Source organism: Octopus sinensis, linkage group LG3, assembly GCF_006345805.1.
Source record: "Octopus sinensis linkage group LG3, ASM634580v1, whole genome shotgun sequence".
NCBI lineage: Eukaryota > Metazoa > Mollusca > Cephalopoda > Octopoda > Octopodidae > Octopus > Octopus sinensis.
Window position 1 is genome coordinate 148,341,144 of NC_042999.1, and position 112,500 is coordinate 148,453,643.

The 112,500-nt window shown below is 38.3% G+C and overlaps 3 protein-coding genes across 8 annotated transcripts in view; 1 reads left to right on the forward strand and 2 right to left on the reverse strand.

The window, feature by feature from the left end:
* Positions 1–1,785: 1,785 nt before the first annotated feature.
* LOC115209770 (EF-hand calcium-binding domain-containing protein 10-like) lies at positions 1,786–17,454 on the reverse strand. Of its 4 annotated transcripts, XR_004998386.1 has the most exons (4): positions 17,440–17,454; positions 14,918–14,991; positions 3,817–3,870; positions 1,786–2,074 (listed from the first exon to the last, which is right to left on the reverse strand). XR_004998386.1 is itself a non-coding variant. In XM_029777995.2 (2 exons), the coding sequence occupies exons 1-2, from the start codon at positions 15,503–15,505 to the stop codon at positions 14,954–14,956; spliced, it is 441 nt and encodes a 146-aa protein (XP_029633855.2). In that variant the 5' UTR covers positions 15,506–15,555; the 3' UTR covers positions 14,918–14,953. The 4 variants fall into 4 exon arrangements, 1 of the variants encoding a protein (XP_029633855.2); XR_004998385.1 differs by lacking the exons at positions 14,918–14,991; positions 17,440–17,454 and adding an exon at positions 8,229–8,471 and having other exon boundaries at positions 3,769–3,870; XR_003881335.2 differs by lacking the exons at positions 14,918–14,991; positions 17,440–17,454 and adding an exon at positions 8,229–8,460 and having other exon boundaries at positions 2,019–2,074.
* Positions 15,538–72,972, forward strand: LOC115209602 (trifunctional purine biosynthetic protein adenosine-3). 3 transcript variants are annotated; one of them, XM_029778042.2, is made up of 21 exons: positions 15,538–15,641; positions 21,420–21,566; positions 22,953–23,075; positions 23,944–24,091; positions 25,909–26,020; positions 27,278–27,346; positions 30,230–30,355; positions 32,669–32,756; positions 34,914–34,999; positions 37,479–37,647; positions 39,786–40,002; positions 49,326–49,551; positions 56,449–56,647; positions 57,899–58,147; positions 60,147–60,349; positions 62,069–62,222; positions 63,989–64,099; positions 64,840–64,976; positions 66,117–66,234; positions 67,444–67,583; positions 72,653–72,972. In XM_029778042.2, coding segments are annotated over exons 1-21 (3,015 nt in total). In that variant the 5' UTR covers positions 15,538–15,640; the 3' UTR covers positions 72,845–72,972. The 3 variants fall into 3 exon arrangements, with proteins under 3 accessions (XP_029633902.1, XP_036357364.1, XP_036357363.1); XM_036501471.1 differs by having other exon boundaries at positions 62,069–62,217; positions 63,987–64,099; XM_036501470.1 differs by having other exon boundaries at positions 15,592–15,645.
* A 6,049-nt stretch (positions 72,973–79,021) lies between these two features.
* The window catches only part of LOC115209237 (tyrosine-protein kinase CSK), a 45,393-nt gene continuing 11,914 nt past the window's right edge, over positions 79,022–112,500 (reverse strand). Inside the window, exons 4-9 of the mRNA XM_029777516.2 lie at positions 102,894–102,993; positions 93,919–94,077; positions 90,072–90,171; positions 87,382–87,477; positions 83,827–83,913; positions 79,022–79,440 (exon numbers count right to left, since the gene is read on the reverse strand). Of these exons, the coding sequence (XP_029633376.1) occupies positions 79,264–79,440; positions 83,827–83,913; positions 87,382–87,477; positions 90,072–90,171; positions 93,919–94,077; positions 102,894–102,993 (719 nt within the window). The 3' untranslated portion in view covers positions 79,022–79,263. The remainder of the gene's footprint in view (positions 79,441–83,826; positions 83,914–87,381; positions 87,478–90,071; positions 90,172–93,918; positions 94,078–102,893; positions 102,994–112,500) is intronic.

Sequence of the window (112,500 nt, forward strand, 5' to 3'; positions counted from 1 at the left end):
ACAAACATGTGGCGAGTATGGATGACCGATACTTTGTGCTCAAATAGAGTTTGTATCAATCTCCAGATACTGATGACTATAAGGCTATACTTTATAGTGGGAGTGGGTCAATCAGATAAGTGGGGCCGTACAGAAGACCCAGAAGAGGAAAAGCAAAAGGAAAAAGAAGTGGCAGAGATAATAGAAATAAAAATAGCAGATCCAAGAATTAAAGATTACAGCTGTTGCTATTTTGTTTCCAGAGCACTGCCTGTCATCTTGGCAACCTAAGGAAAGTCACATCCAACTTGAATTTCAATAAAGCAGAATGGAAATCAATCCACAAATTTAATGTCCATCTTCCATGCCAGTCATCATCATCATCATCATCATTTAACATCTGTTTTCCATGTTGGCATGGGTTGGATGGTTTGACCGAAAGCTGGTAAGCCATGGAGCTGCACCAGGTTCCAATCTGATTTGGCATGGCTTCTATAGCTGGATACCCTTCCTAATGCTAACCACTCCAAAAGCACTCACATCAGAACATACTGGCTTAACCCTTTCGTTACTATATTTCTGACCAAAATACACCCCTCATGAGTTTCAATTAAATTCTAAAATAATCATGAATCTAGGCTTGTTTCATTAAATAACTGTAACTTTTTTACTTATCAACATATTAATGTGATATTTGGAACATAATTAAAGAAAGGGTTCTTAATCAATTCTATTGCATAACTTTTGTCTCAAAGTGACTTTAATTACAGGTAAATCCAGCAAAAGGTAAAAATATTAAAATTTTGTTTAAACATCACCATAGAAAATGAATCATCAGCTAATATTCAAATGGGTATGCAACAAAATTTTGATAAAGAAGAATTGTGCACATCACTATATCATCAGTTGAATTTAATGCACAACAGGTGTACCATAAAGGTGGAATAAAGTGAAATACTGGAATCCACCGTAAGTTTGACCGAACTAAAGAAATCGGTCAAAAAATATATACGGCCCTGGTTATGGTATGGAAGTGATAAATTCCAGACCACATCGTTCCCTAGGCCATGCTGACTAACATTATTTTCCCTGTATAAAAACTAAATCCACGCAGTACCCAGTATTTGCTTCACAAATTTTCTGAAATTTGAACCCCCATTTTGTGTTTGTTTACATTCTGCGTAAGTTTGTTTCCGTATTGATCGTTTCAAACAATAACTTCCAGACCACATCATACCCTAAGCCATGCTGACTAACATTAGTTTCCCTGTATAAAAACTAAATCCACAACAGTACCCAGTATTTGTTTCACAAATTTTCCAATTCGGAATCAATGCTTGATAACATGAAACTCCTATCCATTTTCAAAGTTGAAGAAAAATCGATGCCAAAAAAAATGTGGAAAAAAATCTCCCAAAATTCAGGGAATTAAAATTACACGTCGATCGTTGTACAAAACTGTAGATGAACTGTTTACGAAGTATAATCACGTGTTTTCACGAATGTACTAAAGAGATTTGCTCTGATATTCTCATTTAAATATGAATAGGTAAATTCGGGCGGCTTTGGGCAGTTTGGTCACATTAACCAAAATTTTTTTCGAGCGGCTTTGGGCGGTTTGGTAACGAAAGGGTTAACTGGCCAAAACTTCAAAGTCACTGTCAACAATATTCTTGTTTAAGAATGATAAATTTGTACTCTACAAGAGTAAGTATACAGTAACCATCAGATTAATGTAAAATTGTTTTTATTATAATTGAGCAAAAAAACACACACACACATGCAAATATAAAATGAACAAAAATATTTCATTAAACAATCCTTTTATTTACTCCTATTTTTATATATCACAGTTATGAAAACATCACAAAATCAAATTTATTAAAAGGAAAAAGAAACTTAACCAACTCCTGTGATATCATTAATATCACAATTTTTTTCTGTAAGTTTTTCATGTTAATCAGTTTCTGTAAAATGTGCTGAAATAAGCTGACATCTATTAACTTTTACCAGGTCCAGGCTTATCTTTCTTGTATTTGTCTAATTCTACTTTGATTCTTTCATATAAACCCATTGGCCCAGGAAGTTTTGGTAACTGTAAGTGTAAAAAAAAAAAGCATCAATGATGAAATAATTGATTCTTAAAGACACTACACACAAATATATACCATCATCATTATCATTTTTCTTAACATCCAGTTCTCCATGCTAGCATGAGTTGGATGGAGTTTACTGAAGCAGATTTTCTACAACTGGTGCTCTACCTGTTGCCAACCCTCACCATCTACAGGTAAGGTAATGCCCAGACATGTTTTTGCAGAATATCATCATCGTTTAACATCCTCCTTCCATGCTGGCATGGGTTGGATGGTTTGACAGGAGCTGGCCAGACAGAAGCCTGCACCAGGCTTCTGTCTGTTTTGGCAGGGGTTTTACGGATAGATGCCCTTCCTAACACCAACCACTCCACAGAGTGGACTGAGTATGCCCGGCATTTTGGAGAGATGGTGGAAAAATGCTAATCATACTCACAAGGGATGGGGATCAGAATATAAATGGGATGGTCAAGTAAAAGAAGAGAGAGATGGTGGCAAGTGCTAGGGCATACCCTTGGGGCACAGAGGTTATAATATAAGTGATACAGCATTGCTAAAAATGCACAAGCAGTGTGTTGAAAACCTGGGTATATGGAGGTGGAGAGCTACTGGATAGCAATGATACAGTGAACAGAGCCATGAGGACAGGATTAGGGAGTGAGAGATAAGCATAGTGCATGAAGGAGATGTAAGGAAGAGATGTAGTTTGGTTTGTTGGGGTAGGGTGTGTGAAAAGTTCTCTTATGTGTGGGTGGAACACACAGTGCTTCTAGAACTCAGTTTCGTTGACGTAGGCAGATCTTCTCAAGAACTTCATATTGCCAGACATCTCAATCTATTGTCATTTCTTGTGTGAGGTCCAACATCCTTACCACTTCGTCCCATGTCTTCTTGGGTCTCCCTCTTCCATGGGTACCCTCCACTTTCAGTGACTGGCACTTCTTTATACAGCTGTCTTCATTCATACGCATCACATGTCTAAACCAATGTGGTATTCTCACTTGCATGCTGTATTTGATTCCTCTTATGCCACACACACATACAATAGGCTTCTTTCAGTTTCCATCTACCAAATCCACTGTCAAGTTACTGGTTGGCCTGGGGCTACAGTAGATGCTTACACAAAGTACCCAAAACTATGTGGATGAGAAGCAAACTACTTAACTACAGTCATGCCTGTGCCAATATATATCATCATCATCATCATCGTTTAGCGTCCGTTTTCCATGCTAGCATATATATATATTGTTTTATCTTTTAAGCCAAACACTTGTGTGCTCAGGGTTCAGCTATAATCAGTTTCCTAATGCAAGAGTTACAGTCTCATTAGGCAATGAAATAGTTCTGTAAGAGTTTTGGCCCCTGTCACTGCAACACAGAGCTGCCCAGGATCACCCATTGATGTAACAAAAACCCCTGTATAAAAAGAATCCAGTCCACATTCTAAAGTGGTTGGTTTTAGAAAGGCACCCCACTGTAAAAAATCATGCCAGAGCAGACAGTGGAGATTGGTACAACTCTCTGGCTTGCCAGCTCCTATCAAACCATTTAACCCATGCCAGCATGGAAGACACACATTAAATGATGATGATATACATGTGTGTGTGTATAAATCCAACAATTTATACAAAACACCTGGGTTCACAAAATAATCTAATACATATTAACACCAGGTAAAAGAAATATTAGTTACATTTTACTAAATAACCATATGCAAAAAGAAAGAAATCAGAATACTTACAGAATAATATTGGTCAGCATAGGCCCCCACATAAAATCCAACTGCAAAACTAACCTGGATAATATAACATAAAAATAAAATGAATTTATATGTAAAACACAAGACAAGAAACATACATTTATACATTTTAACCCTTTTGATACCAATCAGCTTGAAACCACCTCTGCTGCTCTGACACAAAACCATTTATTTATTACCCCTGCCTTAGTGAAAACGGAGGTATTGTTTTCAGTTATGCTTGTTTGTTTGTACATGGACAAGATATCTCAAGAACTGTTGAATGGATTCAGATGAAACTTTCAGGGATGTTTGGCCTCGTGATTGGCATGAACTGATTACATTTTGGGATCAATCTGGTACCAGATAAGGATTCTGGATTATTTTTCCTGTTTCTTTAATTTTTGAGAGCAATCAGGTTCACTTTTAGTATCCTCATTTGTGAGAGCAGTCAAGATTATTTCAGATATTCTCATTTTAAAAATTATCTCTGGCTAATCATTGAGAGGAGGCTGGTGTTGCCTTGGCGGAGGTTTGCATTCTCTGAGTGCTCTTGTTTACATTCAAACTTTTCTAAATAATTTTCATCATCATCTAACATAGTTTCCACACTGGTATAGGCTGGATGGTTTGACAAGGGCTGACCAAGCTCCATTTATCAGTTTTGGTATGGTTTCTATCACCGGATACCCTTTCTAATTAATTGCCAACCACTTTACAGAGTGTGTTGGGTGCTTCTTATGTAGCACCAGCACTTATCATGGACATGCTGAAGCACTGCCTTGGAGGGTTTAGTCAAATCGACCTCAGTACTTATTTTTAAGTCAGGTACTTATTCTATTGGCCTCTTTTGCTGAACTACTAAGTTAGAGGGACACAAACAAACCAATACCAATAGTCAGACATTGGGGCAGGGTAGACAAGCACAACAGAAATATATACATGACAGGCTACCACACACCTGGCTGCTAATTCATTCACAATGCAATAGTCAGGCTGGAGTGACAGTTGAAGACACTGGCCGAAAGTGCTGCACAGTGGGACTGAACTCAAAACCATGTGGTTACAAACTAAACTCCTTAACCACACAGACATGCCTTCACCTAAACTGTTCCAAATTCTCGATTATTTACCAGATTAAGTCAAACTCAGAATTGTGAATTTCATTGGGAACATGAACACAAAAGGATTAATAAAAGAAAGAAACCCTTGCTATCAATGACATAATGATAGCCTCCATTATTTTCACATAATTTACTAAAAATACTCTGGATAAAAATCTGCTATCTCTTTGGGTTGACTCGCCAGATCTGATATTTTGGAAAATTTCAATACAGATGTAGTGGTTTTGTGATTCGATGCTTGTTTCCAACAAGAAATCTGAAGTATTTAGTGTAACAGAAATAGTAAAGATACAATTAAACTAAACGACTATGTAGACAACCATCAGTTATTGACTTTTAATTTTAAAACAGTGTGTGTGTGTATATTGTTGCTCATTCCTTCTCAAGTCATGCCCGACTCATAAAGGCCAGTTTTCCCGGTTTAATTGGTATATAGGTTCCCCACCTGGACAGGACGCCGGCCTGCCACAGGTGAGCTGCAAGATGCAGGAGGAAAGTGTGAGAGAAAGTTGTTGCAAAAGAATCAGCAGAAGTTCACCATTACCTTCTGCCGGAACCACGTGGAGCTTAGGCGTTTCGCTCATAAACACACACATTGGCCAGTCTAAGATTCAAACCCACGATCCCTCGGCCACAAATCCACTGCTCTAACCACTAGGCCATGTGCCTCCGTCTGTGTGTGTGTGTATGTATACACACACACACACACAGAGGCAATGACAAATGACCAAGACTCTTGGAGATATGCCATGCTTGAGAAGACCCATCAAGCCAAGTGAAATCATAGTCATGGCAGAAACTGGTGTCACACATCTTGCACCCGTGTAAAAGCACCCATTACACTCTTGGAGTGGTTGGCGTTAAGAAGGGTATCCAGCAGTACAAACCATGCCAAATCAGACTGGAGTCTGGTGCAGCCCCTCAGCTTGCCAGCCCTGGTCAAACCATCCAAGCCATGCCAGCACGGACAATGGATGTTAAATGAGATGATAGACAGACAGACATATATATATCATCATCATTATTTAATATCCACTTACCCATGCTCATATGATATCGGGACTCATATACAACTGTCATACAATATCAAAAAAGGCGCAAAACAACACTCATTATGTGTATACATATATATGCATGTATTATATATCATTAGCATCATCATCATTGTTTAACGTCCGCTTTCTATACCGGCATGGGTTGGACAGTTTGACTGAGGGCTGGCGAGCCAGAAGGCTGCACTAGCCACCAATCTGATCTGGCAAAGCTTCTACAGCTGAATGCCCTTCCAAATGCCAACCACTCCAAGAGTGTAGTGGGTGCTTTTATGTGCCACCAGCATCCTCTCAATGATTAGCCAGAGATAATTTTTAAAATGAGAACAGTGTTGAAAGGTAACTAGAGCGTGAAGGTGATAGAAGAAAGAGTAAAAAAGATGTGCAATGATAGAGAACGAAGGAGTGAGGCTTGTTCATGAAGCCCTTAATGTGAACAAAAGCTGGATATTGTAAAGTATTGTTATAAAACAAAAATCACTATGAAATACTTCGAATTTGGGTCTGTCTTTCCAAAGGTTTCTTTTCTTTTGACATTTCCTTCCCAAAATGCCTTTCCTCTGCCTGCCACTGTACTATTTGTATACGTATTGTACGTGTGTATACACACACACACACAGGTGCAGGAGTGTTTGTGTGGTAAGAAGTTTGCTTCACAATACTTTACAATATCCAGCTTTTGTTCACATTAAGGGCTTCATGAACAAGCCTCACTCCTTCGTTCTCTATCATTGCACATCTCTTTTACTCTCTCTTCTATCACCTTCACGCTCTAGTTGCCTTTCAACACTGTTCTGCTGGTGAACGAACGGAGATAACTTTGAGTAAAGAGTACTCTCTACGTTGTTGGCAGCTAAATTGTTACATATTTTTAGCAACCATCTGTATAACTGCCCAAATTCCCAATTCTTGTAGAAGCGCACTCCAGCGTATATATATACACGCCAGCGTATATATATACACGCTCGCGTATATATATATAAAGAGAGAGAGAGAATCTAAATATATGTTGCTTCTGTTTGTTTTGGGGATTTCTTTTTTTCACTCTCAAAATATTATTTTCGTTTTAATCCCTCACGAAAATAAGAATTAACCATATTTTCCTAAAATGATACAATATAAAAGGAAATAGTTTTGTATATACTATGTACATAAACATCTCTAGAAAGCCTTTGTTGTTTACGGTAAAAGCAAACGCAAAATTTTAAGAAGCACATGTCCTTTTCGCAGTGTAAACTAAGTATTTTACAAAGTATAAACAAATCAAATTATTTTCTTATTTCCGTTTCGGTTTTTCATTTGACTTCAGAAGTGTTGTAATTAGTTACTCTAACAAAGAACGACCAGAGAAAAAAAGTAAAACCAGAATATATAGTTGATTGGAAACTGTAACCAACGGCGGTGTTGTTATAGATCACACCATAAACAAAACAAATAGCCGGTACTACTTAAGAAGAGTGGTCCCGGTGCGCGCACTCGCGTACTCGCGCAAGCTAGTCGTGACGAGTCGATTCTACAACGACTACCTAGCAAAGTAAATAAAACACAAAATAATTTTTTTACACAAAGTTGATTATTTTTTAAAAACAAATTAAATAAAACACAAAAACACAAAGTAAATAATTTTTTAAAAACAAAGTAAATAAAGCAAAAACACAAAGTAAGCATCGACTAGCTAGCGCGGATGCACGAGTGCGCGCACCGGGACCACTCTTCATAAGTAGTATCCAAATAGCCATAAACATTTTCAAGATCTGTAAGGTCTAGTTTAATATCACTTTAACTTTGTTTTAAAGAAAAGACAAATGCACTGATTCAATTGTAAACTTTCTTTCCTTCTGACATCAAGTTCGTTACAATGACAAGTCAAGCGACAAACTATGAAACAGCGTATTAAAAAGAAATTATACACCGTGTATAAGAAACCCCCGAAGTTTTGGGGCTTAATATTTGGAAAAAAGGTTTTGCAAGGGATTATAATACTATTCATGTATAAGAAACTCCCATATCTTTTTAACCTAATTTTTGGTAAAAAAAAAAGGGTTCTTTATACACGTTAAAATACAGTGAATAATCAATGGCTATAACACTAAAAGTAGTACACAAGTAACGGTTTAACAGATGTATATATATACCCCATCCACCCTCACCAAGCAGTAACGGCATAACTAGGGGTATACAGATGTAGTTATGCCCAAATGGCAAATAACTATATTAGAAAGCTAAGAAAATGTCTTACCAATTTGCCCAACATGATCCACGACGTTAATTAATTAATTGTTTTAAGACAACAGATCCAACATTGATCGTCGTTCTAAGATGCACATCGATATTTCTATCTCCTGTAATTAGAGATGGCACGCACATCGATATTTATCTCCCGTTTCACACGTTTGCTTCGTCGACGAGAATATTAAACTCAATCTCCGTAAAATTACACTTGGTTACCTAGGAGGAATCCACTATATAATGTCTCAAAAAGCAGGATATTAATATAGATAGAGCCAATGACGAAGATGTCACCATAGAAATGTTTTTTTGCGTATTCTGTGTATATGACAAACTCCTGTCGCTTGTGTTCTGCTTCTTCGAATAGAATCTTCACTAACAACTCTGTGTCATTTAAAATCACAAAAATGTAAATCTCCCGGGAAGCAATAAAACGCCTTGGTATAACTCCAGACAAGATGCATTAAGCCGTAAAGGAAATACATTGAAAACACACATTTGTGTATATCATTACTTTAGTATGTCGAGTCAACAGGGAGATTCTATGTGGTCGTTTGACCTGCTAAGAATAGCAGCCGAATTCCGTCAAATCAGACTCAACTGTCTTTACACAATATAGTTTTACACAAAACAGGTAGAAACCCTGCATCTCTCTCCCCCATTTATGACCTTAAGAAAGTAAGACATAGCAGTACTCAGCATTTGAAACACTGTCAGTTTAGTATTGGGCAAAGGCCACAGCATATCATCATCGTTTAACGTCTGCTTTCCATGCTGGCGTGAGTTGGATGATTTGACTGCAGACTGGCGAACCAGATGCTGCACCAGGCTCCAATCTGATTTGGCAGAATTTCTACAGCTGGATGCCCTTCCTAACGACAACCATTCCAAGTGGGTGCTTTTATGTGCCACCAGTACGAGGGCCAGTCAGGTGGTACTGGCAATGGCCATGCTCAAATGGTGTTTTTTACGTGCCACCGGCACAGGAGCCAGTTCAGTTCCACTGGCAACGACCTCACTCATATCTTTCATGTACCACCGGCACAAGTGCCAGTAAGGCAATGCTGGTAACGACCATGCTTGAATGATGCTTTTTACGTGCCACCGGCATGGAAGCCAATCAGCTGCTCTGGCAACAATCACGCTCAGATGGTGCTCTTAATGCTCCAATAGCACGGATGCCAGTCATTGAATTTGATTTCGATTTCAATTTCACTTGCCTAAACAGGTCTTCGCAAGCAGAGTTTAGTGTCCAATGAAGGAAAGGTATGCATAAGTGGGCTGGTTACACCCCTGGCATAAACCACGGGTTATGGTCTCACTTGGCTTGCTGGGTCTTCTCAAGCACAGCATATTTCCAAAGGTCTCAGTCAATAGTCATTGCCTCGATGAGGCCTAATGTTCGAAGGTTGTGCTTCACCACCCCATCCCAGACCTTCCTCTTCCACAAGTACCCTCAACAGCTAAGGTGTGGCACTTTTTCACACAGCTATCCTCATCCATTCTCACCACATGACCATACCAGCACAGTCGTCTCTCTTGCACACCACATAAGATGCTTCTTAGGTCCAACGTTTCTCTCAAGGTACTTACACTCTGTCAAGTATGCACACTGGAATTGCACATCCAGTAGAGCATACTGGTTTCATTCCTTGCAAGCTTATGCATGTCCCCAGCAGTCACGGCCCATGTTTCACTGCCATGTAGCATGGCTGTTCGTATACATGTGTCATACAGTCTACCTTTTACACTGGGTGAGAGGCCCTTTGTCACTAGCAGAGGTAGGAGCTGCTCTCTGAACTTTGCCCAGGCTATTTTTATTCTAGCAGCTACACTTTCAGAGCACACACTCCTGCTACTGACTTGGTCACCTACGTAACGGAAGCTATCAACTACTTCTAGTTTTTCTCCCTGGAATGTGGTAGAAGTTGTTCTCTGCACATTTTCAGTGTTTATTGCACCTGAGCATTTGCCACATACAAAAACTATCTTCCCAGTTAGCCTTCCTTTGATATTGCTGCACCTCTTATGTGTCCATTGCTTACACTGGGTACATCTTACAGAGTTTCTACCTCTGCCTTTTCTACAGATCGAGCAGGGCCATCTACCTGAAAGGATTTGTGGTTTGTCTGCCTTCCTACTTATTAGGACTTTGGTTTTAGCTAGGTTGACTCTAAGCCCCTTCGAGTCTAATCCTTGCTTCCACACGTAAAACTTCTTCTCTAGTTCTGACTCAGCAATTAGATCAAGGTCATCAGCATAGAGGAGCTCCCAGGGGCATCCTGTCTTGAATTCTTCTGTTATTGCCTAGAGAACTGAACCTTGGTGGACCGCTACCTCTACCCAAAATTCTTCACTGTACTCGTTGCCAACCCTCACCTTATTGACAGCATCCTTGTACATGGCTTGCAAAGCTCTCACTACCCATTCATCTATCCCTAGTTTCCTAATTGACCACCAGATGAGGGATCAGGAGACCCTGTCAAAGGCTTTCTCCATGTCAACAAAAGCCAGGTACAGAGGTTTATCTTTGGCTAGGTATTTCTCCTGCAGCTATCTTACCAGAAATATAGCATCAGTGGCACAAACCCAAACCGCATCTTATCTAAACTGACTCTCTCCCTAATTAGTTGGGCTATGACCCTCTCCATGACCTTCATTATCTGATCCAACAACTTGATACCTCTGTAATTATTTGTATCTAAAGCATCACCTTTACCTTTGTAGCAGTTGACTATGGTGCTGCTACACCAGTCATTGGGTATGACACCTTTGTGTATCACCTAGCTAACTATACAGGTGACTAGGCTATAGGCAACACCGCCAGATATTTTGAGCATCTCTGCAGTGATTCCTGATGGGCCAGGGGCTTTCCCTGTCTTTATACTCTTAATTGCTTTATCTACCAAGATACTGTCAATATCAAGTTTCCATATATGATGTGTCCTTATCAGAAGATTTTGACTCATATTTCAGCCAATTGTTGTTCAGGTACATTTGTATGGTGTAAGATTAAGGGAAAATTCCACACAGTTTGCACCAAATAATGGTTATAAATCAAAATGCACAGGAAATACAAAGCAGAGGATTCATAGAGGTTTTCTTGGTTAGCTGGTAGCTAATCCACCCTGTCCTCATGTTAAAAAGATCACCTCTTGCCAAGCACAAACAACATTTTCAACTCTCGGCAAGCGTACATTCTTACTAGCTACTAGTATTCAGCATAAGAGCTTTTTCTAAAGTAAACTTAAAACACCAATCTGTTATTAAACATGTTAATAAAATTTAAATATTATGACTAGGAGCAGTATACAGCCAGATCCCAGCAAAACAACTATAGAGCTTTTTGTAAAGCCCGATCTACTAGAGACCTACATTTCTATGTGACTCACCAGTGAGCTTGGTAGAAGTATTGTTTTTGCTCTGACACCAGGAAAGCTTTTGCCTGCATCTGATGGGAATCTCCAGTCAAAACTATCAGCCTATGGGTGCCAAGTGTCTTGCATTTGTCTTGAATCAGCAGTTTCCTAAGACTGCTCTATTGCCGATGGAGTTATGGTGCATATTCTATCAACTCTGTGGTTTGTATCAGAGTTCAGTTTTGTTTCTTACATTCTTCCTCCTGTACATCAACAATTTACTTGCTATCACCTCAAACAATGCCCATTCTTACACAGATGATTCTATCCTTCATTCCTTTCTAACCTTCCAACCTACACTTCATCCATGCGCAACCTAGATAACTCGCACCATATCTACATACACTGAATCCATGGATAGAAATCTAGGAAAAACATCTTCCAATGAGACTGTGTCAAACTTGACCCATTTCAGCAACAAAAAACAAAAATCAAGGCATGTATCAAGAAAATGTTACTGCATCCCTCCCCTAATACATACAATTAAGAGCCCTTACAATCTCCTTATCACTGAGAATCTGTAGGGTGGTGGATTAGCAAAACTGTGTTAAAAAAAGTGCTTTGTTCAAGCTCCTTATATTCGAGTTGTAATCCTGTTAAGGTCAAATTTGCCTTTCATCCTTGCAAAAATTAAGTGCCAGTTGAGAGTAAGTTAATTCTCTCCATAACATGAGGCTGCAATATGCTCCCTCAACCAGCTCTGTTTTCTACCACTGTTCTGGTCTCATTTCAGCTACTTCACCCTTCTCATCCTTGTCAATGGTTCTTCTCCAGTTGGTCTAGGGCACCCTGCTGCTCTTTCCACCCATTTTAGCACCACACCACAGTTGCTTTCTCAATCTTGTCTGAGAATATGTCTGATCCAGTTCTTATGTTCTATTTCATCCCCGACTCTGTTGATGTCCATTGTTATCTCAATTGTCATTTCAGACTCTTGGCAGTCACTTGATGTCTAGTATTCTCCTTAAGCATGTGAATTGGAATCTGTTGAGTGGGTTGATGCAACTAACTTCCTCTCTTCAAAAATTCTGGTCTTTTACCTAAATTAGAAACTGTTATTATAGATCTCTCGGCATAAACACATTCTTAACATAGTAAAAATTGCATCATAAATACTAATCAAAAAATACTTCAGCCCAGTCAACTCTTAACCCTCTACAAAGCTTAAGTGAGACCCCTCACTGAAGTATTACTTCCATATATGGAATGGTGCTGCCATTCCAGATATGAGACAAGCACTTCATTTGTTCTAAGCCAATCAACTTACTGTTAATAAATAAACACACCCCAAATTCTAGCTTACAGATTTGTCATCTGTCTCTCTCTCTCTGCTTCTTTAATTACAACTCTAATGACCTATGCTTCTTAGAATTGGTTATTTTCATGCCATCTCCACTGATTAATCTCTCCATCTCTCATTATGTGTATTTTCTTTACATCCCCACAGGCCAAAAACTACACACTATATCTAGTTTTTTTCTTGACTTTCTGTCCTGCAGTTGTCAAATTCTGGCACTTTAATATTAAGAGCATCAATCTCTCAGGTCTCCAGATCAAACTAGCAAAAACAAAAATAAAGTAGGAAGATCAAGGCAGGAATACCTTTTATCATTAGATGTACTCAATCAGGATTAATCTAAGCTAATACATACCTACACACATATATACATGAAAAACAGTCACAATTATATATGTTGACATGACTTGCCCTACATATATGAGGGGGTGTTGAAAAGTTCTTGGCTTCCAAGGTGTCATGAGAGGCCTGGTTGAAAGCCCAGCTTTCCAAGTTCTTTTACAGAGCTTAAAATAACTGAAAGCCTGCTGCAATAAGTGTGTGAATGTGAGAAGGGAATTTGTTGAATAAAATCATTATTAATTGATCTTTCTATACATTCTTTTAACCAAAGACAGGAACTTTTCAGCACACCCTCATATATGTAGGGCAAGTCATGTCAACATATATAATTGTGGCTGTTTTTCATGTATATACACTACCGTCAGAAATTAATTAGCACCCTTTATTTGCTCTTCACTCAAGGTATGTGCTGTCACCTAGTGGCCATATCTCAAACTATTGCTTTGTTGCGAGTTCACTGTTGCGCAGAACGATGACGTAACTTTGTTTGCAGAGCAGTTTGAGAGTCTACAGCCTTATGATGTTGACAGCAGTGCAACAACTTGGAGTGCGGATGCAGACAAATCTTCCTTTGTTTAATAGATATAGGTAGCGCCTCGCAAGGACCGAAATCACACCATACTAAGTTTTCTCATCGCGTAAGACGTTTTGAACAGCTCATAGGTTAATTGATTTAACCTATTTAATGTAGAAATTTGAGAAGTGCTAATTAATTTCTGACGCAAGTGTATGTGTGTAGGTATGTATTAGCCTAGATTAGTCCTGATTGAGTACATCTAATGATAAAAGGTATTCCTGCCTTGATCTTCCTACTTTATTTGCTTGCTCCCACCCAGCCTTTTACAACCAGTATTGGTTTGTTATCTTCCTGTAATTTGGAGGTTTGGGGAAAATGATCGATAGAATAAGTACCAGACTTAAAAAAAAAAAGAAATGCAGGGGGCAATTTATTCGATCAAAGCCCTTCAATGTAGTCCCATGGTATAGCTGCAGTCCAATGACTGAAGCAAATATTAAAAACAAGAGCATTCTGAGAACGCAAACCTCCGCCAAAGCAACACCAACGTCGGTACTACTTAAGAAGAGTGGTCCCGGTGCGACCCCAACGTCCTCGCAACGATTAGTCAGAGATGATTTTTAAAATGAGAATATCTGAAATAAACTCGACTGCTCTCACAAGCGAGAATACAAGAAATGAATCCGACTGCTCTTAAAAATTAAGCAAAATCAGGAAAAATAATCCAGAATCCTTGTCCGGTACCATCGATCCCAAAATCTAACCAGTTCGTACCAGTCACGAGGCCAAACAACCCTGAGTTTCATCCGAATCCATCCAACGGTTCTTGAGATAACTTTTCCTCCACCTTAGCGAAGGCGGAGGTAATAAAGATAATCATGCTATCGAGTTTGTGTTTGTGTGCATGAGTGCACACGCCACACAAGATATGAATGCTTCTGCGCAACTCAGCTGCTTTAGAATGCAATTGTTTCATTTTTTTACTTTGTGTGTGTGAACGCTCGAAGCCAAACTAACAAGACGGAAGACGTCGATCAGCACTAAAAATCATTCACGATCCAAATTAATTTTTTTTTTTATCTCTTTTCTCTCTTAAAAACAATATAATAGGCTAAAGTAAATACCTTTTAAAAATTTTCACGAGTAAATATTTTGTTTCTTCACTCCGATTTCGTAGCTTCTGCATTATCTTCCTTTGCTGTTAATAAAAATGACACATTTGTTAAGGAGTCTCATTTAAGAGAAACTTCAACCATATATTATTAGACGATTAAGCATAGACCATTCGATTAAATATTGTGAAACATACGTTTTTGTTTGAAAGTAGCCCATTCCTTGTGTAGAGCAGTTGTGACAATTTTTTCGAATGTAGGATATACTATCTGGTTGATTACACCACCACTAGGATTTTCGGGATATTCTTGTATATGAAGAGTCTTCATAGCTTCTACATACTGTTTCTGTGTGATGAAACCCTTTTTGGTCGGATCCATGATATGAAACAGAGATTCAATGTTACCTTTATTAAAAAGACTGGCTGGCTCGGTTGGTTTACTTTTCAATTCTTTAAGGTACTCAACCATAAATTGCGTTGGATTTTCAGGTCTATAAAACACTAAAGAAGCTAACATTTTGTTAAATAGCGACTGAATTTTATGTTCCTTTAAATATTGATCTGCAAACATCTCACGGGTTATTGTATTTTCCGCCATCTTTCAACAATAAACACTATTTTTCGTATCTATGGAAACCCACGTGGCGTGTTAATTATCTCCCCTTATTCATTATATCCGTGCTTTCTGTTTTAAATTTGTATATTTGTCACTTTGGAAACTAAGAACCAAAAAAGTAAGTAGAAATTCTCTAAAATTCACAGTAAAGAATAAGATAACGCTTCGTATTGAGTAGAACAGAATTCTAACACTTAGAAAGCTGAAACTTTTGCTCGCCACGCTAATTTTATTTTCTAAATTCTAATAAATTAAGTTTCTTCCCTATTTTTGCGTTCCCTTTTGATGTTTACCTGTTTTATATTAGGTAAAAACAGAAAGTAACAGAAATGATTAAAAAAGTAGTTTTCGCATTCTTTTTCTCTAATATTCAAGAAAAGTTATTTTACACCGTCAATGTTCCCAAGTATATAAAGTAGTAAAACGTGTCCTGTATGGCGGGCTTTTGATATTTGAAACTTAACCATATTGTTGATACAGTTAATATGTAATACTTACAAAAGTTGTGGGTTTTTCTTTATTGCGTTTAAAGAACATGTCGTTAAATTATTAATATTTATATTTGCTGAATTTAATAAGTTACTGTAATATATATTTCTTACATTAAGCCACAATCTTTTTTTTTTTTCCTATGTAGGAAGAGGGTGTAATCAAATGAATGTGTGTTAATTGATATAGCAGGATTTGAACTCGGAAAAAGTTATTGTTTAGCTCCGATGGAATAAATATGACCTAAGTCATTCCAAATACGATTGTTCCATCTCTTATTCAGATACTCTGTTAAAGGACTGTGTTATTTCCATTTTTTTTTTTTAAGGTGGGGAGAAATGAGTTGAGCGAGATTTGGCTATTTCTTGCAGGTCAGGAACATATATAAAATCTTTACGAAAAATAATGACCATTCTCAGTAATTATATAAATTAAAATGTAATTCCGAAAACTTGAAAAACTATTATCTCAATTCTTCAGTCTTTGGAAACGTGTGCAAGTGTTTAAAAATGTATTGACTGTACGTTCCCGAAGACTGACGAGTGAAGAGAAAAAATGATAAATTTTCAAAAATTATTTTTTTTATTAAAAAAATGCAAACACACACACCCCTCGTCCCCCATCATTTCGAAGGTTGTGGTGAAATATAAATTGGAAATATCCCTGTCAAAACGCAGAAAATCCAACTTATGTGGGTATTCTGATCCGAAGTTCCGTTCAGATTCGCTTGTACAATACCCTTGTATTAGTTTTTCTTCATCCCCGCCATACATTGGCTTTTTTTTTTTTTTCGATTTAAGGTCTTTTTCTTCATCTCAATGTGTTGTCGCCATGTCTCACAAGGGACTGTTTTTTTAAATGTATCTGACACACTTCAGCGAACCCACCCTTATATAAACTAGCAGCTCGTTTATTCCCGCTTTTACGATTTATTTCTAGTAATTTTTCACGTAGGAGAATATAATGTAATTCGAACTATAAATTATAAAATTGAAACATTACTTTTGAAAAAGTGCCGGCATAACTACAATTTAGTTCTCCCCCTGTTTTTGTTTCCTCACTATTGTTTTTCTTTTTTGTGTTAGTGCGCGCGCGAAATTTGACAAATACTTGTAGATAACGATAATGTTGCTCTTTTAATCCTTTCTCTTTGACTGCTGTCATCCTGGGGCACTCGATCAAATCTATCCCAGTTCTTTACTCTTTGAAGTTCATTATTTACTATGTCATTTCTTATTACCGAAACACTAAGTTACGATGGGAGACAGTCACACACATAAAGCATACTGAGTTCTGTACCAGATAATATTTTTGCCCAATGTTGTGTGTGTATAAAGCATCGTTGGGTGAAGCCAAAACAATGTAAAGTAAATGCAAGGCAAATCACAAAAAAAAATATATATATATATGAATTACTGTAGACTTACCATGCGTTCAATATTTCGGGGTTATTGTTCTGGCCTTACCCACGATCCTGTATACAATATATTTTACTCAATGCTTCGTAGTAAATATTATATATATATACTTTTTTACTCGTTTCAGTCATTTGATTGCTGTCCTGCTGGAGCACCGCCTTTAGTCGAACAAATCGACCCCAGGACTTATTCTTTGTTTAGCCTAGTACTTATTCTATCGGTCCCTTTTGCCGTACCGCTAAGTTACAGGGACGTAAACACACCAACATTGGCTGTGAAGCGATGGTGGAGGACAAACGCAGACACAAATATATATCTATATATATAAAACTGTAGTTGTGAGAGTGTCTGTCTCCTACGATTTAGATTCCTAACTACTCCCACATTTTGCGGTGCAGTTTAACCAAAAGCGGGTATCTTATAGTCGTGATTCATATCGAGCCCGTCTGAGTATTAGCGCGCGTCTACGATGAGTCTACGATTTTACAAATAATTTAACATAATTTTTTATTCCATTTTAATGCATATTTTTTCGTGTGTCGATGGCGGCGGAGTTGGCGTCCATGGTCACACCTGCACCTGTTTGCTTCTCTCCCTTCTTCCCTCCCTCGTGAAGCTGTGGGGAAGGGAGTGTAAGGACATCAACGCCGTAAAGCGTTGTCAAGGAGACCAGCGTTCTTTTAGAACAACGACTTCATGGCTTGAAGACACCAAAACAATATATAAAAGTGAAGTTGTGTGTCTGTCTCCTACGATTTAGATTCCTAACTACTCCCACATTTTGCGGTGCAGTTTAACCAAAACCGGGTATCTTATAGTTGTGATTCATATCGAGCCCTTCTGGGTATTAGCGCGCGTCTACGATGAGTCTACGATTAAAAAAAAAAAATACCTTCATTTTTTCCATTTTAATGCATTTTTCGCTATTATATAAGGGAAGTAACTCTCTAAAAATGTCAACGATTTAAAAAAAATTACCATAATTTTTTATTCCATTTTAATGCATATTTTTTCGTGTGTCGATGGCGGCGGAGTTGGCGTCCATGGTCACACCTGCACCTGTTTGCTTCTCTCCCTTCTTCCCTCCCTCGTGAAGCTGTGGGGAAGGGAGTGTAAGGACATCAACGCCGTAAAGCGTTGTCAAGGAGACCAGCGTTCTTTTAGAACAACGACTTCATGGCTTGAAGACACCAAAACAATATATAAAAGTGAAGTTGTGTGTCTGTCTCCTACGATTTAGATTCCTAACTACTCCCACATTTTGCGGTGCAGTTTAACCAAAACCGGGTATCTTATAGTTGTGATTCATATCGAGCCCTTCTGGGTATTAGCGCGCGTCTACGATGAGTCTACGATTAAAAAAAAAAAATACCTTCATTTTTTCCATTTTAATGCATTTTTCGCTATTATATAAGGGAAGTAACTCTCTAAAAATGTCAACGATTTAAAAAAAATTACCATAATTTTTTATTCCATTTTTAATGCATTTTTTGGCTATACCTCTCTAAAAATGCTTATATAGTTATTTCCCTTACAAACCCGAGCAACGCCGGGCGATACTGCTAGTATATATATATATATATACGACGGGCTTCTTTCAGGGCTTTGGTCAGCCTGGGGTTATAGTAGAAGACACTCGCCCCAGTTGCCATGCAGTGGGACTGAACCTGAAACCATGTGGTTGGGAAGCAAACTCCTTATCACACAGCCATTCCTGTGTATATCTATATATATAAAACTGTAGTTGTGTGAGTGTCTGTCTCCTACGATTTAGATTCCTAACTCCTCCCACATTTTGCGGTGCAGTTTAACCAAATTCGGGTATCTTATAGTCGTGATTCATATCGAGCCCGTCTGGCTATTAGCGCGCGTCTACGATGAGTCTACGATTTTACAAATAATTTAACAATTTTTTATTCCATTTTAATGCATAATTTTTCGTGTGTCAATGGCGGCGGAGTTGGCGTCCACACTCAAACACCTGCACCTGTGTTTGCTTCTCCCTCTTCTTCCCTCCCTCGTGAAGCTGTGGGGAAGGGAGTGTAAGGAAATCAACGTCGTAAAGCGTTGTCAAGGAGACCAGCGTTCTTTTAGAACAACGACTTCATGGCTTGAAGACACCAAAACAGAAATGGCTAAGAAAGCCCGAATTGGCATCTATAAGGGAAGTAACTCTCTAAAAATGCTTATATAGTTATTTCCCTTACAAATCCGAGCAACGCCGGGCGATACTGCTAGTATATATATATTGGTTTCAATCATTACATGTAACTTAAGAGACCTATAAAACGTCCAACATATGTAGACAGAAAATCCTATGGAAATAGTTAAACTATAAAAATTTCCTCATGCTACCATAAATACTTCTTTCTAATTTAGGCACAAGGCTAGCAATTGTATGGGGAGGTGGTAGCTGTTTACGTCAACCACAGTACTTGTTCTTTTTTTTATTAATTGAATGAAAAGCTCAAATAACATCAGCAGGATTTGAAGCCAGAACATAAAGAATCAGAAGAAATACCACAAGGTATTTTTTCCAACACTATGATTTTGCTTGGTTATTACTAACAGTAGTAACTAAGCAAAATCATAAAGTGAAGGTGCATGGCTCAGTGGTTAGAGCATCGAGCTTATGATCCTGAGGTTGTAATCTCAAATCCCGGACTGGGCTGCGTGTTGTGTTCATGGGCAAGACACTTTATTTCACATTGCTCCAGTTCACTCAGCTGTAGAAATGAGTTGCGACGTCACAGGTGCCAAGTTGTATCGGCCTTTGCCTTTCCCTTGGATAACAGTGGTGTGGAGAGGGGGGGCAGTATGCATGGGCGACTGCTGGTCTTCCATAAACAACCTTACCTGGACTTGTGCCTGGGAGGGTAACTTTCTAGGTGCAATCCTATAGTCTGTGTCGTGACCGAAGGGGGTCTCAGTACTACTATTATAATTTGTAATTTAGGCACAAGGCCAGCAATTTTTGTGTGGAGGAGTTTAATTAATTAAATTATTTCCCAGTATTTTATTGGTTTTGTTGGCCCCTATAGATGAAAGCAAAAATTGATTGTGGCAAGATAGAACCCAGTAGATTCTGTAAAGTGGTTGGCATTAGGAGAGGCATCCAGCCATAGAAACCATGTCAAAACAGAGAACTGGAACCTGATGCAGCTCCTGTAAAACCATCCAACCCATGCCGGCATGGAAAACGGGCATAAAATTATAATGAAAAAAAAAAAGGATCTAGAACAAGGACTACAAGGCAATTTATCTGACACTATAGATTCTGCCAATCTGCCACGTTAACCTCCTCAACCAATAGTAAATTCACACATATTAAGTATTTTTCTAAATCATGTAGTGATCATTTGAAGACATAAGTAACAAACAAAACAATTATCTCTTCCGTGTTTATATCCCAATTTTTGTAAACTAATGATTGGTTGTCATAAAGTTTTCAGTGGAACAATCACTGCCTTACTGCGTTTCTAATATCCAGATTGACAAGAAATTGCCTGTGTATCCTTCAGGAAAGCTGATATTTTTGCTTGAAACTAACTACTCATTGGTTTGTTTGTTGTTTTCTTATTTGCCAAAGTATACATCATTTACCAACGTATATCAGTGAACCATTCACAATTATAACTAACTTTCACAATTTTAGTTGACTAAATTTCACCCAACAAATCACTTGTAAAAGACAGTGGCCAAATTTGTTGCACAGCGGGATCAAACGTAAGATCACAATGTTGTGATGCAAAATTCATAACACAGTCATGCTGGCATCTATTCATAAGAAATTATAACTGGCACTTAAGTTATGAATAAATTTCGAATTTATATATTATTCAAAATGTAGAGCCTTAATCACAAAATACTGTTGAGTAAGATGCTAAGATTTTATTTAAAACTTTATTATTGCAGAATTATCTCCCTTGCTACTTAACCGTTTAGTCTTGAGCTTAAACAAAACAAAAAAGCTTCTCTATTTTTTGCAGTGAAAACCCAGAAAATATTGATTCTTGGTGGTGGCGGTCGTGAACATGCGCTAGCCTGGAAGATTGCTCAATCTGACCAAGTTCTTAGTGTGTACACGTCTCCAGGAAATGCAGGAACAGCGCAAAATGGTAAAATCACTAATGTTGGTACGTGTATATTTGTTTTTCTTATTGTCACTCATTGTTATTATGAGCCAAAGAGAGATCTTCCGCATGATCATTCAACTTTGCTAGAAATATCAGTCAAATATCCCTCATATTGCACCAGCCTATCTTTAAAAGTGTTGGGGTGCAAGAGCACATTACTTAATCCTCAATTTCCTTAAAAATGACACTTTTAGTCAAGGCTGGAATCAAAAGTCTGCTGGATCACAGATAACCTTGGGTTAAACAAGAACAGCATCTAGCAAACAGATAGCTTTTATATGGCCATTGGACCTGTATCAGCTAAACTATCAGCTATTATATACCTGGTCATAAATAACATCCAGTTATTTCTTGATTGTGCCCTTCTTTTCCATCTTGACTGAATAAAGCAGTGAAATTGAGATGGTAAAGAAGTACATCTTCTTGGAGCACAGTGAATATAGACTGAGACATGGAAGGCGTTTACATCAATGGCAATGTCGTGTATGAACTTTGATATGCAAGTGAGATATGGGCTGCTACAAAGAAGTTCCTGGCTTTAAGGGTATCGCAAAGGCCTGACTGAAGGCCCAACCTTCCAAGTTCTTTTACAGGGCTTAGGCTGCTGCAATAGTGTGTGAATCTGAAAGGGGAATGTGTTGAATAAAACCATAATTAACTGATCCTCCTATATTTCCTTTTACCCAAAGTCAGGAACTTTTCAGCACCCCCATACATACACACACATTCACATCACATTTCGGTTCACATATAAGTGAGAAAGTACACTATACACAGAGTTTATATCTCCATCTTTATTAAAATCTAACAAAATACTCTTGTGGCATGTAAAAAGCACCAACCGATCGTGGGTGCTGTCAGCCTCCCCTGGCACGTAAAAGGCACCCACTACACTCAGAGTGGTTGGCATTAGGATGGGCATCCAGCTGTAGAAACACTGCCAGATCAGACTGGAGCCTGGTGCAGCCTCCTGGCTTCCCAAACCCCGGTCGAATCGTCCAACCCGTGCTAGCACGGGAAACGAACTTTAATCGATGATGATGATGAATGAATGCATAGAAGTAGAAATATGGAGTAACAATAATGAAATATCTTAACTGAATAACAAACTCTTATTCACTCTGCTGGGTGGTTGGTGTTAGGAAGGGCATCCAGCCATAAAAACCCTGCAGAAATAGACACGGAAGTCTGGTGCAGGCTCCTAGCTGGTTGGATCCTGTCAAACTGTCCAATCCATGCCAGCATGGAAGGCAGGCACTAAACAATGATAATAGCTACATATACTGAGTACTTCTTCTCTCTTACATACTTGCATGCATGTGCATGCACACATATATATATATAAGGAGTATGTTATGTTTTTATTTATCCATTTTTTGCTTCCAGATCTCAAAGTTAAAGACTTCCCAGGAGTTGTCAGTTGGTGTAAAGAGAATTGTATAAATCTGGTGATTGTAGGACCAGAAGATCCCTTGGCTGCTGGAATTGCTGATTTTCTTCAGGAACATGGTTAGATTTTTGAAGTTTTACTACATGCTTGCAATAGCATTAAGAATCTGTATGTATATAAATAATGTATAAAGTGTATAGTGTCTGTGTGCTCTCCTGCTAACTATAGACCAACATATCTTTTACCTTTTATTTGTTTCAATCATTTGACTGTGGCCATGTTGGGGCACCACCTTGAAGGGTTTTAATCAAATGAATCGATACCAGTATTTAATTTTTTATGTCTGGTATTTATTCTATCAAGTATTGTTGAACTACTATGTTATGGGGACTAAACCCTTTTGTTACCATATTTGAGATGCTCTGTGTTTCTTTCAGTTAGTTAATGCCCTAGAAATATCACATTGCCTTGGTATTGTTATCTTATTTTATTTAACACACTCACACACACACACACTTAATGGTTTTTTGGGGCCTGCAATCGCCTATATTATTGATTCTGTTATTTTTAAATTGTTATACTAGATAATGAGAGTCAATGGTATGTTACATTAAACTCTACTATTCGCTTCTATTTAACTCAACGTTTCTGATAATGGGATATCTTTTGTATCCTTGAAACAGCTGTAAGACTACCTTTTTCTTTATAAAATGTCCTACAAATTTCACACTGCCTTGGATTTATTGTCTCACTTTATTTAACACACTCACACACACATATATATATATATACATATGTGTGTGTGTGATGCTTATTTTGGGCCTGCAATTGCCTATATTATTGATTCTGTTGTTATCATTTTTAAATTGTTACACTAGCTAATAACAGAGTCAATGGTATCTTCACAAATTATTTTTTCATGAATTTTTTTTTTCTTCGTCAACTGTTTGTTCCATATTGATATATATCTTTTTTTTTTTTCTGAAGGAATTGAATGTTTTGGCCCCAGTGCTAAAGCAGCTCAAATTGAAGCTAGCAAAGAATTTGCAAAGAATTTCATGATTCGTCATGATATTCCAACTGCTCGTTTCAAGACATTCACCAAGGCAGATGAGGCCTGTGAACACATTCGAAGGTGAGTTGCTCACTTTTCTCACATGTATCCCATAGTTATCATTGATTTAATATTTATTTTTACTTTTTACTTACTGGTATGGTTTTTCAGTAAGTCTTCTATTCATATATATCATGCTTGTTTTTTTTTTCTATTATCTACTTAGCTCTTTTCTATCTTGCCTGGATCCTCTGTGCCTATCATATGTCTGCAATGGTGTAGTTATTTGAAATCTATCATTATCATCATCATCATTATTGTTTTAATGCCCACTTTTCCAAACTTACATGGGCCAGATGGAATTCATTGAACCAGATTTTCTGCAACTGGATGTCCTTCCTGCTATCAACCCTCGCTTGTTTTCAAGCATGGTAATTATTCTTGATGACTAGACATGTTTCATAGAAAATGGGAAACAACATCACTTTTATGATGGTGACACTTGTTTACAAATATCGTATGAAGTCAAAACAATTTGGTTCATACACACATTCATACATATGAGAGTGAACTGAAAAGCTCATAAGCTGGCTATAAAGTAGTGATGCTAGAGCTTTGAAATCTTCCATGCATTAATTTCATTTCCCTATTAATAATTGCCTTGTTACTCTCCAGATAGACTGACTGTTAAAAGAAGACTTCAGAAGTAACTAACAGAAACTTTTCTAGAAAATGGACATAATTTGGCATTAGGTACCTACAGAAAAAAGGTTTACCCCCAAAAAGACATTTATGCTGATATGGTAGCTGCATTAGGGGATGACACTCCAGCTTTACCAACAGATTAAAAGTAGGCAGCTGAATTTAGGAGGGGAAGATGACCAAAGGTCTGGACGTCCTGCGATTACCACCATGGATGAAAACATTGATCATGTTCACCACATGGTGATGGATGACATGTGATTGACTATAAATCAAATAGCCAATGCCACTAGCATAATCTGTGAGATAGTTAAGAATATTCTGGGCAATAAATTTGACATGATGGAGGTTTCTGCTTAGTGGCTGCCACATCTGGCACCTGATCAAATGCACATCACGCTGATCACATCACGGGAAAATCTGACATTGTTTGAGATAGACCCAACTGATTTACTTGAATATTTCTTAACCCTATAGAGGCCATTGTTGTGATTTATATCTGTCTAAATAACACATACCCATATACACACACTTATTCTAAACATAGTATTATATTTACATCATAAATATCAACATCAAAATAAAAATCAAATGGAAATTGTAGTTGTGATACCTGTGCCGGTGGCACATAAAAAGCACCATCCAAACGTGGCCAATGCTAGCGCCGCCTTGACTGACTTCCGTGCTGGTAGAAAGTACCAACCAATCGTGGCTGCTGCCAGCTTCCCCTGGCACATAAAAAGCACCCACTACACTCATGGAGTGGTTAGGAAGGGCATCCAGCTGTAGAAACACTGCCAGATCAGACGAGCCTGGTGCAGCCTCCTGGCTTCTCAGACCCTGGTCGAACCATCCAAGCCGTGCTAGCATGGAAAACAGACGTTAAACGATGATGATGATGATGATATCAGTTTTACAGCCTGTATGACAATTCTCTTGACCAAAATATAAACAACTAAACAGTTGGTCTGAAAGAAGATAAAACTGAGAATTGATAGTCCAATAAAGTAGTTTATTTGTAATAAATTTATGGTTTCATACTTTACTCCAGTAAGTGTATGATGTAACATACTAGATTTGTTTTTTCCGCAAAATATACCTGTGAAATAGGGATGCGTCTTATGTGCTGGCAAATACAGAATTTGATTTTACTGAATACACCAACATATAATTTGTTTTTCCTTTGTTTACTAAAGTGCTCCATATAAAGCATTAGTGGTGAAGGCAAGTGGGTTGGCTGCTGGCAAAGGAGTGGTTGTCGCTAGATCAGTGGAAGAAGCTTGTCAATCAGTTAAGGATAATCTTGAGGTAAAGTAGCCATATTTAACCAACCTAAAATTTCTCTAGTCTTTATCTCCACCATTCGTCACTTGCCACTATCAGCTCTTTATATACTTCCGTTTTCTTCCATAACTACCTGGTTACTTTACCTGTATATTTCTTCTCTTTGTGCTTCACCTGTTTCTCTTTTCCTCTAAGTTTGAAACTGGTTTTTTTCCACTCTCCCTCGCTACTGTATTTCCTAGCATGCAAGTCACATTTTTCAAACCAAACTTTACTACTAAAAATCGGAAGTCAGTTTATACACCAAGACAGCTTTGGCAGACTGGAAATTCCATGAGAAACTGCAACAGAATTTGGAAAGATAGTGATGCTTGAATGTTTGCACTACCTGTTTACACTTTATCTACATCAGCATATATGCTGAAAAGTGCAGTATTTGATTGCATACTCTTCTATATCTGCTCTTCCCATTCTCCTTTCACTTCACCCATCCCCATAATTCTTGTAACCTTCTTATCTCAAACTCATCCTCTGGTAATCTTCATGTTTCTCATTGGTATTCTTTCTACTCTTCTTCATAATTTACTCATTTCTCTGTTTCCCTCTAGTACTCTGCTTGTCTTCATAGCTCACTCCACCATCTGCCTATTACTCTTTTACTTGTTTCAGTCATTTGACTGCGGCCATGCTGGAGCACCGCCTTTAGTCGAGCAAATCGACCCCAGGACTTATTCTTTGTAAGCCTAGTACTTATTCTATCGGTCTCTTTTGCCAAACTGATAAGTTATGGGGACATAAACACACCAGCATCGATTGTCAAGCGATGTTGGGGGGACAAACACAGACACACAAAAACACACACACACAAACATATACATATATACGACGAGCTTCTTTCAGTTTCCGTCTATCAAATCCACTTACGAGGCTTTGGTCAGCCCGGGGCTATGGCAGAAGACATTTGACCAAGGTGCCACGCAGTGGGACTGAACCCAGAACCATGTGGTTGGTAAGCAAGCTACTTACCACACAGCCACTCCTGCGCCTATCTCAATGCCTATCTTAATGTTTCCTACTTATATACCAACCATCTCCACTGCAGTTATACTCTCTCCTCTCAACCACAGCTGTACTCTCTTCATTTAACTGCAATTGTACTCTCTCCTCTCCACTACAGCTGAACTCTCTTCATCAAAACTGTACTTTCCTTTCTATTACAACCATACTCCCCCACCCCACCCCTAATCCTATTCACTGAAGATTTTTCACTATTTTGTTCAGGACAAGATATTTGGTGCCGCTGGTGAGACTGTCATTATTGAAGAATTACTTGAAGGAGAAGAAGTGTCTGTAAGTCAACAATTCATTAATGCTCTGTGAATTTCATATGAAGTTCAGTAATTAGGTGGCAAGTAATGCTGTTCAATGGGTTTCAAACCCTACAGAGGACATTGTTGTGATTTATATCTGTCTAAATTACAAAGATACCCATACACACACACACACACACACACACAGCCGTTCAAGAATTTGGACTTGGAGATCTCCATTTCCAGCGACTTTGAGGGCCACCTCCCAGTGGTGTCGGGCGTCAACGAAGAGCCCCCAAATACAACAAGACGACCAAAATTCTTTTTTTTTTCCCCCCAAGGTCTGGGGTCTCCCGCCCCCTAAGCCCTAGACCATCACCTAATCACCCTTGCCCGTCTTGTTGCTTAACAACAACAACACACACACAGTTATTCTAAACATAATACTGATTTCAAACTTTGGCACAAGGCCAGCAATTTCAGGGGAGGGGTTCAGTCTACTGAATCAACCCTAGTGCTCAACTGGTACTTATTTTATTGACCCCAAAGGATGAAAGGCAAAGTTGACCTCTGAGGAAAGACAGATGAAATTCCACGAAGCATTTTGTCCAGCATGATAACAATTCTGCCAGCTCAATTGCCTTAATCCTAAACATAATGTTAAATAATATCATCATCATCGTTTAACATCCGTTTTCCGCACTAGCACAGGTTGGACGGTTCGACCAGGGGCTGCACCAGGCTCCAGTCTGATCTGGCAGTGTTTCTACAGCTGGATGCCCTTCCTAACGCCAATCACTCTGCGAGTGTAGTGGGTGCTTTTTACGTTCCACCGGCACAGGTGTCGGGAGTCTGGCATCGGCACGATCGGTTGGTGCTTTTAACGTGCCACCGGCACGGAAGCCAGTCAAGGCGGCGCTGGCATCGGCCACGTTCGGATGGTGCTTTTTATGTGCCACTGGCACATCCTCTAGGATTTGACCCCATTCAGCAAGAGATCTTCTATGTGATCACTCGATCTGCTTGAAATATTTGTCAAAATTCATATCTCACCCTTAAAAAAAGATGAATTCCTTTGGATCATCTTATGATGTAGTTTGAGACACTACTAGAAGATGAGATAGTGATTTCTGGTACAGAAGGGACCTGGAGCTAAATTGCAACGTCATCATTGTCATTTTAATGTTCACTTTAGCATGCCTGCATGGGTCAGATGAATTTTATTGAGGCAGTTTTCTGTGGTTGGGTGCCCTTCCTGTTGCCAATCCTCACCTGTTTCCATGCAAGGTAATATTTTCTCATGGTCAGACATATTTTTCATGGAAGACTGGAAACAAACAACCTCAGTTGTATATCATGGTAATGCTCATTTACAACTATCACATAATGTCAAAACAAGGGTATACACACACACAGCAGCCTTCTTTCAGTTTCCTTCTACCATATCCACCAACAACACTTAGGTCAGCATGGGTCTACTGCAGAAGACACCTGTCCAAAGTGTCACACAGTGGGATTGAACTCAAGGTCACATGGTTGGGAAGCAAACTCTTTAACCACATGGCCATGCTTGTGCCAACCCCAATTATTCACAGTACACAGTCATGGGTCTAATGTTTTAAAGGACGTTCAGCACTTAGGTTTTTGTTTCTTTACTTTCTGAAAATGTCTTAAATTTGTAGAACCAGACAACCCGCAATGAAATATTTCTTCATAAATGCCAATCCTGATTTTACTTTGCATATGGTATCTGTTTAGGTATCATCCATCTATCGGTGTATGTCTGCACATGCAAGGGTGTAGGTCTTTGTGCTTCTTTGTCTCAACATCACATGATTGTTGTAAATGGACACCACTATCAAACAACCAGTGTCCTTCATTTGCAAAGCTTGCCTGGCCATGGAAAAATATCACCTTCCTTGGAAATGGGTCTGAGTTGGTGACAAGAAGGGAATCTGAACATACAAAATCTGCCTCGACAATCTGAACCACTTGTAAGAACAAACTTGTAGTGAATTGTCCCCTTGTAATTCCACCAGACATAAATCATCAACTTGTGTTCAAAATGCCCTTGTTTGGTGAAGCTGTTTCAGAAGCTGGCCCTTGCTTAACACTGCCTCTGCCTTTTGGGATTGCAGGAAAATATCTCCCTTAGATTACTACGTGTTCTGATCCCTAACTCTCTTCTTGTGCTTGCGATGCTTCATCAATCAAGGAGAGATGGACACTTCAGTGAAGGAGTCCTTCACCTCAAAGGAGAAGAACTGGCATTAGTATGCGATCAAAGAACTGACAGGAAGGTGGCTTCAGACGATGCACCACAATGGTCCCTACTTTGAATGCTCGGCTGCTTTTGTTGTAACTAGATGAATAAAGCAAATATGTTACCAAAATGTTGCAAAACTTTTGACACACCACAGTATGTATTTTTATTCATATATACATAATTGACAAGTGCGTTATGATGAGATTTTGGGTAGAGGAAACCATGGGAAGGCCTAATATATGTGTATGTATATTTGTTGAGTTGCGTCACTTTTTGTTATTGATATATCTGACTAAACATTATTGAAAGTAGTGAGTCAGCATGGTCACAGTCCAATGACTGAAACCAGTGAAAGAATAGAGACTTACTTTTTGCAGTGCAAGGAGACAGTAGAAATGTAGCTGGAACCTCATTTGAAACAGCAAGGCACTTTTATTTTTGTCACACAATAGGAACCTTCAACTAACAGCTGTTGCAATATTTTGCATCACTTATATGCTGATGTGAGTTTGCATACAAGTGATGTGACAAACAGCTGGGTTTACTTATATATTAATGTATACACATTACTAGATATAATACCACAATTTATACATATCTTGAATAATTATTTTATGTTGAATGTATTATTTTCTTTCAAATCTCTTCTCTTTTTAGTGTCTTGCTTTCACAGATGGAAATACTGTTGCTATGATGCCTCCTGCTCAGGACCACAAACGTCTTAAAGATGGGGATTCTGGACCCAATACTGGTGGAATGGGTGCTTACTGTCCTTATCCAAAGGTATGTTTCTTGATTTATTATAACCATTGTATTCGCCCTTTAGCATTCAGGTTATTCTGTCAAATATAATGTTTATTTATTGATATTGCTTTCAATTAATCATACATTATCTCATCTCTTTGAGGTTTCAATGATGTGATTGTTTACTTTTAGAATGACATTGTAGGGTAAGTGTGAGAAGCTGGATCTAGCTAGTTTGAACATAAAGCAGGTAAAATATTTTGGCCAGATATCATCATCATCATTTAGCATCCGTTGTCCATGCTGGCATGGTTTGGACGGTTTAACTGGGCTGGCATGCTGGAAGACTGCATCAGACTCCAGTCTGATTTGGCATGGTTTTCTACAGCTGGATACCCTTCCTAATACAAACCACTCTGAGAGTGCAATGGGTGCTTTTATGTGCCACCAGCACAGGTGCCATTTGTGTGACACTGGATGCATTTAAATGGCCGGTTTAAATAATTAAAGAAATGTGGCATGACTTTACCATTTGATAATTAAAACCAGTGACAAAAGACAAAAGTGATGGTGCATGGCCTAATGGTTAAGGTATTGCACTCACAATCACAAGATTGCGATTTCAATTACCAGATCAGGTGGTGCATTGTGTTCTCGAGCAAAACACTTTGTTTCCCATTGCTCCAGTCCACTCAGCTGTAAGCAAATAACCTTGCGATGGACTGGCATCCCATTCTGGGAATATGTTGTGATCTTGGTTCCTTATGGGTTTTGCAAACATTGTAAGCAACCTTGTGAGTCCTAGGACTCGAGAAGTAATGTCTGATGGTTGATGATAATGAAAAGACAAAACTAAAGCGATACTTGTTGTTATGGTTATCAGATTTACATCTTCATCGACAGTGCCACTGGATTGATAGAGCTACAGTATTGTTTGTCCTTTTTTGATATCAACTCACCTGATATGGTCGTAGGATACAATCTACTTGTTTTAAAGTGATCAAAATTAAATCCATTGAAACTTAATTTTTTCCAAATACAAGCTTCGCAATGATAAATAAATTTTTCTTAATTCCTTATTTTCAAAATTAATTGAAGGGCAATATAGTTCAACAGTAGTACAATAACAAAAGGGTTTAATGAGCGTGATCGTTGCCAACTGGCTTCCGTACCCGTGGCACGTAAAAGGGCACCATTCGAGCGTGATCGTTACCAACGTTGCTTCACTGGCACGTGTAAAAAAATTCGAGCGAGGTCATTGCCAGTACCGCCTGACTGGCCCCGTGCAGGTGGCACATAAAAAGCACCCACTACACTCTCGGAGTGGTTGGCATTAGGAAATGCATCCAGCTGTAGAAACTCTGCCAGATCAAGACTGGAGCCTGGTGCAGCCATCTGGTTGCCAGCCCTCAGTCAAAACCGTCCAACCCATGCTAGCATGGAAAACGGACGTTAAATGATGATGACTGTAAATTTCTCTTATAAATTGAAATCAATTTTGTTAGGCGATATGATATGCTTGAGAAGACCTGTTGAGTCAAGTAAAACCAAAATCGTATCTGTGGTCACTTCCCCCTGACTGGCCCCCATTCTAGTGGCATGTAAAATGCATCATCCAAACATGGTCGATGCCAATGTCCCCTGACTGACTCCCATGCTGGTGGTACATAAAGAGCACTATTCAAATGTGATTGATGACAGGCCCGTCTGACTGGCTCCTGTGCTGGTGGCACGTAAAAAGCCCCCAGAGTGGTTGGCGTTAGGAAGGGCATCCAGCTGTAGAAACATTGCCAGATCAGATTGGAGCCTGGTACAGCTGCTGGCTTTCCAGACCTCAGTCAAACCGTCCGGCCCATGTCAACATGGAAAACGGACGTTTAACAATAATGATGGCTTGTCCATATTCATGTTTTGTCTTAGATAAAGATATTTAATACTCATTAACAAAGCTTTATGAAGGTAGCATGAGAAAGAAAGGATCAGCACTATATGATAGCAATACTACATCAAACAAATATTTCATTAGACTAGGTGCTGGAATCAAATTATTCCATGAGCTAGGCAACAACAGCAGGAAACCAATTAAATATTTCTTTTTTTATTACAAGACTTAGAATTTTAGCAGTTTAAATCACTAATCAAGTTCACTAGACTTTTCTTTGCTTAAAATCTACGAAACCAAATAAAACCAAATAAAATTTTAAGTGATAAACCAAATAAAATTTTAAATATTTCAATGATTATAAGATTTAGATATTGAGTTGTTTTTTTTTTTCTTTTGCATATATGTTTATTTGAATTTTGGTGTTATTTTTTTCAAATCATCATCTTTAATTTGTTTCAATGTATCAGATTACAGAGTCTGAACTTAAACTTGTTAAAGAGACTGTTCTACAAAAAGCTGTTGATGGACTGAGATCAGAAGGAATGCCATTTGTAGGTAAGTAAATACCTGACAACTTACTCCCTGTAGCATTCAGATTATTCTGTCAAATGTAATAGTTATTGACATTGTTTTGAATATGTCATGCATTATCTCATGGCTTTGAGATTTCAAGGATAACATTGTTTATTTTTAGATTGCTATCGTAGGGTAGGTGTGAGAAGCCAGATCTAGCCAATTTTAACATAAAACAGGTAGAATATTTAGTTAGGCTGGATATGGTCAGTTTAAATGCTAAAGGGTTAATGTACCTTTTTGACAAAAAAAAATTAAAATCTTTATAATAGATTCATATTAGGTGAGAGCTTCTGTTACTTAGGAAACCTAATTAGCAACAATAAAAGGATATACTGAGAGCATAGCAGCCAGAATTAGAACATGGTGGAGAAAGTTTGGGGAACTATTATCCCTGATGATGAGATGTGGATTCTCTTTCCAGTCTATGAACTATGGTGCTGCTTAGTAGTGAAAGAACTGAAAGAAAAACTTGGTAAAAGAGGAAGCATCTGTGATGTGCAAGGGTGATGGCTATGCTAGTATGGACATGTAATAATGGGTGAAGAAGTGCTAGGAGATTCATGTAGAAAGATAGTAGAAGAGGAAGACCAAGGAGGACGTGGGCAAATGTGAAGGCCATTCAGGAAGCTGAGCATCATAAACAAGAAAGAAAGACAAGTGGTAGGAGACTGTGGTGGAGGGACTCATCCCGCCCATGCAAGCATAGAAAATCAAAAAGAAAAAAAATGATGAAGAACATTTTTATGTACTGGATCAGTAACCCAAAGGTCTCGAGATCAAAACCTCTTTTTTACAGTATGACTTTTTCACTAAAATGAAAGCAACATGCCATTTTTGCCTGATTGACAATACCAAATACTCAATCTTGTTTTAAAAATTTCTTTTTAATTACTGACATCCTACACACTGATTAAATCAATGTGATGAGAATAGTAAAATATACCTTTTCTTTTTTTCTTAAGCTTATAAGTAAATGGATTTGGTTTGCTGGAGTTTACATGTACTTTATGTAACATGCATGTGATTTTCCTTCATCCGTGCATACATATGTACATAGGTTCATTTGTTTTACATCTATCTTTCTATATTAGCATTTGTTAAATAGTGACTTATTTTGAGGCAGCATTAGAGAGCAATTGGTAGACAATAAGGAATGTCAGCACACACATACACATTTGGGTTCTGTGCAGTTTCCATTTGCCAATTCCATTCACAGGACATTGGCTGGCTCAAGGCTATAGTAGGAACTATATAGTTTTATATTTTATCACACAGTGAGACATATATATATCATTATTTAATGTCTTCCTTCCATGCTGACATGGGTTGGACGGTTTGACAGGAGCTGGCCAGGCACCATGAGCCTGCACCATGCTTTTGTGTCTGCTTTGACAGAGTTTTTATGGCTGGATGCCCTTCCTAACACCATCAACCCTACAGAGTAGGCTGAGTGCTTTTTACTTGGCACCTGCACAGGCAAGATCAGTTTTGGCGTGATTTTTACAGCTTGATACCCTTCTAAATGTCAGCTACCATGCAGTGACAATTTAGCTATCGCACCGTATATATATATATATCTACACACACACACATATATAGATGTGTGTGTGTGTATATATATATATTTCCATGGGCTTAAAATTATAAAAAAAATTTTTGTTCACATAAACTTTTTAGTTTCATCCAGTATTGGGACCATTATCGTATATATATATATATATATGGCACATAAAAAGCACCATCTGAACATGGCCAATGCCAGCACTGCCTTGACTGGCTTCCATGCTGGTGGCACATAAAAAGCATCAACCAATCGTGGCCCGTTGCCAGCCTCCTCTGGGCCCCTGTGGTAGTGGCACGTAAAAAGCACCCACTACACTCATGGAGTGGTTGGCATTAGGAAGGACATCCAGGCATAGAAACACTGCCAGATCAGACTGGAGCCCGGTGCAGCTTCCTGGCTTCCCAGACCCTAGTCGAACCGTCCAACCCATGCTAGCATGGAAAATGGACGTTAAACGATGATGATGATATGCACACACTATATATATATATATATACACACATTTTTTATATGCTTTTTCATGTGTTATACTCAGCAAACTAATGTAAGCGCTCATGTTTTCATCTTTTCAGGGGTTCTTTATGCTGGTTTAATGCTTACAGCTGATGGGCCTAAAGTTTTAGAATATAATTGCCGTTTTGGTGACCCAGAGACGCAGGTAAAGAAAACCTTTTTCCTTCTTGTTACTTGAAATACTTTGATAAACTCCATTGTCAGTCACATATGTTCTAAAAGTGCTTCAAAGACATTTCTAAACTGTATCAGTGTATGTCAGATTTTTTTGCACTAATCACAAATCATAATAGGTTTAAATATGAGTTTCTTATGAAATTATCTTTTACCATTTCATGTTACTTGTTTCGGTCATTAGACTGTGGCCATGCTAGAACACCACCTTGAAGAATTTAAGTCGAACAAATTGACTTATAATCTTTTTGTAAATTCTGGTACTTATTCTGTCAATCTCTTTTGCCAAAACACTAAGTTACAGGGATGTAAACACACCAACTCTGGTTGTCCAGTGGTGGGAGACAACAATTTTCAAAAAGACACACATTCATATATATATATATTTTATATAAGCCAGTGCCGCCTCGACTGGCTTCCGTGCAGATAGCACGTAAAATGCACCATCCGAATCGTGGCCGAAGCCAGTGCCGCCTCGACTGGCTTCCATGCAGGTGGCACGTAAAATGCACCAATCCGACCGTGGCCGATGCCAGCCTTGCCTGGCACCAGTGCAGGTGGCACGTAAAAAGCACCCACTACACTCACGGAGTGGTTGGCGTTAGCAAGGGCATTAAGCTGTAGAAACATTGCCAGATAAGACCGGAGCCTGGTGCAGCCTTCTGGCTTCCCAGATCCCCGGTCGAACCGTCCAACCCATGCTAGCATGGAGAACGGACGTTAAACGATGATGATGATGGATGATGATTTATATTGTGAAATTTGATTTAATACTAAATTGAATTTTTCCCTGTAAGTTTGGAGTTATACTCCCTTGTAGTGAAGCAACTTGTTGCTAAACCCTTAGTTATAGTTATAATTATATATATATAAAAAAACTTTTTGTATGTTTTTACCGAATATGGTTCTTTTCCATACCAAAACTACTTGGTAAAATTTATTAATTATTAAATTAATAATCCTTTACCTATCTATCTATATATATATATATATTGGCCTGCTCGCTTAGCCAGCGGGGTGGCGTCATTCGAAGGCTAAAACAATGCGAACGCATTGTGACCAGCGATGTGTAGCAACATCTGATGGTCTGGTCGGTCACGTGATATATATAGAAGCCCATCATATATATATATATATATATATATGATGGGCTTCTTTCAGTTTCCATCTACCAGATCCACTCACAAGGCATTTGGTTGACCCAAATTAATAGTAGAAGACACTTGCCCAAGTTGTCATGTAGTAAGACTGGACCAGAAACCATGTGGTTGCGATGCAAACTTCTTTCCACACAGCTACACCTGTGCCTATATTCATATTTACTTTAGTGCTTAATGTTCAGACACAGTTTATGAGCTTGTGATGTACACTGGTGATGTGTGTTTGTGTGTGTATTGTATGTTTTTCCTTCCGAGCATAGGCTGGACGGAATTATTTGTGGCAGGAATTTACAGCCAGATGTGCTTCCTGTTGCCAACCCTTACCCAATTTTCAAATAAGGGGTACTTTTTGTTATTTTGTAGCTCTTAAAATCCACAGTGTAAACATTATATCATCGTTTCACCTAGATGGGATAAGCAAAGCCATAAAAGTTAAGTCCCACAATCATATACACATATAGGCACAGGAGTTACTGTGTGGTAAGTAGCTTGCTTACCAACCACATGGTTCTGGGTTCAGTCCCACTGCGTGGCACCTTGGGCAAGTGTCTTCTGCTATAGCCTTGGGCTGACCAAAGCCTTGTGAGTGAATTTGGTAGACAGAAACTGAAAAAGAAGCCTGTTGTGTATATGTATGTATATATATGTGTGTGTGTGTGTGTTTGTCCCCCCCAACATCGCTTGACAGTTGATGCTGGTGTGTTTACGTCCCTGTCACTTAGCAGTTCAGCAAAAGAGACCGATAAAATAAGTACTAGGCTTACAAAGAATAAGTCCTGGGGTCGATTTGCTCGGCTAAAGGTGGTGCTCCAGCATGGCTGCAGTCAAATTACTGAAACAAGTAAAAGAAATATACAACAGGTTTCTGTACAGTTTCTTCCTCCCAAATTCACTCACTTTTATAGCCTTAAGATACTTGTCTAAGGAGCCATGCTGAAGGACTGAACCTGAAACTATGTGGTTGTAGAGCAAGCAATCTTCTTACCCAAACAACCATCTGTATCTTCATATAAATATTTAAACCAGCCACATCTGGCCCAAATATTCTACCTGTTTTGTGTTCGAAATGGCTAGATTTGGCCTCTTGTGCCTACTCTCTAATGTCATTCTAAAAGTAAACATTCACATCATCAAAATCTTGAAGCTGACATAATACATCATTAATTCAAAATAATGTGAATAAATAAGCGTAGCATTTGACAGAGAAATCTGAATGCTATAGGGTTAAAAAACAAAACAATTAGTTATTTAAATTGAGATTGTTTTGAAAATGTTCTTCTATTTTTACAGTCCATCCTTCCTCTGCTCAAATCGGATCTTCTCACAGTCTGCACTGCCTGCGTCAACGGTACACTGCAACATACCATGCCAGAATTTGATTCAGTATCCAAAGTCCTTGGTGTTGTCGTCGTTAGTGGAGGCTATCCTGGTTCATATAAGAAAAATCTTCCACTCACAGGTAATGCTCTTTTTTTTATTTTTTTTTTATTAACGACTTGTGTGGTGTGGATTCGAGTCCAGAGTCTGAATTACTATCCCATTGCAATTTCAAATGTCTGCATTGCTTTCAAGAGTCTACTCAAAGGCCTAATTATTCTCCCACTATGCAGTATAATTGTTATATGTGTCATACCTAGACCACATTTAGAATTATAGACTACTAGCAGTATCGCCCGGCGTTGCTCAGGTTTGTAAGGGAAATAACTATATAAGCATTTTTAGAGAGTTATAGCAAAAAAAAATTATGGTAAATTTTTTTTTAAATCGTTGACTCATCGTAGACATTTTTAGAGAGTTACTTCCCTTATATAATAGCGAAAAAATTCATTAAAATGGGAAAAAATGATGGTAAATTTTTTTTTTAATCGTAGACTCATCGTAGACGCGCACTAATACCCAGAAGGGCTCAATATGAATCACGACTATAAGGTTAAACTGCACCGCAAAATGTGGGAGTAAGGAATCTAAATCGTAGGAGACAGACACACAACCTCTCTTTTATATATAAAGATATTCAGTTTTTCTGTCTGATTGATAAATTCATTCAACAAATATACAAGGCATACTCTTAACCAGTGGTTCTTAACTAGGGTCCAGATGACCTTTGTGAGTCTATTTAAGGTTTTGTTGTTAAAATTTATATGCAATAAATTGGTTATACTTTTACAATGCACAAAATATTTTAACAATTTTGTGACATAATTCCTAATAATATTTAACTAAAAATGGTAGGATTTTTTAAACATAGAATAGCTATGAGGATCCAGTAAAGTAAAATAGAGATTAAGGAGGTCCGTAGGCAAAAAATGGTTGAGAACCACTGCCGTATACAGTTATTTGATTTACTAGAAATAGAATCCATATCTCCCTCAGACTGCACTCTATCATCATCATTTAATGGTTACGATCGATTAGTGCTTTTTTACGTCCCACCGGCACAGGTATCACAGCTACAATTTCCATTTTGATTTTCATTTTGATGCTGATCTTACTTGACTCAATAGGTTTCCTCAAGCACAGCAGGTCGCCCTACAATCCAAGGTACTTTTGAATGGGCTGAGTCATAGGCAACGCCCTTGCACACCCCACCCCACCACCTTTTCAACTATCTTTCTATCTATTTTTTTCAACTCTGTCACTAATTCCTTCTCTCTGCTGTGTTCTCTGCCATTCTCCTCCAGCCTCAACTCTGCCAAGGATCATTTTCCACTCTTCTGTTCTCTGTAGTAATAGGAGCCAATTTAGGGCCTTAAACTTACAATTTATGAAGCAATCAGACTCTGGTCGAACCATCCAACCCATGCTTGCATGGAAAACATATGTTAAACGATGATGATGGTGACTGACTCCAGTGAGCTCACCAAGTAACTTACAAGACAAATCTGCTCAGGTGGGAGGGGATGTAGTATTGAGGGAGGTGGCTTTGTACCAGGTGATGAAAGGTTCGAGTATGGTAGACAAATAGATATAACTGATGTCTTGCTGTTGGGAAAATACATGTTTATTTCATTTAGGAAAAAGGGAGATGATACGCTTTATGTCTGTTTTCATTTAAATATTACGTTTTTGCATTTGTTTTGCAAGATTCTTGATGTGGAATTGTGTGTTGAAACATATTTCAGGATGGTCTTTTTTTCTCTTTTTTTTTTATGCCAAATAAACACACACACTATATACCCGTCCTTCACTTCAGCTTTATTATTGATTTTGTTTTGTCTGAAATCTTTTGTTACACGCCCTGTGACCTCTTCAGTGACTCTCCATCTCAAGTGTCTCTTCCTGTCCTGTTTAGTCCATTCTAAAAAAGACAGAATGGACTAAACAGGATAGGAGGAGACATGTGGGAAGGAGAGTCACTGAAGAGGTCACAGGACATGTGACAAAAGATTTCAGAAAAATGGCACTAAAATAATAATAATAACAACAACAAAGTTGAAGTGAAGAATGAGTATATATACTGAATGTGTTTATTTAACAAAAAAAAATGACCATCAACAAAATAAAACAATAATCATTTAAATTGGAATCATTAAATTGGAATCAGTTTGACATTTCGGTAACAAAAAGGGTCATAAATTTTTTTATTTTTTTATTTAGGTCTTGAAGAAGCTGAGGCATCTGGAGTGACTGTTTTCCATGCTGGTACATCTCTCCAAGATGGACAGATAGTGACTTCAGGTGGTCGAGTTTTGGCAGTGGTAGCTAAAGAAAAAGATTTTCAGTCAGCTTCTGACAAAGCCCAGAAGGGGGCATCTTTGATTAAGTTCACTGATGCATTTTATCGAAGGGATATTGGACACAAGATTCTTTCAAGGTAAATTGTCACTTCAGTGAATTTCTGATTTAACAGCTGCACTTTTGCTGCATCCACCTATGATTGCAGCAACAACTACTACATAAACAAATATAAAGATAAAATTGTCTGAAGACCAGTTTTTTCCTATTAACATTTTTTTCTCTTTAATTTCTTTAGGTAAATAGATATTAATGTGAAAATCATACCTTTTTAAAATAGACTGATTGGAATTAAATTTTTAATCAATATTCTACTGAATATTGGAAGAATAAGCATAATTTCATATGTATCCCTATGTAAGAGTTGAATTGACAGTCATAAGAGCATTTGACAAAATGTTTCATATTTGTTTTGCTTTTTTGCACTCTAAGTTCAAATCTCAGTGAGGTTAATTTTCTTTCATCCTATCAAGGTCTATAAAAAAATATACTGATCCAGCTTGATGGATTGCAAGAACTGTAAGAATGCTAGACCAAATGCCTTTGTGGCTTTTAGCCTTTCCTAGAAACCTTTATGAAAGTAGTGGGGAGTGATTCTATCATTAGTGTATTATCATTAGTCTTTCTGTATTGTGTAAGTTCTTAATAGACTTAGTTGTCTCCTCTGGATTTGAAACCGCCTCCCTTGCAATGAATGTCTTGGAAAATCTTTTCGTTTTGTATCTCTTACTTAATCCTACAAGAAAATAGTTAACTTAGAAAAATAAATTAATAATAATACAAAACAGTAATTACTGTACTATTAATTATGACCAGACTTCGAGGGAGAAATATGAGGACTGTGTGGTTCTTGTTTCCAACCTAATTGTCATCATCATCATTGTCTAATGAATCGGGAAATTCAGCATAGCTTTTGTCTAAAGAGATATTTAGTTTTCTGATTCTCTTTGTTACATATATATTTTTATATAAGCATCTATTTAGTTCATTACATATACACATATCCACATATTTGTACAATAGCTTGTTTCATATCCACACATCGCTTTAGTTTGTTGCATATATATAGACACAGGAGTGGCTGTGTGGTAAGTAGCTTGCTCACCAACATCATGGTTCTGGGATTGGTCCCACTGCATGGCACTTGGGCAAGTGTCTTCTACTATATCCTTGAGCTGACCAAAGCCTTGGTAGATGGAAACTGAAAGAAGGCCGTCATATATATATATATATATATGTGTGTGTGTGTCCCACTATCGCTTAACAACTGATGTTGGTGTGTTTATGTCCCCGTAACTTAGCGGCTCAGCAAAAGAGACTGATAGAATAAGTTCTGGGGTTGATTTGTTCGACTAAAGGCAGTGCTTCAGGATGGCCACAGTCAAATGACTGAAACAAATAAAAGAATAAAGGGGTTGGACAAAATAATGCAAAAACCTTAGAATTTCAAACAAATTTATTTTAATATTGGGTAGGACCACCTTTGGCAGTAATTACAGCTTGAATTCTACAAGGTATGGACTCATACAAAGTTTGAATTGTTTCCACAGGAATTTTTGTCCATTCATCAGCTAAAACAGTCTCCAGTTCTTGTAGCGATGATGGTGGAGGATATCAATTCCTTGTTTTTCTAAAATGTACCATAAATGTTCAATAATATCAAGATCTGGGGACTGTGGTGGCCAGATAAGATGTTTAACTTCACTAGAATATTCCTCGTACCATTCAGTAACAACTTTAGCTGTGTTAATTGGTGCATTATCATCCTGAAAGATTGTTTCTCTCCGGAAACAGTTCTGCAACTTTATCATGAATTTGATCAGATAAAATGCTTAAATAGTCATGACTATTAATTCTGCCATGAAGGTAAACCATTGGGCCAGCAGATTTCCAGGATATAGCCCCCACCCCACACCCCAAGTAGTGGTTTTCTGATTGCAGCCCTCCCATGAGCAGCTCCCAGTGAACAATTTTTTGTGGAAACTGGGTTCTCAAGGTGGTCATTAAGCTCTGCAGTAATTTTGGGAGCTGTACTTTTGTGATCCTTTCTAACAATTCACATAAGAGTCTGACAGTCCCTATCTGAAAGTTTAGGTTTGTTTCAACGAGGAGGTTTTTTCCCTCTTTCTCAAAGGCTGTCATTACTATTGAGACAGTACTTTTGGCTGTTTTTGTTATGCTAGCGCCTGCCATAGAAGCACCAACAATTTGACCTTTTTGAAAGGCCGATAGACATGTCATTTTAATGAATTTTAATTACCTTTTTTTGATAATATCTGAAAAGAAACAGCAATTTTAGCAAAACACATTAAGCAACATTAATAATAAATCAAAAAACATAAAAACAAGCTTTTGATGGTTCTATAGATATTTAAAAATTATGATGCTAAGCGTTTCCATTATTTTGTCCAACCCCTCTATATATACATACACATGCATGTGCGTATATATGCTGGTGCTTTTGAAGATTGTAGGAGGTTTGGAGTAAAGTTTTTATTGTCTTCCAGTTTTTCCATATATTGATCATATTAAGCATTCACATCATATTAGACATTGTAAACACCTTGAGACAGAAAATGAGATTCTTGTTGTGAGACTTGTCAGTAGGCCTGTTAAACTCTTCCATTGTCAAATTGATTCATATAATGTATAATATCATGTACATTAAAATCTTCACTGCCAGTTTGCATGTGTGTGTGTGTGTGTGTGTGTGCATGCTTTTAACTTTCTAATCACTGATTTTTCTCATTCACATAAATTAGAATGTTTTATCTTCTATTTTCATATTCGACATCACTAGACGTTATGCTTTTAAGAAAGTTGTATTGTTTCTACGTTGTTTTAACATCGCTTTGTCCATGATGCAGAGAAATGCCATCATTCTCCTTTACCACATGTCACTTCACCTGTAAAACACATTTCCAAACCTGACCTGAACATCTTTTTTTTCTCTCTCTCATGTCATTAGTCTTCTTTTGTCATGGATACATTCTTCTCTTAATGCATGTTATTCAAAGTAGTTTTCACATTATACTTGCATATCCAAATCATTTGTATCCTATCTGTGATCCAGTAATTCTAGTTGCAAAATATGAAGTTATGATCTGATAAAATTATGACAAATCTATTATTGATTGTTCATCGGCATTCTTTTCTCTCCATTGTTTGTCTGTTATGTAACCTACCCGCTAAAACTGCACATGCTTTGGTCTCGATCACAGGTAGCAAAGGATATTAGTTATCTGTATTTAGTATTTTTATTTCAATATTCTCCCAATGTCCCTTACTTCATTGAGTGAATGCACACCCAACAATTCTTGCATAATAAGGTTATTTAGGTACTTGTGAATGAATTCATACATAACTAGAAGTATGATATAGTGCATGTATAAAATGAAAATTTATAGTTCATTAAAATATTACATAAAGTGAAAAATACTGACAATGACTGCTTGAAATTCCAAATCATTTCATCACTAGATACATCTATTTCTTTGTGAACAACTTCATTGACAAAAAAAAATCGCCATAAGTTCATAGTAAATTAGGAGCAAATAAATTTCTGTATTAAAAGAATATTGTCTTTGTTTTCTTTTTCTTTGATTATCTAATATAATAAATGCAAAAACTAATTTCTGTGTGTCAGTGTGTCACACTTAGATCCCCCTCTCTCACTATTCAATGACACTCCTATTATTCCTCATGATGGGGTGAGAGTAATAGTAGGCATAGAGATAGTGAGGGTGGTGATAAAGACAGGCAGATAGAGAGAGAAAGCGAGACAAAGAAATTTAGGGAGAGTTGATGCTTTATTAAAAGTAGTAGTGTTGATGGTGGCAGTGGGAGTAATAAAAGAGAAAGAAAGAGGGAGATGATGTACAACTTTGTTTAACCATGTCTGTTTGACAGAAATTTCTGTCACCAACATACTGAACACTATCATTTTTGTTTTATTTTTTGCTTTCTTTAATACATGCACATACACACATGTACATATACATCATCATCATCATAATCGTTTAATGTCTGCTTTCCATGTTAGCATGGGTTGGACAATCTGACTGAAGATTGGCAAACCAGATGGATGCCCTCCCTAACACCAACCACTCCGAGAGTGTAATGGGTGCTTTTACGTACCACCGGCACGAGGGCCAGTCAGGCTATACTGGCAACAGCCACGCTCAAAGGGTGTTTTTTACGTGCCACTTGCACAGGAGCCAGTCCAGCGGCACTGGCAACAACCTCACTCTTTTTTTTTTTCACGTGCCAAATACACTTTAATTGAAAGAAGGTTTCTCCAAAATTAAACATATCAAATATAATAAATGAGAATGTCAGTGTATCACACTTTTTCAACTTTAATAAATCCTTTCTACTGGAAGCACATGGCCTCAAATTTTGGGGGAAGAGATTAAGTCGATTCTATCGACCCCAGTTCGTAACTGGTACTAATTTTTATCGACCCTGAAAGGATGAAAGGCAAAGACAACCTCGATAGAATTCAAACACAAAATCTAACGGCAGATGAAATACTGCTAAGCATTTTGCCCAGCATGCTAACAATTCTGCCAGCTCACCACCTTAATATGATAATAATAATATGATAAATGTAAATGTCAGTGTGTCACACTTTTTCAACTTTACTCCTAAAGGCCGTAGCCCAACATATCATACCATCTATGGTATGATATGTCAGGCTGACTCCTCTCTTTTACTCTTTTACTTGTTTCAGTCATTTGACTGCGGCCATGCTGGAGCACCGCCTTTAGTCGAGCAACTCGACCCCGGGACTTATTCTTTTTGTAAGCCCAGTACTTATTCTATCGGTCTCTTTTTGCCGAACCGCTAAGTGACGGGGACGTAAACACACCAGCATCGGTTGTCAAGCAATGCTAGGGGAACAAACACAGACACACAAACACACACACATACATATATATATATACATATATACGACAGGCTTCTTTCAGTTTCTGTCTACCAAATCCACTCACAAGGCATTGGTCGGCCCGGAGCTATAGCAGAAGACACTTGCCCAAGACGCCACGCAGTGGGATTGAACCCGGAACCATGTGGTTGGTTAGCAAGCTACTTACCACACAGCCACTCCTGCGCCGTTTACTCTGTGAGTAAATGAAAAACATTCCAGGCCGAATCCAGACCCCACAATCCTGAAGTTTTGGATTCCCAAGTTTTCATTACTGTGATTGTTTTCAGTGATTTTCTTTTTTTGGGGACTTTTTGCAACAAATTTTTTTGTATGATAACTATTTTCATAATCTAAAAACTAACTCTGTGAGTAAATTAAAGACAATCCGGACCTGCAATCCTGAAATTTTGGATTCCCAAGTTTTCATTACTGTCATTGTTTTCAGGGATTTTTTTTTACATGACTTTTTGCAACAAATCTTTTTTTGTATGATGATAATTTTTTAAATCTAAAGGCAAACTCTGTGAGTAAATTAAAAACATTCCAGGTCGAATCTGAACCTGCAATCCTGAAATTTTGGATTCCCAAGTTTTTGTTACTGTGATTGTTTTTGGCGATTTGTTTTACATGATTTTTTTGCGATGAATATGATCATCATTAGGAAATTACTCTGGAGGAAGCAATTGCAACAAATTCTCCAAAACAGATCTTTGCAGATCTTCCCATTCAGGGTCAGTTGCTCAAAAACTATATACTAGCTAATGTTATATATGTGTGTGCATATTTAATATATTTCAGAGTTAAAGGCCTTTGAACTACCTTCACACCTACATTCCATTATGTTATTGAGACATAACTGAAACTTCATCTTTATTCACTGGGATACATCGGAATAATGGAGGTGCAATGGCCCAGTGGTTAGGGCAGCGGACTCGCGGTCGTAGGATCGCGGTTTCGATTCCCAGACCGGGCGTTGTGAGTGTTTATTGAGCGAAAACACCTAAAGCTCCTTGAGGCTCCGGCAGGGGATGGTGGTGATCCCTGCTGTACTCTTTCACCACAAATTTCTCTCACTCTTTCTTCCTGTTTCTGTTGTACCTGTATTTCAAAGGGCCGGCCTTGTCACTCTCTGTGTCATGCTGAATATCCCCGAGAACTACGTTAAGGGTACACGTGTCTGTGGAGTGCTCAGCCACTTACACGTTAATTTCACGAGCAGGCTGTTCCGTTGATCGGATCAACCGGAACCCTTGTCGTCGGAACAGACGGAGTGCTTCCACATCGGAATGGTTTTTACCGTTTCCAGGCTAGTTGGTAGAATTCATCACTATAATCTAACAAACCTAACTATTTAACCTTTTTGTTACTGTATTTATTTTGAGATGCTCTGTGTTTCTTTCAATTACTTTAAAATATAACAAAGAATTTAGTAAAATAACTTAGTTATCATTCAGCCAGTGTTGGGAACATAATTTTGTGATTAAGGTTTGGTGGAAGATTTTAATTCGAAACTTATGAAAACAAGACATTTGTACTCAGAGCCGGAGCCGGTTTCAGCTGGGTTGGTAACGAAAGGGTTAAAGTACAATATGTCAGCTATTTATAACTGGTACTCTGTCCATTACGATGATGAGGATTCTAGTTGATCCAGTCTATGGAACATCCTACTCGTGAAATTAACGTACAAGTGGCTGAGCACTACACACACACACGCACACACATACATGTACTTTTAATGTAGTTCTCAGAGAAATTCAGCGTGACACAGAATATCACAAGGCTGGCTCTTTGTGAATTACAGTTAAAACCTGTTTTTTGCCAGCTGAGTGGACTGGAGCAATGTGAAATAAAGTATCTTCTTCAAGGACAACAACACGTGACCAGGAATCAATACTTCCTTGTACAGCTGACCTTATGGGGCCAACAAGAGTTTAGTAACTTCTTTTTTTTTTTAGTGCAATGCAGATGACTGAATGCAAATTATCAATTTAGAAGCCAACTTGTTGATTCAGCTGCTATTTTTGAACTTTTTAAAAACGTAAAACATTTGGCATCCGAGAGTATTGTAGTTCACTTGAAGCATTGTGTATTGTTTGTAAAATATGTGTCTTGAATGGCACAACAATAGACTATAATAACTGTTATAATTTAATTATCCATAGTCTAATATAATAGTATTTCAGAATATAAAAATTCCTTCAGATATTGCTAGGAATTGTTCGAGTCAATTTCAGTGGAGGGAGCAAGTTGATTACATCGACCCTTGTACCCAACTGACACCTAGTTTATCAACCCGGAAAGGATGAAATGCAAAGTCATCTTTGGTGAAATCTCAACTTGGAACTTAAAAATGGACGAAATGCCACTAAACATTTTGTCCGGTGTGCTAACGATTCTGCCAGTTCCACTTTAATATTAGTAATATAACGAGGGAAATATAGTCCATTGTTGTTATTATAGGGCATTGTTGTGCCATTCAAGACACATTATATTTTATTTTGACATCCATTTTTGCATTGAAAATGCTGGAGTGTAAAAGTAGTTGGTGCTGCCAATGGAAGAGATGGGTATCAGAAGACTTAGCAAGTTCAAAAAGGAATTCAGACCTAAAAACTGGATTTTGCAAGGTCTGTCATTAAGGAGTTTACTTTGCAACCACGTGGTTTCAGGTTCAGTCCCTTTATGTGGCACCTTGGGCAAGTGTCTTCTACTACAATCCTGAATTAACTAACGCCTTGTGAGTGAATTCAGTTGATGGAAACTATAGGAAGCCTGTGATGTGTATGTGTGTTGCATGCACCTATAGTTTTGTACCTGGATGTTGACATCTGGTTTTACTTGAGTGAAACAGTAATACATTTACATTCCTTGTTGACATTATAACTGGTTGCTCTGCACCTTTCAAAGATTTGCGGCATACGAAATCCTTTACTTGAAAGACAGTTAAAGGTTGATAACAGAAAGAGCATCCACCTGTAAAAACCTGCCTCAAATACACTCCCATTTAAACCTTCAAACCATGCTAGCATAAAAAAGCAGGTATTGAACAAATGAACGTGAAGAATAATGATGTACTGTTTTAAAGATTTGTCTAACTCATTCATACCAGTGTAGAAAAATTATAAAAGAATAAACTGACAATTTACATTGGGTAGATTTGAAAATTCAAATATTCTACTTGAAGTGTTTAAATTGCTTTAAAGTTCAATATTTGTGTAAATTTCAATTACTCTGCTCTGAAATTGAAAAGGCTACCGAGTTTTCTCAGTTAGGTGAGATAAGATGAGTAAAATAATGTTTCTTGCTTGTGAAAACATCAAGAGATAGGATTTCATAACTGTCAAGTTTTCAAACCAATATTATTTGAAAATATTCAAACTTTGGAAAATTTGGTACAGTTGGCCATTATATTGCAATCATTTTCAAAATTGTTTAAAATTTTCATATAATGCAACAAGCTTGTTTTTGTAATGCTTCATATAATGATATATATATATATTATATTAACCACATAATATTAATTTATATTAATAATGTGTGTCATGTTTTTTTGTTTTTTTTTTAATTAAGTAAACATTGATTTCTTTCTTCATTAGCATCTGTATAGAAAATGATGTAAAACAACATAAGGAAGGATGTTTCAACTTGAAAAAGCAAAGCCTTTTTTTTGTTTTTTGTGGTTGTTTTCAATACTAAGATAATTTGAATAATAGCGATTTTATTTGTATCTTAGAACAGAACTCATTGACACAGATCTTTCAGCAGTGAATTGAAGATTTTCCCTTTAGTATATTACTGAGACTGAATATGTTTTCTCTATTGACAATAATATTATTAATTGCTAAGTTTTAACTTGTAATCCATAAGGCCCTTTGGTTATACCTTAACTGGAGAAGGCAAAAAGAGACCATTCATGTGGTCTTTCTACTCTTTTAAGTTTTGTGATATGAACAGATATGCTGTACAGACATTTTTGCCAAGGATTTGCTGATCACTGTCAATGGTATGATTTATATTATTTGTTGGCAATGAATGGTTGCTCTGTGCTTTTGAAGAACCATAGAATACAAAAGTACCCCTTGATAAAACACTTGAAGTTTGGTGTCAGGAATGCCTTGAATAAGTCTCTTCCATCCCGTATTAGTGTTGAAAAGCAAATATTAAATAAGTTTTTCCCCAGTAATAAACATGTCTTGTGTTGAATTCTTGTAAGTATGCAAATCTGGAAATATTAGGATAATTTTGATTTATATTTCATGGGATCATAAACTTGGACATTATTTTTAATCATGAAGGTGCACTGTAGATTGGGCCTTTTGCTGCCATGAGCCTAAAAACTATATACTTGTTTAGAATGAATAATATGTGCAAGCATTGTATTACTCTGCCTTTCCTTTCACTATAAAAACATATTTCTCAGAAGTTTTTTTAATGAAGAAGCTTAAAGGTTAAAACACATTGTTACGTTTCAGGGGTGTCCAGAACTTTAATAGTCTGTCCTATAAAGCAGCTGGTGTTGATATTACTGCTGGAAATTCTCTTGTTGAGTTAATCAAGCCGTTGGCTAAGGCTACCCAAAGGGAAGGCTGTGAAGCTGCATTGGGCTCCTTTGGTGCTATATTCAACCTACATCAAGCAAAGTACACAGAGGAACCTTTACTTGTGTCAGGTACAGATGGTGTTGGGACAAAGCTCAAGGTATGTCTACTTGCTTATTATTTAAAAAAAAATTTGTACTTTTTCCTGCAAGTGAATTTCAAATGGCATTGGAGATATTACGAGTAGCATTGCAAAAGAACTAGAAGTTGTAATTTGGTTAGTGTTGACATATTTAATGTACTGGGCATGACAACTCTAACTCACAATACTTATGTTGTGAAGCAAAGACATTCATTCAATGTCTAATAGTATTAGCAAATCAGAGCTAGAATTCTGAACATGTTTTGATTTTATTAAAATGCTTCAGTGAACCTTAGACATCACCATACTTGTTAAAATATTAATGTGTGAATCACGAGTTGCATATACAATATTGTACATGCAAAGGGCTAAAAAAATTTGCATATTTCAAAAGAAAATTGAGATTAGCTTTAAAATGTTAATCCTAGCTTAACTCTTGGTTTTCATGCTTATGGTGTTTTTGAGTAATTAACCTCAGTGGGTAGGATTTCTTTCTTTTTTTCTTTTTTTTTTTTTTTTTTTTTAGGAATATAGATCTGCTGTAGCCTTGAAATTTGTATTTCTACCAAGCAGTATGTGCACATGAGTTTTATACATATGTATACATTTAACTTTGTGTAAATAGACAACATGGTAAGATAACAAAGTCCTCTCAATGGAATCTAAGCAAAGGAGACTTTATAAACAACTTTAGGTCCAACACTCTTTAATCCTTTCGTTACTGTATTTATCTTGAGATGCTCTGTGTTTCTTTCAGTTACTTTAAATATAAGAAAGAATTTAGTAAAATAACTCAGTTATCATTAAGCTAGTGTCAGGAACATGAATTGTGACTAAGGTTTGGTGGAAGATTTTAATTGAAAACTTATGAAAACAAGACATTTGTATTCAGAACCAGAGCCGGTTTCAGCCAGGTTGGTAACGAAAGGGTTAAACACACAGTTTAAGATTTAATATGATGCTCAAAAAAAGATTAGCATCTATTGTTAGTAATGTAATGGGAGATGTAAATCTATCCATGGCATCCTCCACTCATGTAAATACATCATAAAGTGGAATGAGATCAGTTTACATCAATTTCAAACTTTCAGTGGGTGCAGCCATCATTACTAGATGGCTATTTTAAGTAGGGCTAGTTTCAGTCCTTTTTTTTCAGAAGCTGAATTGCTTCAATGTACAATATTTATTTGAGAGACAAACTAAGCAGCTACTTATTGGAACAAATTCATGTTGTGTGCAGATTGTGATGCTGAACCATTTCACCATCATCATCATTTAACGTCCGCTCTCCATGCTGGCATGGGTTGAACGGTTTGACAGGGAGCTGTCCAGACTCCACCTGCCTGTTGTAACATGGTTTCTATGGCTGAATGCCCTTTCTAACACCAACCACTTAACAGTTTACGCAACATCATCATCATCATCATTTAACATCCGCTTTCCATGCTAGCATGGGTTGGACGATTTTGACTGAGGGCTGGCAAACCAGATGGCTGCACCAGGCTCCAGTCTTGATATGGCAGAGTTTCTACAGCTAGATACCCTGCCTAACACCAACCACTCTGAGAGTGTACTGGGTGCTTTTTACGTGCCACCGGCACAAGGGCCAGTGAAGCGACGTTGGTAACGATCACGCTCGAATGATGCCCTTTTACGTGCCATGGGTACGGAAGCCAGTTGGCTGCTCTGGCAACGATCACGCTCGGATTGTGTTCTTGGCAGGTGCTTTTTAAGTGGCACCAGTACCTGAAAGGACAAGCTTGTATGTGTGGAAGACTGATTTTACTTAGCTTAATGTGGCTTATCCTGTACAGCAAATCACCAATCTCCCAGTCCCACGTCTGCATACTTAAATGTCACAGTCATGGTATTGGACACATCAAAAATTCAAGTGATCCACTCCATACTGGAAGAGTGCAAGGAAATAAAGGGAGTATGCATTAATCAGAAGATGGAAGGTTAGGTCAATGTTGGTCAGTAGCTTCTGTTTACTGGACTGAGAACCTAGTTATGGGTTCAAACTGGAGCTCTGGGTGGAGAAAATCTTGGGAGCAGTCATGAACATGGTGACCAGTCTCACTCAAAACTAGGTTGAAAACAAGCTGCCCTTGAAATATTGGACAGAAGTGGTTAACACCTACCACATGGCTGTCATGCTTTGTCCCACAAATCCTCTGGCCACCCCAGAATGTCTGGTCTTTCATTTCTTGTTGAAGAGACAGTTTTTGCTAGTTGAGGGATCCTTCTGCTGCTAACAAAGGCTGTGCAATCATAGGATCCTGTAGCTGATGATTCACAGTCTCTTACTGAGGCTGACATTGCTGCAGAGATTCCTGAATGATGGTGAATAGATGTCGTCTCCCGTTTATGCATCATATCACTCTGTAACTCCTCTCTTTGACCAAAGTACAAAGCAAAGTTTAGTGTTTGGCACCTGACATGTTGCCTGACACTCACTGCACTCTACTAGCTAAGCAGCATAGACGGGTCTTGGTGTTTGATCCCTTGTTGCAACCCATTGTCATTTGGCGCAGACAAAATCATCGTCGTGTTGATATGGTTTTTACATATGAATTACCCTTCCTGTTACTAACTGGGTTAGTGGACTGAGTGCAGTTTATCATGCCACCAGTGCTAGAGATGTTACCTACAGCAAAACTAAAGAATTCCTGCTTCCCTATCTTATTTGGAATTACTGCTCCCCCACTTCCTAGAAGAATTGCTTGTAGTGCAGTAATTGACAAAATCAGCACCGTTTGCTAATTGCACATTTCAAATAACATTCTTTGGCGTTAGGAAGGGTATCCAGCTGTAGAAACTCTGCCAGATCAAGATTGAAGCCTGGTTCGCCAGCTCTCAGTCAAATTGTCTAACCCATGCTAGCGTAGAAAGTGGACGTTAAACGATGATGATGATGATGATTCTTCATTCATAAATAATCTGTATGACTGTTTTCCTAATATTACTGAATTTTGCTGTTTAATACCTTAATATATTTGGGCTTGTGAGTGCTGGTGCCATGTAAAAAACACCTGTGTTGGTGTCATGTAAGAAGCACCCATTTAAGGCCATGTAAAACCACTCCTGCCATAAAAAGCACCCATGCTGATGCCTTATAAAGTGGTTGGTATTAAGAAGGGCATGCCAAAACAGACAATTTGAGCTTGAGCAGTTGGCCAGCTCTTATCAAACCATCCAACCCATGCCAGCATGGAAAAACAGACATTGAATGATGATTATATTCACTCCACTCTGTCTCAAAAAAACCCCCATTAGTTCTAATTCTTAATCCATTTGGTTTGTAGACCATGATTTAGACTCATTGGTTGATATTCACTACAATCTTAAACATGGTTGTGGCTATCTTCTGACCTCAGTTGCTAAATTATTGTAGCCATCCTCAATGACAGAGATGCTGTGACTATTTACTAATCACAGAAACAGTCACTATGCCTATTTACTGACCACAAACTGGAGCCTGGTGCAGGTCTCCAGCTCACCAGTTCTGGTCAAACCATCTAACCAATGCCAGCATAGAAAACAGATGCTAACTGATGATGAATTGCAAAGTTATTGTGCAGGCACTTGAGCCCCGTGCTAGTAGGGTGCTAAGAGCACCATCCAAGTGTGATCGTTGCCAGAGTGACTAACTGGCTTCTGTGCCGGTAGCATGTAAAAGGCACCATTCAAGCGTAATCGTTACCAGCATTGCCTTACTGGCACCCGTGCCGGTGGCATGTGTAAAGAGATTCGAACAAGGTGGTTGCCAGTACCGCCTAACTGGCCCCCATGCCGGTGGCATGTAAAAAGCATCCACTACACTCTTGGAGTGGTTGGTGTTAGGAAGGGCATCCAGCTGTAGAAACCTTGCCAGATCAGATTAGAGCCTGGTGCAGCCTCCCAGCTTGTCAGTCTTCAGTCAAACCGTCCAACCCATGCCAGCATGGAAAGCAGATGTTAAACAATGATGATTATTAAGAAGTTAAGTTTGCCGGTGGCACATAAAAAGCACCCACTACACTCTTGGAGTGGTTGGTGTTAGGAAGGGCATCCAGCTGTAGAAACTCTGCCAGATCAAGACTGGAGCCTGGTGCAGCCATCTGGTTCGCCAGCCCTCAGTCAAATCATCCAACCAATGCTAGCATGGAAAGCGGACGTTAAACGATGATGATTATTTACTGGCTACAGCTATTACAGCTACCCTTTGTCTGACACAATCTAATTTACGATGTTTCTTCCCTGTGATTCGAGTCTTTACAATGTGTCTAGGATTGTGTTATGTCTTCTCTTTTGTGTATACATTTAATAGTGATTTCTCAAAATCACATAAAGCCACATCTACATAAAAAGTGTACTCACTTGACCTAAAACCTATTTACTGACTATAAAGACTCTCCTGCATCTCATGTGAACTTGCTGACTCTGCTTTTATCAGATAATGACACTCAATGAATCCTGATTGCCTAATTTATATTACCTGAATTTTATTGCTCACATGCTTTTCTAAATTTACCTGTTTGTTTTTTTCTTTTATTTTCCTAAAATTCCCTCCCTTACATATTCAACTCATTTATCACTCCACTTTCCACACTTTTACTTGTTTCATTCACTGGACTGCGACCATGTTGGAGCACTGCAACAAAGGTTTAGATGATTAAATTGATCTCAGTATATATTTCAAGTTTTTAATACTGCAAGCTGGCAGAATCATTAGAACACTGGGTAAAAAGCTTAGCGGCATTTCATCCATCTTCACATTCTGAGTTCAAATTCCACCAGGGTCATCTTTGCATTTCATCCTTTTGGGGTCAATAAAATAAGCACCAGTCAAATACTAGGGTCGATGTAATTGACTTACCCCCTCCCCCGAAATTGCTGGCTTTGTGCCAAAAATTTGATAACCAGTATGTACTTCAAGTTTGGTACTTATTTAATCAGTCTCTTTTCGGACAAATCACTAAGTTATGTTGATGTATATAAATCAACACTGATGGTCAGGTGGTAAGAGACAAATGCTAACACAGGTGCACATACAGGAAGGTGTCATAGCCGACAAATGGTGTAACAGTTCTATAGTCAACTGTTACAAGGGAAATGGAAGTACCTTCATCCTCATCATTGTTTTTATGTCTGCTTTCCATGCTGGCATGGGTTGGACGGTTTGACTAAGGACTGGTGAGGCAGAGGCTGCACCAGGCTCAATCTGATCTAGCAAAGTTTCTACAGCTGGATGCCCTTCCTAACACCAACCACTCCGAGAGTGTAGTGGGTGATTTTACATGACACCGGCACAAGGGCCAGTCCGGCAGTTCTGGCAATGACCATGCTCAAAAGGTGTTTTTTACGTGCTACCTGCACTGAAGCCCATCTGGCAGCACTGGCAGAGATGGGTAATTACAGAGGTGTCATGTTACTGGACCAGATCGTGAAAGTTACAGAAAGAGTTTCAGTTCATTAAATTAGGAAGAGAATTAGCCTAGATAAGATGCAGTTTGGTTTTGTGCCAGGGAGAAATACCACTGAAGCTCTCATTCTACCACGGCAACAGCAGGAGACATTTTTAGCTAAAAGTAAGCTTTTGTACATCAACCTGAAGAAAGCTTTTGACAAGGTGTCTCACTCTGTGATATGTTGGTTGCTAAGGTTCTAAAAGCACGTGTATATTCATAACTGGGCCCTTCACCCAATTTGTCCCTGTCCCCCTGCCTCCTCATCTCCCTATTATTTTCCCTCCTTCACTCTTCTAACTACTGTGTTATTCTGTCAACTGATATTTATAACTACTATTCATCTGTCTTTCTGTTCTGAGTTCAAAATTCTGCCAAGGTCATCTTTGCTTCTCATCCTTTTGGTGGGGTCAATGTAATTGACTTACAAACTCCCCCAAACTTGCTGGCTTTGTGCCAAAATTTTAAACCTATATTGTCTAACTACTGTAAAACTACATATTTCATTTCCTATATTTCAGTTTATGTCTCTATTTTCCTTACAACCATATCCTATTGACAGCCCAACACTTATTCTTAACACTGTCCCTCTCCACTGACATCTTCCACTGATCACCCGTTCTATACTACTAGTTAACTCGCTCTCTCACCTGAACCACATCTGTTAACCCCTATACTTCATTCTTAACACTGTCTCATATTTATCATCAAGCACCACCTTTGTTCACCAATCACTATATTCATTCCTAAATACTTTGACACTTCCACCCCTATCACTTTATTCCTCATATTCCACACCATTGCAGCCATTACCTACAATTACCTATTTCCTTCTTACCTCTCATCCTTCTCCTGTCTACTGTTTACTGTTATTCTACTGCTCTTCACCTTTCTTTACTGCTAGTCATCCTAACTGAGCCACTGCTATGATCCCTCCACCTTACTATCTCCAATTGATGCCTTGCTGTGGAACTGAATCTGAAACTAGCTTGTTGGAAAGCAAACTTAACTTCTTAATCATCATCGTCAATGTTTAACATCTGCTTTCCATGCTGGTATGGGTTGGACGGTTTGACTGAGGACTGACAAGCCGGGAGGCTGCACCAGGCTCCAATCTGATTTGGCATGGTTTCTACAGCTGGATGCCCTTCCTAACGCCAACCACTCTGAGAGTGTAGTGGATACTTTTTACATGCCACCAGCATAGGAGCCAGTTAGGCATCAGCCACACTCGAATGGTACTTTTTACATGCCACCAGCATGGGTGCCAGTAAGCGGCACTGGCATCAGTCATGCTCAAATGATGCTTTTTACATGCAAGTCAGGCAGCACTGGCATTGGCCACACTCTTAAAAATGGGGCTAATTGTCTCAAAAATTATGAAATCAGAAGTAACTGGAGGTTTTCATATGGGGCTCACTATCAGGGATCATTTTCAATTGAAACTGTTATTTTTTAATTCTATCAGGTTGCACAGAACGTTGGCTTTCATAAATCTGTTGGAATCGATCTTGTTGCTATGGTAGTCAATGATATTTTGGCTCATGGTGCTGAACCGCTTTTCTTTTTGGACTATTTTGCTTGTGCCAAGCTTGATGTGTTGCAAGCTAGAGATGTGATTGAAGGAATTGCTGAAGGTTGTAAATTATCTGGATGTGCATTAGTGGGTAAGTAGTTAATTAATTTACTATTTTTTGTCAAGCCTCTGTCAGAGGAGGAAAGGTGACCCTCATGACTTTACGAGACCACCAAACTTCATATAGGGAAACAGTGGAGTAATCTTCAGACTAGCGTCTAGGCCAAAATGCTAACAAAGAATAGATTCTACTAAAGATACCCAAAAGTCAGAGGATTGTATTAAACCAGTTGATAGATTAAGAACTGCTACAGTCCATATGATGGGCATTCACAGTCTGTTTATTCAATTTCACTTACAAGTTAATGGATCAGTCAAGGAGATAATGTCATTGGATTGGCATTGAATGGGATTCACAGCAATGGGTTCAAGTTTGGAAAATTATTGAAGTAAACCAACTCTCATATGACATGTTCTTCCATCTCAAGGAAGACTTTAGGTATATGTGGAAGATATTTACCCAAGGTAAACAAACTGCCGGCATCAGTTGTTAGTTGTCAGAGCACTGCATCCTTCAAAACTTCCATGCTTCCTGAGATTCGCCTACACTACACCTGATTTTCTCCCCTCCATACACATGCAAGCATGTATGTGACTCATACACTGTTCACTTTCCAGACATTTGTACATTACTGCATATACTTTATATGCACTTTTGACAAGTTGTGGTGCACCTGAGCACTGTATACAATAATTTCATTATTATTATTATTATTATTATTATTATAATAAGGTGACACGGTGGAATCAACCCTTGACCACATGATTCTGAAACAACTTTTTTGACCACATGGCCATTGCTGAGCCAATGTACTCAAGGGTGTTGTGTTAATGTTTATAATTCTAGTTCTCAGTCACACAGCTATATATGTTTCCTTAAATCTCTGTAAAATTTCCACAATGGTTTCAATAGATTATGGGACAATATTTACTGTAGCCTCATTCAGCCATATCTTGGTCTTGCACACTACATGGAGATCTCACTAGTGCTGATGCCATGAAAAAAAAACACCTCATATACTCTGTAAAGTGACTGGTGTTAGGAAGGACATTCAGCCACAGAAACCATGCCAAAGCAGATATTGGAGTACAATGCAGTCTTCAGACTCATTGGATCCTGTCAAACCATTCAACTCATGCCAACATAGAACATGAATATTAAAAGAGGATGATGATGGTGAGGGGGATGAGGGTGGTGTTGATGATGATGATGACTTACTGCAGAAAATAACAATTCTGCTTGTAATTATTTTTTTTTTCTTTATCTATATAAATATTTCAGGTGGGGAAACTGCTGAAATGCCTGGTATGTACCAGAAAGGGGACTATGATTTAGCGGGTTTTGCTGTTGGTGCTGTTGAAGCCAAACAATTATTACCTCGACTTGCTGACATTACAGTAGGAGATGCTGTCATTGGATTGGCATCAAGTGGAATCCACAGCAATGGGTTCAGTTTAGTTCGGAAGATCATTGAAGTAAACCAACTCTCATATGATATGCATTCTCCCATCTCATCAGGAAAGACTTTGGGTAACATAAAATTTAATTATAATTTTTTTTTTTTGCTTTTGAATGTTTTATACTTTTTCATATTGAACAATTTGACATTTCTGATATTTGACAATTTTCTGAGGAATCTTAAGAGTCAACCCTGCCATGTTCATTTTGCCTGAAAAAGCTTATCTTTGTGTTGTCTAGGTCACATAATTCCCCACGTTAGCAAAGAATTTGGGGTTTATTTTTATATTGTTTTTATGTATAACCAAAAGCTTGCAGCTGTTTGCTATTCAAAAAACATTCCTACAATATTTAATGAAGTTGTGTTCATAATTGTTAGCATGTGTTAAGCTAGGGGAAGAAAAGCTCAGCCTAATTAGGGCATGTTTTCTTCCCATGAAGATGACTTCAAAGACTTAAATAGACAAACCTGTTTAGCTTGATATTATAAATCTCCTGTCTGTATATTCTAGAAACATATTTGCTGACATTTAAGACACAAATTTAGAATCATCAGAAAAGACATAAATAAATCTCAAAGCAAATTCAACTTTAAATAATAGCATATAACACATTGGGTTGAATGGAAAAGGAACAGAAACCTGCATGTGAGACATGAACCTTTCACCTTCTGTAACCCAGACAGACATGCTACCAATCATACTAAAGCAACCTCCTATCTTTCTAATTTTTAAAAATGGGTTACTGTAGATGTATGGTTCAAATGCTGCAAGCAGCTTTCTGCCATTTTTAAAACTCCAATGGGTTTTTAATCCAATGAGTTAGTTATAAGCAATTATTTGTATCATTAATAAAGATTAAATTTCATATTTCATGATACTTCTACATGTGTGTACTAAATGTGAACAAACTTTCTCATAAGATTAAGATATTCAATTTGATGGCAGAAAGACAAAAGGTTGCTTCAGTGTAACTGGTAACACACTTGTCTGGATTACAAGAGATGTGTTCCCAATGGTTTGTGTCCTACAACCAGTATTATACCGCCCCCACCCCCTCCAATCAAAGATGGTTTTTCACCTAGGGCAGCGGACTTGCGGTCGGAGGATCGCGGTTTCGATTCCCAGACCGGGCGTTGTGTGTGTTTATTGAGCGAAAACACCTAAAAGCTCCACGAGGCTCCGGCAGGGGGTGGTGGTGATCCCTGCTGTACTCTTTCACCACTCTAAAGGCGGTGCTCCAGCATGGTCGCAGTCAAATGACTGAAACAAGTACAAAAAAAAAAAAAAAAAAATCTATTTATGGTATTTCAGAAGAAAATGTGGAGATAGAAGCCAAGTGAAACAAATGAATGTTGCTTCTATGTATCAAAGACATCTAGATTACTTGCATATTAGCATTTTCAGACTTCAGTATATAAAAACATTATTTTAGAAATTTTGTAAATCCTTATCAAAAAATGTAGAAAATATTATTCATGAAAGGATAATAACATAAACTAGTCTTGATAATGTTGTGTGTACCATGCATGCAGTTTTGGCTTTCATAGCTCTCTTCCTTTACATGACTTACTACTGATTTTTGCGCCCTCTTTTACCATTTTCCAACTAGATGTAGTGCACCTGAATGCTGTATATATAATAGTCATCATTATTATTATTATTATTTAGTAAAAAACATTCCAGTCTATAGAAGACTAAATGTTTAGAATGAATAAGTGTTCTATGCAGTTCAACATATTTCTTAGCACAATTTGGCTAGATCAGTGGTTCTCAACAAGGTTCCATCTGATCTAAGGAGGTCCAAATAAGATTTTGTTGTTAAAATCGGTTATACTTCTACAATGCACCAAATATTTTAACAATTTTCTTGTACAATTCCTAATAATGTTTAATTATAAAAATGTTATAGGGTTTTTCTAAACATTGAATGGTTGTGAGGGTTTATCTAAGTAAAATAAGAATCAAAGGTAAAAAATGGTTGAGATCCTTTGGGTTAGATTCATTACTATTTTATATATTATTGAATAATTCTTCACAAATGTTATTTATGTTCCAAATTTCTGTTGCAGGGGAAGAGTTATTGTGTCCAACTAAGATTTATGTGAAATCTGTTTTACCTCTCATGAGACAAAACCTTGTTAAAGCGTTTGCACATATTACTGGTGGAGGCCTCGTTGAAAACATTCCAAGAGTTCTCCCTAGAGATTTAGCTGTTCAACTTGATGCTATGGCCTGGAATGTTCCTCCAATTTTTGGGTGGCTTCAAATGAAAGTAAAATCATATTTCAGTTTCTTCACTTATTTTTTTCATTCTTTTCTTCTTTTTTTTTTAATGCATATTTTGTATGTAGGCCATACCACCAATGAATTGTAGTGGAATTACAGCAAGATTATATTAAATCATTACTTTCTATAATTAACAATACAAACATCAAAATTTAGATTTTAACCTGCTTTCAATAGGAAATCCCAGTTGACAATTTCTTGCTGCCTTTCACTGTAAATCCACTCTAAGATTAAAATCTGCATAATTCAAGATCAAATGTCTGACAAAAGACTGTCAGTTAAAAAAATAGATCTTAACTATAGATTATTCAAATTTTTGAATAATCTGTTACAACATTTCATCTAAATTTTAATCTGTCTAGAAAGATTGAATTTTAAGAATTTGAATAATAAAGATGATAATTTTATAGTTGAAAGTATCTGCATTTATGAATACTGAAGAGATGAAAGTGAAATGAGATAATAATGACTGATTATTTCGATATTGTCAAGAAGGCCGAGGGTGTCTTAGCATCACTCTGCAAGATCTTTGTCAGCCGCTCTTCAGCTGTCTATTTAAGGCTGTAGATGGCTATGGTGTGGGCATACTTGGAATTTGCTTCACCAGTCTGGAACCCCTATCTTGTTCAGGCCATCGACCTCCTGGAAACTGTTCAATAACGTGCAACCAAGCGAATACCCTTCATCAGGTATCTACCATACTCTGAACACCTTGCTTCCCTGGGCATAGATACATTAAAGCTCCAACGTCTGACAACTAACTTGGTAAACATCCAAAAATTATTAACCATTTTGCCAACAACCACCTTGAGTACCTCTTTGAGCTCCATGTGTTGAACACACATGGGCATGCCTACAAAGTCAGACAACAGCACATGACTTTCAGAAAGAACTGTGTCATGCAGTGAGATCAAGCTCAAAACTTCTTTTTATCACACAACTATCACTATTCCTATGTTGGGAAAATGAGTAATCTTTAGCATTATCTCTGTTTTCTCTATCTATTTTGAGTTCAGATCCCTCTAGGGATAACTTGGCACTTTATCAATCAAAGGATGATAAAATAGCTACCAGTAATATGCTGGGATCAATTCATTTGGCAAAATCTTTCTCATGCATGTAATGGTTTAATTTTTACCCGCCTGACTGGCTCCCATGCTAGTGGCATGTAAAAAGCACCATCTGAACATGGTTGATGCCAGTGCCACCTGACTGGGCCCCCATGCTGGTGGCACATAAAAAGCACCCACTACATACTGGGAGTGGTTGGCATTAGGAAGGGCATCCACCTGTAGAAACCTTACCAGATCAGATTGGAGCTTGGTGCAGCCTCCTGGCTTGCCAGTCCTCAGTCAAACCGTCCAACCCATGCCAGCATGGAAAGCAGATGTTAAATGATGATGACGATGATGATAACGTTTACTACTAGCTTTTTTTGTTTTTTTGTTATTCGTTTTTTGCCTCATTTTATCTTCTTGAAAGCCAGACATTTACCCCCATTTTATATCTGCCTGGATGATGCTGTGATGAACTGAAGCTGTAAAATACTTCTAACAATTACAAATATCATGCTTGTTTGTTTTTTAATCTTTCCTCTGCTTAAAAATTATAAACACTGTTAATATTGACTTATTAATTGTGATTTTTAACCCTTAAACCTAGCTCTAATCCTTATTACTGAGATTTATTTGGTTGTTTTAAACAGGGAAAGGTTTCTGAAAGTGAGATGGCAAGGACCTACAATTGTGGAATTGGTGCTATACTTATTGTTGAAAACCAGCAAGCAAACTTTGTTAGGAAAAGTTTAGAAAATTCTGGAGAAAAATCTTGGATTATTGGATCAGTTGTTAAACAACAAGGTAGGTCTCTCTTCCTTTCTCACATCAATCCTTAATTAGTTTGATGATTTAAACATCTTGCACCAACAGTGAATTTTATTGGTGTGGATAGACACCAAATTTTGTTATGCAACCATGATATATTACTAAGTAATTAAAGGTTTATTAGTCAATACTGTGTCCTAGCTGTGTTAGCAGTGCTATTCATTCATGCTTTTTCTTTTAAGTTATCTCTGCAGGCTTTCTATAGAAATTATAGCCAGCATTGAAGGTTACAACATATCATATACGAATACATCTATTTAAACAATGCAATCAAAGACAGAAAAATAGGCAACAGGTGTATCAAGAGTTGAATAGAAAGAATACGACAAGGAGAAAAGTTGCACGAAAGCAGAGTGAACAGAAAATAGACAAAAACTAAATGGATGGGAAATTAGACAACAACAAAATACACAGAATATTCAGAGCTGAGTTTTCCTCTTCAGTCAAAGATGCAAAGTATAACAATTTCATGCCAATTACCTTTGATACTGTTCAATTTTTGCAGGTGCCAGTATGTTTATTAAGCTACTGGGAAAAAGCTAGTGAATGTGTGCTAAGACAGAAAGAAACAAGACATTATATAAATACAACAGACAACGAATTATGCATATATAACAGCAGTAGACCTTACAGCTATATGCACACAAAGAAAAAATAGTAATAATTATACATATACCATAAATACAACAGAAAGAGCTTTGCAGCTGTCAAATGAACTATGAGGGGTTGTGCAAAGAGAGAATAGAGTTAAGTCCTGAGGACATCTTGAATAATGTAACCTCAGACATACTTTTCCTGTAAGCAGGATGGAATGTCATGACTGAAATAGACAACAGGATACTCAGGGTATAATAGTTGTCGTATAATCCCAGGGAAGATTTGGTGATGGATCAGACTTATCCTGTAATCAAAGCCATTTAAATAAAAGTCATTTTTTTTTCATTAATGTATTTAGGACTTTTTTTGTTTAATATTTGGTTTGCAAGATTCTTGATGTGAACTCATGTTGAAGCATATATTGTATTTCAGTAGGGTCATTATGCCAATAATTAACACATCCATTGGTTCTATTTTACTTCTGTTATTTATATATTAGTCAATTGGTTAATCAATCTAACCAATTAAATAATTGATTGTTTCATTAATCATTTGGTCAGTCAATCACTTAGGTATTTCAAAGTCCTTTCATTGTCATTTGTGATCTCATCCATAACATGCCCTCTATGCTTCAGGTTAGTCTGTTGTCTCACTTTATGACCTCATTGATGAGATCACAAATAGAAATAAAAGGACTTTGACAAACCTAGCTGGTTGATTGATTGACCAAATTATTAATCAATCAATTGATTGGCTAAATGGTTAACCAACTTACAAACAAAAAATAATGCAGTGAAACAGAACCAGTGTGTGTGTATTTGTTATTGGCATAATGACCCTCCTGAAGTTAGGACTATTATCCACTGCTGTACCTTTAAAACCATGAAATGAGGCTGCTATTTCCAGCAGGTTGATCAGCTACATAAAGGCATGTTGTTGGTGTGTATGGTTATTAAAAGTAAGGAAATTATGAAATATTTAGAAAAAAATCTTATAGAACATATGTAGCTCATCCTGAATACAGACTCCTTGGATGAAATGTTCAACAGAAATTATATATGGACTGAAGCCAACTAGAATCTTTTTATTTTGATATCTTTGTATATTTTCACTAAAATGAAATCACCAACAACTTCTATTTACAGATAACCTGAGTGTTAATTTGATGAATTTGGCTCCAGCATTGCAGGGCAGTTGTATTTCAAAGTTAAAAAATGACCAGAAGAAAAAAGTTGCTGTACTCATATCTGGCTCAGGTAATACATATATTTTCATTGCCATCAGGCATGGCTGAATGGTTAAGAAACTTACTTCTCATCATGTGAGTCTTTGGTTCAGTCCTACTGCACAGTACCTTGGGAAAGTGTCTTTCTCTTATCTTAGCCTCAGGATAACCAAAGTCTAGTGAGTAGATTTTGTTTGTTCCTTCTCAAGCCACGCCTGGCTCATAAGGGCCTGTTTCCCGGTTTCCTTGGAGTATAGGTTCCCCACCTGGATGGGACACTGGTCGGTCGCAGGTGAGCTGCAAGATGCAGGAGGAAAGAATGGCAGAAAGTTGTGGCGAAAGAGTCAGCAGAAGTTCGCCATTACCTTCTGCCAGAGCCGCGTGGAGCTTAGGTGTTTCGCTCATAAACACACACATCGCTCGGTCTGAGATTCGAACCCGTGATCCTTCGACTGCGAGTCTGCTGCTCTAACCACTAGGCCATGTGCCTCCACATGGCCTAGTGTGTAGATTTGGTAAACAGAAGCTGAAAGAAACTTGTTGCGTTTCTGTCTGTGTGTACCTTTGTCTAGACATCATATGACGGTTGTAAATGAGCATTGTCATCTTACAAACGAGGTTTTTCATTTCCAGTCTCCCATAAAGAAAATGTTTAGCTATGAGAAAATATTACCTTGCTTGTAAAGCTGATTACATAAGCAGTTGTAAAGACAGTTTCAGTTTTGTAATAATTAAGTAGAAATTATTTTTTACTAATCTATTTTATTCCAGGGACGAATCTCCAATCACTGATAAACTTTACCCAAAATCCACAGAACAATAGCTCAGCTGAGATTGCCCTGGTGATTTCAAACAAGCCAAATGTCGGAGGTCTTAATCGTGCTCAACGTGCTAATATTCCTACCATGGTTTGTACTGCTATGATCTTTTCTTTATCTAAACATCAACAAATACATTTTTCCATTAGTGCCTTGGATTTAAGAAATCCAAGCATTTGATTCCTTTATTGTTTAGATGATTTGAGAATTGAATTAAAACAATGAATGTGCAAAATTGCACAAAAAGTGAGTAAATTCGATATCAATAAAAAATAACTGGGTTATTTCCATTTCATAATTGAACAGTCAGTATTAGGAAAGGCTTCTAATTTAAATATATTTTCTCCATCAGTAAGAAAATATCTAAATTCTCAATGACGTCTGATATTACAGTATTGACCAGACCATCATATGCTGTTAGACACTGCTGGTCACAATGTGCTTCAAATTCTGTCTTAATTGCACCATTCTTTTCCATCATGACCCAAGTTGCTTAATTAGATTGTCTTCTCATCATTGTAGAGGCTTTCCAAATAGCCCTTTCCAATCTCTTGAATACCACTCGGCAACTGTATGGGTCCACCTGTTGTCTGTGAACCTTGTGACATGTCTGGCCCAATAGAACTTGTGCTTTCAGTATTCCATGACCACATAGTTCACTCTGCTCTGTTGCCAAATTATCTCATTTTGACTATCCTCTCATAAGGCTATTTCTAATATATTCATGGAAAATTCATGTTTTTATAACATAATACAAAATTGTTAGGGCAGATGTCTTTCCTATCATTAATTTCTAAAAATATAAAGTACAATTGATAATGATTTCTATGCTTGGTAGATAAATCAAAGCAAGCTATGTGTTGTAACCTGCACAAGGACATAAGCAATAGACTAAATTGTCCAGCCTATTGACTACTCAGTCAATACAACTTGTTTTTATGGATCATAACTTGATACATATAATGCCATGTATGTAACATCCAGTGGTTGTAAGCTCTTGGAATGCTGTTTGTGATATGGTTTCAATCCCCAGTCGACCAATTTCACTGATTCCTCATACTTTTCTCTCTAAGTGGCACTGTTGTTACTTCTCTCTCTCATTTTCAGATTTCTTGGAATGTGGTATAGAAAAAACCAAATACCTAGTCTTCAGCAATACAGCACTGCTTCATTTTGTTTATATTTTTTTCATTATATATGCAACATTTAACATTTTCATATTTTCTGTAGGTCATCAACCATAAGGAATTCAAAAGCCGAGAAGCGTTTGATGAATTTGTTCATGAAGAACTTATTCGTGCGAAAATAGAGATTGTGTGCCTTGCTGGTTTCATGAGAATTCTCTCAGGTAAGATCTACAGAAAGCCTTCAAAGATATTAATGTAATTTGTCTTTGAATGTTTTGTAAACATAGAGGAACTGCTGAAAAGTAAGAGACATGGAGGTACTATCATGAAAGGCTTTTAAATGTGGAAAATGCACAGAAGAGAGAGTATCTACTAGTCGTAGATCTAACACAAGTTGGCAGCAATATGGTTGATAAAGTATTTAAGGATATGAGGGCAGGTAAAGCTACTGGTCTATTGGTGATACTCACCGAGATTATTAAAATGTCTAGTAGAGTAAGGTACTCTAACTACCCATATAATCAGTCAGGTAGAACAGGAAGATGTTAGTAACTGGAATAGTAATATCATCTTTGACTGCTGTGGAGGCAAAGGTGATGCATTGGATAAGGACATTACAGAGGCATCAAGCCAAAGGATCAGTTTATGAAAATTATTGAGAGTCATCACGCAACTAATTAGGAAAAGAATTAGCTTAGATGAAATGTAGTTTGACTTTGTGCCAAAAAGTGATACCACAATGTTTTGACTGTTGTATCATCCAGCATCCTTCAGATACTTCTCATGGGCAATAACATACTCAGAATTTTGAATCAGAATATTTTACCAAATTCAAGGGATTGTCCTACAGAACAACCTGATAATGAATGTAAGAGATAACATCAAGTGTTCAGTGTAATAGTTTACCCAATGTGTATGAGTTCAGTCTCTGCATTAGTCACACGCATGCACACATGTGAAGGTGCATGGTCTAGTGATTAGGGTGTTGCGGTTTCAATTCCCAGAGTGATGATTGGAAATAAGTAAAAATTGACAAGAAAGGCATCCACCTGGAGAAAATCTGCCTTATAGAATTCCATTTGCCTTATGCAAGCATGGAAAAGTAGATGTTAAAACAACGATGATGAAGTGGAAGAGGAGGGCTTCTTTCAATTTCTACCCATCAGAAACCATTCACAAGACTTTAGTCAGCTCTGGGTTATAATAGATCTTTGTTGCAACGTACTGCACAACAGAACTGAACTCAAAAAAGACATGATGAACAAAAACCTGGAATGTCTTTGATCATAGGTCTACTTTAGCAGAGCTGGCTGAGGACTGAACAACACACTCCATGCTTTTTTTTTAAAGATATATAACCTCATTACTAATCCAATATCCATGTTTGTTTTACAGATGAAATCTATATTTGATTTTTTTTTCATTTACAGCTCCTTTTGTAAGGAAATGGCAAGGGGCAATGCTAAATGTACATCCATCTTTACTTCCATCATTTAAAGGAGCGAATGCACACAAACTAGTGCTTGAAGCAGGTGTAAAATTGACTGGATGTTCTGTACATTTTGTTGCAGTAAGTGTTATCACCATTTTTTTTTTTATTGTAGTTTGTAATTTCCTCGTCTTCAACACTATATCTCATGAAACTTCACTGTACTTATGATAAACATGTTGAATATATATATATATATATGTTTGAAGGCGCATGGCTCAGTGGTTAGAGCGTCGAGCTTACAATCGTGAGGTTGTGAGCTCGAATCCCGGACCGGGCTGCGTGTTGTGTTCTTGAGCAAGGCACTTTATTTCACGTTGCTCCAGTTCACTCAGCTGTAGAAATGAGTTGCGACGTCACTGGTGCCAAGCTGTATTGACCTTACTCTTTTCCTTGGATAACACTGGTGGCGTGGAGAGGGGAGGCTGGTATGCATGGGCGACTGCTGGTCTTCCATAAACAATCTTGCCCGGACTTGTGTCTAGGAGGGTAACTTTCTAGGTGCAATCCCATGGTCATTCATGACCGAAGGGGGTCTTTACCCTGTGTGTATGTATGTGTATCTGTGTTTGTCCTCCCCACCATTGCTTGACAACGTCTGTTTATGTCCCCATAACTTAGCAGTTCGGCAAAAGAGACTGATAGAATAAGTACTAGGCTTGCAAAGAATAAGTCCTGGGGTCAATTTGTTCAACTAAAGGTGGTGCTCCAGCATGGCTGCAGTCAAATGACTGAAACAAGTAAAAGAATAAAATAATGTTGAATTGCAGTATCACATGATTGACCAAACTATTGGATGTTGTTATACATCACTGGTTACAATACACTTTGCAGTGTTTTAGCTTTTGAATCTATTCATTTAATATTGAATAGATTGAGGCATGGCTATATGATTAAGAAGTATGCTTCCCTAGCTTTGGTTTGGGTTCATGTTTCCTTGAATGTCATCTGCTATATCCTCACGCTGAACAAAGACTTGTGAGAGTTGGTAGGCAGAAACTGAAAGAAGCCCATCATATATGTGCATACATGTGTGTTGTCTTGACATAATGCAGTAGATACAAAAAGAGCACCTCTATCATACAAGCAATGTCCCTCATCATCAGTCTTCTGTGAAAACATGTCCAGCCATAAGGATGTATTGCCTTGTTTAGAAACGAGTGAGAGTTGGTGATAAGAAAGGTATCTAGCTGTTAAATAAATCTACAACAAATCCCATCTGAGCCATGCAAGCATATAGAAAAGTGGAAGTTAAAACAGTGATGATGATGTACCTCCAAACTTTTCTAAGTAAATAGACAGGCATAGCTGTGTAGTAAGTAGCTTGCTTCCCAACCACGTTTCCAGGTTTAGTCCCACTGCATGCCACCTTCGGCAAGTGTCTTCTACTATAGCCTCAGGCCAACTGAAACCTTGAGAATGGATTTGGGAGACGGAAGCTGAAAGAAGCCCAACATGTGTATGTTTGTGTGTCTGTGTTTGTCCGCCCATCATCACGTGACAACTGATGTTGGTGCATTTATGACCCCATAACTTAGCAGTTCAGCAAAAGAGACCAATAGAATAAGTACTAAGCTTATAAAGAATAAGTTCTGGAGTCGATTTGTTCAACGAAAGGCAGTGATGACTGAAACAAGTAAAAGAATAAAAGAAAAAAAATTATTTTCAAGACTGCTTTTTGGGTAATGAGCCAAAAGTACACTCCTGAAAATAGGAATTAAATGTAAAATATAGAGTTGCCAACATTTAATCTCAATGAATAAGTACAACCAGCCATTATTTCAAGCTAGTATACCTTGGTAACATATTCCATGCTTTCAATATTTGTTTTAGGCAAGGCGGTGAGCTGGCAGAAACGTTAGCACACCAGGCGAAATACGTAACCGTATTTCGTTTGCCGTTACATTCTGAGTTCAAATTCCGCCAAGGTCGACTTTGCCTTTCATCCTTTCAGCGTTGATAAATTAAGTACCAGTTACACACTGGGGTCGATTTAATCGACTTAATCCGTTTGTCCTTGTTTGTCTCGTCTGTGTTTAGCACCTTGTGGGTAGTAAAGAGATAGGTATTTTGTTCATCTTTACGTTCTGAGTTCAAATTCCGCCGAGAGGTCGACTTTGCCTTTCATCCTTTTGAGGTCAATAAATTAAGTACCAGTTATGTACTGGTGTCGTTCTAATTTATTGCCCCCCCTCCCCAAAATTTTGGGCCTTGTGCCTAGAATAGAAAAGAGTATTTGTTTTAGGCACTGATGTAGTAGCCAGTAGATAGACACCCTCTCAGACTTCTCATTGGCTCAATAAAACGTTCAGGATGCAACAGCTGGAAGGAGAGAGAGGGAGAGATGCACCAGGACTCAGCTGGTATCTGTTTTGGTTGCGCAGACTGAAACATGAAATGAAATACCTTGCTTAAGGACACAGTGTCCTGTCCAGTTCAGGAATTGAACCCACAACATTCTAATCATTAGCCAAACCCTGTGACCACTAAGTCACAGACCTTCACAATCATCATCATCATCGTTTAACGTCCGTTCTCCATGCTAGCATGGGTTGGACGGTTCGACCAGGGATCTGGGAAGCCAGAAGGCTGCACCAGGCTCCACTCTTATCTGGCAACGTTTCTACAGCTGATGCCCTTCCTAACGCCAACCACTCCGTGAGTGTAGTGGGTGCTTTTTACGTGCCACCTATATCAGTGGATATAGTGCCACAATATCAGTGGATATCCATGGATGTTATATGTACTTTGTTTCTATTTTAATCAGAATTGATCGATAAGGTCACTCTGCTGTTTGTCTTGAAAATATTACCATCATCATCATTTAGTGTGCATGTTCCATGTTGGAATGGATTGGACAGTTTAACAGCATCCAACAGGTTAGAAGACTCAAGTGTCTGTTCTTACATGGTTTCAATAATTTCCTAATGCCAACCACTTCATAGTGTACTGGGTGCTTTTTTGTGTCACCAGCATTAATGAGATCTCCAAGTACCTAACAAAACAAGACTCTTTAACTGAGGAAGGTGGCTTATGCCAGGTATTGATAGGGATAGGAATGGGTATCTTACTGTAGAGCAGATACACGGCTACGCCCAGCTGAAAATGTAAAGATGGTCATGATGAAATGCTTAGACAATGTACAAGAGGGCAAACATGAGAAAGATAGGAACTGAGGAACAAAATAAGCTTGTACATGAGGTGAGCAACTGATGGTTAGAAGTAGGGACATCGGTGATGCAATGAATGGCAAACAGGAGCAGAGATATGGTCAATAGCATATATCAGTTATGGTGAAGGAAATAGAAGCAGGACAGAGGCGGGGCAGATGATAAGTGGCAGTGCAAAAAGAAAAGGGTGGAGTGGAGAGCAGCAGTGTAATAAGACTTTATAGACAAGAAATAAGATGATTTAAAGTGTAGGGAGAGAGGAAGGGATACTCAGTGGTGTGGGTGGAGATCAGAGGTATACAGGTGAATATTGGTATGGGATGATACTGAGATTGCAACATGGGGAGGTGGCTCTAAGGAAAGCAGGGAACTGATAGCAGAAAATTGCAGGGGATGAAATATGGGCACCCTTGCTCTCATTATTATAATTACAACAGCTGAAATAGGGCTGTAATTAGAAGAGTGATGAAAGGATCGGTGTTAAGAAGATAGGTTGTGGGGAGCATAAACAAAACAACATACTTTAAGGCCCTTGTTTTTACCAAGGTGGATAAGTTTTGAACAGTAAATCACCAATCATCTTTTAACATCTCCTCCAAAAGGCTCAATGTCATACGATTGCTCTATAATGTAGCCTTTGAGTATAGTCTCCTTTCATACAACCTGATTGACTCTGTGTGTCTAAGAAGACCATATTCTATACTGCCAGATATTTTAACCCTTTAGCATTCAGATTACTCTGTCAAATATTCATAGTTTTAAATTAATCATGCATTATCTCATAACTTCAAGATTTTGATGATATGGTTGTTTTAGCATGACATTGTAGGATAGGTGTGAGAGGCTGGACCTGACCAGTTTGGACAGATATGGCAGGCTTATGTATCTGCAGTGATCACCAATCAATCAGGGGCTTTTCCTTCATGATTTTAATTGTCCTGTCTGTCAATTAGAATATCTGGTCCCTCTGTTGAGTTCATGTTGGGAAGATTATCTTTCTTTCATGCATTTTCCACCCACAGCTGAAGTGTTAATGCTGCCCACCCTGCTGATGAAGAGCATTGACCTGCAAGAGCCTTGTACCAGTGACACATTAAAAAGCACCCAGCACACACTGTAAAGTGGTTGGTGTTAGGAAGGGCACTCAACCATAGAAACCAAGCTAAATCAGAGGTCAAACCTGCATGGAAAACGGGCATTAAAGGATGATGGTGATGAATAATCTTTCATAGTAATGCTTCTATGATTTCATTGCCATTGGTATCAACATAGCTACAGCTTGTTGATCAAAACAAATAAAAACTAACTAAGATTTCAGTTACCATAAATCCTCGTGTATAATCCGCATTTTTTTCACAAAATTTAAAGGTCAAAATCCCTAGTGTGTACTATATATGAGATTAAAAATGAAAATTATTTTCTAAGCAATGTCCGAGTCTCTATTTGCTGTTCGGCAATGTTTATTCAGACGTATTTTGTGATGTCAGACGCGAAAATACCTTAAGCTAAGCCTGTAAGCAATGAAGTCATAAAAGAATCATCCATAACTTGCAGTAAGCAACATTTATTAAACGTTATTACTGTTATTTCTTTATTTTCTGCAAACGAAATGCACAAAAAAGCTACACATTTGCATTATGTTATATATACAATAATAATAAGGTACGTAACCGTATACATTTTTACAAACCAAGGACGTTATATAGACCTCCTTGACTCAAGTTAGATAAGGGGTGCGTATTATACACAAGGTTTAGGTCTTTCAGAGGTACTGCCCCCTAAAAATCCCCTGCATATTATACTCAAGGGCTGACTATACTCGAGGATTTATGGTATTTGTCTCGTGTGTTTACAAAACAAAAATTGGTGTAATTGTATTAATGCGTTTGGTCTTGAGACATTGTGTATACTGTCTAAACAAATATGTCACTTCTTTTTCCAATTTATTTTTCATCACTTTTTTTTGTTTTTTTAAATCAGCCTGAAGTAGACTCTGGAGCTATATTGGTTCAGAAATCTGCACCAGTTTATCCTAATGACACAGAAGATACTTTATCAGAAAGAGTCAAGCAACTTGAACACGTTGCTTACCCTGAAGCTCTTGAGCTTCTTGCTAGTGGAGAGATTTTATTGCAAGAAAATGGTAAAATATTATGGCGAGATTGGTGTTGAGCCACTTTCACAATAGCTGGGAAAAGAATTTGCATTGCAAACAAATGTTTACAGGAAAAAAAAAAAGAAAGAAAAACACAAACTGGTTTGCTTATGAATCTCATTAAAATACTCAGTTTTGTACCCCATTTTTTTCTCTCTCCTATATTTCTTAAAAGTTTGTTTTAGAGCTTGGATAAAAATAGTGCAATCAATAACTACTTTTTTGTTTTTTAGGAATTTGGTTAAATAGTCATTTGGTTGGATATGTTCAAACTTGTCTGTTTAAAACAATGAACTGTTTCAGAGTTTATGGAAGCAATACGAATGAATATGTATAGTGTTCCATTTTGGATTTGAATTCCAAATTTTTATTTCTAAAAACTTCAAAATAAAAATTGCAAGTTCAAATCCAGCCTGGAACATTGTGTGTGTTCTAAACCAATACTTTCAAAATGATGTATAACTAGAAATACAAGATGACACCAATGGTCAAGTAAACTTTAATTAGTTGCTGTATTCCCATTGTGATAGGAAATACATGATTATGGTTGTGTAATTAAGAAGTTAGTGGTTCAGTCCCACTATGTGATACCTTGGGCAAGTGTTATATGTGTGTGTGTGAAGATATGTACTAGTTGTTCCACCACCACGTTATTCTAGGTCGAGAGGGGACTTTGCAGATCTGTGGCTGGTGCAAAGTCCCCTCTCGACCTAGAATAACGTGGTGGTGGAACAATATTGTAGACAGGGCTATTAGAGAAAAGAGACAGGCTTGGAAGGTCTGGAAAAATGGGGGTAGCAGGGAATTGTATCAGACTGCCAAAAGAGAAGCTAGGAGACAGGTTTATTTAGCCAGAGGGGAAGCAGATAAGAAAATTTGCCAATGTTCTGCGCCGTGAGGACCAAAGACTGGAGGTGTTTCGTGTTGCAAGACAGTGTGTGAGAGAGAATCGTGATGTGGTAGGAGAGAAGTGTGTTCGCATGGAAGATGGTTCACTTGCGCTAAATGAGGATGCAAAGAGAGAGGTCTGGAGATGCCACTATGAAAGGTTGCTGAATGAAGAAAATGAATGGGATAAAGAGAGTCTGCCGAATGTTGACCCAACAGAGGGACCAGCTATCCAAGTTGATAGTTCTGTGGTAGCTAAGGCAATTAGAAGCATGAAGACAGGGAAAGCCCCAGGCCCATCAGGAATCACTGCAGAGATGCTCAAAATGTCTGGTAGTGTCGGCTATAGCCTAGTCACCCATATAGTAAATCAGGTGATACACAAAGGGGTCATACCCAATGACTGGTGTAGCAGTATAATAGTCAACTGCTACAAAGGTAAACGTGATGCCCTAGATACAAATAACTACAGAGGTATCAAGCTGTTGGACCAGGTGATGAAGGTTACGGAGAGGGTCATAGCCCAACTAATTAGAGAGAGAGTTAGTTTAGATGAGATGCAGTTTGGGTTTGTGCCAGGGAAAAGTACTACTGATGCTATATTCCTGGTAAGGCAGCTGCAGGAGAAATACCTAGCCAAAGATAAGCCCCTGTACCTGGCTTTTGTTGACATGGAGAAAGCCTTCGACAGGGTCCCCCGATCCTTTATCTGGTGGGCAATGAGAAAACTAGGGATAGATGAATGGTTAGTGAGAGCTGTGCGGGCCATGTATAGGGACGCCGCTAGTAGGGTGAGGGTTGGAAATGAGTACAGTGAAGAATTCCGGGTAGAGGTAGGGGTCCACCAAGGCTCAGTACTCAGCCTCCTCCTATTTATCTTAGTCCTCCAGGCAATAACGGAGGAATTCAAGACAGGATGCCCTTGGGAGCTCCTCTATGCTGATGACCTTCCTCTAATTGCTGAGTCGCTATCAGAACTGGAGGAGAAGTTTCAGGTGTGGAAACAAGGATTAGAATCGAAGGGCCTCAGAGTCAATCTAGCTAAAACCAAAGTCGTAATCAGTAGGAAGGTAGACAAATCACAAACACCTTCAGGTAGATGGCCCTGCTCGATCTGTAGAAAAGGTGTAGGTAGAAACTCTATAAGATGCACCAAGTGTAAGCTATGGACACATAAGAGATGCAGCAATGTCAAAGGAAGGCTAACTAGGAGATGGTTTTTGTATGTGGCAGATGCTCAGGAACAATAAACACTGAAAATGCTCTGAGACCAACTTCCGTCACTTTCCAGGGAGAAAAACTAGAAATAGTTGATAGTTTCCGTTACCTAGGTGACCAAGTCAGCAGCGGGGGCGGGTGTGCTGAAAGTGTAACTGCTAGAGTAAGAATAGCTTGGGCAAAGTTCAGAGAGCTCTTACCTCTGCTGGTGACAAAAGGCCTCTCGCACAGAGTGAAAGGCAGACTGTATGATGCGTGTGTACGAACAGCCATGCTACATGGCAGTGAAACATGGGCCGTGATGGCTGAGGATATGCGTAAGCTCGCTAGAAATGAAGCCAGTATGCTCCGATGGATGTGTAATGCCGGTACTCACACTCGGCAGAGTGTAAGTACCTTGAGAGAAAAGCTGGACCTAAGAAGCATCAGTTGTGGTGTGCAAGAGAGACGTTTGCGCTGGTATGGTCATGTGGCGAGAATGGATGAAGATAGTTGTGTGAAAAAGTGCCACACCCTAGCGGTTGAGGGAACCTGTGGAAGAGGCAGACCCAGGAAAACCTGGGACGAGGTGGTGAAGCACGACCTTCGAACTTTAGGTCTCACTGAGGAAATGACTAGAGACCGAGACCTCTGGAAGTGTGCTGTGCGCGAGAAGACCCGGCAGGACAAGTGAGTCCACAACCCGTGGCCTTCTACATGGGATGGAGCCTGCCTACGTATGCATACCTTCCCTTCTTGGGACACAAAACTCTACTTGTGAAGACGTGTTGAGGCAAGTGAGGATCAGAATCGAAATCGATCAATGGAAATTGCGGATGTGCTACCAGTGCCGGTGGCATGTCGAAACTCTGCTTGTGAAGACCCATTGAGGCAAGTGAGGATCAGAATCGAAATCGATCAATGGAAATCGATCAATGGAAATTGCAGATGTGTTACCAGTGCCGGTGGCATGTAAGAGAACTTCCGTTTCGCGACCGTTGCCAGCACCGCCCCGTTTCGTGTCCGTTGCCAGCCTCGCCTGGCCCTCGTGCCGGTGGCACATAAAAAGCACCATCCGTTCGTGGCCATTTGCCAGCTCTGTCTGGCACCAGTGCGGGTGGCACGTAAAAAGCACCCACTACACTCACGGAGTGGTTGGCGTTAGGAAGGGCATCCAGCCGTAGAAACACTGCCAGATTTGACTGGGCCTGATGAAGCCTTCTGGCTTCACAGACCCCAGTAGAACCGTCCAACCCATGCTAGCATGGAAAACGGACGCTAAATGATGATGATGATGATGATGATGTATATGAGTGTCACTGTCATACAAACAGTGCCATTTCATACTTGAAAACAGGTGAGGGTTGATATCTAGCCTTAATAACATCGTTAAACATGATGGGAAGGACCTCCAGCTTTAGGAACTATATTAGGGGACAGTAGCTCTAAATAAGAATTGACCAGATCATTAGGGTTGATGATGATGATGAGGACCCGTCCAGTCCATGCCATGATGATAGTGACAAATTAATTTATTCAATTTTAAGGTGGATGCCTTTCTTACTAATTGCAATTCACTCAGCTGAAGATAATTTGAGGCAAGCAGTTATGTGATGTCATTATTGCTACATATTTCATGCTTGTGCATACTTTTATTTAAAAACAAGACAAAATACTCCACATGTGGAGTTTATTCAATGTGTGATTTTATTTCATTGTTACTCTAAGTTTAGGTTATTATTAAGGCAACTGCTACCAATCAACCTAAGGAGTATAAAAGAAATGAGGAAATTCAGTAACAAGATTGAAGACTGAACCTTGACATGTGTCACCTCCTACTGCAACCCTTTGTCATCTGCCAAAGCAACCCTTTATTTGCTAGAAAGCCCTTCTTGTCACTAATATCTTTGTAACAAACTAGGTGTACTTCACTGTGACACTAGAGTTGTCAGTGACAGGATTAAAGCTTCCCTCCACCAGTTTTTATTTGGAGTTACTGCCTTCTTAGATCAGTAGCTTGCAGCATCCATATCATCATCATCATCATCATTTAATGTCCATTTTCCATGCTGGCATGGGTTGGATGGTTTGGCATGGAGCTGTTCAGACTCCAGTTGTCTGTTGTGGCATGGTTTCTATGGCTTGATGCCTTTCCTAATACCAACCACTCTACTGATTGTGCTGGGTGCTTTTTACATGCCACCAGCACAAGTACATTCTATGTGGCACTGGCACCTGCTAAGGGCTTGCCTGTATGTATGGATGGCAGCGATTTTACTTAGCTTGACGTTTCTTCTCAAGTACAGCAAATTTCCACAACTCCTGTCCCTTGTCATTTCCTATATAATGAGATGACTCTAAAAAGTTAGATATTTCACAATACTTTAGTCTTCTCGCACCACAGGATGGAATGTATGCATTTATTTTCAGGCAAGTTGATTGTGAAGCAAATGTCTTTCTTGCTCCTTCAATATTCCTTTGCAGAGAATACCAGTCTGTGTTGTAGTTAACATCCCAAAAACTAAGTTGGAATTCTCAATGGTCCTATATATCATCATCATCATCGTTTAACGCCTGCTTTCCATCGTTGGACGATTTGACTGAGGTCTGGCGAACCAGATGGCTGCACCAGACTTCGATCTGATCTGGCAGACTTTCTACAGCTGGATGCCCTTCCTAACACCAACCACTCCGAGAGTGTAGTGGGTGCTTTTACGTGCCACCGGCACAAGCACCAGTCAGGCAGTACTGGCAACGGCCACGCTCAAATGGTGCTTTTTATGTACCACCTGCACAGGAGCCAGTCCAGCGGCACTGGCAACGACCTCGCTCAAATGTTTTTATATATATATATATATATATATATACACACACACACACACTGCAGTGAGTCTGAACTAGCTATCTATATGGTAGTAATCAATTGTTTTATCCACTTGCTCATAGAATCATATTCAATAATTCACTGCTTAGCTAACAAAACTTTTTTTGTTTGTGTACATTACATTACTTGCTTGCAGAAAACTTTCTAACTGTTAATACCTTAGACCATTAATAATTAAATATATTTGTTACCAATATTTACACACACATGGTATTACAGAAAAACCACCCATGCTGGTGCCACATAAGCACCAGTTCTGGTGCCATGTCAAAAGCACCCAGTACACTCTGTAAAGTGGTTGGCATTATGAGGCATTAAGCCATAGAAATCATGCCAGAACAGACAGCTGAAGCCTGGTGTAGCTCTCTGGCTTGCCAGCTCGTCAAATTGGCCAACCCATGTCAGCTTGGAAAACATACATTAAATGATGACACTGATTTATACAGAACACAATATACAAGATTACATGCTATTCTCAAGTAATCAACTTCATCGATCAGATCAGTCTCTGAAGAACAATAAAGACTATGGCTATTGCTCCCGCTTCTTGGGCGTGCCAGTGGCACTTAAAAGGTGTGATCGTTACCAGTGTCACATTACTAGCACTCAAGCCCCGTGCTAGTAGGGTATTAAGAGCACCATCCGAGCGTGATCGTTGCCAGAGCAGCTATCTGGCCTCTGTGCTGGTGGCACGTAAACGACATCATTCGAGCATGATCGTTACCAGCATCGCCTTACTGGCACCTGTGCCGGTGGCATGTGTAAAAGATTCGAGCAAGGTCGTTGCCAGTGCCGCCTGACAGGCACGTAAAATCACCCACTACACTTTCGGAGTGGTTGGCGTTAGGAAGGGCATCCAGCTGTAGAAATTCTGCCATATCAAGATTGAAACCTGGTGCAGCCATCTGGTTCGCCAGCCCTCAGTCATATGTCCAACCCATGCTAGCATGGAAAGCAGACGTTAAATGATAATGACAATGATGATATATGTAATATAGATATATATAAATATATATGTAATATATATATATATATATATGATGCTTTACACATAGATATAAGGACACAAATTTATAGAGATGAGAAAAAGAACACTGTTGCATTGTTACCTTTCTTTCACACAGTTGTTTAAATGGTTTCCAGGACAATGTTGATACAACATTGTAGATTTCACCTGGTCTTCTCCATCAGAATCTCATGACAATGATTTAATAAATAGAACAGCTAGAAAAAATAAACTGTTTATTTGATTGTTTACAACTTACGATTCGTTTTGTTCCAGAGCAACATTTTCTTTCTCAGAGTAATATATATAAGCAGTTTATTGCTTAATCTTGTTTCTTAACATAGAATTGATACGTGTATTTCTCTCGGTCAGATAATGAAAGTGAATGATTAACATAAAATAGAAATGTATGAGTTAGTATAAAAGATTCATTGTTCAGAAATCCTGCTTAAATGTTACTTTCAAACAAGGCTACCAAATAAAGGAGTCATTAATTCAAGCAGTTTTTTAAAAGTTGGTCTGTCAGCTGGATTCAGCTTCCAAGTCACCAGGATGATTGATCGTAGACTGCTGGGGCACTCATCAGGTATGTCCATTCTGTTACCCTCTTCAATAAACTCTTTAATGTCAGATGCAGGCTGTAGAAAGAAATTAAAATTCAAGCTGTTGTAAATACATCTTTGTATTAGACAAGAAAATTAGTTTACAATGGCTGGGTGCAAGCGTAACTGTATGGTTAAGTTTGCTTCTCAATCATATGGCTTTGTGTTAGGTCTCGTTACCTGGAATTTGAGGGAATTTGATAAGTGTAAACTAAAAAACCTTTATGTGCCTGAATCATCATCATCATCGTTTAACGTCCATTTTCCATGCTAGCATGGGTTGGACGGTTTGACTGAGGGCTGGCAAACCAGATGGCTGCACCAGGCTCCAGTCTTGATCTGGCAGAGTTTCTACAGCTGGATGCCCTTCCTAACGCCAACCACTCCGAGAGTGTAGTGGGTGCTTTTATGTGCCACCGGCACGAGGGCCAATCAGGCAGTACTGGCAACGACCTCGCTCAAATCTTTTTACACATGCGAGCGAGGTCATTGCCAGTACTCGCATGAATGTTTACAAAAATTATACTGAAACAATGGAAGCATCATTGTGGTTGGGCTGCACCGGGGGTATTTGCTAACATTTTCTTTCAAATAACCCACTAGCTTTGCATTTTTGAATCCCTCATTTGAAAAACAGGTAAAACTTGGCCATCTGGAAGAGGATCCAGCTACAAAATTCCTGCATCAATTTTTCTCCTGCCTAAGCCATGCTAGCATAGACAACAGATATTAAATGAAAAATAACTGAAACAAGTGCAACTCACAATATAGTGCTATTACTATATTTAGACTACATCAAAAGACCAACTGCCATAGATACACACATTTTCCTCTAATTACTAACACACAAGTATAACCAGTCCAGGTGGAACCAGCTACAAAGATCATGGGAAACTGCTCCTTCTTTTCTAAGTACTTTATATGAAGAAAAAAAACACTTCTAATAATGCAAGCCTTGGAGTCATCATCATCATTGTTTAACATCCATTTTCCATGCCGGCATAGGTTGGATGGTTTGACTGAAAACTGGGGGGTGGGGGTGGGGCTGCATCAAGTTCCAGTCTGATTTGGCAAGGTTTCTACAACTGGATGCTCTTCCTAATGCCAACCACTCTGAGGGTGTAATGGGTGCTTTTTACATGCCATTGACCTGACACTGGGATTAGCCATGGTCTCACTTAGCTTCACAGGTCTACACGAGCATGGTATATCACCAAAGGTCACTTGTCACTGTCTCCATGAGGCCCAACACTTGGTGCTTTTTTTATGTGCCAGTCTGATGGCATTGGCCATGATTATGAATTTCACTCGGTTCGACAGGTCTTCACAAGCATAGTTCAACGATTGAAGGGTGCTTTTAACAGGCCAGTTACAGGAAACTAGCATTGGCCACGACTATGATCTCATTTGGCTTGACAGATCTTCTCAAGCAAAGCATATCTCCAAAAGATCTTGGTCACTTGTTATTGCCTCTATGAGGCCCAACATTCAAAGATCGTGCTTCACCACCTCGTCCCATGTCTTCCTGGGTCTAATTCTTTCACAGGTTCCCTTCATTAGAGTTTGATACTTCTTCACACAGCTGTCCTTATCCATATGTATCACATGACCATATCAGTGCAGTCGTCTCTCTTGCACACCACATCTGATGCTTCTTATGTCCAAACTTTCTCTCGGAATGCTTACACACTGACACTACACATCCAGCAGAGCATACTAGCTTCATTTCTTACAAGTCTACGTATGTCCTTAGTAGTCCTGACAATAGTTTATTGCTGGCTGCTCGTTTATTTTAACCAATTACTATGAATTATCTATTTCCAACATGGGAAGCTTAAGCAACTAAAAAAAAAAAAAAGCAAATAAAATCTATCTTGCTTAACAAATAATCTGTCATTGACCTCAACAAGGATTTGCAGTTATACAAACAGGATATACTTGATTAGGTCAAAAGTATATATTGCAGCAAAAATAAAGTTTCTAAAACCAGTATTACTCATCAAAAGTTTTTTAAAAATCAATAAAAAGGCAGTGCTCCAGTATGGCCACAGTTAAATGATTGAAACAAATAAAAGAATAAATACACATAACTCAGCTTATTGATTCTATTTATACTGAATGATAGTCTTAGTTTCTCTTTAAAATATAAATGCATATGTTGTATGTGTTTAAGGCTAGAAATTTTAAAATACACTCTATTCTGAAAACCATATTAAACTAAGGATTTTATGAAATCCTTTTTTGATTGCTAATACCACATAAAAAAGCACCCAGTACACTATAGTGGTAGGCATTAGGAAGGGCATCCAACCATAGCAACCATGCTAAAGTAGACAATGGAGCTTGGCATAGTCCTTGGATTTGTCAAACTATCCAACCCATGCTATCATGGAAAACGAATGATAATGAAATCCTTGATTTCAAAAGTTATATTGTGTAATTATTATCATCATCTTTTAACATCCATTTTCCATGCTGGCATGGGTTGGACGGTTTGACTGAGGACTGGCAAGCCAGGAGGCCACACTAGGCTCCAATCTGATTTGGCAATGTTTCTACAGCTGGACGCCCCTCCTAATTCCACCCACCCTGAGAGTGTAGTGGGTGCTCTTTACGTGCCACTAGCATGGGAGCCAGTCAGGTGGTATTGGCATTGGCCATGTTCGGATAGTGCTTTTTGTATGCTACTGAAGCCAGTCGGTGTGGGGGGTTGGTATCAACCACATTCAGGTGGTGCTTTTTATGTCCCACCGGCACAGGGAGCCAGTCAGTGGCACTGGCAACGACCCACATATGAATGGTGCTTATTGCATGCTACCAGCACGAGAGCCAGTCAGGTGGCACTGGTATCGGCCACAACTACAATTCCATTTGATTTTGATTTTACTTGACTCAATAGGTCTCCTCAAGCACGGCATGTCGGCTGACGATTCAAGGTACTTTTTAAATGGGTTGGTTATGCAACACTGGTGTAGGCCATGACTGATATCACCTTAGTTGCCAGGTCTTCTCAATCACAGCATATCTCCAGTCTTTCGATTATATGAGAATATTTTCCACCCAAACACTATGTGCCTTATATCAATGCAACCTTAATCATTAGTTCCTACTCAATGCATTTGAGTATTTTACCATTCTTGTATTTACCAATTACCTCCAGATTGTTCAAGGACAATCCATTTATAAGCTAAGTTTGTCACTTTCATCTTTATTCAAATTGGCATGTAAAAAGCACCATTCAAGCATGATCGTTACCTGCATCGCCTTACTGGCACGTGAAAAACATTCGAGCGAGGTCGTTGCCAGTGTCGCTGGACTGGCTCCTGTGCAGGTGGCACATAAAAAGCACCATTTGAGCGTGGCCGTTGCCAGTACAGCCTGACTGGCCCATGTGCCGGTGACACATAAAAGCACCCACTACACTCTCAGAGTGGTTGGCGTTAAAAAGGGCATCCAGCTGTAGAAACTCTGCCGAATCAGATTGGAGTCTGGTGCAGCCATCTGGTTTTCCAGACCTCAGTCAAATCGTCCAACCCATGCTAGCATGGAAAGCAGACATTAAACAATGATGATGATCTTTACTTGACTAACCAACAAAATCTAGAGACCTCCATTTCCACAAGTAGGCTTCAATATTACTTTTTACTCATGAAATAAACAATAATAGTTAAAATAATAAAAACTTAGAGAATCTGACTGAGATGATTAAAAAGAACAAATTTAGTGTAATTGATCAAATGTAATCTGATAAGCTAGGTGAAGAACACCTTATACTCAGAAAGTAGATTAGAAAATTAGAAGTAGTGCTTGAGGTTATACTGACATGAAAGTCACATGGTGTTCACTTCAAAAATAAGTGCTTACATGGGGATATAGATTTTATGCTGGCAGGAAAGATGCCTACATGAATGTGGACATAAAAATGAAGAAAGATCCATGAATTGAGAACAGACACTTCTAACAATAAAGACTTAGGAAGAAGTAGTTTCAACATATATGAGGGCATTGTTTCATCAATATGGCACAAAATAATGCATAATACAATTCATCTATCCAATTTATGCCACCATGACAGATATACACACACAAATGTATTTTGGTTGTTTTTAAATATTAACAAAAATTAGGAATCATCATCATCATCATCGTTTAACATCCGTTTTCCACGCTAGCACAGGTTGGACGGTTCGACCGGGGTCTGGGGAGCCAGGGGCTGCTCCAGGCTCCAGTCTGATCTGGCAGTGTTTCTACAGCTGGTTGCGCTTCCTAACGCCAACCACTCCGCGAGTGTAGTGGGTGCTTTTTACGTGCCACCTGCACAGGTGCCAGAGGGGTCTGGCATCAGCCACGATCGGTTGATCAAGATATATGGATATTTCTTATAAAATTTCAATTTCATAAAAATTTAAACAGGATACTTACAACACCTGGGTAAGGTATCTTGCCAAACGAAAAGATTTCCCACAGCAACACACCAAAACTCCAAACATCACATTTACAGGTGAAAACCTGAATGTAACACAAATAAGAAAACTTTTTATTTCCATGAAAAAAAAAACAGCAGAAAAAAAGGATCTCTTAAAATTTATATTCAATACCATAACAATTACAAGTTTGTATGATACATCTGATCAAGTAATACTGTCCTGGGTTACTTGATAATTGCAATAATAATTTTCCCATCGGACTGGCTCCTGTGCTGGTGGCATGTAAAAAGCACCATTTAAGCATGGTTGATGCCAGTACTGCCTGACTGGTCCTATGCCAGTGGCACATAAAAAGCACCATTCAAGAGTGGTCGTTGCCAGTGCTGCCTGACTGGTTCCCAAGTCGGTTGCATGTAAAAAGCACCCACTATACTCTGGGTGTGGTTGGCATTAGGAAGGGCATCCAGCAGTAGAAACCTTGCCAGATCAGATTGGAGCCTGGTGCAGCTGCCTGGCTTGCCAGTCCTCAGTCAAACCGTCCAACCTATGCCAGTATGGAAAGCAGACATTAAACGATGATTAGCCTTTTTGTTTGCATATGCTAAATATCATCAGCCCTTAGTCATTAATTACTGTCTTGAGAACTAGGACGCATAGGGCCAGTTACCTAGTTTCTATGGTGCATAAGTGGCCAAGATCATCGGCATTCCCACTGAATAGGATGCCAGTGCGTCCCAAGGTCACTCAATTACATCTAAGTGAACTAAAGTAATATGAAATCAAATGCTTTGCTCAAGAACTCGCCCAAGAATCAAAACCATGATCTTGTAATTGTGAGTACATCATCCTCACCACTAGGCCATGTGCATTCACTAAGTTGGATATGCTAGATGTTATTGTTTAACCCCAGTCCAAAGTACCTTTAAGGGACATTATCAATGACCATTTATGTTGTTCTTTTCTAAGATGGTTGAATATGATTTGTAGAGAGCTGACACCTATTTTTAGCACGTTGAGCAATAACAAAGGTTTCTCATTAAATGTATGTAGAAACAGTAATTAGACCTCATAGGTGAATGCTTGACCATCTAATAAATAATTGTAGATTAATCTTCAGATCTGGTCAATATGTTGTACCATGTATGACCATCCCACTTACATTAAATTCTTACTCAGTACTCTCCTATATTGGTTTCAAATTTTGGCACAAGGCTAGCAATTTCAGAGGAGGTGACAAGTCAATTACATTGACCCCAGTTCTCATGCTGCTTCTTTCTTTAACTATTAGCTTGTTAGCTTTTTTTAGCCTTCCTTCATGGAATTTTACCTCCTTGATCTGCACAACATCACTATTTACACCCCTTCCTGCTGCTGTAGCATAGCTGACAGCTGGTTGAGTATCCATAACTTCGTTGGTCACAAATGACATGAAAATTTCCAGAAATTGTCTTCATAAAGACACAGTTCAATAAATTTACAGAAATCTTCTACCCCATAGGGCAAAAGTTACAGTTTTCCACAGGACACCAGTTCAAATTCCAATAAAATTTTCAATTCAAATATAAGATAAATTCACAATAACAGAACAGGAGACGAACTCACATACCAATGGTAACAACTGAAAACAACACTGTGTCGCAGATGAAAAAGGCGTGGCCTGCTAGCTGCCGATGCTTATTTACCTTTGAAAGCATATAGATTTCAAGTGAAATAAATTCACTGATCTACAAAATTAGAAATATTACATTTCTAAATCTCTCAGAGACTTATACAGTAGCAGCATGATAAAGTGATGGTTTGTTGCCAACTTAATGTAGCAGTCCCAGGAAAGGGAAGAATGCTATTGCTAATTAGCCCCAGGAAACACCGTTTCCAGTTGGCCATGTGACACAATCATTCTGTGTCCTTATGTTTACAAACAGGGGCAGATATCAGGTGTAGTGTTGGCGAATTTCAGGAAGCATGGAGGTTTTAAAGGCTACTAACAACTGATGCAGGTAGTTTGTTCCATGCTTCAGCAAGAGAGTGAAAAAATATTTCCGAAAGTCAAAGGAGCTGTGCTGTTTTCTGACCTTGTAGGCATGCCCACGTGTGTTAGACACATGGAGCTCAAAAAGGTACTCAAGATGATTGTTGATGTGATGGCTAATAATTTTGTGGGTGTTTACTAAGTCAGTTGCCAGATGTCAGAGCTTCAATGTATCTATGCCCAGGGAAGCAAAGCATTCAGAGTATGGTAGATGCCTGATGGAGGCATGATAGATGCCTGATATCTTGCCTGGGATCATGTCAGTAGGGTGGAATGAGACTTATTGGGACCTAATATTTTGCACAGGCATTGCTTTGTCAGTGAGAGTCATACTCATGAACAAGTTGACAGCTGTCATATATGTGTATCTTTATATTTGGCATCCCACCATTGCTTGACAACTAGAAGTTATGTGGAAGTCTGCCTCATATATATATGCATGTGTGTGTGTGTGTTATTCCTCCATTACTTGAAAATCAGTGCTAGTTTCTTTACATACCTGTAACTTAACAGTTCAGCAAAAGAGACCAACAGAATAATTACCAAATTTAATAAGGACTGGGTTCAATTTGTTGGACTAAAATTCTTCAAAGTCGTGCCCCAGCAAAGCTGCAGTTCAATGACTTAAATAAGACAAGCAATTAAATGACCAGATGTCTTAAGCTTAAGATCATTATAAACAGCTGATCATAGACACAAGCATAGCTGTGTGGTTAAGAAGTTCACTTCATGACAACATGATTTCAAGTTCAATCTCACTATACCCCAACACGGCCAAGAGTCTGCCATTATAGCCTTGTGAGTGAATTAGGTAGATGAAAACCACAGGAGAACAGTTCATATCGAGTGTATGTGTATGCACATGTAAATATATGTAAATGTTGATATTCTGTGCTTATCACTAATTGAACAAAATAGTAATGATGTTGACATTCTCTATTGATATTAGAACCAGTCACCCTGCACTTACAAAGACCTGGGGAATGAAAACAATTCGTTACTTGAAAAGCAGATAAGACCAGAGCATTTGACCATATAATCATCCCTCAAATAGACTCCCTTTCTAATCTAGGCCAGCATGGAAAAGCACACACACACACATATATATATATAAAAGCAAACATTAGCTTATCTTTAACCTACATTATGTAACAAATGTTGTTACGAGTCATTGACATTTCAAATCTGATTGATCAGCAAGAAAATAAGGACACACAAAATTGCTTAATTTTGACTGGCAGACTTATGACTAAAGGGCATTTTAATCAGGAACTCTTGTGTTTTTAGGGTTAGGGTTAAGCTTTTAGAGGCATCAAAAACTAGCAAAAGCAACTTTTTTTTCTTCTTTTTCTTAGACAGTAGATATAATAGATGTGACAACTATTTCTACTAGGCCCACATAAAAGCTCTACCATTGGCTCATAACTAAAGGCTACATATTTCAAACCCATATGGTCCTTTTTTGTTTGCTGTGGTGAGTTGCCAATCAGAATATTTTAAGTAACATATAAATAAACTTACTCTGTCAACAATAGCTTCTGGTGCAGCCCATTTTATAGGAAACTTAATCCTTTTATCTAAAGCTCCAGTGTGATTGGATAAACCAAAATCAGATATCTGTAAAAGAAAACCTACATACAATAAACTTACAGTTACTAACATTTGACTCTGGCTTTCTGCATTTATAAAACAGGTGAAAATACCCTAAATTAGATGGTGATGAGCAGTTTGAAATATAATACATCTATATTTGAATAGTATATAAATATCATATATACAAACATGTTGAGTAGATAAAAACCTTATATAGACTGGAAACCAATAAAGAGACAAAAATTGGTACTCCATCAATTACGATAACAAGGGTTCCAGTTGATCCAATCAACGGAACAGACTGCTCGTGAAATTATCATGCAAGTAACTGAGCACTCCACAGACATGTGTACCCTTAATGTAGTTCTTAGGGAAATTCAATGTGACAAGGCTGGCCCTTTGAATTACAGGTACAATTCATTTTTGCCAACTGAGTGGACTAGAGTAACATGAAATAAAGCACATTGTTCAAGGACACAATGCACAACCAGGTATTGAACTCACGGCCTTATGATCATGAGTCAAATACCCTAACCACTAAGCCATGTGCTTCATGACTGGAAACCTACATGTATATATGAACTGCATTGCTATCATGTATATAATACAACATGCTTGTTTTTGAAACTGCATCCTCATTTGTATCCAACACTGTTTAACAAGGACAGAAAAGTATGAAACAGAGAAAAACAGATACAAAATAATTTGTATATTTTAAGAGAGAGCTATTCTTTTAAACATTATTACACCAACATCAAAATAAAAATCAAATGGAAATTGTAGTTAAGATACCTGTGCCAGTGACATGTAAAAAGCACTGTCCGAACATGGCAGATGCCAGTGCCGCCTGACTGGCGTCCGTGTTGGTGACACGTAAAAGCACCAACTGATCATGGCTGTTTGCCAGCCTCCTCTGGCCCCTGTGCCGGTGGCACATAAAAAATCACCCACTACACTCATGGAGTGGCTAGCATGGAAAACGGACGTTAAATGATGATGATGATTATTACTGTTTATGTCTACTTTTTCCATGTTGTTATGGACTGGACCGTTTCACTTGTTAGCCATTCTTCAGCCATTAATATTGTTCTCTCCACCCAAATGTTACACTGATCATTCCCCCACCCCCACCACTGTACCACCAAATTATCTCTCCTCAAGCACACTTCTGCAGCCTACCCAACCACATGTCATCTCTCTCTCTCCTATCATCTCCCTGTCAACTGTATCATCATTATAATCCTGCTGCTGATTCCCCTACTTTCTTCTGCATCCCTTTACTTTTCCCAATTCATGGATCATTGGTCATTCCCCCATACCTTATCCAACACTCCTTACATCTGCCCTTCAACCCTACCCAATCTTTACAGTTGTTGCCTGCCTCCCCTCTCCTTGTCTCTTGCTCCCCTATAAACTCTTACAAACCTACAACTTTCCACACACCTAGTTCCTCTCTCCCCACTCACTTTTGTTTACCTCATTCCTTGAGGAGTCACCTGGACACCTTAGCAGCATTATTAATCTCTATGCAGCTCCTACTTATCATTCTCACCCTTTCTTCTACATATGAATAGCCATGCAGCTCTCCTACACGAACCTGCTCTGCTACCCTCTTCTCTCATATTTAAACCCCTTCAAGAGTATCAGCTGTGGGAACTATGCCAAAGCAGACACTGGATTGTTATGCAATATTTGATGCATCAGATCCTGTCAAATGTCCAACCCATGCTAGTATGGAATATGGACATTAAACAATGATGATATATATGACAAGATACCATACAGTTTTTGTCTAATAAATTTCACTAACAAGGTACATGCTGTTAAGCGGTTGGCAATTAGAAAGATATTTAACTATTGAAGTTATGCCATAAATGAAACATACTAGTGAGACATAGCCCCATCTTAACTACAATAATGACTCACCCAAACCATACCAACATGGAAAAAATGCAAAAGGGTTATTGTGGTGATAGTGTGTATGTGTGTATGAGAGAGAAATATGCAAAACAGTCACAGTCATGTGACTACAGCTGGATGTCATTCTTAATGCCAACCACTTTACAAAATGTATTGGTTGCTTCCGTAACTCCAACTGAGTTGGGTATGGTACTGAAGAATATGAAAGGAGAGGGGAAGGTGTCTTGCTGAAGAGGTGAACACATGGTTTCTCTGTATTTATATAAATATTAAGAGGTAGACTTAATAGGCACAGGAGTGGCTGTGTGGTAAGTAGCTTGCTAACCAACCACATGGTTCCGGGTTCAGTTCCACTGCGTGGCATCTTGGGCAAGTGTCTTCTGCTATAGCCCCGGGCCGACCAATGCCTTGTGAGTGGATTTGGCAGATGGAAACTGAAAGAAGCCTGTCGTATATATCGTATATATATATATATATGTGTGTCTGTGTTTGTCCCCCTAGCACTGCTTGACAACCGATGCTGGTGTGTTTACGTCCCCGTCACTTAGCGGTTCGGCAAAAGAGACCGATAGAATAAGTACTGGGCTTACAAAGAATAAGTCCCGGGGTCGATTTGCTCAACTAAAGGCAGTGCTCCAGCATGGCCACAGTCAAATGACTGAAACAAGTAAAAGAGTAAAGAGACTCAAATAACTTACCTTTACTTTGCCACAATTACTCAAAAGAATGTTCCGAGCAGCAAGATCACAATGGACCAGATGCTTACCTTCCAGATATTCCATTCCTACACAAATATCACTACAGTCAGACACATGCAAAATGAAAAGAAGAAAAATAGAAAAGGAATTAACTAAACTTTTCAAAGTAAAATATATTAGACATTATCAGCATTGACTTGAGACAGAAAAAGAAAGAAACAAGCTACTGGAGGGATCTGGATTACATATCTATCACTTGTTTTAATTTCCAAGAGGTAAAGCATTTAATGCCCTAGCCAAAGTTGTATATACTGTGCCGGCCAAAATGCCATTACGTTCTGAGTTCAAATTCCGCCAAGGTCGATTTAGCCTTTCATCCTTTCGGGGTCGATTAAATAAGTACCAGTTACACACTGGGGTCGATATAATCGATTTAATCCATTTGTCTGTCCTTGTTTGTCCCCTCTGTGGGTTTGTCCCCTTGTGGGTAGTAAAGAAATATGTATTAGATGACATAAGAAAAAACAAGGATATATTAGCAGCAAAAAGCTTTTAGAACATTCAAGCATGAAATATAGGCTCAACTTCACAAATAGGGCTTGGTGGGATTTTTATTTTAAACACTGCTTTTTTTTTAAAAAAAAAGTGCGTCTATTCCACCAACAACAGTATGTCTGATATCGTCAATTTATGTCAGAAAGATAAAGAGATAGATATGCAGATTAAGTCTTTTTAATTTCTTTTCCTATCTAAAATTAGTGCATATAATGTGTAAGAGAGAAAATGTTAACTCTAGTGTAAATTGTTTAATGACCATTTTCAATAGTGGCATGTTAGTTGAATGATGTGACAGGAGCCAACAAGCCAGAAAAGTATGAAAAGAGAGTGACAGATGGATAGAGATGGGAATAAAGGTGAAGAATGAACACAAGTAAAGATGTGGTCAATGGTAAATACCAGTTTAGAGGAGAAAAAATTTATGAAATTTATCTTCAATGTTTATGCTAATACAAGACAGGCAGAACAAGAAAACATTTCCACAAGAAATTACAGATCTTTGGATGCCATTTAATGATTAACAACCATTTTTCCATGCCCAACATGCTGAGATCTGATCTCACCACCTTTTAGAACAGGGGAGGAGAAACCCCCACCCATGGGTGCAATTGTACAGGCGAGCCCATTTTATTGCACCCACAGGCTGGCATATTTGTATGTACAAAATATAGTCAATTTTTCCATTATAAAATTGATACAATACTCGTATGCCTCTTTGCGACATAGATTGCATTTCCACAACTTAAAACAGTTAGACTCAAACAGAAAACCGTCCAGCAATTGCCATTTGAATGGAAATTTTTTGTTTTCACTATAAAACACATATTGCTAGGTTTGTACCACCCCCTTGAGACCCAACTACACTCTAGCTAAAAAATATAAAATACCTCATAAGTAATATAAACGTCCTAAATTCAGTGGCGGCATGTTACATGTTAATTGAATATGTTAAACTTATCTTTATTAATGTATATCAAATTATACATGGATATATACAAGATATATACACAGATATAAGAGTTAAAACTTGTGATCTACCTGTGGACCTTTTTTTGAAAATTTTTGCCTGCCACACTAAAAAGTTTCCCCACCCCTGTTTTAGAACTTCAGGAGCTTTGATAATCCTTTCATTTCTAGTGGTCTGGAAAAGAAAGATTTGGAAGCTTATGGATTCTTTGAATACGATGTGGACCCAACAGAGGGACTGGCTATCCAAGTTGACAGCAGCCTGATGGATAAAACGATATGAAGACTGGGAAAGCCCTTGGCCCCTTAGGAATTATTATTGAGATGCTTAAAATAGCTGGCTGAGTGGGATATAGCCCAGTCATCTAAAAAGTTAATCAGGTTATCCAGAAGGGTCATATCCCAATGACTGGTGTAGCAGCATTATAGTCAAGTGCCACAAAGGTAAAGGAGATGCCGTACACAGAAGTAATCACAAAGGTATCAAAGTGCTGGACCAAGTCATGAAAGTTACAAAAAGGGTTGAAGCCCATCTGATTAAGAAGAGCATTAACCTAGATGAAATGCAGTTTGATTTTGTACTAAGGAGAAGTACTACTGGCACTATCTTCCTAGTAAGAGAAGCATTTAACAAAAAAATAAACTACACCCTCTTGCAGACTAACTCATCGACAATAACAGGGATCTTCTCTTTGTGGCTGGCAACTTCAATGGTCATGTTGAACAACATCCAGGGAGCTTCCACAGTGTATATGTTGGCAATAATTTTGGCTCCTGCAATGGGGAGGGAATAAGGCTGCTGGAGTTCTGTGATGCAAATGATCTTATGATCTGTAATAGTAACTTCAGAAAACCTGCCAGTCACCTGTTCACCTACAAGTCTGGTTAACTACATTCTGGCCAGGAAACAGGAAAGATGGCTACTCATAAATACCAAAATTTCCCAGATGAAGAATGCACCCCTCCCTACATAGGTTAGTAGTTAGCAACTTCAGGATCAGGGCTAAATGGCTACCCAGAAGACAACCAGCATGGAAAAGAAGGGTCTGGAAGCTTAAGGATCCTCTGAATGGACAGAGATTTAGAGACATATTGCTTGAAGCTTTTGACAAAAAAGAGGTGGATATAGCATCACACAATGTGGAGGACAACTGGAAGTTCCTACAGGACAACCTGTTGAAGTCTACTGACCAGACCTGTGGTTGGTGCAAAGTCCCCTCTCACCCTAAGGTAACATAATGGTGGAACAATGTAGTTGACAGGGCCATTACGAAAAAGAAACAGGCACGGAAGGACTGGAAGTGTGGTTGTAGCAGGGAACTGTATCAGATTGCCAGAAGGGAAGCTAGGAGACAGGTTTACTTAGCCAGAGGGGAAGCAGAAAAATTTGCCAATGTTCTGCATCGTGAGGACCAAAGACTTGAAGTGTCTCGTATTGCAAGACAGTCTGTGAGAGAGAATCATGATGTCATAGGAGAGAAAAATATATCTGCATGGATAATGCAGAAAAATATATCTGCATGGATAATGACTCACTTGCATTTAATGAGGCTGCAAAGAGAGAGACTTGGAGACACCACTATGAATGATTGCTAAATGAAGAGAATGAATGGGAGAAAGAGTCTGCCAAATGTTGACCCAACAGAGGGACCAGCTATTTGTGCGTGTTTATTTCTCCTTTCCTTGAAGTTAAGTAATAGTTGTAAATGAGCCTGACTATCACTTAAACAGTGTTGTTTGTTCCTCATTTTCCATGAAAACATGTTCGACCACAGGAAAATATTTTCTATTTTTAATATCACATATATCAAATTTTGCTGTTGTTTATTTATTTTTTTCAAGTTGAAAGCGTTTAGTCACTTAGCTTCTCAACCTTTATCCTTAGTCAGAGGTAATGATTCAGCAAGAAAACATACAAAAATAATCAAAGAGGATTACAATAACAAAAATTATATATATAAAGACACAGAAGTGGCTGTGTGATGAGTAGCTTGTTCACCAACCACATGATTCCAGGTTCACCTTGGGCAAGTGTCTTCTACTATAGCCTTGGGCCGACCGAAAACTGTGTGTGTGTGTTTGTCCCCCCACCATCACTTGATAACCGATGATGTGTTTACAACCCCATAACTTAGTTGTTTGGCAAAGGAGACCAATAGAATAAGTACTAGGCATACAAAGAATAAGTCCTGGGGTCGATTTGTTTGACTAAAGGCAACAGTCAAGACAACTAAAAGAAAAAAAAATATATATATATACATACATATACACACACACACACACACACATATATATATATATATATACAATGCTAGTATCTTACAATGATGAATTCAGTTGCCATTCCTCAGTGATGCTATCTCTACCTCGAGACCGTAGGTAGTTTGCGAGATTTCCTTCATCCATATATTCCATAACTAGGTAAACATCCTTGTCAAGCACGACGCCAATTAGCTGTAATACATTTCGGTGATTCAACGTACTGCAAAATAAAAAATGAGAAACAGTTAATGTAATCTGCTGTAGCTAGTGTAGTACAGTATTGTACTTATAGTCACTAAAATATAGCTACTCTATCTCTGACAAAATGGCTGTCAGTGCAACTTTTTGTCCCCGTCAAATTTTATCCAACAAATGAATGTCTCAGTTGTTTAAGCCAGTGATGCCCTAACTTTTTCGGGCTGCAGCCCCCTTGACACCCAGGCCACATTCCTAGCATCCCCACCCTAACTAACCATCACAAACATAGATCACTTTCTGAAGCAAATTCAAAACAACTGCATTTCACAAATAAAACTTAACCTAATGAACCCATTATTTTGTTGTTTTTACGTGAATTGCTACCCCATTATCACCCCAATTTTTACATGAATCACTACTCCATTATGGGCCCCACTTTTCTTCAACACCCTCTTGGAACTTTCACTGCTCCTAGCAAGGCAATACCGCTTACTTTGGGAACCACTGGTTTAATCAACAGAATTATTTCTGTTAATTCTGGATTATACTGTACTTACTCAGTGCAACTGGTTGAGTATTCCAAGAAAACTATTACACCCCTAACGTAACCTTCAGGCTGACTATGAAGATGCATAGCTTAGTGGTTTGAGTATTTGGGTCACAATCATAAGGTTTTGAGTTCAATTCCCGGCAACGCGTTGTATCCTTAGACAAGACACTTTATTTCACATTGCTCTGGTCCACTCAGCTGGCAAAAATGAATTGTGCTAGCAATTCAAAGGGTCGGCCTTATCACATTTTGTGTTATGCTGAATCTCCTTGTGAACTACATTAACGGTATGTGTGTCTGTGGAGTGGCACAACCACTTGCATGTTAATGTCACGAGCTGATTGTTCCATCAATAAGGTCAACTGAAACCTTCATTGTCATAACTGATGGAGAGCCAGCTTATAAATAACAGGTACGCTTAACCCTGATAGGCTTTCTGTCTGTCAAACTTTCCTTATTTGACTTGGGGGTCATCCAGTGATGCAGAAATCAAACAGTATCATTGTGCTAAGCAATGGAACCAGAGTCAGAACCTAACAATTGTAACTGAACTTCTGAACCCCTCAACCATGCACCCTTAAGAATTAAGTAATATAAAGTTTATTAACCTTGAGAGATCCTCTCATACAGATACTTGATTTCCAGTAGAATAAAATCACATGATACAGGTGTTTCAGCACTCATGACAGATGATTCACAACTGCTATGATCTATGTGCATGCTTTTATGAACAAAGTGCCTATAAGAGAGGGTCTTCTAAGGCTATTAATGCACTATTTGGTGTTCTTGCATAGTAAGGTGTATATAAGGATTACTTCTGTCACTAATAATTAACTTATAATAAAGATTATGCTAATTAACTAATCCATTATTTGTGGAGATAAAAATTAGCAGAAAAATATATACAATATAGGCACAGCTGTGGCCATGTAGGCACAGGTGTAGTTATATAGGTGCAGGTGTGGCTGTGTAATAAGTAGCTTGCTTACCAACCACATGGTTCCAGGTTCAGTCCCACTGCATGGCAGCTTGGGCAGGTGTCCTCTACTATGACCTTGGGCCAACCAAAGCCTTGTGAGTGGATTTCATAAACAGAAACTGAAAGAAGCCCATTGTATATATATGTGTATGTGTATATATATACGTGTGTGTATGTATGTGTTTTGTGTGTCTGCATTTGTACCCCCAACATCACTTGACAACCGTTGTTGGTGTGTTTATGTCCGCATAACTTAGCAGTTCAGCAAAAGAGACTGATAGAATAAGTACTCGCACCTTGGGCAGGTGTCTTCTACTATAGCCTCGGGCCGACCAAAGCCCTGCGAGTGGATTTGGTAGACAGAAACTGAAAGAAGCCAGTCGTATATATGTATGTGCGTGTGTGTGTCTGTGTTTGTACCCCCAAAATCACTTGACAACCAATGCTGGTGTGTTTACGCTCCCGTAACTTAGCAGTTCGGCAAAAGAGACCGATAGAATAAGTACTAGGCTTACAAAGAATAAGTTGTGGGGTCAATTTGCTCGACTAAAGGCGGTGCACCAGCATGGCCGCAGCCAAATGGCTGAAACAAATAAAAGAGTAAAAGAGTAAGAGTCTTCAATAAGGAGTTCCCCAACAGTGTACTAAGCTTTATTTAGTTTCTTAATTCTTAAACAGATAGAAGTGGTGAAAATGTCACTCACTGTTTGTTGGTTGATAGTTGACTATAACAGAGGTTAATGCTTTTCAATAAATGTATCTATAAAAATCACTGCATGATGTAATACATATACAGTACACAACATAAACACTACACTGCCTAATACTATTAAGTGGTATAACATGTATAGTGCTAATTATAATGCAGTCTAGAATAATTATTATGTGAACTGATACCAGAAGACTCACAACCTCTCATTCTTCATGATAACCCACCACACCTGTAGCAATGTTAAAGTATCAATGGCTAAGGCCTTCTGCATGAGTAGAAATTATTTAAGTTCTGTTAGAAAAAGCAACTAAATCTCCTTTGAATTACACCTAACCTTTTCAAATGATATATTCAGTAATATAACTCCTAACTATTGCTGAATAAAATATGGAATGACACAGCTGGAATATCCCAATCATTGTTTACCTGAGGTTTAACAACTTCAGCTCTGAACAACTGCTGATTGTCTCCATAGTAAAAAGATGACCCAGATTAAGTTACTATTCAAATATTTAGGACAACGCTGCTACCACACACAGACAAATATCACAGACTGGAGAAAAAGTACACATGGATAACTGGCAAAAATTACCTCACTAATGTTTTACAATTATGACTCATAAATGCATTATTTTCTGTCTCTTTTAACCCTTTTGATACCAACCTGACCAAAACCCGCCTCTGGCTCTGTAGTACAAATGTCTTGTTTTCATAAGTATTGAATTAAAATCTTCCACCAAACTTTAGTCACAATTTATGTTCCCAACACTAGCTTAATGATAACTAAGTTCTTTTACTAAATTCTTTGTTATATTTAAAATTAATTGAATGAAACACAGAGCATCTCAAAATAAATACGGTAATGAAAGGGTTAATGTTGGTGAAATTATTTCTGTTCTTATGGAACAACAAGCTGTCTACTATTCACCTATTTTTTTCACCCATCTCTACTTTGTCTCACTTCTCCAATCCTGTCATCTAGAACTGCAATCTTCTGAATCTCTCTGTCTATTCATTTTTTTTTCATGGATATACAAAATATTCAAGCTGAACATGAACCACAACAGTTTTGGAGGGTTTTCAATGGCTATAGGTAGCGGTCCTTTCCCTAGGACCAAATAAAAATACAAAAAGTTAAAAATACTAAGTTATCTGAAGACACTATACTAAGTAGAGTACTGGTTTATTGTGCATACGACAGTAATTACGCTATATTACAATATTTGTGCCAACCTGTCACTACTGCAATATCTGCAACAACTCATCTGTACAACAGCTGTACCTAATTAACTAGACTGTAATCCATAATTTCAAGCTGTCTAGAAATTAGACAGCTTGAAATCATGGACACATCAGAGACATATTTCACATTCCAGTTGTCAACAAATGAAGTCACTTTATCCACTTTTTATAGCAAACAGGGTATTGTATTATCGTTTCAAATGACCGAGAACTTTGGCATTATGTCCTGTTTGAGAAGTAGGCTCATCAAGCCAAGTAAAATCACAACTGTGGCAGATACTGGTGTCACGCAAATGGCACCCATGCTGACACATAATAGCACCCATTACACTCTCGGACCAGCTGTAGAAACCATGCCAAATCAGACTGGAGGCTGGTGCAGATAATGGACGTATGATAATGATGATGATAGTATATATAAGCATAACATTATCACATGATTTTTACTTCTTGTAATTTGTATGATAATATAATATAATTATAGTATGTCTAATACTACATTCTCCTACATAACTAAAGAAAGAACCATTTAGAAAAAATGCCAAAAAGATATTCACAAGGAAAAAATATTAATAATCAACAACACAAAATTTATCAAAGATTATTCATAGTTTATCATTAAGGCATGTCAAAAATCATTCAAAACAGGCAGTTCTTTTTCTCTTGGTTTATCAAGATTATTGTTTGTCACAATTATATAATTTACAATGTCAAAGGTATCTTATTTTAATCAGTGTATAAATAGTATTTACTAAAAAAAAGTGTATGCTTTGGCCAAAGGTTTGCAAGCTTCATCAGTGTTATCTTGAGTTTTAGGTTCAGAAACTGAATATAAAATTATTTGTTAAAACTGTACAAGGGGTACTCAAAAGTAACCAGGAAGCGTTCTCTGTGGGACAAGCCTGTTGTAGTTCAGGTTTCCGCCACTAGAAGCCACTTGATGTGACCCTCAGGCATCAGTATGCTGACTGGCAGCATTGAGTGTAGTCCAACTGCCATGTAGTGCATCTTTGTTTTGCAGTGCTTCTCTCCTATTTGTCAATTTTTACAATGGCTGAAACAAAGGAACAGCATGCTTCCATGAATTTCTGTTTTCTGCTGGGGAAAACAGCAGCCGAAACAGTTGTCATGCTTCTAACAGCTTACGAAGTACACTGCCATGATTAAAACACAAGTTTACATGTGGTTTTCACACTTTAGGAATGGTCATTTGTTGCTTGAAGACCAACCTCATTCAGGGCATCCATCGACCTCCCAAACAAATGAAAACATCATGATTTTGGAGGACTATTAATGAATAATTGACAAACATTGATATGACTGGTGTGTCCTGGAGCTCCTGCCAACAAATTTTGAACGTAAAAAGCACCCACTACACTCACGGAGTGGTTGGCGTTAGGAAGGGCATCCAGCTGTAGAAACACTGCCAAATCTGACTGGGCCTGATGAAGCCTTCCGGCTTCACAGACCCCAGTTAAACCGTCCAACCCATGCTAGCATGGAAAACGGACGCTTGATGATGATGATGATGATGAATTGTGAATGAAGAGTTGCAGAAAATTTGTGCCCTGCTTGCTCACAGAAAATAAAAAGCAGTCACGACTGAATGCTTGTCATGAACCGAAAGAAGTTGGAAGTTGATCCCGATCTTTTTTCGAATATCATCATTGGCGATAACAACTGGTGCTATGGAATTTGCAGATGTGGAAGAGGTGAAGAAAAAATGACAGAGGCTTTAAAAGGAATCACTTTGCAAGAGTTCCATCACAGTTTTGAGCAGTGGAAAACACATTTGGACTGATGGATTGCTTGAAATGGAGAATACTTTGAAGGTGATAAAAGTGTAAGTGAATAAAATATTACAAAATTCTGGTTTCTTCTGGATACCTCCTTGTATCATGCCTCAGTATCATTATTGCCACTCATTTAATAATTGATCTAGTACTTAATGGTGAGAGAGGGCTTCAACCATTAGCATATCACATTTTAACCAATTGATCATTTTCCAGGAGTTTTTTTTTTATTCAAGCTACACTGATTTTCCATGGAAAGCTCAATCAGGAAGTAGTTTCATCAATGTCGGAGAATTATGAACCAAATCATTTGAATCTCCAGTGTTAAATACCATGTAAAGCTTAACTTTATGCAAGGAGATGATTGCATGTTTAAAGCACAAAAAGGCAACGACCATCTAATATTTATTAAAGCAAGTAGGAGTGGATGTGTTGGATAAAATGCTTTGCAGTATTTGTGCCAGGTCTTAATATTCTGAGTTTAAATCCTGCCACAATCAACTTGCATTATTTTAAGATCAATTAAGGTGGCAAGCTAGTAGAATTGTTAGCGGTATTTTACCCATTGCTACGTTCCGAGTTCAAATTCCACTGAGGTCGACTTTACCTTTCATCCTTTTGGGGTTGATAAAATAAGTATCAGTTGAACACTGGGGTCAATGTAATTGACAGGTCCTCCTCCCCTAAAGTTTCAGGCTTTGTGTCTCCAGCAGAAAGGATTATTATTATTATTATTATTATTATTATTATTATTCAGGCAACGAACTGGTAGAATGTTAGCACACTGGACAAAATGCATAGCAGTATTTCATCTGTCTTTACGTTCTGAGTTCATCCTTTTGGGGTCGATAAAATAAGTACCAGTTGAACACAGTGTTCAACTGGTACTTATTTAATCAACCCTCAAAGGATGAAAGGTAAAGTCGACCTTAACGGAATTTGAACTCAGAACGTAGTGACAGGTGAAATACCGCTAAGCATTTTCTCCAGCGTGCTAACAGTTCTGCCAGCTCGCTGCCTGAATAATAATAATAATAATAATCCTTTCTACTGGAGGCTCAAAGCCTGAAATTTTGCAGGAGAGGACCTGCTGATTACATCGACCTCAGCATTCAACTTGTGCTTATTTTATTGACCCCAAAAGGATGAAAGGAAGAATCGACTTTGACAGAGTCCCTAAACTTGCTGCCCTTGTGGTAAAATCTGAAACCATTATTTTAAGGTCAATTAAGATGGCACGTTGGCAGAAGTATTAACATGCAGGGCTAAATACTTAGCAGCATTTTGTCCATCATTACATTCTAAGTTTGCCTTTCATCGTTTCAGGGGTCAATGAAATAAGTACCAGTTGAGCACTAGAAGTCACTGTAATTAACTTCCACATCCCTCAGAATTTCTGGCCTTGTCCCAAAATAAGAAAGGATTATTTTAAGGTTATCATCATCATTGTCGTCGTTTAACTCCACTTTCCATGCTGGTATAGGTTGGACGGTTTGACTGAAGGCTGCACCAGGCTCCAATTTGATCTGGCAAGTTTCTACAGCTGGATACCCTTCCTAACACCAGCCACTCCAAGAGTGTAGTGGAGTGCTTTTTATGTACCACCGGCATGAGGGCCAGTCAGGTGGCACTGGCAAACAATCATGCTTGAACGGTGCTTTTTACATGCTGCCGGCACAGGACCAGTCAGGCGACACTGGTATCAACCATGCTCAAATGTTGCTTTTTATGTGCCACAGACACAGGTGCCAATCAGGCAGTACTGCCATCATCCGAAACAACGATTTCACTTGCCTCAACAGGTCTTTAAGCACAGCTTAAAACAAAATATTCGTCTAGTACCAAGATCTGTGATATCAATTAACCCCTGCCACCAAAATTTCATGCCTTGTGTCAATGGTAGAAACCTATTATTATTAACTAAATCATAGGCCTTTTAATATACTTTTCAATTTTCTTCTGCCACAATATTTATAATCACTTCCTAACATCTTAGTACATCTATAATATCCAGTTGATGAAATAGCCTCCACACAATTGCCTGAGTTGCTGAAACTAGCAGACAAATCTCCCTCAAATTACATGCTACCAATGTAAAGAAGGAGACTGTAGTACAAAAAGATACAACTGACACACTTGAAGTGTGTTTCATCATAAATCTGCTGGATTCCTGTCTGATTCAAGATTAAACTGCAAAACCACCGTTCTCAGAACTCTCGCTTAAACTCAGTCAAGATTAATATTTAAAAAGAAAGGCACCGACAAAAAAGCAGCAGTAGTTACCATAAGATTCATTAGTCCTAAATAATATTTAGGTATGCATACCATGAATGATAAATGCAGATCAGCAAATGTCACATGCTAAGACCATCTTTTCTACCATAGCTACCATCAGAACAAAGAGGCCAATAAAATATACTGGAACTATAAAGAGTTTGCAATACCCACATGATAAATCAATGCATATTGGAGTGTATAGATTTGGACTCAACTAGATGAAGGCAAAGAATACCTAAAGCATGAGCTTTGTTGACTGTGCTAAGTCATTTGACTAACAACCTACATGCAATCCAGTTTGATAAGAACTACACAAGAAATTTATATACCAAGTTTAATGGCTTGCCTTCATTCAGTATGTAGCAAAAGAAATTCCAAAATGATTTTTATAGGAAGTGCACTCAAATGACAGAGCCAGTAACTAAGCTGTCTGACGTTGAAACAAAATCAAAATCAATTTGTTGTTTCTCATCTTATGTTTACAGATACCTTCAAAGCTGCTACAAATGCTGGACTGCACTATCTCAGATTATCTTTTCTGGTGACTTCTGGCTAGAAGGATATTGAGCTTAATTTGATAACCAGCTGATCTAGCAAGCAAGGCCTCATATCAGTGAGGGGGCCCGGTATGCATTGATGCCGTCAAGAGGTAGGCCCCGAAACAGTGCGCATTCTCTCCTGATGACCCCATACACTTGCTGGCTTCCAGTATACGGAGCTTTTGACTGGTAGCACTTGCATGTGCAAGTTGTTTGAAAGACATAGATAATGTAGCAAAAATTGCATCCAAAATAATAATCAGCTTTCTTTCTTTGAACCAGACGCAATTACAGCTCTTGTGCAACTGCTGATGATCTACAAAGCTCATGTAAACTGGATATTGCTACCACATAAAGGGCAGTACAGCTGCTACAATCCCTAGGACATAGGTATCGGTGTTTCTCCACTCTATTCTATCACTACTACAATAGGCTCTGCTTCCCTGAACCAGCTAATTGGATATCGTCTCCAACCAAGTCCATACCCTGACACACTTATCTTTCCCCTCTTGTCACCCATTTGGAGTCTCTTCTCCCAGAGACTCCACACTGACCACTATGCCCTACCTTTACCTTCACACCTCATAATGTCAAATTTCTGATTCTCTTCCTCCCCCACCCTTAGATAATCAAATCCAACTTAAATCTTATCAGCTCCACCAATCTCAGAGGTCAAGGAATCTGCCCTATTCTCCTGACCAAGCAGAAAAAATATATAAACAGAAAAAAAAATGGAAGTTCCTTACGTCATTACATTAGCTTCTTGAACAAACTGGTCAGTATATTCCATGTTTACTAACTTTTTCACAGCAACTGGCTTTGATTTGTAACAGGCTTCATACACTTCTATGTATGACAATAACAATAAAAGATAAAAATAAAATAAGCAGAAAAAAAAAATTAACAAAGGTGATATTAAAAAAAATTTTTTAACAATTCTTCATCACTAACTTAGCAAATTGTAGTTAAACATTGTCTTTTATGAACTTAAAAATAAAGCTTCTTATTTAATATGATTTCAATACGTTTTTCATAATGACAACTGTTATACAAAGAGTTTACTTTGCCCACCTTTACAGCAGTGATTATCTTAGAGGCCAACAGGAATATAATGGACAGTTAAGGGAATGCAACATATTTTGATTAATACACACTACTCTATATGATAACTCACTGTTAGATTTTACTGGTCTCAACAAAGACAAGTCAAGATATATCTGGAGTTCCAGATCTGCAAACTATATAAATGTCAGGTCCACATTTTCTCTGAGGCTTATAGCTCAGAAATATTTTAGAGCAGAGTTAGAAATGTTTTTCTGTAAAAATAATTCACATGAGATATGGTACATTTTATAAAATTTGCATGCATCATTACCAAAACAGATCTATTTGCTAAAGAAAACCTTCAGCATTTGTACAAAGTGACAAGCGCAAGTGGTAAAAATGATAGCATTCAGACTGCTAACTGAAAAATCTTCTCCACTTCATATTAAATCATTGATGTGCAGTGTACATAACCAAGATAACTAGAAATGGTTCAATTCACCTAGTTGTAAGTAATTACCAAATATCATTAAAGTAAGTAACAGACACAACATAAAAATAATAATAATGAAATTATTGTATACAGTGCTCAGGTGCACCACAACTTGTCAAAAAGTGCATATAAAATATATGCAGTAATGTACAAATGTCTGGAAAGCAAACAGTGTATGAGTCAGATACATGCTTGCGTGTGTATGGAGGGGAGAAAATCAGGTGTAGTGTTGGCGAATCTCAGGAAGCATGGAGTTTTGAAGGATGCAGTGCTCTGACAACTAACAACTGATGCCGGCAGTTTGTTCCATGCTTCAGCAACTCTCAGCGTGAAAGAATGTTTCCAAAAGTGATGGGAGCTGTGCTGTTTTCTGACTTTGTAAACATGTCCACAGGTGTTAGACAGGTGGAGTTTGAAAAGGTGCTCAGAGTTATTGTTTGTAAGATGGTTAATAATTTTATGGGTGTCTGCCAAGTCAGCTGCCAGACGTTGGAGTTTCAATATATCCATACCCAGGGAAGTAAGGCGTTCAGAATATGGCAAATGCCTGATGGAGAGTATTCTGTTGGTTGCACGTCGCTGAACGACTTCCAGACGATTAATATCCTGGGCAAGATAGGGGTTCCAGACCGGTGATGTAAATTCCAGGTGAGGTCTTACCATGGCTATATAAAGCCGCAGATAGATAGCTGGAGAGCGGCTCACAAAGGACTTGGTGAGTGATGCCATAGTCAAAGAATACTTCATTAGCTGACTGTGTTTGTTAAAAACCACCTATCAGCAAGCTTGGAGAGCAATGGGTCCTGCAAAGCTGACTTTGTCTAGATATTTTTGTTAAAATAAGCTGATAACACTTCCACAATACGCAAAATATTTTAACTATTTTTTAATACAATTCCCCATAATATTTAATTATTAAAATATATGATTTTTTAAAAACAGTGACTGGCTAGGAGGGTCCATTTAAGTATAAAAGGAATAAAAGTGGTCCATATATAAAAAAAAAATGGTTGAGAAAAACTGGTCTAGATACTAAAATAAAGATGAAGTTTACAGTGAGTTTCAAACAGACATACATACATCATATATATATATATATAGTCCCTCAGGAAGCCCAACATGGTGAGGAGAGTGATTGTTGGACACCCTGTGGGATGAAAAATAGACCTGTCAAAGAGCAGAACTACTACTGTGTAGTCAGCAGACAATTCAACAAGTACCTTGCCGCGGTGAAGTGCTTGTGTGCTCCATTGACCTGGAGAGCTATGCTTGAGGGAGAGAAATCTTCAGGCAGGCCTTACCAGGCCAGACAGGTTGAAGGGTAGGAGACAGACAAAACCTTAACCATTAGAGGAGTAGGCCTCAATGACAATAAATCAAAGCGTCAGCAGCAGGGCATGGATTTAGTTATTGGTAGGACCTAACAGATCAGATCCATTGCTTTGAACTAACAGGATGTCATGCAGAGGATCTTGAATACAAGACAATGTATAAGACCCTAATATTCCAAGTTAGATGGAAACTGTGGGACCATACGGAGCAGTGCCTTACAACTCTTATAGTATGCACAACCAAAATATATAAATACAGTTAGATAAGGCCAGTTTCTGGTATTACACTGGGTTTCACATCATAAAGTGCTTAGCGTTGCGGCATATCATCAGATCCCAGCCTGTTGGCTTATGGCCTCTCTAGAAAATGGAGGAGAAAAGGACCTTGCTACTCAATGTCAACAACAAGGGATTGTCTTCTTTTGGCTGTTGATCACAAATGACCCTGTTATCTTGTGGGTTCCAAAAGGCCAGCAGGAATTTCCTGAAATGTGAGCACAGTCCAAAGACCTCCATTCTGAAGTTAAGGATGTTCCTCGGGTCAAGGGTATCCTTTAGCATCCTTGCCCATTCTGCTATGCACATTTATGTAGGGGCTTAGTTTTTCTAGAATTCTCCATGATATTGTGTGTGGGATCCCATCATCCTTCAGCTGCCATACATGGCTGGCTAATGACATAATGTATCTCCTTTCTGGTATCCTGAAGGAGGATCTGTAATTGGAGAGGTTCTGCTTGAATGTGTTACCAGAGCAACAGATGTATCTGTGCTCAGGTGTTGGCAGTACTGCATCTGTTGGTGTTTTCATTGCTGCTAATGCTGTTGTTGGTACTGGCACAAACTAATATCCGCAACTGGATAAATTTTTTTACACGAAATATTTGCAAGATTTGGCGTTCAAGACATGATAGTGTTTGACAACGGAATGCAATTTGTATCAAGTGAATTTTTAAAATTTTGTGAAATGTTCACAGTTGAACATGTAACTACAGTGCCATACCATCCTAGGTCTAACGGACAGGCAAAACACTTATTTTAACTATTTTTTTAAGAAAAGCAAATAAGGGAAGCATGGATGAGGTAGCTCTTCAACATATGACACCAAATTTGAATACAAATTGCTACCTGGCAGGAAAAGAAAATGTGCCAGGGAAGATGTAGCAAGATTTTTTAAAGTTGGTGAAAGGGTTTATCTGAGGACATACAAAGATGGAAAGCAGAATTAGGAAGAGGGCAAAATTATCAAATACATAGGTAAAATGATGTATTGGGTAAAAAGCAGAAAAGGCATACAAAAGAGACACAGGAACCAACTGAGAAAGAGATTTGTGGAAAGCAAACCAAAGTCCAAGAAACCCATGGAATGATTATACAATTGTACGATATGTGATTGAACCCAGTTGTACAACTGAAAAGAAAAGAAAACATACAGAGTTCTTGAAAATAGATGCCAAGAGAAAAAAATATTAAATTGTTTGAGAAAAAAAAAACTTAAAAACAGGGAAGTGGAGTGAATAAAAATATTATTGCTGAATAAAATGACACTTCCTAAGAAAAATTTAAAAGGAGAAATGTTGTAGGGAATTAGTATTAATGGTAAGCCCCTCCCACATGATGAGTGGAATGAGTTGGTCACTATAAGTAAGGTGATGTCGGTCAGTATTGAGAGAGTACATGTAGACTATGTTGATAGTCATGTCTGTGCTGATATAGTAATTATACTGTGATACTGAGTGGACATTATAATAATCCAACCCTTTGAAGATAATAACACAGTACAACTGAGGGGGTCATACAGTGACAAATAGAAACATTCTATTGACAACTTTGGAATATAACAACATCTGTCAGAGTGACAACCATTGTACAAAGACAGATACAACATATATGTACAGTATTTCACAGAAGTATGTACTCCTGAAAAATTTCAGTAAAATTGTCATTACTCTGATAATATCAAAGGAAATGAAACGAAATTTATGCTGAATAAAATATATTATACATGCAAACATTATACAAATTTTGAACACAAAACAATAAACATTTTCAAAGATATGAACGAAATATTAATTTTCGAATGATACAAAAATATGTACTCTAAAGGATTATTTGCTATATTCAATATTTGGTGTGACCACTCTTGCTTTCAATGACCGCATTAAGACTTATGGGCATAGAATCGGCTAAATTTCCGCATATAACAGATAAAATTGAGCTCCATTTATCCTAAATGATGTCTTTCAACTGTGTTACATTGCAGGGTTTTTTCTCATCAATTTTCCCTTTCAAAACACCACACAGATGTTCTATTGGGTTTAAATCAGGTGTCATGGTAGGCCAAGGCAATACCTTTACCTTTTTATCTAATAAAAACTTAATCATCATCTTTGAAGTGTGTTTAGGGTCATTATCATGTTGGAATGTGGAATGTCTCCCTAGTTCCTTAATGCTTTTCAATATTGTTTTCTGCAATATGTCACAATAAAGCCTTGAATCCATTGTTCTCTCAATAAATGTGAATCCTCCCACACCAGCTGCACTCATGCATCCCCAAAGCATAAGACTTCCACCACCATGTTTCATTTGTTACTATTATCTTCACCTAGCCATTGCCATATTCATTTAATACCGTCTGACCCAAAGAAATTGATTTTAGTCTTGTCAGAAAAAGAACTTTATTCTAAAATTCCTTCCTCTTACTCACATAGGTTTTGGCAAAAGAAAGACGACTTGATTTATGCCCGATTGTGAGGAGAGTCTTCCTACGAGGAATGCGTCCATGAAGACCACACTGGTTCAAACATTGGTGAATTGGTTGGGCAGATACACTCTTTCCACTAACAGAAGACACTTCTTTGGCCAAAGCTGAAATGGTATGATGCCTGTCGTCCATCACACAATGTTGGATGTAGCGAATATCACCCACAATTAATATAGGACAACCTGGATAATGTTCATTGTTTAGCCATCCAGTAGCTTTGTAGTTCTGAATTACTTTGTGTTCGTGCTAATATGTATTCGTTTGCTAATTAACTTGTATCCTAAACCATTCTTGTGCAAATTAAAAATAATTTTCTTCAAATCTTCAGACAATTATTTTCCTATTGGTGTCATTTTAATCACAATGAAGATTTTCACCACATTATTCAAATCAGAATTCCTGCAGATGGGATAACAATGACTGGGGCATAAATGCCAGGAGAATAATTTACTAGAGTTCAAATTATCAGCAATATCTGAATTTAGTAAAAAAATGTGGATAGAATATTGAATAATAATAATAATAATAATAATAATAATAATAATTGTGTACAGTGCTCAGGTGCACTACAACTCATCTAAAGTGTATATATAATCAGGTGTAGTTTCGGCGGATTTCGGAAAGCATGAGTGCCTTAAAAGATGCAGTGTCATGGCAGTCAACAACTGACGCAGGCAGTTTATTCCATGCTTCAGCAACTCTGAGCGTGAAAAAATGTTTCCGAAAGTCATGGGAGCTGTATTGTTTTCTGACTTTGTAGGCATGTCCACGTGTGTTAGACACATGGAGATCAAAAAGGTGTTCAGTGTGTTGTTGGTGAGGTGGTTGATAACTTTGTGGGTATTTACCAAGTCCGTCGCCAAACGCCGGAGCTTCAGTGAATCCATGCCCAGGGAAACAAGGCGCTCAGAATATGGTAGGTGTCTGATGGAGGGTATGCGTTTGGTTGCACGTCTCTGGACAGATTCCAGGAGGTCAATGTTCTGTGCAAGATAGGGGTTCCAAACTGATGATGCGAATTCCAAGTGTGGTCGTACCATAGCTGTATACAGTTTTAATAGATGGCTGGAGAGCGGCTAACAAAAGACCTGCTGAGTGATGCCAAGACACCTCGGCCTTCCTGACAATCTTAGAGATATGCTTTGACCAACGCAAATCACTGCTGACAGTGATGCCTAGGTCACGCTCGCAAGAGGATTTCTTGATATCAGTGTTGTGGAGGGAGTAAGTGAACGCAGGGTTTTTTCTCCCAAAATGCATGGTGGTACACTTGTCCACAGCCAGTTTCAGTTGCCAGTCTGTGATCCATTGCTGCATTGTGTCTAGGTCTGATTGCAGGAAAGAGTTGTAGACATCAGGATCTGTCCTCTTGATTTCAAGGTACAGCTTGATGTCGTCTGCATATTTCAATACTGTGGCATTCTTTAAATTGGCATAGCAAATTTCCTTTAGGGTGTACATATTTTTGTAACGTTTGAAAATTAATATTTCATTCATATCTTTGAAAATGTTTACTGTTTTGTGTTCTAAATTTGTATTGTTTGCATGTATAATATATTTTATTCAGTATAAATTTTGTTTGGTTTCCTTTGATATTATCAGAGTAATGACAATTTTACTGAAATGCTTTTAGGGATGTACATAATCCTGAGATACTATATATATATATAGTTAATCCAAACATGAACAAAGAGAAAACACAACAACGTGAGGATGTGTAATAAGTATATATATATATATGTGTGTGTGAGTGTGTGTATGTATGTATATATCAGAGTAAAAGGTAGACTGTACGACGCATATGTACGAACAGCCATGCTACATGGCAGTGAAACATGGGCCATGACTGCTGAGAACATGCGTAAGTTCACAAGGAATGAATCCAACATGCTCTGATGGATGTGTAATGTCAGTGTGCATACTCGACAGAGTGTTAGTGCCTTGAGAGAAAGGTTGGACCTAAGAAGCATCAGATGTGGTGTGCAAGAGAGACGACTGCGCTGGTCATGTGGCGAGAATGGATGTGGATAGCTGAGTGAAAAAGTTCCACACCCTAGCAGTTGAGGGAACCTGTGGAAGAGATAGACCCAGGAAGACATGGGATGAGGTGGTGAAGCATGACCTTCAAACACTGGGCCTCACCAAGGCAATGACTAGTGACTGGGACCTCTGGAAATATGCTGTGTTTGAGAAGACTCAGCAAGCGCAAGTGAGACCATAACCTTGTGACCTACATCAGGAGTGTAACCAGTCCACTTATGCGTGCCTTTCCTTCAATGGATACTAAACTCTGCTTGTGAAGACTTGTTGAGGCAAGTGAAATCGAAAGCAAATTCGATGACTGGCATCCGTGCTAGTGGAGCACTAAGAGTACCATACGAGTGAAATCAGGACCAGAACAACAAGATGGCCTCTGTGCCAATTGCACATTAAAAACAGCATTCGAGCATGATCATTACCTGTATCGCCTTACTAGCACTTATTTTTTGTGTAATGCAATGACTTTTCCTAAGTATTACAATATATGTAGAAAAATAAAGAAACGTTTAGTTGAATAAAATACTTTGGAAATGTTCACACATTCTAAATGAAACAGGATACAAAAGTGCACCTGTTATATAAAGTGAACATTGTTAAAAAAACCACAGCATCGTGTTTTTTCATGATAAAAGGCATATTACATGCAAATAAATGTAGTAACTATGCTAATTTTCAGAATAATTAACATATACGTATTATACATGTAAAGACTGAGTTGTATCAGGCTGACTTTTCTTTTTAAAGATAAGGTAAAGAAGGAAGAGGTAAGATACATGACCACTGTAAGTCTTCTGAGACCAGTGAGCTTGATATTGTTAATGTTCCATTTAAACTATTGTAGGTCAACACTGGCTGGAAAGACATGCGCAGAGAGAAGGCTCAAGAGAGGCAATATTTGGGGGAGAGAGGACTGGTTAGTGGTTGGTGCAGGGCCAAGTGTGTTGGATACAACAAGGATGATGAGAGATAGAAAGAGTAGCAAGCTCCAAGGAAGAGAGACCAGCAGAGTAACAGCAGAAAAAACAGAGAAAGGAGACAGAGTACCAATGGATCAGAGGCAAGAGAATATCAATTAATGATTGAATGCTAATTAATCAAGAGGCCCTTCACTAGATGCAGTCCAGCATATATGGGTGCTATTTGATGTAAGAATCTTCTATATAATCTGCTTGATTGTTTTCATCATGGAATTCTTTATAGTTTTGCTTCCCTGGGCATGAATACATTACAACTCTTGTCTTCTTCTTGTCTTGAGACAACATTCACCTGGGGTGGGTTGAGCTGGCTTCATTCATCCTTAATGCTGCATCGCTCACAAGCGCCAACCAGACCTGGTGATTTGATGCTAACAACCGCTTGATCTCCAACCACTCCTTATTTCAGCAGCGAACACCATAGATATGGAGGCCTAGGTTGGGTTCCAGATCAGCCTTGACTGTCATCAGCCATGTTTTTCGTTGCCTACCACATCGCTTTCACAAGCCATGAAGGGGAGCTGGGGCAATTGCTTCGTAGATGAATTCTCCTGGTTGATGATGAAGGGCATGACCCAGCCAACGCAGATGTCTCGTTAGGATGACTTGTCGGAGGGAGGTGATTTTGCACTGGTGCTGCACCGAATTGTTGGAGACAAAGTGATGCCATCGGACACAAAGGATGCAGCGTAGACAGAGGTGATAGAAGGATTCTAGTTGCTTAATATCTTCCACCCTCATCAGCCATGAGAACAATGGAAGAAAATTAAAGCTCTGATATCTGGCAACTGACTTGGTAGACACCCACAAGATTATCCATCATCTTTTCAACAACAACCTTGGACACCTTTTTGAATTCCATGTATAACACTCATGAGCAGCTTTAACTTGTGTTTTTCTTGGTTATATTGTCAAGCTGAAAAGTGCTTATTTTGCTTTTGGCAATTAATTTTTATTTTTGATGTTGCATAAAAAAACGTCTGCATTCTGTTGAAATGTGGGTTCACATTTAGGTTATTATTGTGAGAGAAGTTTGTTGTTGATGCTGCTAGGAGCCTCTGATGTGAAATATATTTGTGATGTCGAGTATATCAATAAGTTCCAATAAGGAATGTTGGTGGAGCATTCTCAAAAAAATGGTCTGAAATAGATCTGATGTTGTTTGAAATATAAAAAAAATATGTAATGGTACTTTTTACATGCCACCAGCATGGGTGGAAGACAGGAGGCACTGGCATTAGCCATGACTATGATTCCACTTGATTCAACATGTCTTCTCAAGCACAGGATGTTGCCCAACAATTGAAGGGTACTTTTAATCGAGTTGGTAATGCAACACTGACATTGGCCATGGCTGCAATCTCACTTGGCTTGCTGGGTCTTTTCAATCACAGGATATCTTCAAAGGTTTTGGTCACAGGTCATTGCATCTGTGAGGCTCAACGTTTGGAGGTCAGGCTTCACCACCTCATTCCATGTCTTCAACAGATCCCCTCCACTGTTAGGATGTCATACTTCTTCACACAGCTGTCCTCGTCCATACACAACACATGACCATACCAGCACAGTTGTCTCTCTTGCACACCACATCTGGTGCTTCGTATGTCTAGCTTTTCTTTCAGGGTGCACACTGACATCATACATCCAGTGGAGAATACTAGCTTCATTTCTTTCAAGCCTATGTATGTCCTCAGCAGTCACAGCCCATAT

Bases quoted from the DNA above. Each gene is read 5' to 3' on its own strand.
- LOC115209770 (XM_029777995.2), bottom strand. From the start codon at position 15,505: ATGGCGGAAAATACAATAACCCGTGAGATGTTTGCAGATCAATATTTA. The intron at 14,992-15,102 runs GTATGTTTCACA...TTTTATTAACAG, and splicing joins GGCTACTTTCAAACAAAAAC to CAAAGGAAGATAATGCAGAA.
- LOC115209602 (XM_029778042.2), top strand. The intron at 40,003-49,325 runs GTAAATTGTCAC...GTTACGTTTCAG, and splicing joins GGACACAAGATTCTTTCAAG to GGGTGTCCAGAACTTTAATA. The intron at 66,235-67,443 runs GTAAGATCTACA...TTTCATTTACAG, and splicing joins TTTCATGAGAATTCTCTCAG to CTCCTTTTGTAAGGAAATGG.